The sequence below is a fragment of the Megalops cyprinoides genome, chromosome 4 (genome assembly GCF_013368585.1).
Source record: "Megalops cyprinoides isolate fMegCyp1 chromosome 4, fMegCyp1.pri, whole genome shotgun sequence".
Classification (NCBI taxonomy): domain Eukaryota; kingdom Metazoa; phylum Chordata; class Actinopteri; order Elopiformes; family Megalopidae; genus Megalops; species Megalops cyprinoides.
The window spans coordinates 3,992,148-4,136,326 of record NC_050586.1 but is presented as its reverse complement, the minus strand read 5'-3'; the positions used below and the strand labels follow the sequence as shown (position 1 = coordinate 4,136,326).

General features: G+C 44.9%; 1 protein-coding gene across 9 annotated transcripts in view; it reads right to left on the bottom strand.

Annotated features, from left to right (window-relative positions):
* Window positions 1-8,840, bottom strand: part of pbx3b (pre-B-cell leukemia homeobox 3b) — a 100,727-nt gene extending 91,887 nt beyond the window's left edge. For 8 of the 9 annotated variants that reach the window (XM_036526205.1, XM_036526200.1, XM_036526203.1 and 5 more), the window contains exons 1-2: window positions 7,277-8,148; window positions 6,204-6,277 (exon numbers count right to left, since the gene is read on the bottom strand). In XM_036526205.1, the coding sequence (XP_036382098.1) occupies window positions 6,204-6,277; window positions 7,277-7,473 (271 nt within the window). In that variant the 5' untranslated portion in view covers window positions 7,474-8,148. Of the gene's footprint in view, window positions 1-6,203; window positions 6,278-7,276; window positions 8,149-8,755 lie in introns of those variants that run through there. The other variant, XM_036526197.1, reaches the window with a different exon arrangement.
* Window positions 8,841-144,179: the final 135,339 nt, after the last annotated feature.

Sequence of the window (144,179 nt, the reverse complement as noted above, 5' to 3'; positions counted from 1 at the left end):
TTTCAATTTACCCTTTTTTTTTTTTTTTTTTTTTGCCTCCGAGCTGCAGTTACAATGAAACCCAATGGAACAATGAGGGTTTCATCTTCTACCAGCTCTTTACTCAGTTTAGGTTTCATACGAGAAAGAGAAAAATCTCTCTCCAAAAAAGGTCTCTAACTGAAGAAACTATTCTGAGCGTACAACAGTGCGCCAATATTTATTTTTTTCCAAATACATCAATTTATTATTAAATACTGGAATACCTGTCTTTTGGTACTGCCCATCTGTTGTCGAAGGTCTAACTTGACATGTATAAAATCTGAACATGGCAATACTATTTTGTGTCATATTTACAACTCACAAGGAGCAACTAAAAGTCTTGGAGAATTAACATAAACTCTCTCTAAATTATTTTACAAAATGTATATATATATATATATATATATTACACACACGCGCACACACACACACACACGCACACACACACGCACACACACACACACGCGCGCACACACACGCGCGCACACACACGCGCGCACACACACGCGCGCACACACATGTTGTGTCTATACACATGCAGCAGGCTTGCTCTGTAATAGCCCTCTCTGACAGGTAAACCTATAGTTCTGAATGCTGCTGGCAGTGGATGGACTCCAACAGACCCTGGATGCCTGGGTTTCCATATTCTCAGCGCTAGGTCAGATCCACAGGTTAGATTACACTACAGAGCAGACATCTCTCTCTTCTCCTTCACTGCTACCTGGCTTCCATCACGCGCCTTCTCCTCGCAATTAAGGGGTCCAAACGGGAAATACGGAACAGAATAAAATGTTTGTTTCATTCTACCGATGAGTCAGTGGAACATAAATGCAACATTTAGATGTTAGGAAATTCCTTTTTTACCTATTCGTCCGGGTAAATGCAACATACGCACAAGTACAAAGCCCCACACACAGGACGGCATTTATACTTCCACTTCCATGGGGTGCTGACAATTATATGCACACACACATACACACAATCGTACTCTCTCTTATGCATGTACGCACTTATGAATACACTTTCATAATGGTCATACACACTTTTCTTGTGTACATACAGCCTTTCTGTCTGTCCCTCTCTCTCTTAAACACACACACACACACACACACACACACACACACACAGAAAACACCCATAAGCACAGAGAAAAGTCAGCATGAGGAAGGTGTTTTATCAAGAGATGGCTCGCTTATCACCCTGATAAGACAATGTCCTTCAACTGGCCTGCTGAGAAAATAAACACCGCATCGCTCTCAAAGCCCGACTCCGCTATACAAATACAGAGAGCAAACACTACTCACCAGGCCTGGCTCTCCAAATCTAAACCCACATGCTATGCTAATGTTTGCTGGGAAGGGCTCAGTCCCACGCCAAAGGGGCAGAGAGGAACCGTAGGTGCAGGAAAAAAAGCATGAGAACGGCAACAGTCGGTTTAATAACCGCAGCGGCAACAACAACAACAACAACAACAGCAACAAACTCACCAACACAAAGAGTACCTTGTTAGTGTTTTAGCCTTTGAAAAATAAAACCCTTCAAACAGACAACATCAAAGGGATTAGAGAAGATTACAAGAACTCGGCTGGTAAACAAGCTCATTTAAATAATTAGCATACTTAGGGACTCTATTCTTTATGCATATTTAATTACAGCTTTAATACAATATAGGCTATAAATATATTAAACGCAGGCACAATATGTGCCGCGGAAGCAGCGGCACGGCAGGTGGCTTTCTGTGATGAGAACTCGGGCTGCGACTCTGAGCCTCCAACGGAAACGCCACTCCAAACGCATCTCCCCGGTACGGCACCCGGCGCTGCAGCTCGGAGACTCGGCCGACGTGCAGCGTGTGCAAGAATCTGGGCGCAAGATGTTAAACGTGCTCAATCATTCCTGACAATGCCACACTGCTATACATGCAGTGTCATATTTTAATACTCCAGAGAGATGTGTGCTTTTGCTTTTTTTTAGTTTTCTACACGGCTGTTATTTCAAGCGCTTCTAGATAAAGCATTGCAAGTTGAATGATGTGTTTTGCAATGGCCAACTGTTGGTCAAAATCTGCATTATCAATTATGACATTATTTTAGTAAAAATCTGTGAAATTATTAATGTCTTTTACAGCTAGATCCATACTTCTGAGGTAACCTTTACAGTATTCCCCACTTTTAATTTAATTTGAATTTAATCCATTACATCTGTTTAGGGGTGAACTAAGGCATCCTTTGACAAAACAAAAACAGAATTATTTCTCTCCATACAAGAAATTAGCTGAATGTTGTGCTATTTGTGTAAGGATAAAATTGTGTAAGTAAAATTCAAATTTTAATTTCTTGATCATAATGTCAAAAATAAGGAAAACTGTAATAATAAATCTGTCTGCGCAGATAAAATCCATACAAAGATACTACACTGCACTATACAAATGAACAAACTTATATACACACACACACACACACACACGTGTTGATGACTACACAGTACAGTATGACCGACCGGCAAACACTCATCCCTGAACTCTGCGACTGCAAATCAAATCCACCGGGCAAGCTTAAAGCAGACTGCAGCCACGACCAGCAACTCCTAATTCCCATCGTTTTTTCTCCATCCTTCCATTTCCTCCCTAGTTTCCCATTTCCCCCCCTCCAGCCTCACTGATGCCCCACTCTTGTAATATCTACATGCTCTCACCCTCAGGGTTAAAACATTTAGTGATCGTTTTCTTTGTTTCTCCCACCCTCTTTCCCTCTCTCTCTTTCTCCCCTCTCCTCCTCGGCGGACATAAAGAATACCTAAAGCATCCAGGGCAGCCATGCAGACCTTGCCCTCCCCCTGACAGCACCTCCTGGAGCCCTGAAGTTCATTAAGTTTTATGATGTTCCCCAAGTCACTTCTGCTTATGGGCCTCACAATAGCCACAAATCTGGCAACCCATCTCCTACTCTATGAGGAAGCCGGTGTGTAGGAATGTCAGTCAGTGACGGGATGTTTGTAGTCGCCGTTCACCTCTCGGTTTGGTCTTCTTTTACGCAGTTTCATGTTCTTCGACGTTAAACTGACAGCTGTCCGCATGGTTTCCCTATTTACGTCTTTCTTACTGGACCTTTGATGGAGGACAATCACATTTCTGAAGGAAATATTGTGCGATGCAAACCGCACTGATATCCATTGTAATTGCTAATCTTGACCTTTCTCATCTAAGCATATTTGCCTGTGGCTTCTCTATTCTAGAGTCCTGTGAAAAACGATTGTTTTACAAAGACCTCGCAACTGCTCGTTAGACATGGCAAAGAAAATAACATGATCTCAGATTTCCCACCTAATATGAGCTAAATGGCGCTAAAATAATACGTCTCAAAGCCTAGAGTAAACGTGAGTGGTTTAATATATTTTAAATGAATTAAAAAATTTACAGCATGATTTTCGTAATACTGTACATTTTTCACGATCGGATCACCAAGAACTAAAATAATTTTGTACCATTCTGATAAACTGATGATCCCCTACCTGTTGATGTACAAAAGGATACGCTTAATTATGTTAAGATATCACAGAGGGCGGCAGAAAAAATACCAACTTGTAAACCAATTTGTTCAGCGTCTACAGGATATTGGTTTTGCAAACTTAAAAGTGATGGTGTCGACAAACATGATGTCATCATCTGAAGATTGTTGAAAATAAAGCAACACACGTTCATATTTCCCTACCTTCTATTCACAGATATGTAAATATACTAAATATTTTAGCATGCTTAAAACAAAGCCCGCGATGCTCCGCAAATAGTTGGTTGGGCTACACTTCGCAACCTCCGCAACACTTTCTCTACCTTAAAAAACAGTTTCATAGGCTACAGCCTTTAAAATTATAAACAAAAATACCTGACGTACATATCCCTCCCACTGAAATACACTCACTCAAATACTACATGATTAAATATTTCTGCATTTATTTTTTAATGATGAAAACTACCAATCACTGCATGCCGACGCAATAACTAAAATGCTTCCAAGTAATTTCTTACTGCTTCGTTATTTGCAGTGCACCTCTGACTGCATACCACACTTCACTTCTCGCAAATAACAGACAGGAAAGGGAGACTAGAAAGCGTGACATCTGCGAGCGGCCCGTTTAACCCTTGTTGCTGACCTGTTCGCCTTTGCTCACCTTTGAAATTCTCTGATGTTTAATTTCCATGGAATCGAATTCACCCAAAATACAAGACCAAAAAAAAAAAAAGAATAATCCGTTATCACTGTTTGTGTTTTCCTGGAGTTTAAACCAGTCCGGCCCAACTAAAAGCTGGTCATTCGCTCCATACGTCTGTTTGCATAAACAGCGTGACCTCTGGATGCAAAATGTAGCCTCGCAGCATTTCGTACAAATGGTGGCTTTTATAGTATCAAGGAGCGCCGCTCTGAGAAACTTTTGCTAAATTGTTTTCCCTCGGTCGCTTCTGTGGGTACTGGACGCATTGCATCGCCGCTTAAGGACGTTTGATTAAAGCCTCGAAGTCTTCCATCAAACAAAATAATCTATTGCGATACAGTGACACATGTTAATGTTTCATGTCATCATCTGCATCTTGGACACTTTACCCTTTTTGAGCGTGGACTTCATTTCCATGTTACAATGTGCTGTTCATTTACCATACATCAAACTTTACTCAAAATGTATTGCAAAATGTGGGACTGCTTACAAATACCCCGGTCGCTGGCAATCTACTAACATCTTGGAGTGTCTCATTCGCTCATTTGCACGCATATACACAAACACGCACGGAAACACACTCACACATACACGCGTTTTTTATATATTGTACTGAATGTTACGAAGGTGAATGGGTAATAAAAACGGGTATCTATCTTGCTGTAGAATTTTGTAGTCTTGACACCATGAATACAAAATCACATCCTGGATTAGCCTTTCAAGGAGCTGCGTTTTAAGTTTTTTTTTTTTGAGTTTGCAGCTTGCAGCTATCTCTGGTCAAAGGCAGCGGCTGCCACTGCTGTTCCGTTTCTGCTCACATTGTTAATACTGTGGCTTTGTCTGCAATCTTGCCTACTGTAGTTATGAGAAAGTGCATAATCCCGACGCAGATCCAGCCCATATCGTGAACTGCATTCCATGGAAATTTTAACTAACACCACCTCTATTTCAACAAACGGTAACACTCAACAAACCGGCCCTGACTCGCAGCCACGTGCTTTCTCCGGTTGTCTACCGTGTTATTTATGTTATACACCAACAGCAAAGACGAAATGTAAAAAATATATATATATTTGTCTGCAAGTGACCATCTAATGATTTTGAGAAATAAAGGACACGTCCACTTGCTGTGTCCAGCTACTCTTCCGCAGTTTTTAGCTGTTATTATCCAAACAGACTTGATTCATTCATTACTTTGTTGATTCACAAATATGCACGTATACTTTATTTCAATGTGACTGCCACACGTGTAACGGTTTGCCCTAATGATTCATTGTTGCCTTTCTGCAAGTGATGAGAGAGTCAGATGCAGTTACGGTGCGTGCCAATAATAATCTCTAGAGCGGGCAAAAACAATTAGTCTATAGTTCACAACTAAATGAAACGAAAATATGGACAAGATAATACATGGCTTCTGTAAAATATTATGCACCACATTTTGATGAACACTGCGATTTAACTGAGATATGCACGGTGCACGAGCAGCTTGTTAACCTCGATGTTATCTGTGTAGTGTGCGGTTTATCTAAAGACGCGGGCAAGTTTTTTCTCTTTTTTTTCGTATATGCGATAAGATAAGGAGAATGTAAGAATGCGACAGTGTAAACAAGCAAATGCCAGTTGTCTGCGTCTACTCTCCAAGTCATTTGACGTTGACTAAGCGGTCGAAGAACAGGACGCTGCAGCCAACTGCTCCACACGAACGATGACAGGAATATCATAGGTTCCTCAATTATGTCCCTTGTTTTATCCTAAAAAGCTACAACCATCTTTATTTTTACAATGCCGTGTGCGACTGCGAATGGGGATAAAACTGTACTGCTTTCGCTCATATTTGACCAGGGGGTGTAAGGGACAAAAAGAGCAAAGATGGCGGTGTGCAAGCGTTTTGTGGCACGGTAATGTAGCTTGTTCTCTTAATACACTCCCCCATTCTCTAATTATTGTCCTAACACAAAATGTATCAATCTTACCTGTTTTTTCTTTAATCTCGCAGAGCACGCTGAAAAGAGCAGGTTTCATTCTGTGACAATTCAGTCCGTGTTTCCTGGTTTGGCAGAAGGGGAGAACAAAAATACATATGAGACATAATGACCACTTTTAAAAGGATGACATCAAATTCAAAGCTTTTTAATGTTCATTACTGATAGCATGCGTGCTGTGTGTTCCCCAACAGCTTTCACATACTGAATGCAGTCTTAATTTCATTCACACACGTGTGTAGGCTAATCGTGTCGCGGCTCAGGGAAAGCGAGCACGCTTTTGTAAGTTCTGCTACTAGAAAATGTCTGTAGAAGACATTTTATTGTATTAGTGGGTCACTGGTTGTAATGATTACCCACGCTCGCAAATAACACGCATTCGGACTTATTAAAAGTTCGTTTTTATTATGACAAGGCTGCGATGGTGGGAAGCTTGCCCCGCGACACTATATCACACTGAATAGCTAGCAGTAGGCTATTCTATACACAAAGTAACAGAACGGTAAGGCTGCTTGTTCTTGGAGAAACTTCTTTTGGCACTTTCGAACTTTTGGATCAGATAAAGCTGTGGATTTGTAAAGACGACTAACACTCTAAATAAATAAAGTACCCTAAAAATAAAAAAACGGGCAGTTCATTAAAACCAAAGCAATTTGCTGCATTCTCCAAATACTGCGAATGATGATTTCGAAACATCTAACCTATCTGCACATAAGGAGGTAGCTACTATCTAAATTTTTAAAGACACATGTGTGGCTAACCATTTAAATCAAAAGATTTGACTGATCTCGTGATCCACAGTAAGGCGATCGGCTAACCCAGGCTGCCATTCCACAGTTTTTACACGGATTCGGCTGCATGTGCCTCCCTCGCGTTTATCACTGCTGTTGTTCACAGAAACAGTTCCTCTCCTTTAATATTACAAGTGTCAAATATATATCATTACCGTTATTAATTATTTCGGAAAGCTACGTCAACAAGCTACTTGTACAATATAAACACAATAGCCCACTGTCGTGTGCAACAATTTGAGCAGTAAATAATTCATTTAAAAAGGAACCAACTTTGCTTGCGCCTCATCCAGACTTTGGTCAGTAATAGTCATTATTTGATGCAGAATGTCCCCGATATCTTGTTTTCTTCCGTCCCCATCCGTCCCTTCGTGTCCGTGTGGTGGCGGCAATGCCATGCCTCCCTGTACCGAGTGACCAGCCAGACTGACACCGCCGAGAGCCTGCATTATCCGGGCTTGTTCGTCCATAGTCTGCCGCAACACAATCAATGCACTTCTTACGAGCCACGCAAAGACAAAAATGAGCTCGAAAAAAATCACATACAAAGACAATTCTTGCGTGTGCGCGGCGCAAGAGTAATCAAAAATAACAATAATACTATAACAATTACGTAGAAATAATAGAGAAATAGCGATAAATTGATACGAGTGACTATCAAGTGATAGTATGACGAATGCGCGTCCCAGTAATCACTTTCTTCTTCTTGCAATATTTTCTTCTCTCTCCTTGATACGAAGTACCTTTTATAAATATATGATCAAAAATTTGCTCTTAGTTGGAGTTCCAGTGTCTATACTTTCATTGTTGATACTTCGGTATTCATCTGACAGACGCTGTCCCTTGAATCCTATTCGAATCTTCTTGCCAGTTTGGTCTTTTTTCTTTGATTTGACGTGTTGGATATGACTGCTAAAGCTCCTTGTAGATTTCTTTAATATGTTGGTAATCTTCTTGCGATTATGTCTCCCCGCGTAATTCTTCTTGCAAACTTGGTCAAATCCCCATTTAAATCAGCGGTTAACAAAACATCCGATGCTAAGTGGGAAACAAATCATAAAACAAAATAAATAAATAAACAATGCAAATCAAAATATACAGTACCTATTTTGGCAGTATAAGAATATTACTTGAGAAACACACCATAGAAATGTTTTCAAAAATAAGTGAAAAAATAAGAAATTTAATGACTAGCACCGGCAGCTAAATAATGGTGATGAAAATATCAATGCAAATTTAAAAATGTAAAAAAAAAGTTTTGCAGCTTTACTTGGAAAATTTGAGAAAAAAAAAAAACAGAATAACGAAAAATTAATTACACGCTGTAAAGCAATGCGCAAAAATATCTGCCTTCTGAAATTTATGAGTCCGAATCTCTGACTGTGTGCTTTATGGTGTTTGATGGCAGCGGTAGTGAGCGATTGACAACGTGCCAATGCCACTCACTCAGTGCAGACGTGTCAGAACAGGAGCAGAAAAAAAATACAAAATCGAAATAAACATACACGCTCCGCCCATAAGAGGAGGGGTCTATGTTCTTGTCATTTCTTCTCGACGAAACGCCGAAAACAAAATGCTGGAGCAATGTTAATGATAATAGTGATAATAATAAATGAACCAGAGAACCTAAAATAAAAAAAAAAACGCCCGAGTCCCACTTTTCTTTAGCTTCACTTAAGCGTGCAGCGAAATGCCATCACATTACACTCCTCGTACGCATTTGCAATTCAACATACAAAAGAAAGTGCATACCCGGAGTTTTATATTGTTTGATACAAAACTGATAATGAATTGCTCGCGCTCTCCGTTTTCCAAGACCATGGTACAGACGTCTCTACCTAGCCTTGCTCGCAAGGTAGGCAGGCAGAGGCCATGTTTATAATATTGCAAGAGACCCGTCTCTCACCAATAGACGCCTTATCTGAGAGAGATTGACGGCCGACGTGTCCTGTCGATAGAGCGCATTTGGTCTTTAAAACCCGCCCAGAGGATCCACCACCTCAACATGGTTGTGGAGACAGCCAGTAACTTCTGATTGGCCGTTGCCACGGGTGACATCCACTGCACAAGCAGGCGGCGCTGCTTTGTCCTCCTCTATAGTTGCTATGGCAGCAGACTGGTCTATGAGCGGGATGCGAGGATACAGTAGCTGCGTTTTGTAAGAGTACCGTAAACGTGGTGTGTATTTTCTTCAGTTACAGGCGCGCCGTGGAGAGACGCTTTCCAATCTCGTGTGTGTGAACAAGTGACTTTTTATTTCAACTATGCGTTAGTTTGCAAATATATTTATTTTGAATACAAGCAAATTTTAATCATGCGATATACAGTTCTTCTCACTCCTAGCTGTCTTAGATAGAAAATCTGCTTTGTGAAGAATTTCGAAAATCAATTTTCCAGGAGTGTGAAGAGCCTGTAGACTTGTGGAGATCCGCTCGCTGCAATTTTCTTCGTTGAAACTTATGGTTGTGGATGAAAGTTCTTGACAACAGTTCTTGTCCTGTCTTTTAAACCTCTTCTCTATCTTTGAAACTTATAAAGGGCGCATATAAAGGGATGTTACCAATGAAACTTTCTGTGCGGTAATGTTACTTCTCATCTGCTGAACCACTGGTGTTCGTTTTGTTTTCGTGCTGCTCACAGGCCTGACATTGCAGTTTCACCCCCGAGTGTGAAGGAGTGGCAAAGAGTTTTATCTTGTCCTGATCGCAGGTTTCTGTCCTTGTTAAACATGTCCACTTGTCGTTCGGTCATTTTCGGAACGGAGTAACTAAACGTGTATATTGTGTGTATCGTGTAATAGTTTTATTTCTCAGCGAAGTGGTTTAGATATCCTGTTGTACAACGTACAGTGACATTTTACGCGCGTTTAACAAATGAGAAGGGACTACAGGAGTATTGGGGTTACAACATAAAATTGGTCATTTAATCCCCTTTACCCCAAGTTGTACGTTATGTTAACACACTACGGAAAAAGTAAAAGATTTTCATTTTCAGAAAAGATACTGCGTAAATCCCTCTCAAATTTTATAAACGAAGAAAAATACTTAAATAGATTGAGGTGACATAAAGGTGGGACAGTTTTAAGCGCATGGTTGTATACTACCCTGCTTGAATAATATTAATACACATTTATTCCCATTCGCAAATTTTATAACTTTTTCACTTAACGGGCTGTATATTGCAACACACAAACTGCAAGTGTCTTATTTGCATTCATGAAAAAACGCTATTACAGACCACCGGAGTTTATTATGAGATTTCATATTTACATATGGCCATATGTGAATGTTTAGATATTTTGTAAGTAAAACGTTCGTACTGCGTAATTTCTCGTTTTCTCTATTTCTAACGATGTATTTCTATGCCAGAACCCTCTTTTCACACTACCCTGATGTTGCTCTCTGAATACGCATTAAGTATATATTTTAAGATTCTAGGAAAGCACCCTTGTAAAATGTCGGTCTGTCAAATTGGTAAGCATTCCCCCCACAACTACTTCTCAATCTCGAAGTTTGATCAGAAAAATCTGGGAACGAAAGCAGCTAAGAGACGTCCTCACGTGTATAGGTTCACTACATATAAATATGAGTTGAACGCGCTAGCCCTTTCAAAATGTATTCAGGTAAAGTCATGACTAGAAGGCAGAGAATTTATGATGGAAAACTCTTCTTTTGGTAATGGAGGTACTTTATGCGCACATCTACATGCTCTAAATTTTTCATACGATAGTTAAATTGTGAATGTGTGAGAACTGTATCGACCCCTATGATTTAACTGTCGATGTCATCCGTCTAAAAATAATATGATATAGGCTGCATGCAAGGTTATGATGTGTAACTCCAAAGTACTGAGGTATGTAGTCACATACATATCCATTCTTTTCTGGTCACCTGTAAACATGATACTACATTTGTCATGTTAAAAAAATCTAGACATGATCAGAATCTGAACAAATTAGCGATGTTTAATGAAAGCTTATTTGCCCTTAAAAATGTAAAGTGTGTGTTTGTGTGTTTTAGTGTTTAAGCAGCAATCCATAACTCTGTATAACAAGCCTAATATACAATGTTTTATGAATTGTGTGTGTGTGTTTGTGTGTATGTATTTTCTGGTATACTTGAAGTCTACATTAAGATAGTGTACACTAAATATACATTTTGATACATTCAAGGACATATTCTGAGGCCCCTCGATTCTGAGGATAACTAGTTTGATATCGTAAAGCAAAGGGCTAATACTCTCTGTCCATTTAGTCAGATAAGCTTAAAAGTAAATGATGTATAAACCTGTGTGATACTGTTGATATTGTTGTATATAAGCCTCTTGCAAATATTATACATCCTGATCCCAGCACACACAAATCTTCCACACAAATGGAGACAGGCTATGATGAAGGTAGGAGTAATTATCTAAAATTAGAGGAGGAGGGGTTTGGGGGGTGCAAATAAAGTTGTTAAATTGAATGCATTTGAAAGTCAATCATTCAGTTCTGCAGATGCTTGAACACATGACAATACGCTGAGATTCAGTGAATGTTGGCACCAATTCACAATCCATGGCGCATGAATGGATTCTAATGCCCTGTAGGCTTCCGATCCCAGCACATTGTTACAAGGGGAATTAACATTTGATAATTAAATAGCAAAAAATCAGGTATGCATGGCATAAAACTTCCTTTGGGAAAATCTTGCAGATGAAAAACAAAAGAAAAAGACCAGAAATTGGAGCAGACTTGTGAAGTATGGTAACCTTTTTTTATTCTATAAAATTTTTATCAGTATTTCTTCTGTAGCTATTGGAAAGGTAACTGCCAGATAGATAGATCTGTATTGATTCAATATTGATAAGGTTTGTTGATCATGTCCAGTTTAATCTTTCACATGACATATTGCTCTTGTTAGTTCTGATTACAGGTTAAATTGTAGGGCTTTGCAGTGCAATTGAAAATAGGATTTTTTAGCTTGTCTGCCCATACTAATACTCAAAATGCTTTTTGTTCAGCAAGTGGCTTTTGATTTACAGGCATCTTTATAAACAATGCATGTCAAACAATGCAATTTATCGAGGCCAGTGTGTTTAAAATATTAGGGATATATTGATTCAACTGTTTAAGTAATTGATTAAATGCTGTGATTACTGTGGCCAGAACAAGAGTAATGTGTTCACCTCTCACTGTGTCTGTCACATTTCATGCACAGAGACAAAAGAGCCTTGCTTTGCTGGACCATAAAGGCAGATTTGTGTTTCATACTCCCTCCCCCACGGGTGACTATTTTATGTGTGCGTGTGTGTGTGCACGTGTGCATGTGCGTGTGCGCACGCGTGTGCTTGTGTGTGCACTTGAAAGTTGGAATTGAATGACAGTGTTGCTAATTTGCTGATATGTTTCAAAGCAAGCGGAGTACAGTCATGAACAACAGAAGCACAGGGGACAGTGCCATGTTGGGAGTGGAGAGTCACTTAATATTGCATTCGGTGCCGTCTGCTTTCAAATGAGACAGCCGACAGACAGACGGAGCAACAATTCAAGAGATACACCACAAAGACACTCATCTACCTTTCTAATCAGGTTGTTAACTGATGAACTATGTTACTTTGAGAAACGGTACAGAGAGATGGTGTTCAATGACCAGTGAAGAGAATCTACAGGAAAAAAATACAGCAGTCGGTCATTCTAATAGGTCCTGTTCATTGTACCGGTCAATAATATTTGCCATTGTAGCATTTTTTTTTCCATTAAGAAAAAGATTTAATCTCAAAGGAGTTATTGTGATGAAAGCAGTGTATATGTGGATGTAAATTTTTTCCACGTTGTGTTTGGGAAAGATAGCACTGCTGGCAGCCTGTGGTTGGTCCTCCCAAGAGCTGCTTCAAATGTTCCACAGTTACAGCAATTGCACATAATTTGAAATGCGTACGGGAAAAAGCATATACCATTTCCTGCTGAAAATTAGAATTAAAAAATGTATGGGTGTGACTGCATGCCTCCTGTCTCATCAGACTGAAAGCTACTGGGGCAGACATAGTCCATCATGAGTTCTGCAGCACTCACAGTCTCCCTTAAGGATCTGCACATTTATTTTTATTTTTAGTACATTTGCCTTGGTCTCATTCGTTTCCCCACTGGAGTTCAAATCTTCCTGACTGGAATATAACGGGAGTTGGATAGTGCGCCATTAATATAATTAACACATGTGCACGGCAGAATGGTTTAAATCAAGTGTCCTGTTTGAGGATATTTCCCCATTGTGGGAGATATTCACCGTATTCACTTCCCTTTTCACTGTGTTTTGAGTTCTGTGTTTGTTACTGTAGTCACGGTACAGAAAGACGAGAAGGTGTGCACAGGGTAGACGCAGATGCAGAAGTAAGCAGAGTTCTTTTTACTGTTCCAAAGAGCTGCGGTGAAGAAGGAAGATCAGCCACTGGGCCATCAGCTTTTTTTTTTTTCTTCCAGCGATCTGTGTGGTTTCACTCTTTCTTATTCACTTGACCTTGAAGTATCAGCTCAACACACTCTTGAGTTTAGTGAATGGGAGTCCCAGGACAGCTGCATTTATCATTGAAATACTGAGCTGTCAAGTCACACTGCATACCTGTCAGAGAGGGCTCAAAGGTACTGCCGCTGCCCCTCTCCTCTGTTGCATTGCATGATTCTTCATTGCATTACATTGTGTGCCTTTCCACTGCCATTTTCAGCCATGTGTCAACATAATTCATTTCCTTGCAAAAAAAAAAAAAAAACCTGCATCCTCGCAGCAGCGCTCAAATGTCTATTGCACCGTGTTTATGTAAAGAGAAGCCGGAACGGTGCACTGTAACAATTCACATAGCGGTGAAACGTTTGTCCATATGTGTTAACACTAAATTCAGCCACACTGTTGACTGCTAAAGGATGCCTTCATGCATGCTAGTCTTTTCCATTTTATCATGCACTAACCACAATGAAATAAAACAAAATAAAATGAGTATAAGAAAAAAAAAACCTGAAATTGCTCCTACAATTATGGAATAAAACAAAATAGGCATAGGCACCACTGTTTTGGAAAATTTTAATCCAATGATCAAATGGATTTAAATCACACTATGTCATAGTAAACTGCTAGTCCGTAAGAGTAAATGGTTTTGATCTTGATGACTGATTTAATAAAAAAAGTGAAGTGTTTACATCAGCTTGTTTTATTCACATTGGTTCTTCTAGTTTTGAAACAACAATGGAAAAATGGATAGATAAAGTTATGACTTAATTTCAGGTAATAATTTACTTTTGCATTTCAATGGTTATAAGGCATCTTGCTGTTTGCAAGCATGGAAAATATTGGTAGTGATTGAAAAGTGCTAAAAATACCCAGTGTTTTGAAAAAGGAATTTAACAATTTCACTCCTTCAGTGTATTTAATTTCATCTTTGTACATAAAAATTGTTTTGGATATGCCTTTGAATTTGAAATGTTTTACAGAACATTGCAGCATAATTTAGTGCAATAATGCTAATAAAGGAAACTGACATTTGACCGATAAATTTAATTAAAGAAAAGGTTAAAAAGATCATGAAACATCATGTAAAGCGTATGTGTGAGTATATATATTATATATATAAAGTGAAATGAGTGAAATGTATCGGATGACTATTGTTCTTTTAGAATTTGAGTTATAAGTGTACATGCATTTGTTTCAAATCTAATGCCTAGAAATTATTATTCCCTGTTATTTGTTCATCTTTGTCTCAATATGGTGTGTGTATGTGTGTGTACAGATGCTGTGGCATCTCTTAAAATTTAAAACTTGACATATTTCAGAGGCATAATTATATGCATTACTACATTATTAAAATAAAATGTAACTGTAAAAAAATTCAAACCCACTGTCCTCATGTGAAGATTCCAGTGCTTGAACCTCTATTTCTATAACTCCCTGAAGCAGCAAGTTCACATGCTGCAACTAAACACACAATTCTTTCATTGAAAAGCTCTTTTAAGTAACGCACAACGATCAGGCGTTGCGTTAGTTCACCGATCTTAATGTTATACTGATAGTCTAAGAGGCTGAGAGCAGAAATAAAGTCGTACTTCAACACATCCATGAAGGCTAATACAAAGACAAGTGGACCTACGCAGTGCTTGCTCCTTGTTACCCGAAGACAATCAGATACTCCACGCTCCTCCACAATACAACTGGATCTCTTACTTCCCGCCTCTCACTGGCAAGGCGCTCCTATTCATTGGATAATTTTTTAATCCTCTTAAAAATTCGAGATACTATTGGTTTAACTTAACGTCACTCTAATTCTTTGGCGCTGCCCATTTGATCGCTCTGGTGTAGCCCTTTCACTTCCTGTACCACGGTAAACCAGTCAGAACTTCTAAAGACTCTGATGTCACGGAGTTTGATTCATTCAACTAGCCAACACGCATGTTATGCACTAAGAGCCTCAAATAGTTAAAACAATGAGTTAAATCACCTTAGATGGAGATTGACAGCTGCTATTGCGCCTCCAGGCTTTCTGCCCTCCTCGGATAAGACATGCTTAACGGTATGTGATAGCGAAATAATGAATTGCAACTTGGTAACTTATCATAACCGTTATCGAGCTATTAAACAGCTGGCTTTGTGTGGCTAGAAAGGTTCAGCTAGAGACACGACAATTACAGCTACACAAAACAGCTGTCTTTGAAAACAAGTGATGCTTGATGACGATTTTCTTGCTTGCAATACTAGTTGGCTAGCCACCTACATCTGTCCCTAGTGTAACATTCACACAGTCAGACGTAGCTCGGCTGGTGCATTGCACACGTGTTTGCGTTTACCCCCGTTTACGAGGTACCTGTCAATTTATGTGTCGTGGCTTTTGCGCCTTACTTGCTGTATACTGTTGCTGAAAGTGTTAGCTAGCCACATCAAATGCTGCAAGTTTTCGATATAGTGAGCTGGATAGATGCTTTCTAGCACGTTGTCACCCTCCACTTACCTCGTCTGATTAGTGTACAGACTTCTCCCGTCACCCTGGCTTCAACGTGTTGTTGTTTTTTTTCTTTCTTTCTTTCTTTTTCCTGTGGTTAAGGTGTATATAATTAGCGTCGTGGTTCTGGGGAAACATATTTGTGAAAGGTTGATTTTATTGAATTGCTGGTTAATTTGACAAGGTAACCAACCAATAAGATCGTTTTCATACAAAAAAAACGTTCCATGCAAGTTTGTCAGCTTCCGGCCCCAAACTAACTTTACAGCACGATGTAAAGACGATGCAGCTGCTGGTCAGGCTGTCCGAAGCAGGGCGCCAATGAAACAACAGTTCAGCCCGCTGAACCCGAAGTTCGTACACCACGTGACTGCGTTATTGGGGTCTCATAAACAGAACATAAACTGCAGAACCACACTGCTTGTTAATTGTTTTGTGAGTGGCTAATGATTTACCGTTTTCCCACATGAGTTTCGTTACGTCGGGGTCTGAATGGTCCGTTTAGGTGTTTTAGTTAACACACCACTGACCTGACAGAATGCAAGTCTGGAATTTGATAGGATCGGTGTTACATAATGAGATATAGCCTAATGATTCCTTATTGTACCAAATTCAGTTTGATACTGTGAGCTGTTAAAGATGGGTTGAATGGTCTGTTTTCATTAGGTTACCGATACTTTTCAAAATTCTTGTACCACTACTAATGAAGGGTAAATACTGATGATAGAAAAAGCAGCGTTGTCTCTTTGATTTTGGCAAAATATAAATGCATATATTTTTGTACATACTGGTTGGTGACTAGGTTGTTTCCTGGATATTGTGAAAGAAACAGTGCTTTTAAGTGGGGTGTTTGCAGCAAAGGAAATGTTGTGTGACGTTTTGTAATTTAAGGTTTCCTCCATCTCCCCCAGGACACCTGGGTGGGTCTTGCGTGTTGAAATGGAAACTCCATGAAGTCACTTGTGGAGCATGTTTTTAACCCTCTGGATGAATATTATTCAGTGTGGGCCAGCCACTTTGCAGATGTACAAGTGAGGTTTTTGGAGTCCTTACCAAGGGCAATGTACCTTAAAAATAATTGCTTTACCATTAAAAAGGTATGGTACTAATTCTTTATGACAATGAATCTAAACCTTTTCTAGGCTGGTGTAGCAACAACCTCTTCCCTCACTTAGTTCTCTGCTTCATTTAGCTTTTTTAAACTTTAACAAAAAAAAAAAAAAAATCAGAGTCATTACCTACAGCTATATGTCTGACACTGAAACATGTTCACTGCTGTATAATTTGGCAAATTCACCTGTGGAAATGTGTATAACTAATTATCTGTTTGGAGGAGTTACCTAATTAAGCGAGGGCAGCTACTCCGAACAGCCGGCACATACACCGGCCCTGCATGATCAGAATTTAGAAGCTTAATTATGTCTTAAAAGTTGTTCATGACATCCCATGACATTATTGTACAGTTAGGTCTAAAGGACTGTGGTTGGAGATTTGGCTTTTTGGAAATTACATATTGGCAATTTAAGGTGTTATAACAAATGTGTCCTTGTTTGTTTGTATCTTCATTTGTTACCTTAGCATGAGATAGGCCAATCTGCTAATTTTGAAGGAAAAAGAGTTCAATTGGTGTCTCATACAGTATCTCCTCTTGATCATGCTCCTGAGAAGGCAGAATGGTGGATATGCTCTCATTTTGTGAGTAGCGGCTACCTGTGACACTGGTACTCAACCTTACCAAAGTGCGTATCAACAAAGCCTGAAATATTAGGCTAACACATACAAATTCTGTTCCTTATCCAAGTAAAGATGAGGAAAATCAGCAAAAACTCCAGTGCTGGGGTGGATTTTGGCTCTGTTGCTTTGATGGAGCCCTGAATGATTTTTTTTTAGACTAGCATAGACTAATGTTCTTACTTTGGGTTAACCTTTGCCAAGACACGACTCAAAAGGAAACATTTTGTTTTTAGAGGGGATTTTTAAAGCAATTTTTAAGTCTAGGGAATTGACACTCATTTCAGAACACTCTTTTCAGAACATTTCACCCCCCAGAAAAACTGAATAATTTAAATTCAAATTCAAATGAGACGCATGGAGATCTTCTACAATACCAATATGCCCTGTTTATCATGGAATGACCCTATTTAGATGGTTGGCTAAGAAGGTGTTCCTGCTTGCCCATCTCTTGCTGGTGATTGGCTGAGAGACAGTGCCTTCCCTGAGCCATGCCAGTAATTATGAGCCTGATTAAGTGTCAGATTTGACAAGCTCAGCTTTCTATCTGGACTCGTACCTAAACGTCATGCAAGAGTGTTCGCGTGTGAGCAAACCTTTTGTTGTGTGAGGCAATTCTGTAGGCTGTCAGGGCCATCTCTGTAGGTATCTGGCGTTCAGTCTGTTTGGGAAACACTGTTCTGCAGGGGGTCCAGGAGATGTGTGATTTCAAATGAAGTCCTGCGTCTATGAAGGTATCAAACAGCAGGGTCTACAGTATTTCCACCACCCACACACACACAGACACACACACACACACACACACACACACACCATCATTACTAATAAAATTAAGCCTTTGAAGGCAGAGCTGACTGTCAGGCAGCTCGATACTGTACAGAATGGAATAAGACAACACTTTGTCATCTGTAGAAATTGATATTGTGCTTTTTGCCTTGACAGCTGAAAAGACCCACAGGTGCCATAGCAAGCAGTGACTGTGTTGTCATATTTCATTTAGGCATCCCTCTGCAAAGCCGTAATTACCTAATTAGCTTGTTAATTAGGAGATTAGCATTTACTGATAGAATGGCTTGCTCTGTTGTGATGGCAGGGATATGGTTTAAGTGAGGAAGTTAGGGGTGCGTTTTCCTAAAACACATCCCTTGTCACTTCACCCATCACCCCCCCACCGACATCCCTCCTACACACCCCCTCCCCTCCAGGGAGGTCAGACGTTTACAGTTGGGAGATTTTAAAAAATAAATAAATAAACTCAAAAGCGAGTCATTATACATAATATCTGACACTCCCCGCTCTCTCCATCTTTGTTCACAGAATGTAAATAAGCTTGTAGCTCTTAGTGTCTTTTTAGGCTGACAGTATTGAACAGGGAAATGTGCAAAAGTACAAAGTTGTGGCATATTTTGACACACTCGTTTTTGATGGAAATGGCGAATGTGTACCATGGCGTGCTTGTTGTTTTTTTTTATTTTATTTTATTTATTTTTTTAGATGCTAATTAATACTCCTCATTAACTTTGTAGATCTGCAGTAAATTTGTTTTTTTTTTTCTTTGTCCGCCTTAGTCAATAAAACGATGTCAGTAGATGATAAATAAAGGAGAGGAGTGTCAGCTGATCGAGGGCACTTTGTGTTCCGATCCGTTTTCTCACGCTTCCATGGCAACGGCAGCTGGACCTCTCCGTGTGTCCTGGTCTGGGTGTCGCCGGCCTGATCTCCTGTTGCTGATGGGCGCTGGGAGGAAATGAGCATCGGGCAGCGCCACAGCCTTGTCTAACCGAGTTACGGCCAGCCTCCCAGTCGCTTTGTGCAGAATGTTAAATGGGTTCCCGCTATGTGCTCTCTGCTCCGCCCTCTGTCACCATTACGGCCTCGCGCGCGGCGGACAGTGGGAGAGAGGGAGGGCGACCTGTGGAGCAGCCTGTGCGCTCCGCCGCATCAGGGGAAAGGTGTACCCATCGGCCGTTGCATCAGATGGATTCATCAGGTATTACAGAAATACACTTTAAACGGGCTGCAGTGTAGCACAGTGGTAAGGAGCAGGGCTCGTAACCGAAAGGTTGCTGGTTTGATTCCCCGCTGGGGCACTGCTGCTGTTGCCTTGGGCAAGGTACTTAACCCACAATTGCCTCAGTAAATATCCTACTGCATATACAGATAACATGTAAAAGCTAATACCAATGTAGGTCACACTGGATAGTCGCATCTGCTTAATAACAATAATGTAATGTAATGTAAAAAGGGTAAATTCATCAAAAGCTAAAATGTAGGCCTAGTTTTACCCTCCTTATCTTTACGGTATATTGCACAACGTTGAGCTGGTTTTACAGTGCAGAGATCTCCATGCCCTTCCACAAGAACATCTTGCTGTGACGTCAACACATGATATTTGCCCCATTGCAATAATATGCTGTATCCAGCTCCTGTCTCCATTTTAGCCTTCAAAGTATGAATAGGTGGTCGTCTTGAAATATTTAAGCCGTTTACCTTTTTACCTTTTTAAATGTTGATATGGTTTAACAGTAAAGCTGAGGCTTACTACAAGTCTTCTCATTACCTTCTTGCCTACCTCCAATTCCCATAATGCCTTCTAAAGCTAGTCACATCTTTTCTGTCTTTGAGCACCTAGGTAGTCAGATTCTACACAGAGAAGACAAACCATTTCAGCACTCAACAAGTAAACTATATCTGCAGCTTAGCTAATGGTTTGGAGGCTGTGAGCAATCCAGAACAGTTTTAAAAGACTGAACTACCAGGTGATTTGCAAATTCAATTTGCACAGAGAGAAAGAGAGAAGACTAGGTGACATAATGAATTCTGGGCTTTGTATGAGGGCTGGACGGCATGAAGTTGGTTAGGAAACCATGAAAGGATTTCAGATTAGCTCATGTTCTTTAATATTAAAACAAATGAAGAGCTTTTCAGTACGCCTACACCAACTGCAGTAACGGGAAAGAACACTTCAGTCTGCCATTTTCATTGAAGGTAACCTTTGACCTTCTGTTCATTTTTTATGATAGGCTGCTCAACTTGGACTGCTTCAGTACAGTACCTGTCCAGCTGTATGAAAGGATAATATGTAAAATGTGAACAGAATACGGGTGTCTACTGAGCAAATAATAATAAATAATATAATCGTGGTCGGTTTGATAGCGGTCTGCGTATTACTCTAGATTATGGAGAGCTTTTCACTTTTAGTTTGGTGACAGAAAAGATTAAAATGCCTGGATTAATAAAGCCCAATATAGGCTTTTCATTTTGTGCTTCCCCAAATCACTGCAGACACTTTTTATTTGGGTGTGAATCGAAACGTGAGCGCGAGGGCCTAGCGGTGCATTTTGATCCCTGTGCTTTTCGGCTCAACCGCATCCACTCTGAGCAAAGGTAGATAAATATGTGCGAAATACTGCTTCTGCCACTACATGTTGTTAACTCCCTCTGTAGTCGTTAACTCATTTCAAGTGCAATCATAGTGTGGGAGGTAAATTAACACACCATTAAGAGCGTTATAAATGCGCAATTAGCATGCCGACATTTATATGACACTTTCATGGGGCAGCAGTAATTTTTGATTGGGAGTTTGCGTACCCTTTTCCAGCACCTTTCAGCCCCATTCCCTCGGTGGAGGAGGGGTGGGGAAGGCACGAGCCCCTCCGAAACGGCCGCCCCTGATTTAAAGGGTCATTGCGTGGATAGTTATCACCCTCTTGTTCTGAACCGCGTGAGGGAAGCGCGTAACGCTATCTACGCACGCTTCTCCTTCTCAGTCACGCCTGGGTATGTGGCTCGTTAGGGAGGGTGTTGTGGCTGCTAACACATGTTGCTTTCAGGAGAGGGGGCGTTGTTTGAGCCGGAGAGGGACCGGTGCAGGTGCTGCTTCTGTGGGTGCACCTCAGGTCTCTTTTAGTTAGTTACTTAATTATAAGGGTGGGAAGCCACATCGCGTGCCACTAATTGAAAGTGTGGACTCTGCTGGAGCTTGCGGAAGCTTGGGTCAGCGCACAGGTTGTAATAGCCAGAAATCAAACTCACAAACAAAGCCGCAAATAGCCTCGCGCTCAAATTAAAGAGTGAACATGCACCCTCTAATTAAAGGTGAATTACAGTTATAGTTTACCCAACAGGTTATGCTGTATATGCTAAATAGGTTATATTGTATAACCCACTTATATAAATGACAAGTGAATGATACAAGACAAGAATTAAAGTCAAGTAAGTAATTAAGTAACATAAATAATTTACTTAGTAAGTAATTTAGTAACAGTAACTAACTAATAACAGAATAGGGAAGACATCTCTGTGCAATAAATTGATGGATTCCAAAAATATGTTAAAAAGGCTCTCCCCTCCCTCCCTGACAGATGGGTGCACATGTCACAACCTGACAAAGGGAATATAATCCTGGAGAGAAGGAAAAGAAGGAGAAGTAGGAAGGGAAGATGAAGAAAGGAAAGAATCTGATTGGGGCAGAGTGAGAGTGGGAGGAAAGTGGTGGGGGGGTGGGGGGGCGTTCCTGGATGTTTCCGCCATCATCCCGGGCCACTTCCGGACGTGGCATATGACGAGTGATGACATGGGCCTGTGTGACCTGGTTCTGATCGACCTGGAGAAGCACCAACTCCTCAGGGCATGGCATCGGGGCGGGGTCACAAGAGGGCGTTGTGCTGGAGACCCAGCGGTGTGCTGCCCCCCAGTCTGCTGACACCACCTCCAGACAGGATTTCGACATCTGAAAATGCTCTTATACAGGTATGGCCCGCCACGCCCGCAGCTCACCTGGGCGGAGAGGGGAGACCCTGACTGGGCCTGTGAGGAATCCGGATCAGTGTGGCACAGGGATTAAGGAGCTGGGGTTGTAATCCAAAGACAGCAGGCTCAGTTTCCATGTGATGAGTAAATACAGATCTCCACACAGACTGAACGTCTGGGAAAACAGTGGAGAATTAGAGTCCACGCACAACATGAAATGGAATGGAGAAAAAAACAGACATACACCATATTGTGAAAAGCAGAGAAGAAATCCTAGAAAAAGAAGGATAACATAAAAAACAACAGGCTATACACATGATAGGCTGGAGTGTTTCTCTGTATACGTATAAATGGGACTAAACCATTAAACGCAGTCATAAAATGTTATTCCAATAAGCAGACTGAGCTGAGAGGTAGTCAGATTGATTAGCTCAGTTTCGCCCAGTAGGATGCAGGTAAATTTGAATAATCTGGTTAGAAGCTGATCAGGTCAGTTTTCTGCGCCAAGCACCCAAACACTGTGGTGAGCCAAGTGGCATCACCATTTAGCTACGAGAATGCAGGACAGATCAAACACACGGATAAAGATGCCAAAATATGTAATAGCTTTAAGCATTCCATTGTCTGGCCCATTTACACAGTCAGTTGGTAATACACAGCTGAAGAGCACTAAGTTTATTGTTATTTATTTTTTAGATGATTTTTTAGTGGAGTAGTGTATATTAGAGTGTATTTCCATATTCCGCTTGCTTTTGGGAGTCAGGATGAATTTCATTATTTTATTTTGGCAGTGATTTTTCTTTGCTGTTGTCGTGGTCGTTGTGTGATTGCCACAGCGGTTTGTGAGGCAGATGTGATTGCAATCAGGGGGTCCCAGGCTGATTTGTATGGAAACGACACCTGTGCAGGAGTGATTGGAATTGTACTTGGAGGTTTTTTTTTTCATTTTAAGCTTCCTATTGTTAACCCTTTCACTCATATAAGAGAAGAAAGTGGTTATTTTAAAACAAAGAACATGACTGATGAACTTTGTGTGACCTGTGGATGAAGTTTAACAAGTCTTAGAACAACACAGATGGTAATTTTATTCATAAAATGATCCTTTATTTAACAGCAGTAAGCTGAGATAAAAGGTTCGATATCATTGAGCCTGCAGGGTGTGCTGACTGAGGCTGAGTGACTGCTCACAGTAAATGCACTTTTACAAGGCTTTTGGGGTAAGTTAGCTTGCTCACTAGCTGGCTCAAAAATACTCGTACAGAGGCCTATGTTCTAGATGGCACACTGGGAGGTGTTTCTCCGGTTGTAGATTCACAGATAAAACATCAGCGTAAGTTACCCATTCGTCTTCTGATTTTCAAACACATCGGCAATTTTTCTTCCCTTGATTTTTTTTTTTCCTTTCGCATGAATTAAACGTCACACAGAGGTCATGGCGGAGTGTCTAAATCACAGCCGTCCGGCTGCCCCCAGCTCAGGTTGTGCGGAGTGGTCCTATTGACATAATGCCAGATATGACACCATAACTCAGCGCACCACGATGGTCATTTGATAAATAGTACCATAAATTGTTGACAAAACAATTTGTGATGTGTTATGTTACCGATGGGTTTTACTGCTTATCAAATCAAGTAATCTGGCGGTGGGGACCATCTGTCAGGGAGACGTGGGCACCCTCGCGGTCTCACCTGGTGGACATAGGGAACCGTGGAAGGGATCTTAACCCATCCTGCCCCAATGCACCATGGGAAACAAACAGGAGAGGATGATGGGAACAAACATTGGGTTGACCTACCCTTTTTTTTATCAGTGACCTGGTGTGCTAATTGTCTATATTAATCAGTTAATCATATATGCTCATATTATCTTCTGTGCAGTCCAGTGTTAATCTTGTTATTGCCCAAAGAACTAATTAGTCCTTTCTGAAACAGGCAGTGCAAATGTGTGGGAGAGGGTGCTTTATTTACTGAATGCTGATTGGTCAGTTGAAGTTTATTTCTCAATACTTGTTTCAAACAAAGAAATCATGGCCAATGATGTCATTTTTGTGTTATTATATATTTAGTAAGGATGTTCTTTAAAAATGTTTACTTATTTAAGTTATCTGCAGAAAGCATCTACCCTTATGCATTTCAACATTTACAGGGAATTGCTGATATTTATGCATACTGAAATACTGATTGATGAGGAATTTTTAATGAGCTACCTGTCTATGTTCTTTTATGAAGTAATGCAAATATGTAATGCAATATTATGAAGCATGAAGTGAGGTAAGGCTGCAGCCTACTTACTGATTTAAATCTTGTGATCTTTAAATGCTGTTATTTATTGACCTAAATTCAGTGCTGAGACACTTAAGTGAAAGATTGGTGTCTTCCCTATTTAAAGATGCTCATCCCATAACTTTAATATATTTTTATTTCTAGATATGAAAATTCATTGGAGTCCCTTGTACATTAGCATTTTTTTCAAAGACCATTAATAATGATTTATCCCTCTGAAATTCTATTCATCACTGTGGAGTTTACATTTTAATATTCTCCCCTATGTTAATATTGTTTTTATGATATCTTGAAATGGTTTATGATTTTTAATGTCAATTATAAATCTTGGACTGCAAAATATATACATGTGAAAAACGAGAATGATGTTAACGCAGAAATCACATTTTAAGTGGCTTTTCCTGTAGACATTGGGTCTCTCTTCCTTATTAGTGGAAAATGACCAGGTTACTGGTGTTCTCATCAAAGACAAATGGCCTCGTTTTTTTCCTTGGATACAGATGCATTTAAATATATCCTTCTCAAAGTATGCAGTATGTCTGACAAAGTATTGGACTTTCATTATCGTAATTATTAATTCATCCTTCTGTTTTTGGTTTTTACATTTGCAATTGTTTTGACATCACACTCGTTTTTTTTTTTTTTATTGCATGACAATATACAGGCTAGATCTTGTTCCCACCTCTAAAAACAAGTAAAAATTGTTAATAGTGACATATAATAAAATTTCATTATTAATCATAATTTAATAGCAGTTTTAATGAATCATTAAGGAGCTGTTTATGTTGGTACACATGGTTGTTGATTCAGTGTGGCTCATGAAAAAACACCAAGTTATTATTATTTATATGATTATTTCTGAAAAAAATAGCTGTTTAAAATATTAATACTTACATAATGTTTCATAAACATTAGTATTGATGTTATACATTATATATTTAAAATATTGCTTTCTGTTGAAGCTTTAGCCAGAAGTCAGAAAATGTAGTCTGTGTGTATTTCTTCACTGATAAGATGCTCTTGCCACCCTGGGAGAGGTAAGGGAGTAACATTTCGTTCACCTGTGGGGTAGAAGATGGGGACACGCATAGAGCACTCCTGCTGGCTTTTTGGTGGTGCAGTGTTGCTCTTTGAGACACACCTCAAAAAGAGAGACCCCCCCACCCCGACAAAGGACCACACCCACAGCCTTGATTGTGCTACATGACAAACTCAGTTTAAGGGTGAAAAATAAAAATAAAAAATCAGTGATTGAAAATATGAAATAACTGTCCAAGGTACCATAATGCCCTGTGATCATTTTTTGTCTTGTGTTTTTTTTTCTTCCTCACTTCCTTCTTTTAAAAGCACAAAAGCTCAGAGGACTGAGGAGAGAGTGACGGAATCAGATAAAATGCAAGACCGTTGAGTAGAAGGAGAAGAGCGTGTCAAAAACACACCTGAAAGCATTATCTTTATTTTTAGTCAGCATCAGGAGAATGAATTGAGAGGCTTGTCTGTTGTCATCTCACTTCAACCACGTTAACTGTTTCTAACGCATGAGCCTGTCAGTGTCACTGTCATCCCAGTGGTGTCCCCACACGGGCCACTCTAATGTGAACGTATTATGCCATAAATAAGGCACAATCAAATGACTGATCAAATAATCGCACTTTGTATTCAAAATATCATGATGTCCAGGAGAAAAAAACTATGGCAGAGCTCACAAGTGATTTTTGCATCCTGTTCTAGAACCCACATTTCACACTGTGTGTTCTAGAACCCACATTTCACACTGTGTGTTCTAGAACCTTTGCAGTGCTGCGTATCTTGTTTTGGGCAGGAATCAACACTGCACATCCCTGGATGTGCCTTGCAGGGAAAGACATGGGCTCCGTTTTCGAGAGGACAGACTTGAAGGACAGACCACGGAGTGTGGGTGGGCGGTTTTGCCCTCTCCTTGAGGCTGAAACGGTGTCCTCAGCAGCTCAAGAACCCCTTCAGTTCCAAGTGTGGTGGCAAGGTGGGTCTAACCCTGCCCCTTCCCCCTGTGTTTCTCCTGACACGCTACGTCAACCCGCCTTTTTTTAAAAAAACTTCCATTGTTGTAATGCATTTTTTTGATGCAAGTGATCAGATGGCCCCCTAATAATTAGTATCCTGCAAAACAGGGTGTGGAATTTATGGCAGGGGTCACCCAGGCCTTCATAAGTCTCACTTAGGCACAGAGTTAAAGTCGGGCAACCTTGAGAGCAGGCAGAAACAGATTGCCGAAAAGCGTGCACGCGGCGTATTCTGCGCAGATTAATTAAAAAGGCAATTACTATCCATATTTTTTAAGAAGACAAATAGAAATCGAATTTTAGACTGATGTGTTCCTTCCACTATCTTGAACATTAAGCAAATTTGCACTTTAGCAAAAAAAAAAAGGAAAAAAGAAAAAAAAAAACCTGCAATTTGTAACGCCGCTGATATCATCATCGCTATTATTATTTTTCTTCCTTGTGTTATGCGAATAAAGGAAAATTGCTGATTTGAAAGCTTTGTGGTGGCCTGCCGGTGAGCGCATCTTTAAAATGCAGTAATTAAGCCCGGCTGTCAGTCTCTGATGGAGGCGGAGTGGAGGGGGAGGGCGAGAGGGAGGTACAGGGTGGGTTGGGGGGGGGGTTGTCTGTTGTCATACTGTGTAGCGAGGAACGCAGTGGGTACCAGCATCTGGAAACCTGGCCCGAAAAAATAAAACAACAACCTCTGAACGTCAGATCACCTTCTGGCTGGGAGACAGCAATACTGAAAACATTTCAGTCGGTCTTGAGCTAATGTGTGTTGCACAGTACATTACATTTTCCACTGAGTGGATGAGCAGAACTGGCCCATTTAATGAGGGGGATGTATGTAGCTTTTTTGCCCCCCTCCTGCTGATCGCTGTTTGCCCCCATTCCCCTGAAGCAAACCTGAAGCCGACGGCAACTTACCCTGACATCAGTGACAGAAGGTAGCACTCACAAGATCACATCAGACTCAGAACGCCACAAGATTTTATTTATGAATAAATCAATACACACTGTGTGTAATGAATATATTTAAATTTACTCATAAGATCACATACAGGAGTGTAATGACAGATGGAAGGAAATCAGTGATCATGCTAAATAATTTAGCTGAGCAGTAAAAGGATTCGTTTTTTTCCCCCTCATCTAAAAAAAAAAAAAAAAAAAAAAAATTAAAATTCTTCAGGCAAGCCTTTAAAAGAGTCCTGCACCAAGGGACACACACATGTGTCTGTGTCTTACATTTAGAACAGACTTTGCATCTGTGCCATTCTCTTCATAATTATGTTTTCTTTTTCTTTTAAAATTGTAGTGTTATGTTAAGGGAAAAGGGTCAACCCTAAAATGTAATTTTTTCTTTCATGTGAAAAGTGGAATGATTCACAACGACAACCTTGAGCTCTAATGTTGGGATGGGTTTCTAGGGGTGGGTGGAGGTGGGGGGAGTGGGGTTTCAGAGGGGGGAAAAAAAAACGTAATGGACATTTTACAGACGGCCACAGAGGACTGGAAACGAGACCGGGGTCCGATTCCTCTGCACTGGTGACACAGCCTAACACAAAGCAATTCCCCAGCCCTCCCTGTAATTTTGCTGTCCCACACGCTAATGCATGCAGGAGGCTAGATCAGGGTGGGGGTGTGCAGGCTACAGCGTGACAAAACTTTCTAGTGAACTTGTGGGTTTTTTTTTTCCTCTCCCCTCCAATCCTCATGGGAGAAATTGCCTCTGGCGAATCCTCTACAAGCTTTGGGTTTATGAAAGCCTTGGTGTAATGTCTAGGTTTTTATTGACTGGTGTCTCTCTGTAACTGGGGGGTTTAAAGGCGCCTCAGGGTCCACTTAGTGTGAACGGTCGAAGAAACACAGTAAAACTGTTGGAATGGCTCTTCCTCTGTGTAGGCCAGGGATATAAACATCTTTCACCGGCTGACCGGTCCCTCCGATTTGCCCCTGGTGTCCCTCAGAAAGACCCTGGCCCTTGGGGAACTGGGAAATCGCAAGGCTTGCTCATTTCAAAAGTTGGCACGGAACTTTTGTCAGGGGGGGGGGGGGGCTGGGGGTTAGGGGGTTGGGGGGAGGTGCAGACGATCATAAATCTGACCATTTCCGATAAATCAGTCTTGTGTACTTGTTCGAAGGCCGCAGTGGGAAAAATTCAACCTAATAGGCATTTTACGTAGCGCTCACGCCCCTTGGTTTCCCACGAACTGTGTGTGTTTGTGCTGGTTCCTTGATCGTCATCGGTGTACTGTTAGTAAAGGTGTGCTCGCTCTCTCTCACCAGCACATCTCACACACTGATCTAATGCGTTCCGATGTGAGAGCATAAGAAGGTGTTTTGTCCCGGTTTGAGTGGGCAGTTTCCCAGTCTATCCTTGTGTTCATTTGCATTAGGTTTGAAAAAAGTACACCTTCAAATTAAACTTTGTCTTAAAAAAAAATAAGAAAAGCAAAATGTTGGCAGGGTAGATATCCTGAGCTATCAGACTCCCGGGCTGAGTGAATATGAATTCCGAGGCCATTAACAGAGGCTGAAGAAATGCTCTCGGCAGCATTTTCGGACGGCTGGTGTTGTTGCAACACTTCCTGTTCGAGGCTCCATAATTACGCCTTATGAAGATAAATCTGATCCGAGTGCATGCATCTTTCTGAATATCTTTTGTGAGACGCGGAAAACGTTGCAGCTGCTGCTGTTACCTGCAATGCATGTGGCTGGTCCTCCTAATAGTCTCTGCTCACATTCGCTTTGCTTTTCATTCCTTATATTGCTGATAAGTAGCTTTATTTGAGAACAGGTTAAAGTGTGCCGCTGTTATGTCTGGTTTTTTTTTTTTTGTTTTTTTTTTTTGTTTAGGGAAAAAAAAGCTTGCCTTGTGTTTCTGTGTTTTTACTGTGTTTTTCCCTCAAGAATATTCCTCTTATTTATGTAGACCCATGTTTGGAATTTTTATAAAAGCAACATCACTGCAGTTTAAGATTGCACACACGCAACAGCGATATGAAAACTCCTACATAAGAATGATCAGAAAGTGATTGTTGAGCGTGTTTGAACATCGCACTGAAAAATGTTTCCGCCTTAAGGTCAGCGGCTCTGAGGGCTTGCAGTCCTTTCTTCTTAGGTTTGCAGTAGGACTGCATGATTTAGGGAAAAGGAGCACAGTACAAGAACGGCTTGCTGAATAAATGTCACCATGAATTATCTTTGTGTTTGAAGGATTTTGTGGGAAAGCTCAAAGGTCGCAGTACAGAGCGGCAGTCACTTACAGACCTAATCGTCTCACGGCCTGATTGCTAAAATTGGATGTGGGTTTTGTCATTTTTTCCTGACATGGGTATCTTTTTTTATTGAGATGAAGGGTTAAAATACTTACATGACACAAGAAAAACATGCTTCATATATGTTACAAACATTTGATGAACACACATGTTCACATATTTTATAAATGTTTTATAGAGCTAATTTACATGCACCATAGCCTCATTGTTAAGTAATGAATTGAACTACAGTGTAAATGTAAATCGGTTGCTGTATTCCCTCCACATTTTCTAAACGGAACATTTTTTGAAAGTTAACCCCGCAGTATTAGTTAACCTCACAGCCGCCCATCTCTGCCTGCTTAAAGGAAGTCTTTGTTTCCCTGTGGGTATTTGTAATCTGCGAGCGAGGACAGCCGTCTGAAAGGTTAAGTCTATGGTTCAGCTATAGATTGGAAGATGGGCGTGTAATGCGGTTTGGTCCTGTACGTTTTCGGCCGCAATTCATTTTAATTGTGTGTATGAAGTTAAAAAGTATTAGCGTCAGATAGAGATTCATTGCTGTGGTTTGATTTAAGACCTGCCTAATGGGAAGCAGCCATGTGCTTTGGCAGATGTTTACATAAAGCTCACTTGTTTTTGACAGCAGTTAGAAAGTACAGTTGTGGTAATCGAATTGCGGTGCGCCAAGTCAGATGCAGCAACCGGATTGAATTAAGCCAGATTTCAGATTTATGGACAGGGCAGGTAGCAGCCCGGCGGCTCGAAATTTCCCTGGCTGCTTGTTCACTGCTCCTCCCTCCAACTACCCCCCCCCCCCCCCTTTCCTCTTCATACTCTTCGATAAAACGCATACTCCCAAGTGGAGTTTGTTATCGGGCGTGTGCTGTGAATTAGGAAGACTGGCGCTGATGATTGGGCATCTCACCTGCAGTTTAATAATCTTAAAAATTGCGCACTGCTTCATGTTTTTTTTTTTTTTGTTATTCCTTCTAATGGTTGTTGTGATTTTTGTGCCGTTTGATGCTGTAAAATTCTGGGACCGGTTGTGGTGTGAGACATCAGCATGCTTTCCACCCTGTGTGCCTTCTGTCACATCTGTTCTGGGGTCTGATGGAAAATGCAGTAAATAAATGGCCGAACATATGAAAGATTTGCCAGTGTGGCTAAGTACAAATGGAAAATAGGTTTTACTATCACACTTGCCCTCAGTTCCTAAATCATATACATATTTATCTTACTTCCAGGATGGCATTTTGACTGTACAATGTAAAAAAAAAGGAGGGGGGTTGTGGGATTGATAACACTGAAAAGATGAAATTCCAGTTTTGCCCGGTTCTTTGACAATGAGGGGGTTGTGGAAAAGTTGATTGTGAGGAAAGAGGATGAAGAAGAGAAGAATCATTAAGGCGTTTTTTTTTCCTCTCTCTTCTGGATGATTGCAGTTTGAAAAAAAAAGGATATGACTGATAAGGAAAGAACATCTGACACCGCTGTTCAATTGTTTAAAAATAATGCTCATCACATCCAATTTTTTGATACGGAGAGAAAAATGTGAACATTGGCGTGCGATCATGGTCTTCAGAGACAGCCTTTCTTTCACTGCGAGGGAAGGATATTATCCTTCTGAAAGGAGATGGCATAAATAGGCCTGTTGACCATGAATAATTTTTTGTCAATTTTGCTTCTCTGGCATATCCTTCATTAAGCGTTCAGCATTAAATTAAACTAGAACCAGTTTCCAATAGTAATTAACTTGAGTATATTGGGAGGCCGTAATTCACATTAAAGTAACCTTTTAATAGCTCAGCCTTTAACTCCACTGCAGGTAATGACTTTAAAGAGCGCTTATTAAAAGAGGAATGGTAATGAGCTTTAATAAAGCAGAACAACTTTGAAATTAAGAACCATTTTCTATGGAAAAGGATGTAGGGATCTGACTCTTGCTATTCCATTAATGAGACTAATGAATCTTTATCAAGTCTCTTATGTGTACATGAAGTTAACATTAACAGTGATTGAGAAGAGATCATTGTTAAAGGAAAGGGTTTTTTTGTTCAGCAGCGAATATCTTTAGAGAGAGAGAGAAGAAAAGAACTTCAGCAAATACAATAAAGGACTACTCTAATCACACAATTCGAATGACCTGTAACACCGAAAGATATTATTTGACTTTCGGAAATTACATCTGACTGCTTTGAATAGGCATGATGCCGCTGTAAATTGCCTCATGATACAATGGAAAATGTGGATGAAAATTAACTGACTATAAAAAAATGAATCTTGCAGGAGATATAGCCAAAGTAGAAAAAAATTAAGACTGCAGTTAGTGTGTGTATTTTTGGGTAGGGAATGGGTAAATAGACACAGTTTTCCATCCATTCAGTTTTGATTTTTTTTTTTGTATTTGAAAATCTGTAGTTTTCAATAGTTGATCATTTGCCAAGCTGGCTGTGTTGTTCCACTATTATGCGTTGTTTTCCACTGTGCTTTCATTTTTTTTAAGTGAAAAGGAAGGATGTCTTGTCCTGTAAGAATTTGGAAGAATTTATTTTGACAAAAACAAAACCTGTCTCAAATACTGTGTGTGTGTGTGTGTGTGTGTGTGTGTGTGTGTGTGTGTGTGTGTGGGGAGCCAGGGCAACAGCGATGGTGACGGTGAAGCAGTGGTAGCCGAAGTCTGTGCCGTTCCCGACATTTTTGGTGCCCTGTTTCGGAGCGCTGCTTCGGCGAGGTGTTTGCCCAGGTTTGGGAGAACAGCAGCGTTTCCCTGTAGTGTGAAACTGACCTCTCCCCAGGAGAATTCCCCACTGCAGGGTCCTCTCACATACGCGGCACACATGGGCTCCGTACTGATGCAGTCTGAACGCGCGCTCCTTTGACACACGGTGTGTGCGACGCATCCCTCCGTATTGTGTGGCGGATTTCTGCACACACCCCCGTGCTCTTGTGTGGGTGTCTCAGCCTGTCTAATTTCCCTGTCCTCCAGCAGTGAGCACGCTCAAAGGGAACCTTATAATTTACCCTGAAGGGGCTGACAGTGGCAGATTTAACAGCAAAGGTACCCCCCCCCCTCCCCAAAACCCAAAAAAAAAAAAAAGCTGCCAGTTCATTACAAATATCAGGCAGTCACTTCCAGGGGCTTCGAGCCCACTGTCCCAGCCAAATGAATTACTAAAGGCACATTGTCATTGCAGAAGACCAAAAAAACAAAAACATAAATGAAATGTGCCCATCTGGCAACACTAACATCAGCAACAATAATATTAATATTAAACCTCACAAGGAAGATTCCCGTTATTCAGTATTTGCTGTTACTCACTGAATGATTCAGTGAGTTTCTGCGGGTCAGCGGCATTCGGAGTTTGATTGCACCGTATGTGTATTTCTATAACTGAAATGTGTAAAAACCAGCGCACATATATAGAGTTTGGTTCCTCCTTCTGGAAAAGTGCACGCGCTATCATGAGGAAAATCCCGCGTGCACTGTAAATCTTACACAGTTTCACCCTGTTAATGCACTTTCTGGGTGCTGAGAAAGTCCTTGAGGCTAACTGCTGAAGTACAAAAGCGTAAGACGGCCAAAGGAAGGAGACAGTGACCTGCACAGGGAATACCACAAACCGCATGGGCAAGAGAAGTTCACAGGGGGAGCTGGGATAATCAGAGATAGGGCTCATGCAATTTTAACGGCTGTACATGGCAGAGATGGTAAGCTGAAGCGTGTAACAAGGGTGTCTGCGTGTAAGGACGCGAGTTACCAATCCAGTCGTGCTTCACTTGAAGTTTGATGAAGTTTTGAGTTTTGGAAGGTCAGCTGCAAAATTGGTGTAATGTATATGTAATGAGAAGTGTTGTAGTGTGGGCAGTGTGTGTTTCGTTTGTGTAAACAGCAGAAACCCCTCTGCTCTACGTAGGATTGCATGGATTGGGCTTTGTGCGATGGTAGAAACAGCTGATGGATAGAAAAGCAAAGGTATCACAGACGTACTTGAGAAAGACGAGATCTTAGATGTTTTGTAGTTGGACCACGTAGGCCATGAGCCATATTCACTGATCCTTATTCCCCCTCTTCAGGATGGGAGTACTGAGAGAGAGAGCCAGTGTCTGTGTCTGTGTGTGTGTGTGTGTGTGTGTGTGAGAGAGAGAGAGAGAGAAAGAGAGAGACAAAGAGAGAGTGATAGAGAAGAGAGAGAGAGAATAATTAAATCAAACATCTTCTCTGAGCAGCTGGAGTTGAATTCCAGCTGACACTAGCACCTGTGTGCCCTGTACAGCCAGCTTGGGGGTGGTACGGCACACACTGTACGCCCCCCGCCCCACCTGCACCCCCCCACCCAAAGCCTAAGGCCCCTGCACTACCAGTAGATCCATTGTCAGTTCCCCCAACACCCCCCCCACCCGCCTCCGCCTGCCTCAGTCTAAGGTAGCCTGCCACGGTGACGTTAGCAGACTAATTAACAGCATGATTTGTGAAATGCTGACTATTTATTTAATTAATCACCAACACAAAGCCATAAAACCCATCCTTTAGAAAAAAAATCTTGTTAGTTTGCCATGTGCCTAATAGATTATGGCACATTAAAGAAGTGACATGGTGATGTATTTTTAAAAATATGGCGGCCCAGAACGCTGGCAAACCTCCCGATATTTTTAGGCCCTGTCTCTCCGTTCACTTTTGGGGCTCGTCAAGCCGCGGAAAATCCGTACAGATGATTCCCGCTATCTATCAGCTGTGATAACCATCTCTGTGTAAGTACAGCAGGGTTTTTTTTATTTTTTACTTTCAGATTTAAAGGCTGAGCGTGGAAATCTGAATGAGTAACAATGCAGTTTATTAACGAGTCTTTTCCCTCGTTCTGTGTTCTTCCCTTGTGTGACATATATTAATTAGTGATGAAAAATGAGCACATTTGGAAGATAAATAACTTGAGGTGTGCGTGTCTGTTTTTAGATGGTAGAGCAGTAGATGTGTATATCTCTGGGGTGTGTTGCTCAGCAAGAGCTCCTATAAGAACGTCATTGATTTGACATAGAGATGTGAAGTGTTTTATGTGCATTCAAAGTCTCACTTTGTCTGCGCTATTTAGAGGGTTTGGTTCCCATTTTATCTCTAAATGGTAAGAACTCTGTGGGAAAGGTGAAGTTTGCTTTGCGTATGTGGATGAAAGAGGGAAATGTTCGCAATGTTATGAGGGGTTAATTTATTTTAAAGGTGCACAGTGCTGAACTCTGACCTGCTTGTTGTTTTATGGAGTTGATCTGTCTGAGGGGAGTTCAGTGCACATGTATGGTGTTTTAATTTCATAGAAAATACTCAGCAATACCATTTGGTGTTGCTGAGTTTTAATTTTTATGTGGCAGACACAGAAATTGCAGAAACGAAAATGCACATTCTAACTGTCTATCTGCCTGATATGCATATGCCTTTCAGCTTAACTTTAACTGTTTTTATTTCACCATCTATATGGCTGTTGGTACCTTTATGGCACTACTACAAATTCCACCAAAAATGAATATACTCATTTGTAAATTTGATATTTCAGATAGGAGTTGATTAGCGTTATGGCCTAACTACAGTGATAAGCTAAAGTCAATAACAAAATTAAAGAATTGATTCTTTTTCCATTGCTTGTAAAATAAATGAAAAGCGCTGTGTAAAAGATATGTCAAAAACTGATACAATTATCAGTTTGTTCCAGACTTTATTGTATTACACTAGTTTTTACAGTGGACCTTGGATTGAATGTACTAGCTGCTTAGTTATACTCAGAAATAGAGTGCTTGCTTGAGATGTTGATTTCAAATCAAATCATAAAACATTTTTATGACCCGCTATCTACGAAAATTATCAAAGGTGTACATGTGATTCCCTATAATTTGATTATAGTTAATTTCACACTCAGGCCCCCCCTTCTTCATCAATGTAACACGGTGAATTCTTAAGTATGAGTAATTAACGACAAATATTTGTCCAGAACTCGGGGATGGAACGGCGCGTGCGAAACGTGAAGTGATGTAATTTGGTTTCTGGGCTATCAAGATTAATTTAGCAGCGGGCGTGATGAATGCGGCGCTCGGCGTCGCTCCGATGCATCAGTGTCGCTCCGGCTACTTCTGTGAGATTTTTCACGGGAGTTAAGCGTTCGCAAGATTAAGTGTGGTATCAGTCATTGTTTTTTTTTTTTGGGGGGGGGTGATAGGGGGGAAGGCCCCTTTGCACTAATTTACCGAGAAGCTGCAGCAGTGTGAGGAGGTGCCGCCATTAGCCTTGACGACGCACAGAACCTACAGTGCTGGCCAAAAGTATTGGCACCCCTGCAATTCTGTCAGATAATGCTCAATTTCTCCCAGAAAATGATTGCAATTACAAATGTTTTGGTAGTAATATCTTCATTTATTTTGCTTGCAATGAAAAAACACAAAAGACAATGAAAAAAAAATTAAATCAATTATCATTTTACACAAAACTCCAAAAATGGACCGGACAAAAGTATTGGCACCCTCAGCCTAATACTTGGTAGCACAACCTTTGGACAAAATAACTGCGAACAACCGCTTCCGGTATCCATCAATGAGTTTCTTACAATGCTCTGCTGGAATTTTAGACCATTCTTCTTTGGCAAACTGCTCCAGCTCCCTGAGATTTGAAGGGTGCCTTCTCCAAACTGCCATTTTCAGATCTCTCCACAAGTGTTCTATGGGATTCAGGTCTGGACTCATTGCTGGCCACTTTAGAAGTCTCCAGTGCTTTCCCTCAAACCATTTTCTAGTGCTTTTTGAAGTGTGCTTTGGGTCATTGTCCTGCTGGAAGACCCATGACCTCTGAGGGAGACCCAGCTTTCTCACACTGGGCCCTACATTACGCTGCAAAATTTGTTGGTAGTCTTCAGACTTCATAATGCCATGCACACGGTCAAGCAGTCCAGTGCCAGAGGCAGCAAAGCAACCCCAAAACATCAGGGAACCTCCGCCATGTTTGACTGTGGGGACCGTGTTCTTTTCTTTGAAGGCCTCGTTTTTTTTCCTGTAAACTCTATGTTGATGCCTTTTCCCAAAAAGCTCTACTTTTGTCTCATCTGACCAGAGAACATTCTTCCAAAATGTTTTTGGCTTTCTCAGGTAAGTTTTAGCAAACTCCAGCCTGGCTTTTTTATGTCTCTGGGTCAGAAGTGGAGTCTTCCTGGGTATCCTACCATAGAGTCCCTTTTCATTCAGACACCGACGGATAGTACGGGTTGACACTGTTGTACCCTCGGACTGCAGGACAGCTTGAACTTGTCTGGATGTTAGTCGAGGTTCTTTATCCACCATCCGCACAATCTTTCGTTGAAATCTCTCGTCAATTTTTCTTTTCCGTCCACATCTAGGGAGGTTAGCCACAGTGCCATGGGCTTTAAACCTATTGATGACACTGCGCACGGTAGACACAGGAACATTCAGGTCTTTGGAGATGGACTTGTAGCCTTGAGATTGCCCATGCTTCCTCACAATTTTGCTTCTCAAGTCCTCAGACAGTTCTTTGGTCTTCTTTCTTTTCTCCATACTCAATGTGGTACACACAAGGACACAGGACAGAGGTTGAGTCAACTTTAATCCATTTTAACTGGCTGCAAGTGTGATTTAGTGATTGCCACCACCTGTTATGTGTCACAGGTAAGTAACAGGTGCTGTTAATTACACAAATTAGAGAAGCATCACATGATTTTTCAAAGGGTGCCAATACTTTTGTCCGGCCCATTTTTGGAGTTTTGTGTAAATTGATACTTGATTTGACTTTTTTTTCTTTCTCTTTTGTGTTTTTTTATTGCAAGCAAAATAAATGAAGATATTACTATCAAAACATTTGTAATTGCAATCATTTTCTGGGAGAAATTGAGCATTATCTGACAGAATTGCAGGGGTGCCAATACTTTTGGCCAGCACTGTATAAAGAATGAGTGGGAAATTTGTATTATCACACCACTCTACTACAATAAGAAGTCATTTTAGTTTTTAAGGTTGGAGCGAGGGGGGGGGGGGGGGGGGGGGGGGCGAGGGAGTGAGCTAATTCTACACCTTCAGTCATACCTGTGATATTAAAGCTATCATGTCAACATCAGCCCGAGTGCTGTCTGAGAGAGCCTGCTAATATTAGAGGGCGAATGACTCTCCATTTATTTTGGTTGACTACGCAGATAAGTGCGGGGGTGATGAAGGCAGCTAATAGAAATATACCTCTCCCAACAAACGGCAACAACAGCAACAAGAAAAAGAACAGCGCAGAGAAGCTATTTATTTGTAAATTTAAGAATGCATTAAGTCTGGCTCGCTTCAAGCTGTGCGGTGCGCTGGTATATTACCTGCTCGGCCGTAATAGAGGACTACCGTTATTCTCAAAGAAGTGATGAGAAAGAGTACGCCTGTAGCAAGAACGGGAAGTAGGCTAGCACTGCAGGCTGGGGCGAAAAAACCCGAGCGACTCTGATTAAAATCAGCATCATTACTGCATCACGAGTCCCCCCCCCCCCGCCCAGACTTTAATAAATAAATAAATATAGGTAATAAACAGGCGATGGAACGCCAAGGATATTAAATATAACGTGTGATTGGAGCCAGGCCTTGTCGTGCGGGGCGCGGTGCGAGTCTTTGTTTTGGCTGTTATAGGTGGAGTGTGTGTATAGAGATGCATAGAGATGTATGACTGAATGGAGAGCAGACCGCTGTCAGGCTTGATACTGTCTTCCGCTGGAAATATGATGTTAAAGTACTCCCGCAGCAGATAAGTGTCTTTACACTTGAGCAGCAGGTTTGATTGCCTTTCTGTAGAGAGGAGCGCTCGGATCCGTCTCCACCGCCAGCCGCGCCGAGCCCCATATCTCTATATAACCCTCGCAGAGCTTTCGCGCTTCACTGTTTTTGAGGAGGTGGGTGCGTGGTGGCGGGAGGTGGGGGGGCAGCCGGGGGCAGCTGGGAAAGGGGGGGGGGGGTGAAATGCGCTCTGAATCGGTTCCAGTTGTTTGACTCGCGCGAGTTTATATTCGTTTCCTCGTGACGCGCCCGGAATTGCCGTGACCTTTTACATAACCAAATATGTCTGCCTGTTTGAGTGAGGAAGCATTTTTTTTCTCTCCCTCCCTTGTTTGTTCTGTGGCGAGAATGGCGGTCTCCCTTTCACCCGACGGCGCTACGCCTCCTTACCCTCGCAGTCCCATCCCCCCCCCCCCCCCCCCCCCGCGGCTGCGCCCGGCCGAGCGCCACGTTCGGCGGAAGCCGGGTACTGCCGTTTGCTGCGCCACATTACCGAGTAAATAAATTTCTGGCCGCGGAGGTCTGGCATTGTCTTGCGCCGGGCATAATTAAGCGCTACATTAGAAAGCGGTCGGGAATAAAACATGAGTATGATAATGCAGCCTGGAGCTGATGTTGTAGTGATTATTGCAACGCCGATAAAGCATTTCTCATAACTGCCCGTGTCTAGCGGAGCCTCCAAAAACATCTGGACCTTTTAATTGAAAAATGGCGCCGTGCTCCACCGACTGGGTGCCAGCGCTAAGTGAAGTCAACAATTAAAGCAGAAACGTAATTGATAAAATTGCCCGGCTTTATTATTCGGCGTTCCAGTCAAACGAAACGTTTTGATTTCATCGTTATTTAGGGGCAGGAGTGAGAGGGCTGACGACCCCGGTCTGGTGGCGTTATTAAAAAACAATGAATGCGTAATTTTAAAAAATGCCCACTTTCAGCGAGGAGCGTGATGCGTGCATAAAAATCTATTATATGAGAGAAACCACGCGTAGAACCACCAGTCTTTTATTGTTGATGTTGTTTAGGTACAAAATATATAATCAGGTTTCTGGGAGTGAAAATAATAGTGCCTCTTTTCCCTTTATTCAGTCTGCCTGAAACAGGGCAGATTTCATATGTGGAACCTTTTTTTTGCAGTTTATTACATCTCATATTATTGAAGTTGGCTAGTCTTTAATATTTAATATTAAGAGACGGATAAAGGTTTGATGTGTTGCCTGGAGGTGGAAGAGACGGTTCAACGTGCAAGTGATACTTTCAACCCCCATTATTGTTAGGCTGTGTGCTGGAACGCTCGGAGCTGGTCTTGCAGCAGAGAGGGTAGGAGTGGTGAGGAGTCGGTGATATGGGGGGGGGGGGGGGGGGGGGATCGCTGTGCTCGTGATTGAACTTGTCTTTTTATTTATGATCTTACCTGAGCTCTGGGAGGTGTTAACCCCGTCCTGCCCGCTGCCTTTGTGCTGTGGGGGAGGCCCTGGCTGTAGGGAAGGACGCTGGGGAGCGTCGGGGTCGTTGTTTAAGGTACGCTGCCTCTTCCCACATGCCTTTCTGGGTCACCTGGGCCGGGAACGTGGCGCGGTTGCAGCTCGGAACCGGGTGGCGGGAAGGCGCTCATCGGCAGAGTCGTTAACGATCACAGCCTTAATGATCCCCTGGTGGGAGCGGGAGATGAGAGCTATAGACTGTCATGTGGGGAGGCTAAGGAGAGAGTCGTAATGATCTGCAAGCAGACGCAGCCAGGGGGCCTCATTTTCCTGCGGCCCCTCCCCTAATGCCTCTAATCACCTTCCTCTGCAGCCGCTGCACCATGTTGGCTTAATGCGGGCTGGAGCCGCAAACACACACACACACACATACACACACACTCACACAAACACACACACATACACACACTCACATTCACACACACACATACACACACACACACACACACACTCACACACACACACACACACACACACACAGGAACACACACGCACCCACACAGGAACACACACGCACCCACACATACACACACACACACACACACACACTCACACAAACACACACACATACACACACTCACACACAGGAACACACACGCACCCACACAGGAACACACACGCACCCACACATACACACACACACACTCACACATACACACACACTCATACACACACACACACAGGAACACACACGCACACACAGGAACACACACGCACCCACACATACACACTCATACACACACACAGGCGCACTCATACACACACACATTCTCACATACATATATTCATACATACGCACACACATTCATACATACATACACACACACAGGTGTATTCATTCGTACAACCAACTGCACACAAAGACATACTAGCTCATACATACACACATGCACACACACACAAACACTTACATAGACACATACCTACATGCATTCATACATACACATGCATATTCACTCCTACACACATGCACACAAACAACATCATACAAATACACACTCACACACACACACACACACACACACACACACACACACACTCTTGCACACAGATCCCTCTTCCCCCGGTATGTATATTTCATGCCGTTACCTTTTAAGCTGAGGGCTGAGCAGTGTAACCCTGGGGGGACGTGATTTCCGCTGGCATGAGCCTTCACCAGAGGAAGGATCAAGCAGTAATCATGGTGCCGCATGCCGGTGTTTTAGCCGCGCGTGTCCTATATTCCATCGTCCCCAGTGAGCCCCTGTTTCCGTGCTACTCAGCAATCTGAAGAATACTGCGTCCGTGACCTCTATTTTTATCAGATACTCCGTCAAAACTGCAACCCAAACCCGCCCCCCCCCCCTTTCCTCGTCCCCTTTGCTTTTAAACTCTCCATGAGCCAGAGTACCTTTCAGATCCTGCACATGGCTTCCGGTGTAGCGCAGTGGGTAATTTTAGTTTCTGCTGTAGTCACAGGAGTCCGGATGAGCAGAAAGTGAACCACTGTGATGTTGTCAGACAGGTGCTGTTTATGCTGCACACACATCACCTGCTCACCTGAGCAGCCAGGGCAGGCTGTCAGACAGGAATGTGAACACCACGCATGTGTCACCTCAGAGCCATATGCAGGCCCTCAGCCATAAACCGGAAGCTGAGACTTACAGCCCATGCAGTTTGGCTCTGTTCAGAAAAGGCACCTCTAAACGCATGTTTGCATGGTCCTTGCGCACTCATTAATTCCCTAGATGCAGGATGGAGGTGTTTTTGTTTTCCTGTTTACTGCTAATCTGTCAGAATTTGCCCATCCCTTTCCCTAAATGCAGTCATCCTTTTTCCGTTGAAACTTTTTTTTAACATTCCTTTTCGATGAGGAGCCTTTAATTTATTTGACGTATGAACGATCTGACATTGATTTTTTTTTTTTCCTCCCTGGTGGAAGTCCCTACCTTGAGAAAACAAAGTGTTACAGCTTGCAGTTAAGACATCACAGAGGTGGTCAGGCATTTGATAGGCAGTTTGCTGCCGTAGGAGAAAAGACGTGTAACTGAAAATGTGTCGTTTGGTGTTATTTCCTCCATTTAAAGAGTATTGTATTACTTGTGACATTGCAAAAATTATTTTCAAAGTATTTTTGAAACTATTTTAGTTGCAGTGTAAATAATGTCACAGTGAGTAAATTATGATGTAACAGAAGTGATATCATATGCGTAAATCCCACATCCAGAGATGTAGTTTTCATGGGTTGTTTTGTGTGTGCATGTGTGTGTGTGCGTGCGTGTGTGTGTGTGTGTGCATGAGCATGCGCGCATGTGACTGTGTGTGTGTGTGTGTTTGTGTGTGTGATTGAATGTTTGTGTGTGTTTGCATGTGTGTGTGATTGTGTGTGTATGTGTGTGTTTGCGTGTGTGTGATTGTGTGTGTGTTTGCGTGTGTGTGATTGTGTGTGTATGTGTGTGTGTGTGTGATTGTGTGTGTATGTGTGTGTTTGCGTGTGTGTGTGTGTGTGTGATTGTGTGTGTATGTGTGTGTATGTATGTTTGTGTGTTTGCGTGTGTGTGTGATTGTGTGTGTGTGTGTGATTGTGTGTGTATGTGTGTGTATGTATGTTTGTGTGTTTGCGTGTGTGTGTGATTGTGTGTGTATGTGTGTGTGTGTGATTGTGTGTGTTTGCGTGTGTATGTATGTTTGTGTGTTTGCGTACTCGCGCGCGCGTGTGTGAGCCTGTGTGCGTGTGTCTGTGCTGCACAGAGAAGGCATTTGAAGCGTTCAGCCATCAGCATCTCTCTAATTACAGTATTGGAGCAGGCTATTAATTTTCCCCATTCATCAATTTCCAAACCCTCTTCCACAAGCGCACGCTCGTTCTGTTCTCTCTCCCCAGCTCAGCTGCGAGGCGGGCGACATGGCTGCCGGGGACTGCAGTGCGTTTAAACAATGGGAGCCAACCAGTCAACCAGTAAGGCTGTTTGGCTATCTGTGTCTGTGAATCAGGTTGAAGTTCAAGACAACTTTATCCCCATTTCAACCATTAGGATGTTAGGAATTCCATTTGGTGTGATCATTAAAATTAGAGACAGGTACAGAAGACAGAATACACAACAGTGTCTGTCCATACATACACATCCACACAGTGCAACATAATAGCAATATATCCAATAGAAAAAACGAACAGAGAGACAGCCGGACAGAGCAAGACCAGGTCCCTGTAGTATGGTGGCGTCTCGGTCGAATGAAAGAATTTACTGTACTAAATCTTACAAAATACACCGTCTGTACAGCATTTTCCAAAACTGTCTAACCTTGCAGTATGTAGCCTTGTACGATGGCAGTGACATAAATGTTTTTAGCTTTACCGTCATGAGCAAAGCATGTACTGTACTCTGAGCTTCTGGTGCATATCATTTGGCACTGAGAACGGTCACTCTGAAGACAGAAAACTGCTTCTACAGATGAAACTGCAGCTTTGTGATCTCTCATCAGTCACCCTAATAATCCCATTTCCTCAAAAAACAAACAAACAAAAAAAAAAACCCACTCAGCGAACGCTCTGAACTGGGAAACTGCTGTGATGTCAGAAGCGGGCCTCAGCCCTGCCCTGCAAACGAACACCGTGTAGTTAAAACTATCTCTTCCCGCACTCGCCATTAGAAGTGAACCCGGGGCAATATCCCAGCCAAGAAAAAAAAAAGAGAAAGAGAGAGAGACTGTGGCCTCTCGCCTGCAGTATCTGCACCCCTCAGAGCTGGGCTCCTTCAGTAACTGGGGAAGAGCTTCTCCCGCTGTCCGACTCAGCCTGACAGATAAGCGTGGCACCTTTCTTTGATTCACTGCTACATTTCCTGCCACCATTGCCTGGGAACCCTTTCACCCCATCAGTGTATTTAATTACGCCTGGACTAGATTCAGCACCCTTCCCCTCTAATATTATTTTATCTTATTTAAGAAAAAAAAAAAGGAAAGGCGAGGGGAGGGAAAAAAAGAGAAAAGCCTCAAGTACTTTCGTAATTTAAGGGAGTGTTAATGACTGGCTGGTAACCTTTCCCGGTTATCCATCATCTGGTAATGGAGGACCGGGTCCCTTTTCCAACCCGCTTCATTAAAAACTTTCTATTAAATCTAAATATGACGCCATGTACCATTGAAATTAATAGAGTTTCAGAATGTGTAATTCATCCTTATGGTGTTAAAATCCTCCTGGAACATTTTAACGGCATCGATTTTATTATATAAATATGATTTAATAAGACAGGGGTCCTTAAAAGTGCGTTGGAATAATAAAAATGCTCCGCTGAAATCAATTGGCACTGATGCTGGATCATTAGTATAGAATTTGGCATTAACATTATAGATCACCTTGTGGAGTGAATTATTTATGTACTCTGTGGCTTCCTGATGGCTGCCTTTTTTTACGGGGAGGGAAAAACAAACCCACTTAGCTTTTCACCTCCTGTTGGTGGGGGGGGGGGGGTGACCTGATGACCATCCTCACACACAGTGTCTGCACTCCCTGGACGTGTTGAAAATTAAATTAAATATTAAAAAAAATAATAAGTCTCGGACCTCTTAGAGCTGATATAAGTGTGTGGACTGTTTTCAGTGTTGCAAATGCCTTTTTAAGCAAAATTTGAGGCGTTTTCAATGAAATCTTTGTTCATGCTGAATGCACTTTAATTACAGTAGAGCGGCCAAAAATCCAGCCTGTCCTCGGCTGCTGAGAGCCTCGGCTGGCAAGGGCACTGGTGTTGAATTCAGGTGTTGAGCGCGGGCTCAGACTTACTGTGCAGGCCTTTGCTGGTCTGGAGCTTGGCTTTGATCTTAGCCCGCTGCGGTTGGGGAGTCCAGGACAGCGAGATGTAGCAGGCTTACTCCTTTAAGGCTCAGGCTTTTACGCTTTAGAATCTCAAGGAAGGAGGATTTTGGAGTAGTATTTTCAATGACGCAAAAAGTGCAATTGAAAACACTATTGCATTCTGTGTGAGCAGTTCTTAATAGAACTGAATAGCTGGCCATACCAAGATAAAATAAAAAAAAAAAGCCAAGAACCGAAACCAACATATTTACTATGCCCCTATCCGACCAGTTTGTTAAGGCACAGTTGTACCAGGCAACAAGAACCAATGTTTTATTTGAAATGACGGTACAATATGGAAAAAAAAAAAACCACATGACTGTGAATGTGTAAATATTATAGTCTTTTTGAATGTATGGTATGTGTATGCTGAAGATACACGGAGCATGCCAGGGGTTCATTTGTGTATGTGCAACAGCGCTGGGAAGGGCGGGTGGAACCAAATTGTCAGTCAGTTGTAAGAAATACAGGGTAGTATAGAGACAATGGAAATTACACCTTGTGGTCGGTGCTTTGTTTGAGGGAAGGAGAATTGTGGTAGAGTTGATCTTCCCGTCTGTGTGTGTGTGTGTGTGTTTTTTTTTCTCTCTCTCTCTCCCTCTTTGCTATTTAGCCTTCTTGTTTGCAGCTGGTTCCTGCCAGCGACAGCACTGATGCCGTGTTATGCCAGGCATCAATGCTACAGCCCCGGTGCGCGCCTCTTAATTAGCGGCTTTTCTCGGACTGGGTGACACTCTACCTGTCAGAGTCGCAACGCGGTGTGGGAGAGCTGGTGCGCCGTCCTGGTTGTCTACATCACTCATCTGCCAACTAAGCCTCCCCCCCCCCCCCGCAACAATATCCCCCCCCCCCGCCCCAAATATAAAAAAAAACCTTTTTTAATGTTTGGCTAATTTAATTCCATTCTGCTATTTATGTGCTTGGCAGACGCCATTATGCAGGGCGAATTACATAGTTTCCATTTTGCGTGTTACCCCTTTGTGCGGTTGGGTAATTACTGAAGCTACCAAGGTGAAGTGCTGTAACTCGCTCAAGGGCGGAATAGCGGAACCCCTTCTGAGATTCAATCCAGTAACCCTCTGGTCATAATTCAAATTCCCTGACCTCTGCATCCTCCTCGCTGCGCTCGGTCACTGGAGCTGGTAGATTTAATCCTGTGGAATGGGTAATGTATAAAATTTGAAAACAATGTTATGAATTTAGTGAGGAAAAATAGCAGCCTTTCGGTTCTCTGTCTGCAGACTTGCTTATGATAGTGTTGATACATTAATTAAATGATCACCCAGCAATATAAAGTAGTTTCAGTTAGCTGCATTGATAGATTGGTGATGACAACACTACCTGTTCCTTCTATGTGCTGTATACTGCAGTGATTAAAGTGAAGCAAGCACCTCGCTGGAAGGTACAGCAGTAGGGTCCCATCCTAGTTTTGAATGTGCAGCCCGATAGATATGAAACCAATTCCCCAGCTACATCACCGCACAGTTGCCTAACTTTAGCTCTTTTATTAATTTATTTTGTCAGTAGGCTGAGATGTAGCTTCTTAGCTTGCTATCAAGGCAGCTATATTTTTTCTCAACCCCTTGAGATACTATGGCTTGGTTGGTGGGCTGTCAGTAGATTACAGTCTCACACCTGGCTTGTTTAAAGAATAAAGTGTGTTCTAATGAAGCAAAATTAAGTTGAGGTATGCTTGTGTGTTTTTAAAGGGGTGAACTTGTCATAGTTTTAAACCAAACAAGCTTTAGGTTGTCCTATTTTAGATCATACATTATTTTGGAATCTGATGTAGAAGTCTATGCTGAACACTAACCTTTAAATTCAGTGAAACTGTCATCTTAAGGGAGACTGCTGTTCAGATTCAGACAAATAATAAAGAACAAATAAAGGCTCCTACATTTATCCACCATATTACAATAAAAAAAGAATCCCTGGATTTGATTTAATACCTTTCCTGATTAATCTGGGAATATTCTTCTTTTTATATATTGAGTAGCACTTTCCCTTAATATAATGTCCTGCTTTAGATTGAATTCAGGGAGTTGGTTTGGCTGTTTCCCATTGTGACCTTGCAGTCCTGCTTGGTGATGACTGTGTCTGGTCTGTGAAGCAGCATTGACCAGAAGTGGTCAGAGACGTTACCTAACCCTCATTTCATGCGTGCACCGCTGGTCTATCGTGGTTGTGGTGCGTATGAACAGCACAAACCGTTGTAGAAACTGGGTGGGGGGGGGGGCCTCAGATCATCCCCGGAGTGGCGGAGGCACCTTTTATTTCTCCAATTTATGAGGAAAGTTTTTGCGCTGTCTCTCGGAGAGATTAGAGGGAGCGGTGGCTCTCCTCGCGGTCGTGTTGTGACAGTGTAATGAGCGGCCCACGGGCGCCTCCCGGATCGGCGGCAGGCGTCCCGTAAACACGGGCGGCCCTGTTTGCAGGGCTGCGGGTCATGTTTTTATGAGAGGGGCTAATCAGCCGCACTGACAGCGCAAACCCGATAATTACCGCACGAGTCACGCCCCCCCCCCATCCGTGTTTTTCCTTCCATCTCAACGATAATATTTTGAACCTCATTTATAAAAAAAAAAATGAAGCGACGCGTCAGTTATTGCTGGTGAAAAGTCGGCGAATTGACAACGCCTCCGACAGGTAGCAATTACTCTGCACAGAGTGCGGTGAGCGGGTGTGACGCGTTGCGTTTTTACCGCGGGGCTGTGGAGATGGCCGAGCCGCGTGCTTCAGCTCCGCAGGCAGATGGCAGCGGGCTCAGCTTTCCTGAGCAAGCTGCACGGAGGCGCGGTTTGTCTTTGTCTCCGCTGAGGCCAAAAAAACGTCCGTTAGCAATGTACAATTAGTGCTGGAACGCATGAGGCTGTCTACGGTGTGCTCTCCTCTGCTGATCCTCGCATGCTGAGCTTTAATTGTGTAGAGGTTTAAATCGGAAGGCGTGATGTCATAACAGCCTGAGTGATGTCATCGCTGGAGACGGATCTCTTGCACGTGGTTGTAGCCATATTGGGGAGCGTGTACCACTGCTGGGGTTGGGCTCAGTTGAGGTTTTGGCTCTACTTTTCGGCTAATTTCCACTTTGTCTCTCCAGGAAGCGTGCTAAATCTCGCTGGTTTAGGCGCTCTTGAATGGTGCAGGTTGGGTGTTGGACCGGATGCCTTTGTAAGGATTTTTGTCTTAAATTGAGGTGTTTGAACGCCTTTTGGGTGCGCTCAGCTTGACCCCCCACCCCTCATGTCCTATTTCCTCCCCTGCAGAGCCAGGCACTATAGCAAATAAACATAATAACGTCTACCTCTGAACTGTAGAGAAGCTGTACCCCATGATGGTGGTCACCGTGGCTTCCACCCACAATCAGCAGTACACAAGCTCCCCACCTCACAGTCTTCTCATAGATTCATCACACATTCATCAGATCCTCAGCCTGGTGCCCCAGGCTGAATGTTCTGTCTCTGCAATTGTTGAAGCTGCAAGGCTGATCTGAGGGACATTCTTGAAAAGAATTCATTGCAATTCAGTCATTCACGTCTGTAAAACTAAGCAAACGATGAGTATAACAGAGTAAGAATGGATATGTGTGAACATGTAGATAATGATCCATGTTTGCAGTTCATGTGCTTTCTTATGGACCACACTTGTTCAAAATAAAAATGAAATCTTTGAAACTAATAGTTTACCATTTGTTTCAGATGAGGGTGCCCCATCATTGGTATTAAGTGAATCAGGGGAGTTTAGACAGCATATCCCAAGCGGCTTGCAACTTAAGGCTCTTTTAAATTTCTTTATCATGCAAACACAGTTTGATTCTTCCACAGTTTTCTGTTCATCAGCTGCAGATCATTGGTGGAAATTTCTCACAGAAACAGTAGAAACATTCTGTAGAATAGAGAGGTGTCATTACGGACCCGGGCAGACCCGGAGAGGTCCGGTCCGTCAGCTCTGATCGCGTGCAGCCACCGTGTCAGTTTGGACGCCCCCGAACTGTTGTCGGACCCCCGATCAGCGGAGCGGGAGGCCGAACGGCGAACGGCGGAGTCGGAGCGCGCCGGCGTGTCATAAATCTCGTCGGGCGGAGCGGAATAGGGAGCTCCCGCCAAAGCCGCTGCTGGCACTTCCCGTCCCCATCCATCACCCCCACCAAACGGGCGGGAAACGCAGGAGCCGGGGACGCAGCACAGTCCCTATTTCTATTTATTTATTTATTTTATTTACTCTCCCATGCCCCCCCTTCTGTTCTCTCTTCTGCCCCCTCCAACCCCTGCATCACCCCCCATCCCCTCTGCTCTCCACCCTTCCCATCCAACCCCCCCATTCCCCTACATGAATTCCCACACAAGCCATTGTGATGCCAGTGCTACCCTCCACCTTGGCCGCCGCCGGAGGGTAAAAAGCTGGGGGCTGTCCCCTCCAGGGCCAATCTGTGTTTAATGTCTGGCTGTGTGGCATTGGTGGTTAAAAGAGCTGGGATGAACACCTGAGGTTTACAGGTTGGACCCACAGGTGGGTCAGTATCAGAGAGGTACCTGGCCTGAATAGCTTCAGTAAATACCCAGCTCTACCAAAGGATAACTGGTGGAAACACACACAAGCAATATAAATGACCCTGGAAAATGAATCATTGAATATAAAAACACTACTATCAATACTACTTGTAATACAACTAATAAAAATATAAGGTTTAGTGCTTCATTGTTTACTCATTGCTCTCAGGTTTCAATAAAATATAAAGGATAAATACCAGCTATATTTGTACCCTCTCTGAGCTGGGATCAATGAGGTTATTGCTGTTTCTCATTGGTTCTTTGAAGGTTTTCTGTAGAAACCAGCTCACGGCCTGGGCAGAGGTGGAATCCCGAACATCATGCAACAGGGTGGTGATTCTGTGATACAGTGCGGTGTTAAAATGGAGATTTATGTTGAAGGTAGATTAAACTTTTGTAATAAAAATGCAACAAAAGGCCCATCCAGGATGGTGGTGTGACAGAGACATGAGGTGTATAGCAATGAAGGTGGCGGGTTTGGTTCCCCAAGACCCCGCTGAAAAAAAAGGGATACACAGTGCTCACTATTAATGAGGTGGCCTTTAGCCTGCGCCTAAAATGACTCTGTTTTTCATTTTCTTCTCCAAAGAGAGCTGACGGGCATGGCGGTAATGGGGGTGATGATTGGCAGAATAAACAGGGGGTGGTAGGACAGAGATGAGATGGAACCACATGTATCAAGGACTGTGGGTTCCAGGGGGGTCAGTTTTTAGGTGACGGACGTCTGGAATTGATTTGAATATTCTGTGCCCCAGAAAATCTGTTTTCACTTCTTTTTTTTTAATCAAGCAAAAGGAAGAGACAACAATTGGCCTCACCACGAACTGCAGAGACTTTTGCCAGATGACCAAAAGATCCACGCAGTTATGGAACAGACACATGAATGGTGAGAGGGGGAGAAAAAAAAAGTTTTGAAGGGTCCGTGGTGAAGGCAGAGCCACACATACCCCACGTCCCGCACGGTTTAAAGCGCGCTTTGATGTTCCTTGAGAAGACGCAGGGTGCCGGGCGTTCTGGAGCCCTGACAGACAGAACAAGGGCCTTCGCTCGTGGCGGTGTGAGCGTCGCTTTGTGCAAGACTCTCCCTCTCCCGCTCTCTCTCTCCCTCCCTCCGCCAGCGCGTCTGTTTCCGATCACACACTCTGCAGGGCGAGGCACTGAGGAACATGTGGAAAAATCTGCTTTGGCTTACCGCCGCGCGAGATCGGACAGGTCTTCCACCCCCCGGACGGAACCGCTTCTCCTACCACACCGTCGCGTGGGTTCATGAGGGAACCGCGGGCGAACGTGCTGCTTCTCAGAATCTCCAGCCTCATGAGAATTTCCAGCCTCTCACCATTTATATAACTCATTAAGGTCGGAGTTTGTCCCATTGGCTTTTTATGGAAAGTATCTCCCTCTATCTTTCAAAGTTTGGGTTTGGAGAGTAGGGGGAGCCTCCTTTGTAATACCTGAGTGAACTGGTTGCAAATTTTCACAGTCATGACAAATAAGAAGTCTGTGTGGATTCAAAGACTGTAAGCTGAACTGGTTGAGCTGAATGGCCTAATTTGGTCATTACGCGTATGCTTTGAGAGATGGATGGGTGTGGTTTTGGTCAGTGTGGTCAGATGCTGATCACGCACACTACATGCTCTTGCTGACCGTCATCGGTGCTGTGGCTTCATAGCACCTCCTCTGCCCCAGAGGCGCTGTTTCTCTTTTTCTTGGCAGCAGCGGTTGGTGATAGCCCCGGGGGAGGGGCTGTGTGGGGGTGGAACGGTGCCTGTGTCCGTGCCAGCGTCGGGCACGCCTGGCTGATCTGGCCCGGGCCTGGCCCGGGTGAGATCTGCCAGCGGGGAGGGAATGTTCTACCGGGACAGCCTGTCTCTCCCAGGCAGGGGGCAGACGCACGGAGCCGCGGCTCTTGGTCGTCCGGGCTGTTGGTTTTGGCTGGGCCTCGGCCGTCAGAGGACAGTTGAGGGAGAGCTCTCAGGGCCTGTTTTTTGTTTTTTTTTACCTCCTCGTTCCTCCCCCCCCTCCTCGCCTCAGTTCTGTGAATTTGTCTGGTGAGAAAGGGTCGGCAGCTTTCCGCCGTTTTCCGAATAGCGTCTTAAAATCCCACCGTAAATCTGCAGCCGGGGAAATCTTACCGAGATTTATCGTCTCAGAGCCTTGTAAACAAATATTGAAATAGGCCTTAATGCACATGGACCAATAAGCTTTTAAAAGTGTTTTGGAGCACTTTGTCATTCCTGTTTTTTTGGCAGATTTTTTTTCCCTCCCTTTCTCCCCTCCAGCCAGTCAGAGGAGCAAGCAGTAAAAAATGAATTGAATAGACAAAACAGAAGGTTGTAAAGTTGGCCCCTCTTTCTTCCCTAAATAAGATGACATATAAAACCATGCTGCGTCTCTGTCTCCAGAAAGAAGGGGGTATTTAGTGGGTACATTAGCCAAAGTGTATAAAAGCATCCATCACGTACTTCACTGCTCTGTACCTGCAGCTGAGAGAGACGAAAACTTTTTTTTTTCCTCCTCTCTCCTCTCTGATCTCAGCACAGACTCTGTCCCTACACTTTTATTTTATCCGCGCTGGAAAACTTGTGAGCAGATTTATAGGGACAGATGCTACCAGATTGCTTTCCTTAAAACCACCTCTTGTGAAAATTTACAGTTTACATTAATATTAATACATCATTATCACCTGCCTGCTTTCATAAATATGTGAAGCCGTGACAGCCCCAGTGTAGATCACCTGGAAGGAGCCCACTTAACAAAACCCTGCTCCTCCGCAAGGTTTGCCAATTAATCGGGGAAATTGCAAATCAGGTAGTCGGCCAAATAATTCATTGTCACATCCAATCAATAAACTTTGTAAATCAGCTCATTTAATTTATAAATGATCTTACATAGATCAAACGAGCAATTAAACAATTAGCATACATTTAGCAATTAATTAATTTAACCATTAATCACGTAGTTAAGGCCCAAGTTTTAAGCCGGCAAGTTTGGGGTGACGGCCTGCCGGGGGGGGCGGCGAGGAGACAGTATGTCATGGCCAGGATGGGGTGTGCTTGTGGCCCCTCCAGATTTACTGTGCTAAAAAGCACTGCTATTAGGAGGGGGCATCACGGGCGTGGCCTATGCGTTTAAAAGGGGCGGAGCTGGACAGATGGACTGTGAATCTGTCATAGGGGCAGCGCAAAAACGAGATTTTCTGAGTGCCCTTGGGACGGTTTCCCAAAAGTCACCCATCGATCAGATCACAGCAGAAACTTCTAAAACTTCTAAACTTCTAAAAAGCGCACCCAGCGACCTTCCCCCAGTATTGGAAACGAGGTGCCCAGCCATTCCACACAGCTTTGATGTGTCTAAGGATGGTGTGTGTGTGTGTGTCTTGGCTTCTGACTTACTCAGAGTTTGTGAGATCATTTTTATTTTCTGAGGTTGGAATCAGAATGTGATGTGTATCATGGCGTGTATGTGCGTGCGTGTGAGATTGCGATGGCTGCCCTGTGCGTGTGTGTGTGTGGGTGGTGGGTGTGCATGTGTGTATGTGTGTGTCTGTGTGTGGGTGGTGGGTGTGTGGGTGGTGTGTTTGTGTGTGCATGCGTGTGTGTGTGTGCGTGTGTCTGTGTGTGGGTGGTGGGTGTGTGTATGTGCACGTGTGTGTGTCTGTGTGTGTGAGTCTGTGTGTGTGTGTGTGTGTGTGTGTGTGTCTGTGTGTGTGTCTGTGTGTGTGTGTGTGTGTGTGTGTGTGTGCGTGCGTGTGTCTTTGAGTGTGTGTCTGTGAGTGGGTGCTGGGTCTGTGTGTCCGTCTGTGTCTGTGTGTGTGTGTGTGTGTGTGTGTGTGTGTGTGTGTGTGTGTGTGTGTGTGTGTGTGTGTGTATGTGAGTGGGTGCTGGGTCTGTGTGTCCGTCTGTGTCTGTGTGTGTGTGTGTGTGTCTGTGAGTGGGTGCTGGGTGTAGTCCTGCAGTAAGGCGAGTGTAAGGGCGTAAGTGGCGGTGCGCTGCCCCATTCTCTCGTCCCTCCCCTGACACCCGTGCGCTCGCAGCAGAAGGACGGCGTACAGGGGCTGACAGACTGGATGACAGCATGTCGTTACTGTCCCGGCCTGGCCTGGGATTCTGTGTCAGGCGAAATTAAGATGTGTTCTAATAGCCGGGCTGAGCCCAGCACCACCACACATCCCCACAGAGCCACCTGTCACTCCCGCCAAATACAGGCTCCGGATATACATGTAGGCCACCTCAGACATCAGTGCTGCTGTGTGTGTGTGTGTGTGTGTGTGTGTGTGTGTGTGTGTGCACGTGTGTGTTTGTGTGTGTGTACATGTGCGTAATTTTGTAAAGTGTGAGTAAAACTGATTTGCAAATAAAATGTTAAAGAAGCAGCAAACTAGATCTCAAACTGGCAAATGAACACATTTTTTCTGTGAAAGTTCCAGTTTTTAATTTCTCTCTACAAGAGCCTAGCATAATGCCCAGCATGTCAAGCGGCTTCTTCAGGAAGCTCCAAATCGCTTCGACTTTCCTGGCATTCCAGGCGTCTGGGAATCTGTAAAAACCTTATTTCTTTATTAGTAGCTGTTTGAGATCTTCAGATTGCACTGTAAATAAAAGCACTTCAAAAAAAAAAAAAAAAGTTCCTGAAACACTGATTTAATCTGTAACATTGTGGAGCGGGGTGAGCTTCTCCAGTCTCACTTCTGATAACGCTCTTACTTAGAGGAAGGAGAAAATGCGTCGAAATTGTAAAATGAAATAAATAAATGCATAAAAGATTGCTTAAAAGATTGCTTATCAGCGCAACGGGCTCAAATAAGAGAAATACCCCCTTTCCCGTCACATCAGCGGCAGGGATAATAATGAAATCCGCAGAAACTGATTGCACGGCCTGAAATTGAACTCCCTCCCCCGGCCAGAGACACCCCGCTTTCCCAGACATTAAATAAACAGCACAGCGTCCAGTCCCTCTGTGCTGCTGTTTAATTGCGCGGCGGCGTAAATCGCACCGGCCCTTTGTGCCGCTGCAGAGGTGAGGATTGTTTCCCCTCCTTTGCTCGGAAACCGTTGGGAAAGGCGCCAGGTTTCGGTGGGGAAGGTCGCGGTTTGCGGGTGGGAATTAGGGGGTCGGGGTGGGTTAGAGAGCTTGTTGCTTGGGGTGTGTGAATATGGGGCACCTCTTTTCTGTTAGTTTCCCCCTGTTGTCTGAGTTACTGCTGCACTCAGAGAGTAGCGAGGAGGAGGAGGAGAGGGGAACGGGAAGCACCTTCTGCTGTGAGGGAAAATCTCCTGTTATGGCAGATCTCAGCTTTGCTCCACGCTGTCCAGGGCTCCGAGTTCTCACTGGCTGATCTGGTTCATCTCCCTCGCAGCAAGAGATGACAGCTGCCCTTTTCTCTAGAGCATGCTGACCAACAAATATGGTGCCCTCTCACCTTACCTGCCCTTATTTTTCTTCCTCCCCCTCTCCCCCCTTCCCACTGCCCTCCCGCAGGGAGTTCAGCAGTATTTACTGCCTGCTCATTGCCGCAGATGATACCTCGGTGGACGTCACCTCCGCCGGACTCTGGCGAGCCCATTCACAAATTAGGTGGCAGTACTCTGGCGTTGGTAGAGGAGTGCCCCTCTCCCTGGCTGGTGTTGAAAGAAACAGTCGGTCTTTGTGCGTGTGTGAGCGGCCCACCGGGGCGAGCGCCCTGCTCCGCCTACAGCAGCTTCAGGCTGGTATTAGCCTAGCTGCTCATTTAGAGAGATAAGAAGGCTGACTGAAAACTGCTACAGGAAGGAAAAAAAGGTGAGATTAACGTCACGTCATGTTTGAGGAGTGAAGGTAGTGCATGCAGTGCCGGGCTAAACCGGTGCGCCCATCAGGGGAGAGGAAGCGTGCCCACGCCACTGAGCACGGTGGCTCAGTCGTTAGCACTGTTGCCTCACAGCAAGAAGGTCCTGGGTTCGAATCCTGTCCCAGGTCCGTTCTGTGTGGAGTTTGCATGTTCTCCCCGTGTTTACGTGGGTTTCCGCTGGCCCCTCTGGTGTCAATCAATCAAGTATCAATAAAGTATACGATTATTATTATTATTATTATTATTATTATTATTATTATTATTTGTCAGCCATTCACTGTGAATGTGAATCTGGTACAAAAGGTTATTATAGCGTCCTTCACGTGTTGGCCCGAAGCATTGCACCTCCACTGCTCAATGTTGTGTTTGAGCATGTCCAGCACCAGGATTGCCCAGGTGTAGGAACCCGGCTTGTGCAGAAGCCGTAGAAGAATTCATTCACTGATGGTAGGGAAATCACGGTGTGCTACAGTATGGGACAGTTCGCTACAATGATTTTGCATCTTTGTAACCCGACACTGCTTCTCCTCACAGTCTTGAGATTTGTGTTTTTTATATTTAAGGTAGCTTCAAAACAAATTTGAGGGATGCACCAAACCCCCCTGCACCCCCCCCCCCCCCCACCCCCCCCACCACCACCTCTGCTCCACACCCTGCAGCTGCACTGAGAGGTTAACCCTGCAGTGGTCAGTTCTTAGCACAGTAGTGATCTCTTATCCTGCTGAGATCCTACAGGGCTGTTTGGGCTCAAAACAGACTCCGGCACAGTGCTCAGATCACACCGCAGATATGCTCATCAGGGTGCAGTTTACAACAAGTTTTTTCCTTTTCAAATAAGTCAGTCAGCCATATATGTTGAAAAAAAAGGCAGGGGGACAGGGAACCTCATAGCAGTTCTTTACATTTTAATGCACTGACGCATTTCCATCAAAGATAGGACCTAGATTTTTCTCTTTTTCCCGTTTCTTTGGACTGTGGACAGTTTCTGCAAAGTGCGCTATGGATTTCTGCACCCTTGTTTTTCAGGTTTTTGACAGCCTTGATACGATACATGCGGACAAGACCCTCTACTGATGTCGAAAGAGCAAATCAGCCGGGAGAACTAATCAGTAAACCTTCATGAAGGTTTTATGGTCATTTCTCAACATCCTTTGCTAATCACGCATTAATTAAAACCGCAACCGAATCCGGGTTTTCCCCGGGTTAGGGTGACCTGAGGCGACCGCGGCTGAGCTTTGCAGCTGTGGAAGACGAACGTTTTCCGTTGTTATTCCCGCAGAGCCAGGAACCTGCCGTGGTTGCAGATGGTTCCACTCTGCTGCGAGGATGTGATTCTGATTCGGTGCCTGTTTGGGAAGACAACAGCAAACAAATGCGAGAGACGCACAGTGTGTCACGGCAGGAAGAGTGTCTGGGCTGTGTGTCGGCGCTACTGTCGAATGCGATACCGCCACGCCGCGAGGAACAGAATTCGCCCAATCCTACGGCTCGTACCCCTAACTGTGAAAGCAGAATGCGTTCTTTGATCTCCTCAACTTCGGCTTGTCGAACTTGAAACCTGGTTATTTAAAACTCTCGCGCTTCCTTTTTGAAACTTGCAGGGGCGATTGAACTTGGAAGGAGCAGAAACTTCATGAGAAGCAGATGATTTTGATCTCCTCTGGCCAAGTTTCCACCTGAAAGTTAGTTCAAAGCCCTCTCCGATTGGTCCACAGGTGGACTTCAAAGCTCTCTCTGATTGGTCCAAGTGTGTTGAGAAACCCTACAGAGAGACTGAGATTTGGTATGGATTTGAAGTTTAGATGTGGTATGGATTTGAAGTGGGGAGAATAAAAGAAACTGGCTTGAACCAAAGGCACCAGCTGTGGTGTATAACATTTATTTTAATTTATTACATTTCTTTTTTGACTGTCTCAGTGGGATAAACTGACCAATGCCAGAAACTGTCAAGTTGCAGTGCAGTTTATGGGTTCTACTGACAGCTGTCTTGTTCAAAATGAACAGCCACACTCAGTCAGTGGACTGCAAGTCTGCTACATTTCGACATGGTTACAGAATCTGCTTAGCAGTATGTGTCACAGTGTAAGTAGTACGTGTCACAGCGGTTGATGGCAAGGTGAATGCAGCGAATAGTTAATTCAGGCAATGAGCATATTCTGTTACTGATTGGATAGAAAATAAAAAGAATGCATAACCATGAACGTCTCTGCTTGTTTTTATTTTTGTTTTATTTTATTAATGTTTTACTTCATTAATTCTGATATAAAGTATTTGTAACTAGATGCCCTTTTGTTCTTGCTTGAAACCCAGTTTGGCACTAATAATAATAATAAAAAATATATTTTTTTTATATATACCTGTATTGAACTGTGCTTACAGTTGCAAACAACATTTTCCAGTGCATTTTAATTTAACAACATTTTCTAAATAATAGAACCGGAAAGTACAATTAGCAGAATCAAATTATATCTCAATAGGTTTGACTCCACGAGACATGAATGTATTTTTGCTATTTTTAATTGTGACTACAGTTTAATGATACGAATAAACCGCAGTTATGTGTTGATTAGGAAAACATCTTGCTTTCTCTTGTACTTTTAGTTTAATTGTGCAGTATAGACCACAACGTGATTAATACAGTAGGAATATAACCTGTTGTGTGGATAGATTTTACTTATTCTGTTATTCTGCATAGCATTTCCAGTTAAATGTTAGCCAGCTGAGGATAACTGACCTATCAGACTGTTGTAAAGCTGGGCAGTACCCTACATTTATTTTTATATTTTTATAGGTTTCTTCTCTGGTTACATTTCTAGGCACATTTCTGTCACAGGAAAAAAAAATTACTCAAAGGCCAAAAATGCGGAATGCTTTGCATATTTTTATATATTTATTTCATTTATTTTTTGTATTCTTTTTTGTTTCACAAATGAGAAATATGTCTGTCATTAGTTACTAATGCAAGAACGGAAATCATTTCCCCCCCCTTACCGGTAAACATTCATCACCCGAACCAAGATTATTAAAATCCAGATGTCTGTCATAAGCAAATATATATGTTGGATTAGAGTTTAAATTTCAAAATTCTGACTCGGTTTCCTTTTTGGCAAAAGAGCCTGTCTGGGAAACAGTCTCCTTCTTTTAACCCCCCCATGCGTCCCTCCCCCTCCCCTCCCCCATACCCCCCTTGCTTTCCGCAGAAATCCTGATTTTTATTTAAGACTTTAAACAGTGAAAAAAGCAGGACTATCAGGGATAATAGATAAGTGCAGATGAACAGTGTCAGGTAAAGTGCTGTGAAAGACATTTAATGTGTTTTATATCTGTGTGACTGAAGTGTCCGGGAACACTCGAATCACTCAGTGTCAAGCAAACAGTGCGTAATGAGACTCGCCTCTTCTCATCTGAAGACACATATGTCTTTCTGCTGTCACTCAGGCCAGCACAAAGGAACAGCCTTTCAAGTCTTTTAAACCCCTCTCGCTATGATATTAATGCACTTTACATCCTGAATAGGCCAGCCAGGATTATTTCTTCCCTTTTTCTGCGGGATGGGAGGGGAGAGGAGGGGAGGGTGGATGGACGGGGACGTTGGGAAGGGGGGGGGGGGGGGGGGGGGTTGAATATGTGTGTGTGTGTGTGTGGGGGGGGGGGGGGGGGGGGTTGCTTTGAAAGGCTCCGCAGATCCAAAGCCGAAATGATTGCATGGAAGATGGAGCAGAAGCATTTTCTGTGCATCGGTGAGACACCTTCGTGTTGTGTTGAGAAAACAGAAGTGTGGTGTGGGAGAGAGTCTGGCTTTTCCAGATTTTGTGATTCTGTGTTGTTGGCGCTGTTGTTGTTCGCATGTTTGTTTGGGGGATTTTTTTTTTGTATTATTTATTTATTTGTTTATTTTTTTGGTTTATCATCTGCTGTGGTTGTCATTTGCCACCCTCGTCTCTTGGTCGTTCTTGCCACCTGACACCCCACATCTACTGCACTTTCTCTGTGGCACCATCTTCTGCCATAACGGCTGCCCTGACATGCACAGCTGACTTGTGCAAGCTGTGCCTACCTATTTTTTTTGCGTTTTTTTACCATCCCCCCACCACTGCACCCCTCATCCCTCCCTCCCATCCCTCTTTGAGCCGTGTGCCTGAACACCTCTTCCAGCTCGCTGAGTCTGCCCAGGCTGACAGAGTGAGGTCTGGTTTGGGATTCTCGCTGTCAGCTGGGCGTCGGCGAGCGGAGAGTCTGTTTGGGAATCTCTGCGCGGCCGCTGCCCGTGCCAAGGCAAACCCGTCACCACCTGGGCTGGCGAGGGGTGCCCAACGGCATCATCTCCGATCCAACGCTCTTCCTTCTCTCTTCTTTTTTTTTTTCCTCTTTCTCTGTTTTTTTTTTTTTTTGGTGTGATGTGGAGGGGTGGTGCATGGGGCCTCCTTTCGGTTGTCACAACTGGTAAAGGATTGACTTTGAGCAGGGAGGGATCTCTAATTAGGCTCCACCTGTGCCCAGCTGCAAAGGGGAGGGTCGAGATGAAGCCATTAGCTGTCTTTCCACTGGCACCACCAAGAGTTTGTATACATCTGTGTCTTATTTTCTTTTCTGGCACAATCAGTCGAGCGAGCTAAGCAGGCATGACCGCGTTTGGCGAGTTCCAAGGACTTTGGCAAAGTTCTACAAGGAGAATGTGGAGACACGGAGAAAATGGGGGGGGTGGAGTGAGGTGCTTGGGGGTGGGGGAGGGCGGTGGATGGGCTGTGTTTATTTCTCCCCAAACTGCTACTTTGGTGAGTTTGTTACTTGGAAACGCCGGTGTTTAGATGAAAATAATTGGACAGAGGATTGGAAGAGAAGAATAGGGGGAAAAAAGCATACAGTTGGTGTGGGTTGGGGGGGGGGGGGGGTAATAGTGTTTTGAAATGCGTTGTACATCAGAAGTAAATCAAAACCGATCCCCCTTGGCACGGGAAAAGCCGGCTTGAATGGCACCTGACTGAAGCTGGGCTCCTACTGCGGGAAGCAGTGGGCCTTTGGTGCTTAATTCTCATCGTTAGAAAGGGGGGGGGAAGCCGGATTGTTACCGTGTTGCTGAAGTGGGGGGGGTCTTCGGCTCTTTGCTGCAATGGTGCGGTGGAGAAGCCTGTCACATTTCCCTGGCTTGATGGGCTCCTACAAAAGGCCCAGCGTCAGGGAAGACGTGTCGGGCAGCGTGAATGGAACTGAGGAATATTAAAGGAATAAATACTCCGGAGCCACGCCAAGGGAACGTCTCCCACTCTCCCTTTCAAAACAGCCATTAGGAGCCTCTTGATGTGAAAATGAGGGATGGGTGGTCACGTACCTTACAGACACGTACACGTCAACTGAAAAAGAGCTGGGATTAATTGTGCGCAGTTTATTTGGTGTTTTTGTTGAAGGTTCCCAGCTTTTGCGCCAGCCCATGATTTCTGATTTCTGATCTTGCATTGGTTTACCGATTGATGATTTTGGACAGGGGGATCCTCAGACGGTGGTGGGGGTGTGTGAGGGACAGCATGGGTGTGGGGTGTAGGGCGACAGCCCGCTGAAAGGGATCGTGTTGAGCAAACCTCACATATCCGATTTGTTCAAGCTCATTTGCCTCGTTGCTGCTTTAATATCTCAGGTTCCTCACGAAGTCTAGCTCATCGTGAAGTGAAAACCGTCAGCCGCCTACACCTCTGCTGGAATGTCAATACAAAATGTAAACCGTCTATTAAGGTCAAACCAGTGAAATCATAAGTGCAACCCGCTGCAGAATAATACAGCTGGATCTTTGGCTTTGTGAATGGCTTTGAGCGCATGAATGCATGTGTGCTGTGTTATTCATGCTGATTGGTTTGTTAAAATGGATGTTTTTTCTGTTATGACATTGTACAGTTTCACAAAACATGGCTATTCACAATAAAGGCACAGCTGGGGGCATCTTACGAGTTATTATTTTTAACATTATTAATTATTATTTCAGTATCACAGCTCTTCTTTAATAGTAAACACAAAAAAATGCCATTTGAGCAAGTGCTTGTCTGTGTCAGAGTGATCTCCCAACCAAGGTGATCTGGATTTCTCTGGGTTCATCTCACATTCTAGATTGTTGAGGCCTTGGACTCCATTATTCAAACATATCAAATCTTTAAACAGAAACATTGTTCGTAATATAAAATTGAAAAGAAAGATGAAATAAGGTCTGTCCTCTTTTCTGGAAAGAGAGAGATGGTCAATCTTCAATTCAGCTGGCTTTTTAAATTTTAGAGTGATTACTTCCCACTAGCAGCATCTTATATATGTCGTGCACAAGCTTTTTTTCTTCTCCTTATATTGTTCATAATGAGTTTGAATCATCATTCATAGACTCTGGGTTCTTTGATTAAACACAAGTTTGATGGGGACACTTCTCAGATTTTAACATGACTGCAGACGGAACCATAATAATTAAGAGGTGAAGAGATCTTGGGGTGGATTTCACCATTGCTATGTTTGGTTCAATCGCAAGCACCAAACTCTTTCCAAGGCTACCAAGACTACCTCGAGGTTATTAGAATTTGGAGATGTGCTTCTAAGCAGGGACAGTCGTGTAGAAATCTTTGACCAACGTCAGTCTGAGTTAGCGTAGGCCGGGGTGGCAGTTACATCAAGCACACGCGTTGTCAAGCCCGTTTACAACAATGGCCAGATACACACCCCAGGCCCATTCTGTAATGTAAATTGCCATATCTGCCCTGGTCCACCTGTTCCTGATAACCGCTGGCCTGCCTCTCAAAGTGCCAGTTCAGGTCGCCTGATATGGAGGGACGTTTTTAATGAAAAGATTAGAAACCCCAAAGATTAAACAGACCAAGGGGGTGGACTTGAGCAGAGCAGCTCCACGCCGGTAGCCACGCCGGTTAAGGTCACACCCCATAACGCATTACAGCCTTTTAGCCCTTCGGTTGGATTCTTCTTCCCATCTCCTTCTCCTTTCCTTTCATTTTTTTTTTTTCAGTTTGGAATTTCATTCATGCTTGTTTTACCTGCCCAGTGCACACAAGGACCAAGAGCAAAACGGTTGCTTGGATGACAGTATCGGAATATATAGATGATATAATTATTTATTTAAAAAAACACGTATAAACCCAATGCGTGCAATTACGAACAAGCCATTCATTCCAGGCACGTGGATTATATTTTGGGTGGGTTTTTTTTTTTTTGGTGAGGAGAGGGGGGTGTTGTGCCTCTTCCTTCCTCCTTTATTTTTTTCGCACCCTGAGCGTTTGTTTTCATTTTAGTTCCTTGAACCCTGCCACCCTGTCTGTGGCACGTGGGCCGAGAGGGAAGATGGAGAGGCGGGCTGCCACAGACTGATCACTATCATTAACATTCACGGGGGGTTCACTTATCATCCCCGACTGCAGGGACATGGCAGCCATTATGAGACGTCCGCAGGTGTAGCGCCGTGATACATATTGCATTGTGCCACAATGGATTTATGTATTCGGTAACAAAAGAAAAGTCTAATGAAAAAATACAGAGGGCAATCCTTTATGCCTCGCTCTGTTTCAAACGGAGGTTGGGGGGGTGGCGGGGGGGGGGGGCCCCGCCGCCGAGAATCGGCAAGGAATTCCGGCGCTTTCCGCTTCTCCCTGTCACCCGGCCGCCTCCGTGACGGACTGCACTTGCCCGCGTGGCGGTTTTTACGGGCGGAGCGGGGTAAATTCACCACCACGTGCCCCGAGAGTCGCCGCATCTGAGGGGACCCCTAAAAAGCCTGGGCTTATCCGACAGGCGGAGACGTTCGAATCCACGACGAATATACACAAATCACCTGAGCACTCACAGAGTCTCTCTGTCTCTTTCTTTTTTCTTTTTTTTTTTTTTTGAAGATCACTTATCGTAGGGTAACAGTGTGGGGGTTTTTTTTGTGGGTTTTATGTTTTTGTATTGAAGTCAGCTTTATTCATGGCACTTCAGTGGAAAAAAAATGAGCAAAAAAACACCCCAAAAAACGCTGCCTTTCATAAATAAAACGCTGACACCGTCCCTGTGGAATATGTTTATTTCCAGATATTTGGCTTAATATTTTGATTTTGACATAAATACGGCATATTTCAAAAGCTGGAAGTCAGGGTAGAGCCTGTCCCAAACTGTATCTGCACTAGCACAGTATGAGGATATTATCTCAATTTAATGCCATAATTTTTCTGTTAGGAATTTAATGTTTATTCCAAAGAAAAACCTCCCCAAAAATGCTAGTAACCTAATTCTAAACAAACCCCTCAACTGGTGTTGCTCCTTCGTGGCCTGCTGTATAAATAGAAGCCATAATGGACTGAAGGAGGGTTTGATCATTTATCTCCTCTCACAGACAGTGCGGTTCAGGTCCCCCCTCATTTTCCTAATGATCTTCTTGTTTGCGGTATGTTTTTTACTTTAAGGTTTGCAGGATTCCGGCCTAATGGACACGATTTATCAAAGGCTTTTGTTACCCCAAGTCTGGTTTAGCCAGCGAAACTTGGGAGACAAAACAAATTGCCAAAATAAAAGCGTTTTTCGACCAGGGAATTGGCTTATTTTTCAAACAAATAGGTAAACGGGAAAAAAAAAAACGGCAAACTAAAAATCCTATTTAGGCCATTGGAGTCATGTGTTGGGATATTTTAGCTGATATTTTGAAATGGCATAGCAAAGGTTATGAAGATCACCCTAATGGGGTGTCCTGTTGTATTTTTGCACAGTTGTGGGAGGGCAGCGGTATCGCTGGTGAGATGACCTTTGGCTTTTGAATATACAACACTGTTTTTTTGTTGGTACGTGTAACGTCTGAATGGCGTTAACAGTTTTAGCACCATTTGGACTGTAGCTTCCATGAAGCAGCCAAGAATGCCAGATGGGTTTTGATCAGCCACAGTTTCATAAACATCTGTGTGCGTTCCTGATATTGGCAGGATCCTCCTTCCTTTTGTTTTGATAAAGCGCATTCTCTGGTGACGCTTGATCTTGTCTTTGTGCAGCTCAGCAGGAATAAAAGGGGTATGAGCAGGTTACTTCTGCTTCTGAAAGGCTTAGCACGACTATCCAAGATCAGGGCAGCCATCTTTATCTTAAACTTGTTACTGCAGAGAGGGCAGTGTCTGCTGGCTGCCAGCACTCCTCTTAGTTTTCAGCGCAACCATTTGCATTTTTTTCCTTTCCCCCGTCTCCGAGTTCCTCAATATACGGTTTTGCACTACAGTGCCCAGCAACTAATACTAATCGGTTGTTGCGTTAATTTATATTAAAGAGCTTTGTGAAGCTCTTTTTAATTATAATTGTTAATCGGGTCTGAAGAGGCTGCCAGTGCCAGAGAACCTTGGCACTTGACGGCAAGAGTTTTTTTTTTTTTTTTGAGGAAAGGAGATTTTTATTGGGCAGAGGCAGCGCGGCAACCCGGAGCCCTTGCGGTTATGCCTGGCCGCTGTGCGGTAGATTGCGTCCTGGCCCCGGCCCAAGAAAAGCCTGCTTTTTAACCACTGATTCCCCCGTTTGCCTGGGGATGCTCTCTGGCTGGCAGGCCTCGCAGCGCCTCGCCGTCCTGCAGCAGCACTTAAAACACATTTTAGCCTCGGAAAACAGCTGGCATCTTGGCTGGGAGAACCGTCTCAGGCAGGCGGGCGGCAAGCTGGGCGGACGAGCAAAGAAAATGAATCAAATGGATTTTTGATGAAATAATGACAGTGGATAATGTCCAATAATGTGTGCTGGATGTATTTCCTTAAAGAAGGCCAAGCGTCGCAATTAGGCAGATGCGCGAGGGTATGGTAAATGGCTGTGTGTGTGATAGAGCGTGCGGCATGCACAGTGTCATTGGGAAAATGAACGCGTAGGGCCTGGGTTTCACACGCCGGGCTGGGTTTAAACGGGGGGTTTTTGCAGCCTGGTGTATCTCAGTGTCTCAAGGAGGTTTGTTACTCCATAGAACTTTCTACACCACTTCATTATTGAAATTTCCATTAATTAAAAATGCTGCAGTCAACAGACTAATATTAAATATCGGTCAACAATATTAAATATCAGTCAGTCTGCTCAAAAACTTTGCATAGATGGATATCGTTATGTACGAAAGCAAAACAGGTTTCCTCCTAATTATCTGGTAGACATGGTATCCCACAGGTGTCTGTTCTTGGGCTTTTACTCTTTGAGGTATCAGCTGGTTCAATGTGTGTCTAAAAGTGGGCAGTCTGTGGACAAAATGGAGGTTTTTATTTTAGGTTCCAAAAACTCTTAAAAGGGAAAAACATACTTTGTCCAGATTTTTTTTCTGTTTTCCGAAATTAAATGTACAAAATGTACAAAACATATAATTCTAATCTTTTTCAAAGCACATTGTAAGGGTGCTTGGCTTCTCAAACTTTTGCAGCGCTACACAATAATACAAAATACTGATGCACAGATAAAGTCCAGATGTGAACAGATCACCTGTTCAGGTGTTTTTTCATGTGCTTACTGTAAAACACTGGACCGAAAACATCATCTTTCTCCCACAGGGTATAAAATGAAATCTGATTAGTCGATTGTTTTTAGGTTTTAGGACTCAAAGAAATATTTAGTGTTTTATTGTTATGATATGACAGGATGTTTTTATACATAAAACATATACATATATAAACATATTTTTATATATAAACACAGGTGTGATTAATTATATCTATGGCCAAATATCTTAGCAGCCTTACCAGTTCAGAAGACCTCTTTATTGGGTTCTTTTAAATAGATCACCTTTTTGCTGGTAGGTTTGTATCCACCTACAGTTAGAAACCATGCTTGGAGAGTGAATGTTTGCTTTGTTAACTTGAACATATGTTAGTAATTCCATTGTGTCATTTAAATTGCCTGGCCAATTGCCTTTTGCAGTCTACATAGGCATGGACAACAGTTTGATATGATATGCAGTGCATATTGCTAGAAAACAAAAGATATGTTTTTTGGTTTTTTTTTTGTCTTCTTTTTGTATTCTGTTTCTGTTTATAAATATTTCTTTCGGCCCGAGCTCTGGGCTTGGCTCCAGCTCTCAAGGTAAAGGGCTGTTCTCAGATCAGCTGGCAGTGCCCGATGCAAGGCACTGAAGTCACGCTGACAGACTCAGGGCAACTGCTTGCCAAGAAGGAATTGGCGGCGTTAGAGCGGACTCCCTGCACTGGCTAGCGGGCCAGATAGAGGCCTCTTGACCAAGCGATGTAAGCCAATGTGAAGGCTTGGCGCTGACAGTGTCAAAACGGTTCGGGCTGTGGAGAGGACAGCCCTGTGAATGAAGGAGGACAGGGGTCCTAACACGTGTACCGCCAGGCTGTTTTCTTTTACTCTCTCCTCCTTCTTTTTCTTGTTTTTTTTTTTTGCTTTCCTTTGATCTTTTCACTCTCTCTCCCTGTGTGCTTTTTGGTCTGCGATTAGCGGGAAGCTCTTCTGTTGAACGTGAGCCATGTCTCCATGATTTTTCCTCATCAGGCTGGTGCTGCTTAAGTTAAATGTTTGTGTGCAGGGGGGGAGGGGGGCGGGGCAGTGAGAGTGGTGTTAACGTTCCCAGTGACAACGGTGCTCGGAAATGGAGGCGTGACACAGGGTGCATGCTGGTACCTTTCTGCACATGTGCATATGTGTGTGCAGAAGCGTGCGTGTGTGTGTGTGTGTGTGTGTGTGCAGAAACGTGCATGTGTGTGTGTGTGTGTGCAGAAGCGTGCGTGTGCGTGTGTGCGTGTGAGTGTGTGTGTGCAGAAGCATGCGTGTGTGTGTTTGTTTCAGTGAATCACTTTGAATCAGTGCGGCCCTGAGGCCTGGCTGTGCCCGCTGATTCCAAACCTGCCGCTTTGCGTGTGCCCCTCCTCAACCAGGGCGGGTCCACGGGCAGTGCCAGGGGTGGGGGAAGGAGGGGTGCGATGCGTGTGGGTGGGGTCAGAGGTCACCTGGGTCCTGGCACAAGTTCAGCAGGCTGTGTCTTCACAGTTTGGGGGCGTGACCCTGTGTTGTGTGTGAGGTTGTCACTGTGTGTGCAGATGGGCAGCAGGTTTAGAGGTGCTTTTGGGTTATGGGCACAGTCTTGTTTTCTTGGTTTTGTTGTGCAAATCGCTTCGCTTTTGCAGTGCTGTATATTTTGATATTTTTTTTCATCACTGTTTACTTTTAAGGAAACTGTGAAACAGATTTCTCTGTGGGGAGCAAAGATGGGGCTGGGCTCGGATCTCGGCCTGTTGTAATAATCACGATCAATTTCGCCATGTCAAAACTCTAATATGTATCTGTGCTTTATAGGACAATTACCGCAATTGATTCATCTCATTGCAAACTGTTGAGCTGTCTGTGCCTTATTTCAACAGAGCGTTTCCATTCTTTAAGTAATAAAAAGAGGTTTTTAGGCAGGCAACTCGGCACTCAGCGGTTTAAGTGCATCATAAATAGTGTCCTGTCTAAAGAAAAAAACACCCAAAATGAAACGTCCCGGAAGAGGAACTGAAAATATTACCGATGTGGCTCTCCCCTCTCCCCTGACGTCCCCAAATGAGCGCCACCAAATGCCAGCTGAGCGCAAGTGAGCATCCCCAGTCCTGACTGAGTCGGGACAAACCAAATTTAAATCTGTCATTTTTGTCCTCCCGCGTATTGTTTCATAATTTATTCGTATCCAGAGTAACTCCTGTGGATAATATGGCGCGATACACTAAATACACATCACAGGAACAACAACAACATAGCTACAGAATAGCCGGAATTACAGTCAATAATCACCAATCTGAAAGCATATAACAGTAAGCAACACAACCTAGCATTCAAAATATTACAAACGCTGGTGGTGGAGAGGGTTTTTTCAGTGTTTACTGATACTCACATCCTGTCTTTACCTCTCCAGGGATACCTGCAGGGTCTCCCTTATTCCTGCTGACAGTGTGACGATGACCATGTGGGAGATCCGGCTAAACCAGTGAAGAAGAGGAAGGGGTCACAGTGGCACAAGGGTTCCGGTAAAGAATTCACCCCCAGAATTCCACACAGAACCCCTAACATTCTGTTCAGACTGTGAATCCAACCCCTGGAGAGCTGTGCATTCTACCATGCTTATAACATACCTATTCACTCATGCTTCCAAATGTACACATGCCTGGTCCACAAGTAACCTGTCTTTAGAGGTCTGCATAGAAGTTTTTAAAGTTCTTAAAAAACCAATTCACTCATGAAGAAGCTTTTCTTTGCAAAAATGTTAAATGTTAAATGCTAACTGTTCTTGTTTTGAAAGCTCAAGATAATACACTCACAGAGGACATGCAAACCCTGCAGAAAAAAATGTCACTCTGTCTTAAATATGTGCAGTTATATGTTTGGGAAATGATAAATGTGTATTTCTGTGATAAAAAATGGCAAATTTTAATACTGTATATGCACATGCATAACAAGGTGTTATTACCAGTACCAGTCATTACAAGTGACTGTAGATACTGTAATTTTATGCATTTTATGCATTTTCATGCATTTCTTTATTGCATATAATTTATATGGGAAGTACTTGATTTTCCAGTTGTCAGATGTTTCAAGGTGATTTTTAGATGGCAGATTCATAAGCACTTCTCGATATGATGTTTCGCGGTTAGCAGCGGTGGCGCAGAGCTGGGGTGCTAGGGTAAAGGTAAATAGCCTATCCTGGAGCAGCACGCCACTGGCCCATGTTGGGAGCAGAGGAGATGCACAGTGGCATATATAGTGGCATCTGGTGCCCAATTTGTCATGCCTGAATTACCTGGGAGCTGATAAAAGCTGAAGTTTAATAAAAGTTGGGAGTAGCAGATAGCGCGGTGAAGGACACTGATGAAGTGTCTCGGGGCCCTATTTCCAGCTGGAGATAAGGGCCTTAAGAGGAGAGCAGGGTGTGGGAGCGCGGTGGGGGGGGGGGGGGGGTGTAGGGGTGAGGTAAGATGCTCTCCGAAAATGAAATAATTAAATAATTAAACGGAAAGAAGCGCGGTTGAAATGCAACGTGCATCGCCGGGAAGGAAGGAGGAGGGGGGGGGGGCGAAAAAATAAATAAGCAAATAAATGATGATGATGATCCAAACGAGGAGAAGCCGTGGCGGGCGCGGCAGAGGCCCGAAGCGTGCCGCCCCCCCCCCCCACACAACACCATCCCACCACCACCCCCCCCCCCCCCCCCCTGCAATTTGGCCGCCCGCCAGGAGCCATTGCTCACCCTCAGCTGCGCCCGCGAAACTCCAGATGTGCCAAAGGCACGTTTCGGATTTTGCCAGCTGACTGCACCGTTTGATAACCCCCTCTCTGGACGCCCATCGTCGGCCGCAGAGATAGAATTAAATGATGATGATCTTCCCACAAGTTGGGCGAGGAAACAACGCGTATAAATCTTGATTTCATCTCAGCGTGAGAAGTCTTTATCCATCATCACTCTTAATGAACAAGTCATTAGCCGCGATGAATGGCGCCATGGGCTGCCGCCCCGCTCGCCACCACTGCTTTTGTTCACGTTTGGGGGGCCCGACTTCCGTGCCCTTTGCAGGGGTCAAACCCGTTCCCCCCAGATGTGGGGGTAACCTCTCCCGCTCCTGCCGCGGTTCTGCGTCCACGTCCTGAACAGGGGATCATGGGGGGGGAAAAACAGACATGGAGTACATGAAAACCAATGGGAAGTACAGTCTCTCTCTCTCTCTCTTTTTTTTTACAGTCTTTGTTTGTTTTGATCTTCGGCTTCTCCCTGAAGCTCTCGAAGCCCCGTCATCTAGAAAGCCATATTAGCAGACACAGTGGCCTCCGATTATGGTAATTTCTTCTGTGTACTATCTCCCACTTGCTCCGAGCTCGCAGTGTAAACAGAAGTTGCCTTTTTTTCCTGTAGTACTTAAAAACCACTGAGAGGTTCAGAGGAGTCTGGGCCCTCTGAGCTTCCTGCTGGAATGCGTTTAGGAATGAGCAAACACCTCACAACACAGCATGGCCCACCTTTAAGCCTACTGCAGATGGCTCTGGATATATTTATTATCCAAGCCCAATATTTAATATTTAATATTTTAGCCCAATTTAGTCAATTTTTGGTAGATGGTTAGTGTAATTTCAAATAATTATTGCTGTGGCTCATTGGTTTGTTTTCTCTTCGTGAGTACCTGCTGTTTTTTATGTTAATTTATTTCCCTTTTGCGAATGTTGTTGTTTTTGCTTCTCTTTTTTATTTAGATTATCTGGCATGTGAAGGGCTTTTTGCCTGTGGTGTTGAAGGAGAATTTCGTACGTCTGAGTATTAAAAAAAACGACGGGCAAGGCTTCTAATTTAAAACAGCACCTACCTACAGTCTTTTCTTATTTTGAATCCGGGTTTAACTGAAAGCCTTCTTAAAGAATTTAATAGCGTGCGCTGTATACCCTCAGGCTATCAAAAGCTCAGCCTCTTCCACCTGCATAAAATTTGAATGAAACCGTCGCAGGACCCTCTTGACTCCGTTGAAGTGAAGCATCATGGGTGCCTCTTGTGAGAATTGCTTTTCTTCAGTGCAGCTTCTGTAGGAAACGGGAGGGGCGGGTTAGCGGGGGATACAGCGGAGTGTAATTGAATGTAACTTTCTATAAGCCAGTGCTGCATACACTGTGTTTGAATTTGAACACAAAAGGAGAGACGGGTGTCTGGCTTTTCCTCGTTAGTGACAGCTGACATGTTTTATTGTCAGCGGCGGTCTGAGCGCTCGGAAGCCGAGCGGCTCTGAAACTGCTCTCTGATCGCGTTGGAAATCGCCTAATTTGGATGTTTGTTAATTTCATCCGTCATTTGTCAGGCGAGCGTGCAAGTGCTTTTAGCGGTGCGTAATGTCTGCGTCTTAGAAGTGCGGTTTTCGCGTAGACGCTTTCTTTGGCTCCAGGATCCATCCGTGTCAATATGGTTTCAGAAATCTCTGGCTAATTTTTCTCAACAGATATCCATTAAAATGATTATAAATAAATAAATATCTTACATAATGTCTGCATATATTATGTATATATGCATGTCTGTGTGTACATAATTATACATGTTTGCATACATAGGTTTAATTACACTGTAGCAGGCTTGCTACCATTTGTGCATTGAGTATCTATTATATATACATAAACATAACCATGCACATTTTATACTCTATGCATTTTCTATTAAATAAATTATTCATTCCTTAATAATCTTCTTGCCAGTCTACCAGCAAGTGTTACTGCATAGGACAGTCACGGTTTTATCTGTGCAAATGTAAGGGTCAAGGAGTGTCCCTCGTCCAATCAGAGCTCCTTTCCAGCTCGTGTCATAGTCAGGTTTGTAGACTGTGTGTGTGTGTGTGTGTGAGCTGCACGCAGGTCTGCTCTGGTTTGGAGCCCCTCGGATTCGGATTGCGCTGGCCATGTCCCTGTCTGTGTGCGGAGGGGCCAGGCCCCCATTACAGCAGGTGTCATCCCTGTAACGCGTGGCAGGGACGGGGGGACGGGGGGACGGAGGGAGGGAGGTAATGGAAGCACTGCATCACTGTTCAGCGAGAGGCCTGCTCTCCACACAGCGAGAACCCGCAGCTGAGCAGCAGGAAGGGAGTGATGGAGAGCTGGATAGAGAGGGGGAGAGAGGGAGAGAGAGGGAGGGAGAATGAAGGAAAGAGAAGGAGAGAGAGATAGAGGGAGAGAGACAGAGAATGAAGGAGAGAGAGGGAGAGGGAGAGAGAGAGAATGAGAGGGAGAGAGGTGTCTATGTTTTTGTGTGTATGTCTCTGTGTATTTTTTAAGGCGGTTAACAATCTTTTTTTGCAAATCTATGTGAAAATTGCTTTGGCAATACTGTACATCTGTGTGCTTGTCTGAGTGTAAGAGAAAAAGAGAGAGAGAGGGAGGAGGGTTGGGTTGGCTGGAGAGCACAGAAGTGCAGGTGTTTCTGCTCCTTTGGAGCAGGGTGGGGACAGGTAGACTTACAGCAGGTGTCTCCTGTGTTTCAGCACGCTCGAGACATCCTGCCCTCCAACAACCTCAACCTCTGATTCCTTTTGCTCCCAGTGATGATACTGTGTATGCCTTTTGTATACCTATACATCCACATATATACACACACATTGCGTATATATGTGTATGTAAGCCTTCATCCACATACATGCATATACAATATACAATATCATTATTTTTTATGTGCTGTTGGTGTTAATGTAAGCTGTGTCTCCTGAAGGAATTCTTTGTTCTCTACAGAGACAAAAAAAAAACAGAGAAGCTCTATATGTGACTCGTCCTAAATGTATCATATATGAATATAAATATGTGACCTTTCGGGTCACGTCCACACTGGCTCTGTTAGCTTGCTAGCATTAGCCTTTCAGGGTGAGCATGGCACAGTCTGGAATCAGGCCATGTGGACACTGTTTACCATGATGTCATCAACGTGTCTGTGTAGTGGAATAAGACTAGCCCCCAAACAGGATGCATGATAAGAGACACTCTTGATAAGAGATCTCTGACACCCTTCGAAAATGATTGATGTTATACAGCAGCCAATCGGTGTTCCCACACAAAATTCTGGAGGAATATTTAAAAGTGAAAACAAAAAAGCCTCTCACAACTTCATTACAGATGTTACCGAAAGGCTAATGTTAGCCTGCACATTCATTCCTGAGCCAACCCCAGCCCGGAGGAGTCACCAGGGGCAGGTTAGGTCAAAGGGTCACAGGCAGTTAGCGCCAAACAACAAGAGCAGCCCCTAAACCCCCCCCCCCCCCCCCAGCCACGCCTAAATCCAGGCTGACTCGGCCGGTGGAGGATGGGAGAAGACAGCAGTCCTATTTTTGGGGGCTCACTCCATAAAACGATCCCAACGTCAGTCTCTGGCGACCGGTAATGTGATAGTGCCCGGGGCGGTGTTTTCAATTACTGCGGAACACGGGCACTTCCGAGCCACGGCCTTTCTGGGGAGAGAGCCCCGAGAGCGTGGGGGGGATGGCGCGCCGAGTCACGCGTGAAGGCTTCCTCACAGATATTTATTTATTTATGCCTCTTATTTATTTTTTTATCTCAGTGTTGGGCTGGTTACTCCATTTACACTCCGTTTCTGTGTGGTGAAAGTTCCCCGCCATCTGTGTGCGTGTGTGTGTGTGTGTGTGTGTGTGTGGGCATAACTGTGCATTATTTTGCGCCACCATATTAATGTATCAGCGGGGGTCGTGTGCCGTTTTGCAGAGGGGAGTCATCGGCACAACTCAAGGTGCCGTAACACTGTTTGGTAAACGTTGACAGAGAGGTTCACCAGAATTGCGGTGGGGCTTCTGCTAATCGTTTAGCTAACAGAGCAGCTGAGTAAATCGTGTGAAATGGAAAGTTCATGGTTTTGGGGGAGCTGTATGAGATCTGTTCATCATTTCACCTGCTTTCATCCTGCCCGAGGTCACACTGTCTGCCCACCCCCACTCTCTGTCCTTCTGAAGATGCAGCTCAGGATGGCGGATTTTGAATGTGTCCCGCGGGAATTCTCCCAGCTGTTCGGGGTACACCTGGGAATGCGTTTCAGGGCGGGTCACCTTTGCCTTCGGGGGGTTGGTGGGGGGGGGGGTGATCAGGAAGGAAGGAGCCGTGGACGCACCCTGGAGACATAGAGGATGAAATGGGTGAAACTTTTTGTGCCGTCAGCAGTGAATCTCACGATGCACTCCAACACGCTTCAGCATCGAAATGCGTCACCGAGTTAAGCGTTCACTGTACGTTTTGTTATCGGTAAAATAGCATGTCTCTTCTCTGTCACTGCAAATCAGCTTAGCGCCCTCTAAACCCAACTCTGTCATGAGTTGGGAGCATATGAGGGGTTACATTTGGGATATGTGCATGATCTTTATGTGATGACCTGGCAGGATTTCTAGAACAGTTACAGAGTTTAGGTGTTGTGATGACCTCATAGTTTTAATAATCATTTCATAATACAGTATGTTTTTGTTCTGGTTTTCATTTGTTTTTATCAGCAGTGTATTCATGTAACTCCAGTCAGAATTCTTTCATCTTTGTTTGGAGGTTTGTCCTTTTAACCCTTTGCAAACTCCCTCTACGTCATGTTCAGAACAACTGTAAAGTTTATTTACTACTCCCTAACCCCTGTAAACCCTGTGGCTGGGGTGACGGGTGACCTCGCCCCCACACGTCGCGGTCCACGTTACCACGGGGACCACATGCGTAGGGGGGGAGCGGACAGGATAGGAAAAGCAGGCGTGTGAAGACAGAGCGGTGTTTTCCTCTGTGTTTTGAGGGGTGTTATCAGACAGGAAGGCACAGAGAATGATGCAGCGGCTGTGGCCTTGTCAGCAACTCGGCGAGTCAGGTGACACCTCCGCCGAAGAGCCGGAGCGTGCGGCGATATTCGAAAATTGAGTTGACAACACCAGCGATGGAGGCATTACGGTCGGTGGAAATTGGTCTTTAAATGGCTCGCGGTCAGGTTTTTTCGGGGCGCCACATTGGCGAGACACTTCTTTCACGGAACCGAGCAACCGAAGGATGGGGGGGGAAGAGAGAGATATTGGAACTGTGTTTTTCCTTTTTTTTTTGTTCCCCAGAAGCAGGTGGAGATACGATCAATACTGTCTGTTGTATTACACGGAGGAGAAGCTAACATCTTTGCTGGTGTGGCTGGGTGGCAAATTCAGTGGAGAGTGCTGAGCCGCACATAAAAAGGATCTCGCCAAGGCCATGGCCCCAGGGGCTGCTGGGATTGACCCCCTTAACCAGGCCGCTGGGTCTCAAACCAGTGAGACACAAACCAGACAATACCCACGGATGCAGCTTTTAAAGAGAATGTTTTTAATCTTTCACAAAGCTGCTACAAACCAGAAAAGAAGAGGGGAAAAAAATAAAATGTTGGTGTGGTTGAGATGATGGCTGAGATAATTTTTTTTGTGTCTGTTCCCAGACATGACCTTTGTTTTCCATCGGGATAAGTGACATGCGGGGGAATTTCGGGGAAAGGGGGGGGTGGACATTTAAAAGAACGATGAGCGATTAATACCTTGGCTTTAAATGAAAACAGCTGTGGCGGAATAGCATTACAGCTTGCTTCATGCTGTCAAGATTTCAGGTTTTAATTTTTTTCTAAGTTTTTTTTGTGTCCCCTCAGTTTGTGTGAAGTTGGAGTTGAAAATGGTTTCACAAATCTCCCCTGAGCGGATTAAAGTCTGAGCTCAAGGAAAGCTGAAGAAGTAACTGAATCCATTTCCACTAACCGCTAACCAAATTGCTTAGATATGACAGCGGCTAAGACATAAATATTATTTTAAAGCCCTTTTCCAAGCGTTTTTCATCTCCCTCGCCAGCTTCGCAAGTTCCGCTTCTCTTTGCCCCCACCGCACAAGTGTTTGAAATTATCTAATTGAACGTAATGTTTGTAATTGCTCGTTTAACTTTTTTTTTTTTTTTATAAAAATAAACCTGGTTTGCGTTTAATGTCAGAAGGCAGAATTGGCCCTCGGTACGGGCGTGGGACGTGTGATTATATGAGAGCGCTGAGAGATAAATCATTGTCCCGTGTGAAGCCTCCATGCAGCTGGGGAGGGTTTCGTGCTTATGGAGAACCGCTGTTGCTGACGGTGACGCTGCCGAAGGTCGCCTTTTACGTCTTTAAACCTGTCTACTTAGCACACTTTTCAGGTGAGTGCCACCTGGCTAACCCCCGCGCACAAAGATGGATCCGTGTCCCGGGGGACGGAGGAAGCTAGCAGCAAGCGCTCTACCGAAGCCTGCTGTGAAGTGCTCTGCGCCATCGCTTCAAAATCACAGCAGAAGCATCTGAGGTGTTTGCGCACTGTGATTTAATTTTCCCCCGCATTTTTTTCATTTCTTTCTGTCTTTCTCCCTCTTTCTTTTCAGTGTCAACCCAAAAATATTGTTCATTATGGGTAATACAACACCGTCTGTTTAATGTGTGTGCGATTAACGGTAATGGCGGATAATTCCTGCAATAACAATCGGGTTAGGCCGGTGCAATTGTGCTTTCAGACGCTTGCAGAATCTTGGAGTAGCGAGAAGGCTCGCTGGTGCCAAAAATGTGGAGGAAAAAAACAGTCTTCCATTTGCCCATAAAACAAATGAACCATTGTATGAACCATCTTTTATGTTATAACTACTTGTTTACAGCATCTGAAACGTTAAGCTGTAAGCGCAATTGTAGGGTGTTAAATTGCACTGTATTTGATGCATTGTGCAGTCTAGAGCTTCCTTGAGGGCAAATGTTGGATCCCTCTGTTAAATTACACACTGTATATGTGCGTGAAATGCATAAAAAAGCATGCCATCCAGCAGCCATGAATTAACTTGACCTTTTTGCTCTCCCTCACTGGTACCCTCTAAAGCATTGCAGTGATATTACATGGTCACTGATGTTCCGTGTAATAAAATATATTTTTTTTTCCTGCAGCACACTAACGGTTATCGGGAAGCCTTCACCTGAAGCGGGCAACATGTGTGCAGTTTAGCAGGTATTTCAGCTCGCCACCGCGCCTCCCCTGCAACCGCGCGTCTCTCGCAAGGGGCCCACACTTCCATTTCCTCCTATGCATTCCGCCGCTTTTGACAGCTTTGTCTGAAATAACAGGTGTCTCCGAATTCTGCCGCAGAAAAAAGTTTAAAAAAAAAAGGTGGGAAACGTCAACAGATGTTGACACACGCTTGCCTCTCTTTTTAATTTATTTTGTATTTTTTGATAAATATAGTTTTTGTTTCCCTTCCTGTTTGCTGTGGATTCTCTCGTCTGGCAGATCTTGAGTGTGTGTGTGTGTGTGTGTGTGTGTGTGTATGTGTGTGTAGGGGGGGCAGGACTGGGAGAGACAGGGAGGGATATTGTTTCAGACTGGCAGGTCCCAGACAGATGTTTCCCGCTGTTGACACGGATCGAGTCTCAGCAACCCCCCCGTATACTTACACATTCACACGGCATGTGCCCCGACAGGTGCGTTGCCATAGTTTCAGAATTTTTTTTTTTATATCACCTTTTTGTGTCACACCTTCTCATGTTAGTCATGAAAGCACACACACATACTCATTCAAACACAGTGTGCAGGCATATACATATATATATATATATATATATATATATATATATATATGTATAAAATGTAAAGTACGATTCTGAACAGGAGCTTTAATTGACAGGACGTTTCAGAAATCGCCAGGGCTCTTGACTTGTGGGATAGATTTGCTCACCATGCATGTTATTCAAGATGTGAAAATAAAAAATGTCTGCAGGAAAGGTCGTTTTCTCTTAATCAGACATTTCCCATCGTCCCTGGTGACGGGCAGTCAGCAGACTCGTGTCCTTCGCCTCCTCCGTACCCCTCAACCCCTGTTCTGCGCCCCGGCTGTTTCGGATCAACGCAGGGCTCTGGGCTGCAGCGTTGGGGGTCCACGTGTCACGGGCCGGGTGAGGGCCTCCAACGAGCTGTCGCTCTGGGTTTAGTGGTCTGTCCCACCCAGGATTCCGAACTCCCGAAAACGTCAGAGCTGATCTGGGCCTGTCATGGGACTGGATCTCTCCCAGTGGCACCTTTCTCTGCTGCTAATGAGCTGGGCCTCTTTACCTGCATGTGTGTGTGTGTGTGAGTGTGTGTGTGTGTGTGTGTGTGAGTGTGTGTGTGAGAGCGTGCGCGTGTGTGTGTGTGTGTGTGTGTGTGAGCGTGTGCGCATATGTGTGTGTGTGTGTGTGTGTGTGAGAGCGTGCGCGTGTGTGTGTGTGTGTGTGAGCGTGTGCGCATATGTGTGTGTGTGTGTGTGTGAGTGTGTGTGTGAGCGCGCGCGCGTGTGTGTGTGTGTGTGTGTGTGTGTGCGCGCGCGCATGCGTGTGTGTACATGGGTGTGTGTGTACATTTGCATGCATATGTGCCTGTTTGTGCAGACATGTGTAAATGTGCGTGTACCAAGAGCAGAGGCAAGCTTTCATATGCACAATTTCACCTGAATACGAACAAAATGGGATTTACTGTATTAGTATCATTAAGGGTGGAGTCTGTCTTTCCTCTGGAGTCCTGAGAGGCTGGAAGATCGTTCTGATTGAAGCAAAACAAAGAGCAGCTTTTGTTTAAACGCTGAGTCGCTGTGCAGGAGTGTTTGCGAATACCCCTGTTGGACCTGCCACCCTCTCCCCCTATTGAAGATCAACAAGATAACAGATGTCTGCTCAGGAAATTCAGCAGCCACTTTCCTTTCTCCTGTCAAAATAGGCATTTTTTGTGTTTTGTTAATATTATTTATTTATTAATTTGTGTGTGTGTGTTTGTGTAATTGAGACCTAGGAGACAGCTAGCATCCATCTGTTTGTTTAAACAGCAGGGCATCTTGCGTTGTGATCCATCCATCTTTCATCTTCAGACTCTTCTTAAGAACACCATTTTCCAGCCCACAAACGTCCGAATGCAACAGTTTGACTTTCATCTTTTTACCTCTCCCTTTATTTCCTTTATTTAAGTGTTTGAACAAATGCATCGTCAATCGGAGGCTAATTTTGATTGTGAAGTATTAGGCTCCTTTTGTAATTGCCGCAATACCTGTGTATAATGCAAATGGCATTCTGAAGTGTGTGCTCTTCATTTGTACAGCAAGAAGAAGGCAATCAAAGAGGCTTTCTTGACGTGCAGATTTGCATGGTAATTTTTATGCCTGGAACGAAGAGTGAAGCACAAATGTATTCTATGCAAGCAGCACTTGACCTTACAGACCTAGAAAAACAGAGGTCAGTGGTACGAGCAGTTTAATTTAGAGAAATATACTCTGGATTGTTAATAATATTTCTTTTTTCCCTGTTATTGTCCTCTGGAGCTGAAAATCGAAGGTAAAGAAAATGAAGCTGGGAACCATTAGGACAGGTGGGCTTTTAATGTTTATGCAGAAACAGTCTCTTATGTCAGAAGCCCTTATGTTCCTTTAGGTTTGCTTATGAAGCCGCAGTTGTGGCCTTGTGTGTCCATACCCAAGCCATGTGGCATGCAGCATTTTCGGGCGGGTCTGTTGGCTGCGCTAGCAACAGATTAGCCCCCCTTGTAGAAAATGCCAAGCGACATGGCTGAAATGACGCCGAGCAGGTCGGTCACACGTGAGGGGCAGCAAGTGGTTCGGTGACTGTAGTTTAGCGGTTTATAAAGCACCACAAACTGAAATGAAATACATTTTTGTGTGTTTTATTTATTTATTTTTTGGTTTTGGCACAGGCCAAGGCAATGAAACCCGTGCCACGGCCGAGCAAGAACATCACCCGAGAAAAAAAACAATAAAACTTTGATACATCAAAGCTCATCAAACCCAGCAGTGCCGGCAGGCCGCGGCTCGCCAAACTTGGCTGATCTCAGGTGACTGTTTCAGCTTCGTTTTTTCATTCTTTTTTTTCCCTTTCTTTCTTTTTTTTTTTCCTATCCATTACGCCAGAGCTGAATGATGGTGATTTGGTTGAGGCCCAGAGAGTGTCTGTGGAAAATTGGGTCGTTGATAAAAACCTCACTATCAAAGGGGGCGACTCCTTCATTTACATTTAGATGAGTATTGATTATTTATTTACTCACTGGAGTGGGATTCGTTTCCAATCTTATCTCTCTCTCGTCTGTGCTTGTCACCTGGAAAAAAAAAGAGATAGAGTTCTTGACACCGCACTAAGATAACAGCATTTTGTCGAACAGATAAAACTCAGAATGGTGCTCTGCCCCCCCCCACACCCCCCGTCCTCCCTCTCTCTCTCTCTTTCTCTCTCTCCTCCTCCACCTCTCTGGTTTTGACAGAAAGAGAAAGTTTTGAAAATTAAAACTGATGGCTTCTGTGTTGGGGGGCCCAGGTGAGAGGCTCTCAATTTGCCGGGGTAACGAGTCAGATTGGTTGTCCAGAAATGGTCAGAGTCCTTCCAGCGAAGGGGGCACATTTGTCTGGATCGTCTAAATTGTATTGGAAACGGTCTATTTTTATTGTTTAATGAAAACGACTCCCCCCTCTATACCCCCCGCCCAAACGTCCAGCCATTGAGTGTTGCATAACATTTGGCGGTCAGGTGACGTGGGTGAGATGGGAAGTCAGGGCTACCTGAGCAAATAGCTCTCACTGGTCTCGGGGGGTCATATTTTACCTGTGGAATTTATTTCCGAGTCCAGAGGCTTGTGTCCATACATGCTAGTCATTTTCAGTCAGGTAAAAATCAGCAAAGAAAAACAAAATATATTACTTCTTTTCACATATAGTTTAATGTGTTAACAGAGTTTTTGGACTGCTAAGACCTTTTGTTTACAAATCAGTGTATCTCAGACAGGAACAAAAAAAAATTGGAATTAATTTGATTTGTTTACTGTGAGCAAGGAGGTACAGAAATTAGCTGGCTGATCTTTGTAGGATTTTTTAATTATTATTTTTCTGTCATTCATGCATTCCAGAATTTTGAAAGCTCTTTATGGTCTGGCAGTGGCTTCAGCAGCCTGCTAGATTTCACCCTGTTAGAGATATAGTATATATTTTTAAAAAATACATTCTCAAAAGTCTCCTTTTCCAATAGGGTAGAAAGAGCTGACATAAAAGTTTTATCCATCTTCTGCCTGTCTCTCATGAAACAGTCTCCGGTGTGTAAAAAGTGTCAAAAGTTGAAAAAGGAAGGTGAAATGGATGGTGAAAAAACAAACATGGTTTCCACAAACCAAATCACACATTCTAAAAAATGTAATATACATGTATGTATATATTAAGAATATTTTTAAATGTGAAAACTAACAGCACCTTATAATTTTGAGTTTTAGTGTTTTTAAATAAAATATCGCACAGAAGGAAATTTCAGTGTATTGTTTGTAATTCAATGAAATGTCAGAATTAGTCAAGGGTCTCATTACTTTTGCAAGACACTGTGTAAAATATACAGGAAACATGCATTCAGTGACATTTTGATATAAAGATATAAAGATGCTTAAATGCTTGGAATTTGTTTCTTAGACAAATATAAACAGTGAAGTGGATGCCTATGTATGACTTTTTTGGCTACTAAAAATTAAATATAAAATAGTTTTGATTTGTTTAACACTTTTTTGGTACTGCATAATTCCTTTTGTATTATTTCATAGTTGTGATGTCTTTACTATTATTCTAAAATGTGGAAAATAGTAAAAAAAATAATGATAATAAAATAAAGAAAAAATAAATATATGATAAATGTAGCTTACATCATTATGTACCTATACATAGGTGCCATGGAAACCATGATTATAGTCATGGTTGTCCATGACTTTTGTGTGACTGTCTAACACGGTTTAACCATACGTTGAACATGCTTTACTGGTTTAGTATTTTTTCAGTGCTTGCCTGATTTTTTTTTTTAGCATGCCAATGTATTGGATGAAGATGGAAATATGGGTTTGTACTGATTACTGTGACTGTCATAAGGTCCAACTCTGGTTTATTAATGTGTGAAAGCCGGTACACAGAAGCAGATTTCATCTGAGGTTCCTAACAGTAGGAACAGACTGGATAACAAGTGAAGGCAGTGAACTGTAAATATCCAGTCAGTGTTATTATCACTTATTAGCAGCTTAAACAGAGGAAAAATGCTCACAGGTTCAAATGGTTGAATTTGGCTGGAACAGGGAGCAAGCAAGAATTTAAAGAAAAGCAGGGAGTCACCACACACTTAAGTATGTGGTATTAGAGGCGTCATACCTGTACGTGACCGTATATCAGAACGCAGTGACATACGTAGGCTCCTCAACGTCGGCAAAGCAGCGTATTTAAACAGCGCGCTGCAGATAGGAGTGTTTTAACCGTAGAGAAGGCTGAAGAGCTGGAGTTTTAACGTGGGTTTGAAGAGAAATCCTGATTCCTGGATGTGCGGAGGCCGGTCCTTCCGTGATTTCAGCCCCTGGCTGTGTGTGTACTGTCTCAAAGATGTGTACAAAAAAACCCTAATATGGCCTCCGTTTAACAATCAAATAGCCGCCTAACTTTATTTTATTATATTTTTTAACTATTTAAACTGCGTGATTTAATACACTTTGGCCAGTGTGTACGCCGTGGGGCCCCTGTTCAGCTCAGTCAAATTTAGCCATCTGAGGTTTTATCAACTTAAATCTCTCTTTCTCTCCCTCTCCATCTCATCGTAGCTCTCTCTCACACTCTCTTACTCACTCAGTCTCTCTCCGTGCCCCCCAAAAATCTGCCTCTTGCAAGTAGAACTGCACATTAACAATAATTACTGTAATTTGATGCCAGATTCGTCAGACTACAGCTTGATAGCTTAATAGTCTGCGCCCCCTCTCCCTTTGACTCTCTGAACTCCTTACACTTCTTTGGCTGGAAAACTTGGACGAGTTTTAAGTAGTTTACTTACTTTCCTCCTTTAAAATTCTTTTTGTCGAGAGCAAGTTCTGCAGCTGCTCCTTTTGAATCATCATTAATCCTGCTTCAGAGCGGTTGGGTACATCTGTAATACTGTCAATCAGATATAAACAGAAAGCAGTGCTTTCGTGGATGTGGGTTATGGCATGATGTGTCCTTTGGGCTGAGTTGATTCTATATGCTTAATGTTGAAGTTTTACCTTTTCAGAATTTATATAGCAAGGTGCTATTGAAATGTCTCTCACACACACACTGTTAAACTGTAGTGACATTGGGGATAAGGTGATCGTTGGACCTGGAACGTCGAGGGAACTGCAAATGAGACAGGGGGCATGAAGGAGGGGGTGAAGGTGTGTGTGTTTGTGTGCCTGTGTGTGTGTGTGTGTCTTTGTGTGTGTGTGTGTGTGTCTCTTTGTGTGTGTGCTCACCTCTGTGTGTATGTGTGTCTCTCTTTATGTATGAATGCTCTGTATGTATGTGTGTGTGTGTGTGTCTGTGTGTGTATGTGTCTCTGTCGGTGTCTCTGTGTATCTGTGTGTGTGTGTGGGTGTGTGTGTATGTATGTGTGCGTGCATGCATGTGTGTGTGTGTGCGTGTGTGGTTGTGGGTGTGTGTATGTGTGTGTGTGTGAGTGTGCGTGTGGTTGTGTGTGCGTGTGAGTGTGTGTGTGCTTGTGTGTATGTGTGTGTGTGTGTGTGTGTGTGTGTGTGTGTGTGTGTGTGTGTGTGTGTGTGTGTGTGCGTGAGTGTGTGTGTGTGTGTGTGTTGTAGTGTAGGACCCCTGGCAGGCCCTGACTCTCCTCCTCGGCTCTTTGACAGGAAAGCAGCATCTCCTGAGGTGGCCCCTGTCAGCTGTGCTCCTCTTTAGAGGAGACAGGTGCATCACCATGGAGATGCCCATCTCTCCTGGCTCTGTCCTATCACGTTTTTCCCAACGCCCCTCCCACATTTGCCAGCTAGTCTCCGCCTCTCAGCCACGCTGTTATATATCTTCCTCTGATATGCCTGCCCATTCACAACAGACCTGGGGTCAGAGTTCATGCTTTCATTCAACCAATGATTTCATGGCCATTTTAGGCTTCTTTAAAGTTTATTGTTATCTGTTATCTGCTTTGTGAAAGCTGAATAAAAATGCTTTTCTCTGCCATGATGAACTTTTAAAGGAACTGGTGTCTATCATTGCGAAACGATATGAATCTTTATATAACTAACTTTCTTAAAAACCCAGAAATGTGCAAAGCTTTATGTCTGCCTTCTCTCTTTCTTCGTGTAACCATGTAAAAAAAACTCAGCTGAAACACCTAAGCCTTTTGATGTTAACTGGAGTAGTTAAATGATACAGTAGGTATAACATAACCTTTTGTTGTAACTATGGAATGGTCAAATATTGAAAAATTTCAGTTTAAAACATACGAAAACAACCACTTTAAACCAACTTTAAAGTCAACAAAGATGTTATAGCATTTATTTTTCTTTTTTTTTTTTTTAGAAAAACAAACAGCTCTCTGACCTTGTACTCTTTAAAATGCTTACACACTCCTCCCGGGAACTGGCAGTGAAAAGGGGTTAAAAAAAAAAAAAAACGGCTCGCTTATGGGGCCACTGTGATGCCTGGTTCACCAGGAGCGGCGGGCGGACAATGACAGTCCACACAACGGTGAGCGGGGGAAGGTGACTTTACGTTGCTGCTCAAGAACGGGATCCCATTTTTCTTTGTTAGCCAGTCAGTCATTAGCCTAGTTACACATCTGGATCCCCACAGCAATTTAAAGAATATGGACTGCTCCTTCAAAAAACCCTAATTAGCCCAACTGGAAAGGAACATCTTGTTTTCCTAGCTCCCCTAATGGATTGGACCAAGGTCTTTTGAAATGCAAACTTGTCAAGGAGACGTGGCTGGGCCCCGCCTACACCGTCAGAACTCCCATGATCCTCTCCTGTCCCTCACTGTCATCACTTCTCTCATGGTTGATGAGGGGTAAATATTATTCAAGGGGAGGCTCTTGTATCACTAGCAAGCAATAACGACAACAAAAAATGTAAAACAGGAATAGCAAATGGAAGGATAGAATATTTGTTTTTTTATTGTTGGTTCTGGATGTAATTTTATCGGGATTTTTGGGGAGACATTTAAAGCAAAATCTTTCTTAGAAAATTACATTTTTTGAGAAAATCGTGAGAAAAAGGTCATTGGTTGTTATATAACATCGAACATTGGGATTACACTCCAGAAACAGTGATTCAGAGCATTCTGATATTACCCATGGGGAGAACATTCTATTATAACCCATGAGGGAGACTGGCACTGACTGTACAGGTGGGATGATTGAAGTTCATTAAGTTACTGAAGTGTCTTGAGTGACAGCTGTAGCCAGATTTGGCAGGATGTGAAGTCAGCACCGTGGGAGATCAGCCTGCCTTTGGCAGCTGTGGATCATTCTCTGATGATTATTAGCGTAGGGGTATTCCCCTTGAACACTGCTGAATAGCCCCTGAGAATGTACTTTCCCGCAGCTGTGGAAGTCTGATCGGGACGTCCGTTCCCCCAAAGTGGCCAAACGCCCCCCCCCTCCGTGTTCACATCCTGTCCTCGGGCGACACTCGCCCACCATAGAGGGCTGATTGTTCGCGCTGACATCACTCCCCCAACACGCCTGCTCGTATCCGTGTGTTCGGCGTGTTGTGGTGTACTGCTGTGGCGACCTCACAGACACGACCCCCCACGTTCCAGCATGTGGCTCCAAATGGGAAAAGTGCTGTGGGGGACCCAGGGGTTGCATCCTGACCTTTAGCTGAGCCGCGACGGCTTAGTGCAGCACCGCGGCCCGGACTCTAGACCGTAAAGGTCACTTTTCCATTTTTCCAGTTTGCTCCTCGGCTCCATATCGCAGCTCACGGCAGAAGGAAATAAAAAAAACCCTCGCTTACTGCATGGTTTTCTCAGCGGGTAATGTAGAGAAGTTATCTCTCCCTTCCTCCTCAAAATACTGGTGCCGCAGGAAAAAGATGGAGTCTCGGCTCTCAGAACTTCTCATTTGAACTGCGTCAATCAAGCGATATTTGCCCACCCCACCACCACTCCTTTTCGTTTCCTTCACCAGGTTTTTTTACTCAGATTAAAAGCATATTATCCTTGGTATAAGAAGTGCCCCCAGGCTCCTCCCCCAAACAGGGCACAAGACTCTTTTGACATTTTGGAAACTGTTTCCAAAAGGGTAAATATGGCCCAAAGTCCTTGCCCTACTTAAGAGTGACAACTTTATTATATATTTCGCTTGCGTACGCGAGTGTGTGTGTGTGTGTGTCCACATGTGTGTGCATGTGTGTGCGTGTGTGTGTGTCTGTGTGTGGGAGTGTGTGTGTGTTTTTTTATTATTGCAGGGTAACCTGTAAGCATTTTCCCTTAAATGTTAAGGTCTTGCCTTGTTTGTGCAAAGGGGCCGCTCTCTGGGAACAGTGCGGTCATGATGTACCAGGCAGTCCCATGGTGCCTGCATTCTCCTCTCCTGTTTGTATGTAATATGTATTGATTCATAAGGACAGGTTGTATTAAATTATACATCTGAATATAATGTAGTGGGCTTAGTCTGGGTCTCTAGAGCTCCGGGCTGATTCACTCCCAGCGAGTCACAGATAGTTCTGTAAAAACGGCGTTTGCTCTGGTGCGTGTAAACAGCAAACAGCCTCATGTGAAATAAGAGATGGTTTAACTTTTTTCTTTTTTTTTTTAGTGATGTCCTTACATTGGACTGTGAATAAAGATGTTGCCTTCATTTCATTTTTAGCACGCTGCAGAAAAAGCCAAAAAGGACATAAAATATAAGTAATGGAGTCTGATCCTGTGAAAGGTTTACTGGGAGGATCTGCTAAAGCCTTAGTATTCCCTCTTTTATTAGTATGATTTTATTTTATTCTTCCTTTTTTACTGAGAAATTTTCACGTGAAACATTAATATGTGCATATGCTTGTTAATTAACAAATGCTTACATACTTTATGCTATATTGTGGATGCTTTGCTGTAGATATAAAAAACTGTTAGACACAACAGCACTTTGAAAATAGAACCATATTTCTGAAGTGCTGGATACAGCGTAGGTGAAGCTCTCTGGACAGACCCTTTGGTATTTTTTTGTTATTGTAAGAATTGGCGCCAAGGAAATTAATCAGCCGAAAAGTTTGTGCAGAAGACCGTTCTGACGTGATTTAGGCTGCAGTGGAGCACAGCTGCAGGACCTCTTTGCTCACAAGATCTTCTGGGTGAAAAATTCAGCACCGGTTGGATTAGTTAGAAAGTTCCAGAAGGTTAAAAACTAAACTGAAAAAGAGCGCAAACCTCACATGCGGTTAGTCTCTGTCATTAGATGAAATCATCAGAGATCTTTTCTAATTTTTCCCTCCGTGAATTTAACAAATTTTCACCAGATAAGTAAATAGTTAAAGATAGTTAGAAGAGCATGCAAGATCAGTAGCGTAATTTTCCTGGCCGTCTGATCGTTTGCTGCCGGATTCTTGAAAGCGGCATGGGTGTTTTCAATTCGCACGCTTATTTGTGATGGAAATATTAAATTATTTGTGGAAATGTATTACACAGTCCTTCCATGATGGTAGCAACCAGCCTTCAACAACTGTTTCAAAGTGAAATGTGTCTCCAGCAGGAACTTCATTTGAGCCTTCGGAGATACCCAGCTGATCTTTCAAACTCAACTGCCGTCCTTCTGGAAAACATTCCGTATCAAAAAGAGGAAGAAACTTAAACCAATTTGATCTCTTCTTTTCGTCCCCCCCCCCCCCCCCCCCCCCCCGCCTATTGTACACTTTTATTTAATTTCATTGTTAGCCTCTCTGGGAAGATACGATTACGTCTGGATGTTTCTGAGCCAAAGAGGTCAGCTGAAGTCAGTCTGTGCATGCCGCGCAGTGGAGTAGAAAAGGGTAGGAATCTAATTGGGCTCCTGGTTAGAGCGTTCTAAATACGGCGCTCCAGCGTGACCTTCATGTGCGCGGAGCTGGAGATGAATGGAAGCCGGGAACGTTCATAAACAGCTGAATCTGGCCTTTTGTGTGGTACACTCTGAGCGGGCGTGCAGTCGGGGGGGGTGGGGGTAGCGGGGGCCGCGTGCAGGTGGGAGAGAGCGCCCGCGTTCCCTACGCCCTTGGTCCTGACGAGTGTGTGTCACGAACCCCCTGAGCCGCTCTCTCTGTCTTTCCCTCTGTGTGTCTCCCCCTCCCTCTCTCTCTCTCTCTCTCTCTCTCTCCAACTCTTGCTGACTTCCCCCCCTCCCATCTCTCTCTTTCTTTCCCCTGTCTGTCTTTTCTTCTCCCCTCACTTTGTTTTCTCCTTCCTCTGTTTCCACACCCTTTCCTTCCCTCCTCCTTCCTCCACCCCATCTCTCTCTGTGTGTGAATAATTGAATGCATCATCAAGTTTACTTTTCTCAGTCTGAGGAACATCAGAAAATAAGGATCACCATATTCCCTTTCATATTTAGGGTCCAGTGCTGTGTGCATAAAATTTTTGTGAATGCATAAATTACAAACTTTTTATATATTTACCAACCACAAAATGCACTAATGAAACATACTAGGCTCATTAGCTTAACAGTAAGCTCTTGATTATATCTTTGTAGGACAAGGAAGTCTGAAAATCTACATGCACATTAAGATTACATTTAATAATTTGGCTGATGCTCCTACCCGGAAAAACTTAAGCAAATGTACACAAGTGCCCAGAGTAATGTGACACAAACAGTAGCTACAGAAAATGGCAAACTGCATTTGAAGTGTTAGTGCATCAGAGTGCTTCAACACAGTGTCCAAACATGTAAAATTAATTTTAAATATATGATAGATGATATATATGTAATATATACATATATAGAAAAGCTTATTCATTCTTATTTTAGAGTGCCTCTCAGTAGATGCGGCGTGTTTTGTCCCGATGTATTGTGTCCATCTGTTACGCTGCGTTTCCTTCTGGGTGCAGCAGGGGTGGGGAGGGCTGGGGGTGGGGGCTGATCTTTTCAGCTGTGCTCACCGTAAAGGTTGGCAATAGTTTGTTTTGGACAGCACTTCTGTTTGGAGAGAGCAGAGGGCATGTCCACCTAAGCACTTCAAAAAAAAAAAGGAAAAAAGAACAATGCGCAAAACTGCTTCCCTGAAAGAAAGATGGTTTAGAGGCAGGGAGGTGTGCGTGCTGGTGAAGCAGTGACTTTGGTAGAGGATTCGGTGAGGGAGCTGATGGTGTGGGGTGGGGGGGGGGGGGGGGGGGGGGTGGGGGTTCGGGGACGAAGAGGGGGTTCAGGGGGGTGGGGGGGGGGGGGGGGGGTTGGTCGTCCTCGGGGGTGAGGGGGGGGAGTAAGCCCAGCGGGCGGCAAACATGCAGCATCTCCTCACTCGTCCCAGCTAGGTACGCCCCAGCTCGGCTCCTGACCCCCCATTAAAGTCTCATTATCTCTAATTAAATCAGAGCTGTGTTAGGGAGGAAAATAAAATATCAATTAACATGATTAGTGGCTTTAAAAAAAGAGAGAGAAATGCTTAACTGTTAATCAATGCTGAAGTTGTTCGATATCTGCCCGTACCGTCGATTCTTTTGCAAACACCCTGGACTGTGTGGGCTGTTTTGTTCGTGTTTGTTTTGCTTTTGTTCGTGAAAGCTGCTGTTTTTCCTGGGCGAGTCACAGTGTGTCGTTGCAAAAAAGGACAAAGCTGTGTGTACAGCAGCATGGTTTGTCCTCTTCACTGATACACAGGGGATCTTTATTAATTGGAAATAAAATAAAAACTGAATTAGTTAAGGACTGAGAACTGTTTTATGTGTGTGACATCAGATGTCCTGCAGCACAGCTGAAACCATATGAAGAATATTTACACACTTTAAGTGCAGCAGAATAATATTCCCAAAACAAAGGGACCTTTTTTCCTGGAATATACACAGATGATACAGATGTTCTTAAGCCACCAGAAGCCACCAGATGTTCTGTCAAATTTCGAAAGTCATTGAGTGTGGCCTGTAGGATTTCAGAAAAATCAAATTTCAAAATGAATTTTAAATATGTGACAGAAGATTGTATTGTAAAGGCATGCCCCACCACCACCACTGAGCCAATCCATGTTTTTATGGCCTCATTAGGAAGTAGTTATGATATCCACTGGGTTTGTTATTCTTTTTAATTAATCTGAGAAGGGTTTGTGGAGTTGTATTATCATATTAAAGCATTATATATTACAGCCCTGTCTGAGAGAAGGGAAGACTGCCTGGCACATCAGGAGATTAATGTCACATTGTGCGTGATATATTATTTTGATAAACTGCTTCTTGACGTCCACTAATCAACATTTTTTAAATATTACGCATTTTCCAGTGGTTACATGTCAGAGTCTGTCTGTTGATTTTTTTAAAGACTCTCGTGATGGATTAATTGTCATGTGGTCAGCTAGTCAGCTGAAACCAACTGTAACTCCAAGGTGGATTCAGTGTGTGATTTTAGAATCAACTTAGATATTTTTTTGAATTGCACATGGTTTTGTTGGGTGCTGGTGTTGTGTTGGGGACTTGCAAGATTCTGTGTACTTCATCAGTATTGTTCTTGGAAAAAGTGTATATTAATTCTGTAATTTATGTTTAAAAACTGTAAAAAGTTCTGTTCACTTCCAGTTTAATATAGCTGGAGTTATTGTAGAAACACAGCAATGAGCAATAATGAGCAATGAGCAATAATGAGCAATGAGCAATAAATAACCCCTGCGACAATTATATAGAAATGATAAATTAGTGGTCAGAATAATTTTTCTATTGACAAGGTAGAATATCCATTAGTGTTTCATCATTAAGTATTTGCTGTTAACTTATTGAATCAACAGAATTTTTTCCTTGCTTTGTTGTTCAGAACGATCTAGATCAAAGGATATTGCTTGTTGGTTAAAGTTCTAAGGAAGCTATGAAAATGTGTGTTTTCCAGGTTTTTAATTTTGCAGGATCAAAGTTTATTTCTTAACCATGGGCCAAGCTGAGACAGTACTCTCAATATCAGTGGGAAAATAGTCCAAATGATAACAAGCATGTTTTCTCAGAGTCCAGAAGTAGACTTGCCACATGTTGGGTTGGAATTCGTTTTGTTTTTGGATTACCAGTCATTTCATTTTACTCATGTGTCTGAGTATCATCTTTACTTGTCAAGCCATGAATAATTAAATGTTTTCCTTTAGTGGCATGTTTTTTAATCTGAAAAGACATAGATTTTCTCAAATGTCCACAAATAATATTAACTACTTCCTCTTGGAGCACTTATTTCTAAGTACTTAAAAATTGTTTGGTTTTGTTACAAATGTTTATAAACACTTGAAACCATTTGTTATTAGTCTGCAAATATTTGGGAAATATATCAACTTTTTTTCTGTTTCTTTCAGCTGTTTTAGCTAATTCCTGAGATGGTGTAACGTATTCGGCCTCTCCTGTCTCAGGTCCCCGGCATTGCCTAGGGTAGCATACAGAGGCCAACATGGCGGCTGGTTTGGGCTCCCCTCTGAAGAACCACAGCAGTCCCAAGTTAGAGAAACCGGTGAGTGTTCGCAGATCGTCTTGACCAAACGAGTGCCCAGCAGACAAACACAGTCTGATGAAGAGAGCAGAAAGGTGGATTTGTTGATGATTTGTTGGCCGTATTTCTTCTTTAGCTGCTTGCTGTCCATCTCTCTTCAATGGAAATAGTGCTGCTGAATGTGGCAGTTTCAGAAAATGTTGAGCAGCGTTTTGGGTCTTAAAGTCTTATAACAATGGCATCTGCTTCTTTCCTTACAGATACGTAGTTCTTCTAGAGATGCTTTTCAAACAGCAGCTATTTGACACTTAGTACTTCAGTTTATATCCAGTCAGTGTCTCCAGTCAATGTACTTAAAGCATGAGTCGCACCTTGAATCTCCTGTGACTGTAGGCATCCATTCTATTGCAGAGTATTTAGCCCCTCACCGGGCACTTTTATTCATGGAAGCTTACCTTTTACATATTTCTCATGCACACAGGAGGTTAAGTACTCAAAGGTCAAGATTACAGTAGCATTACCTCTGCAGGAGGTTAAGGTATTAATGGCAGGACTGAGAAATAACATCTTACAGTGCTGATATGTATGGGTGGGGGGGTCACCTGGATAATGAGCAGAACCCTTCTGGCCTGTCAGACTCCACAGGTGAGGGGGAGCTGGGAGGCCCCGCCCACGGACACTTCCACCAAACAGGACATGCCGAGTGGCTGCCAGTACTGATCCTTCACGGTCAGAGTGACATCTTTGAAGGTCAGAATGAGGTCCTTCAAGGTCAGCGTGACCCAAAAATGTGGTGTGCCTCAACACCAGCATCCGGCAGGGTAAATATGAGCGACACACGAATATCAGAGACACATGTTCTCATCCAGTGTGCTGGTTGTTTTTTTTTATTAGAGCAGTTAAGGTACAGCATTCTGCCCTGTCCAAGATCTGAGACCCTTCCAAGCCTCCCCTGCCACTTCATTCAGTCACAATCCACTGTAGTCATTCATGTCTTTTACCCCATTCTCCCTGTAAATACATCCTTCTGTCCCCTCTGACAGAGTGGTCTGGTTTCTGTCGTGGGGCTTACCAGGGAAAATCAGTAATTTTGCAGACTAAACCATGGCACACACTGTGACAGTTGCAGACATATCGCAAATGAATTATCGCATTTATGATATGTGTGCTCCATACCACAAGCCGCCTGGACATTAACCCTCAAGGAGATGCTGGTGTCTCACTGGAAAGGGACTGTGACAGAATAGATGCATGTGACAAAGGTCTTACCCTGCATGTTGGCAATACGTGGAAGCCCATCTTAATCTCCCTTCGGTAATTGTGCCGCAATCCCTTACTGCATCACCCCCTTAGATGTGTTCTTGTTTTCTACTCTGTTTTCAATAAGCCAAGCAGACATTATCCCCGGCTCTGATTTCCGATTGGCGTGGGATGGGCCAATCAGAAGCGAACAGGAAGACGGGAGAGCCCTCAGGCCATTCTGGGGATGTCAGGGTCACAAGGTCATTCTGGGAAGCCTCCCCCCCCCCACCTTCCTGTTTACAGTGACCCGTCACTCAGAGCACTGAGGCCTGTATTAGCGTGGAGAGAGCATAATCAGTGCTGATTGGGCCTACAGGCATGGGGAAGAAGAGCAGGAGGGCACAGTTATCAGAAGAAAGCACTGACAACCGAACATTAAACATCTAACATTTCAGAAGACTTTTTAAAAGTTGTATCACACCTGTAAATTGTTAAAAAAAGAAAGTGACAGAATTTGAAGCTGTGTGGGTTTTTTGGGATAGCATACAGTGTGGTATGTAAGTGGAAATGAGTTCATCTGTCCTTCTGAGACATCATTTCCGAGGTTTGAACAGTCATTCGTCAGTGCTGAGAACCGCAGAGTCCTCCGACAGCCGCGCTGAAAGGGGCCTGTGGCTGCTTGCCAGACGGGCAGCGTCGCGCCGCGGCTCTGAGCAAAGGCAGGGGCGCGTGCTGCACGGCTGAAGGGGGAGCGCAAAGCCCGGCTGTCTGTCCCTGATAGCGAGCGACTCGCAGAGGACCGACAGAGGGCCCGCACGGGGCCGGCCGCACCCGCACCCCCGCCCACCAGGGGCCGAGAGATGCAGAGATACCTTCAGCGTGTCAGACGGAATAAAGCTGAAGCGGAGGAGAGGAAAGGGAAGGCGCGGGCCTGACAGAGCGCCGAGCTCCGAGTGCCTCCCGTCTCGCTGACTGCCGAGGGCACTATCTTCCCGACCTCCCCGCCCCCCGGTGCATGCAAGCCGCCGTCACCGCGGCGACGTCTCGGATGAGTTACCTAACCGTTCCTTCTCCGACCGCACTCCCGGGGCGGCAGAACGACAGGGGGGGTCTCCTCAGCATCGAACCTCACCCACCAAAAAAAAAAGTGGAACTGAAGATGAAGGAGGGGAAGGAGAGAAGGTGTGCTACTGCTCATCCGATGTCGCCGCGGAAACACTCACCCCTCTGACAGGGGGAGGCAGCTGCCAGTTCTGGGAGGCATAGTGGTAAAGAGGCATGTCTGTCAGTCTCCTCTCATTTGAGCGGCTGGGAGCCCTCAGCACCCCCCCATCGCCCCCCCAGTCCCCCCCCACCATTGCCCCCCCAAGTACACCCACCCTCCTCCCAGTCTCTGTCACAGAGCATGGTCTGGGGACAGAAGTTGAAAGACTGTCTGAATCTATTTGGGTGAAGGGGCTCAGTCTCAGTGTCCATTTCTCATGGCGAAGGGAGGGTGGGGGGGTGCAGGGGGGGCTTGTTTGTGAGCTGTCTCTGCGCGGCGGGATTTGTGCAGCGGGATAGGCACGGGGGCCGGGGCCAGCGAGTTAGGCGCTACCGCGTGCCGCCTGGCGCAGCCTGACAGTCGCATGTGTGTGATAGCTGGCTCCCAGTGAAGTTTGACTCAGTGTATCTGGAAGCTGTCAGATGTGAGCGCTGGAAAAGGTCAGGACGGATCAGGGAAGATAAATGGTGAACTGGGAGGACAGCTGTTCAGGGCGAAAACACTGGCGGCTCCGCATGGCGCAGAGGGCCCGGGGTCGACCCCCTCGTCCCGCGCCCGACGAGGACCCCTCGGCCCGCGCCCACTCCCTCCCTCGCGGGCGGACCGAGAAGCGGGCCAGAACTCCCATCCTCACCCCCCTGTGAAGGATGGGCCCTCTCCCCATCACAAACCGAGGATCCTCATTGTCCACTCAACAGAGCAGATGTGTGTTCCATCACACTCATTTCCAGCAGGACCGTTGCAACTGTCACTGTGTGGAATGTGCAAGGGCAGCCTATTGGCTAAGGAGTCAATGAGTCACAATTATCCAATCAGATTACCTTAAATCCAGGTGTGCAGCCCCCATTGTCTTGCTGTGACTCTGTCAGGGCTGGGTCCCAATTTAGGTTGGGTTTTTTTCCAATAAACACTTTCTTTTTATATTAAAAAGAGCTCCCTTTTTTTTTCTATGCACCTTTCTATACCTTCACAGCCTCTGAGGCCGAAGCCCAGTGCTTTGGCCAGCCAGCCGCTGAGAGCACAAGGCCGTAATGCCCTAATTGGAGCAAATGATAAAGAATGGCGGTGGAATTAATACAATACCTTCTGTTTAATAAAGCTCGTTAACTGTGTTGCGGAAAACAAATGGGCAGAATTATCGGTATGCCTATTGGAAACGTGTCATTTCTCGTTAGAGCAGGAACAGCTCTTTCACTCCCGGCCTTCTTCTTCTCCTTCTTCTTCTTCTTCTTTTTTTTTTTTTTTTTGCCTTCGACCTATCAGGAGGGAAAGGGCTAATGGCCTCTGAAGGCAGAAATCGAAGGCGATGGCACGGCCCTCCCGGAGAGGAGGAAAGGCATATGTTATCTTAATGCTAATAACCCGAGGTCGCGGTGCTCGCCGCTCGCTCCTCGTAGACTGTGCTGCGTTATATGGACTCATGGCGCCATTATGTTCCATTAGGGATTTGTTATAGCAACCGAGTCCAGGTGGCAACAGAAACAGCGGCCGATGTGGACGTCCTCGCCGCTCTGTCATCATCAGCGGGCGTGGCGTGTCAGACGCCGTGAGGAGGATGCACGGGGTGGAGTTAAGGTCACCCATAATGCCTTGTGAATGCCTCCCATATTTTTTTTGCTTCTTGTTGCCGCAGGTGGCCTGGCAAAACACCCACAATGGGCGGCCTTCCTCTCTTTTTGGTTCCTCAGACAAAACACTAACATTACATTTACATTATTGGCATTTAGCAGATGCTCTTATCCAGAGGGACTTACATTGGTTATAGTTATCCATTTATACAGCTGGGTATTTACTGAGGCAATTGTGGGTTAAGTACCTTGCCCAAGGGTACAGCAACAGTGCCCCAGTGGGGAATCCAACCGGCAACCTTTCAGCTAGGAGTTCTGCTCCTTACCACTATGCTGCACTGCAGCTACTAACATGCACATTATACAAGATGCACATGAGTAAGAGTGGCTCGCACTGAAATCACAAAAGTGATCAGTCCTGCAGCAGTGACGGATGGCCTTAACGCTGAGTGAGGGATTGAAGCAGGTGCTTAGGGACGTGGCATAGGCTGATGTAAATGGGAATAATAATAATAATAATAATAATAACAATAATAATAAAGTCTAAGGGTTGTGGTTGTGTTTGCTTGAATACTGATCTCAGGTCAGTGGTGGTGGCAGTGGTTGTGTTTGCCTCAATACTGATCTCAGGTCTGTGGTGATGGCAGTGGTGGTGATTGTGTGAATACTGACCTCAGGTCAGTGGTGGTGGCAGTGGTGGTGATTGTTTGAGTATTGATCTCAGGTGTGTGGTGATGGCAGTGATTGTGTTTGTGTAAACACTGATCTTGGGTCAGCGGTGTTGGCGGTGACAGCATGCCTCTAGGCTCCGAGCGTTTCCCTGGGTCTCGCAGCGGGGCGCGGTGCGAGAGGGAGGAGAGAAAGCATTTCACTTCCTCCTCCCCCTTCCTCCTGCCCGAGCTCTGACTGACAGCTGTCACATCCGCTTCACGCCAGGTTGTTACCCATCTGTGTGACGGACTACATCTACGGGGGGGAGGCGGGGGTTGTCCGTCAATGCCGCCGACGGGCCGCGTAGTCTCCCGCAGGGGTGCGAACGGGCGGATGCGGAGATCAGAGCGCACACTGCCGACGTCGCATCGGACCGCGTCAGAGCACGTCGGGGATTTGAGTACGCGCAAAAATACTGAAGCGAGAAAACCGCACAGCGCACGACCAGTTACAGCAAGTTCGCTGCCGGGATGGAAGGGGTTAAAAAGGCAGATGACAGATTCATGCAGGAGCCCACCAAACTCAGGCCCGCAATCATCCTCACACAACAGCGGGGGGAAATTTTTAACACCGACGGTGTCACCGTTTATGACCTAGCACGCATTTGGCGGGTGATTTGTGCTGTTGTTTTTCCAGTTATTTATCAAACAAAATAATAAACGCATCCGTGTAATTGATGTGATTTTTTTCTTCTTCATGCTGTAAACCAACCTTAACAGTCGGGGCACTAAATACACTGTTTTATTGTCCTTCGATGGCTTTGGGGTTAAGTATGGCACAAAGAAAGTTTGGGGGAAAAAACCAACTGATTTAGTTTTTGCCCTAACTCCTGCAGGTTAGTGGAGTGGAGCATGCGCTTCAAAAAAGCATTCGCAGGTTTACAATAGGGGGGCGGTTTTATCACTTTTTAAGAAAAATTAGACATTATTTCCAGTTAGTAAATACTATCTCTACTATGATACAATGTCTACAAGTAGGCAATGAGGAACAAATGGAGTGACATATTTTTCACATTGATCGTACGTTGTTCCAGGTTGTAGAAGGCTAACTTGGCTCTGAGGCAGCCACTAAGCCATGCGGTGTATACGCTGTTAGCGAGAGCCTTACCTCCCCTGGCTCACGGCACATCTCCTCTCTCGGCTGTTGCATGTGTTGAATTTCAGCAGCTACCGCAGCATGACTGCTGCTTCTGTGTTCAGTGACCACGCAGTTCTGGAGCTTCTCCGCTCAGGACTGAGGGGTGTTGTGTGTGTACCCCTGGGGGGTTCACGCAACACAGGTTTAAAAGAGAATGAATAAATGCTCATGAATCGTGTTGGCAGGAGTCTGGGGAGAGCAGCGAGCGGCAGGAATTCTTTTAAGTCTGGCTCGTGTCCGCGGCTACGTTCCTGAGACGCGGCGGTGTCTGACAGCGCAGAACTGCGTTGGCCACGCCCAATGAGCCGACGCCGACACCGTTTCCCTCCAAAACTCCAGCGGCATTTCCTTACCAGTGTCTGATCTTCCAGATTTCTCTGCAATATACCGCAAGGCGTTGGGGCAGTTTTGAAAAAGCTGTGTCATTTGTAGAATCATTGTTACAAAGACGTGTGTTGATCAGACCGCTATGGGAGCACTCTACCTCAGGAACAGGGCTTTGTAACTAAAATTGCTGTGGTTCATAAAACAAAGGAAAGATATTAAAATAAGAAACTGCAAGCATAAGGAAACACTGCGTTTCACTACTGCCTTACTTTGAAGTATCTCCTTATTTTAAAGAAATAAACAGGCACTGTTTGGGGCCGTGGCTGCCTTAATGGCCTGTTCGCCATCTAGTGGTTGAAATAGTAACTGCCTTTGCTTTGGGGGAGCTGCTCAGTCAGTGAGGGGCACCGTCACCTCAAGGCACACAACCCCACCCTTCAGAGTGACCTTCTCTTTTTGGATTACTCCTTGGTATCCTTCAGAAAAATTCTCACTTCTGTTCTTTTAAAAATGTATTCAATGATGATTACGAGCCGCCGGTGTCCGTCTGCGCAGCTGCTGAGACACTGCGGTGCACTGGGCCGGTGCGCGGGGGGCGGGGGGTGGGATGTCGCCGCTGCACCCGCTCCCCTCGCTGGCCCGTACGCACCCCTCTCCTGGCGCTGCGTCACCACCCCTCCCTCTCTCTGATTTAAGGCCCCGCGCAGATTTATGGAGCGCGCTCGGAATTAAGCAGCATAAATTACTCTTATTTACTCGCCAGGTGATAAAGATGCCGTCAAATAATGTCGTTTGCGCATAATTTTTATGGAACAAATGAAAATTGTTATCAGGAAAATGCAGGTCAAGTTCATCAATTAAAGTATTTTTTTTCACCCCTCCACCCCTCCACCCCTGTGTCCACCACCCCCCCAACAAGGTCCCATTGAGGGAAATGGCCTCTGCAAATGATTAATTTCATTATTTATTGAGCATAAAGTATGTCACGATTTAGCATGAGTAGTCAGTTTTGCAAATATTGACACAGCAGAAACGTATAGTAATATTTAACCCTGTGACATCCTGCCTTACGGAATCAGCTGTTTAGTGTAATGAAACTGCACCGCTCTGAGCTGCGAGGTTACCTGCATTCAGCCTGGGGCCCTGTGTGCATTTCCCTGTGTTCAGCAGCCTGTTTCACATCAGATCATTTTTACCCCCTTTATTCAAACTTCTACATTTGCCCCTGGGTCCCAGTGTTGGAACACTGAAATATTGTCACGTAAAATGCAATGCTCTGCCTTTGTTGGCTGCCGTGTGACACTGAAGTTGATTTATTTCAGAAAGGATTTTTTTTTTTCCTCGTCGTCTTTGCTGTTTTTATTCTTTCAGAAGTCTTGCTCCTCCCTCTGCTGCTGGCTGTCCAGTGAGTGTAGATCAGCACGGAGCAGGGCCACATGGCCACAGGGCTACGTGTGACCCCACAGAGCAGACACGCACGCTCTCCGATGGCCTGCTCTACCAACCACGCATAGCTCCAGAATCACAAGCATACATGCTTCTGTGGGGTTTATTCATATTCATGTATTTATTATGTCATTATTTATGAATCTTCATCCTTTGTCCTTTGCTCTGACATCTTTTGTGGGGTCCTGATACCTCTTTGAGCCTGGATACGTCTGCCCCTGTCCCACAAGCTACCTAGCTGTTATGCAGTCATACACACACACACACACACACACACACACACACACACACTTTGGCTCACTCTGGAAGACGTTGTTGTAATTGCTCAGTGTGCAGATAATTTTGCTCTTGATGTACAGACACACCTAAAGCCCCACCCGAGAAGGGTACGGGTCCCCACTCTTGTTGCGGATACTGACAGGGAGACTGGGCTGTTGGGGGGGACCGGCGTTCAGTCCTACTACTCCCTCCCCCTTCCTCAAGGAGCCTGGCGCCTGAAGAAGAAGCAACAAAAAATAAAATAAAACTCAAAAGACGAAACAGACAGGAAACAGGTCCAAAGCTGAGCTCCCCCCAGACGCGTCACCAGTCACGGCGCCTAACTGAAGGAGGGGCCGAAACACCCCAGCCAGCGGCTGACAGCAGTGCGGTCCACAGCTGTCCCAAACGCCGCCACGGCCGTCCCAAACGCCGCCGATCTCATGTCATCTGCATCACTTCTAATATCTCCGTACAAGCCTCTCGCTGGGCGACTGTCACAGCTCCGGGAGACGGCCTTTTATCCTCAATAAATAAATAAGTGCACGCGTGAATCAATACCTGTTTATTCTTTTTCAGGAGGAAAGAGGGACACCTCTTTCTTTTTTGCCGTTGGTTGTTTGTTTTTTTATGTAATTTTTTTGTCATATTTCCCCAGTTTGTTGTTTTTATTACCATTGTTGGTTGGAGACAGCATCTCACAAAGCTCCTTAGAACAACTACTGAGGATGCCACAGCGCTGTGTACTGCTCAGCCAAACCCTGTATGCAAAAGAGAGTCCTAATACTTGTACATTTCCATAACTACACAAAGTAATCCCATGGGTGCATCTGCTTATATGAATTACAGTCGAACGTGTATGCATGGCTGTATCTAGTGAAACTGAGAAAGATAAATAATAGGCAAGATCACCCCTTGTTGATGGTGGCCTTTTGTAGATGATAGCTAATAATGATGTATCCCAGAATGCATGCGTAGAATTGACCCCATGAAAGGTTCATACACGGCATTAATGGATATGCAGATATCACTCTCCTTTATAACAATCGCTGAACCAGGTGCACTGCTTGCAGGTCACTCCTGCCACAAGACTACATGGAATCTTTTCTGTGTTGCTTCCTTTGAGAAATGACCTATTTGTCCTTTGGGCATTCATTCGGAAGAGGAGGAGCCTGTAACGATGCGTTTTTATTGGGATTCTGCTCGTGTTAGGGACAGGTTGAGCTTTCCGTTTCAGCATGTAATGGATTTAGAGTTACCATTTGCAGAGAGGGACATTCTGTGGGTGTGAGGAAGCCACATGAAGCACAGATAGCTATTAGCTATTAGCATTGGACACCTAGCTTGTACTTTGTCTGGCCAACCATTGAAACCTGGTCATGCTGCACTTCTGATATTGTGGAATCGTTATGCTTTTTTTGCTTGTGTTGTACTCTTTGGATACAAGCGCCTGCCAAATGAATAAATCTAAATGTCAGTGTAAATTGAACACGTCGTTCACGTCACTCATGCGGCAGAAGCAGCTGAAATTTAGCCTCTTAAAATAAATATTGTAGAATGTAATGGCTGCTTAGTGAGGACCCGGAGAGCCGTCTCGGAGTTAACCCACCTTGAAGATCGCCTGAGCGGGTCACGGAGCAAATGGGGGGATGGGGGAAGAGGGGGAGAGTGAGAGAGAGAGAGAGAGAGAGAGAAAGAGAGAGAGACGAAGGCGTTAAAAACCCCTGTGATCCTCGAAGCGAAGTGAGCGTTCCTGGGTAAAAAAAGAATGAGGTTCAAGGAATGTTTTAAAGATAAAAAAGGAATGGGGGAGAATGAGGGAGTGAAGAGAAGTTGAATATATATTTCACATGATAAGGGAAAGATGAAGCGCAGGGAAAAGGATTCTATTACAGCCGCGACAGTTACAAAAGTGCTCCTGTGTGAAGTAGCCCCAGCTGAAAAGATTGATACCGCGAGGACTGACCTTGGCTTGGCGCAGGAGTCGGTGATGTATGTATAAGCATCCCCTTGGTAAATGGACCCAGATTTGTAGCACTAATATACATGGAAGCCCAGTACCAAACTCACCAGGGCAATAAATCAACAGCCACTTTGGGTGTCATTTCTGGTTTACATTCTACTATTGTTCTATCCCTTTAATTCATGTCACTATCATCTGTTCATCTGGAACGGTTTTATATAATTTTCCGGCGGAGATACCTGACAAATCCCATCAAATTAACAAGGTGCATTAACCGCGCAGAGCGACTCCCCTGGCCTCTGCAAGCCACCCGACCAGAGAATGGAATTCCTAGAGACGCCACCCCCACAGCTCAACCAACCCCCCACCCCCGAGTCGAGTGGGGCCGATGCGTTTGTCGCAATCCTTTTTCTGTCTTTTCACTTTTTTTCCCCCATTTACTGCCGAGATCACTTCAGAGGACAGATAATCCTAAAAATAAGAGACGGGTTTCTCGGAGAGGAGAGGAGAGGAGAGGAGAGAGGAGGAGAGGAGAGGAGAGAGGAGGAGAGAGCTAGGAGGGAGGCACCTGTTGTCTGTGTATCTCATCTCAGAGACCTGCTCCTTGTAGCCACTGTGCCTCCAGTCTCATGCCAGGGAGGACTGGATTGGGCGTGCAGATATGGCAGACCCCCCCACTGCAGAAGAACAGAGACTGCTGAGCAGAATTGTCTCCAAGGCCTGCGTACTGAGCCCTAGTCATCTCCTGTTTATGTACAGATGGATAAAATGAGTTGTACACCTGTGGGAGAGGGGACACCTTTAAAACCCTTGCTTACAGACATCCACCGTGAGCCCTGTATTTCTCTCTAATCGGCTGAAAAATAGCTAGAGTACTGCTTTCAGTTATCCGTAGTTCGTAAGAAATTCTTTGAAATAGGGCAGTAATATGGATAGTTTGTAGAGATGTCTACGCATTTGTTTGAATATGTGTATGCGTGTGTGTGTTTGTATGTGTTTGTGTGTGTGCGCTTAGCAAAGCTGTGTGCGCACTGTTTATAGAAGACATACTGTACATATAATACATACATAATGCACAGCGTTTATATAAGGCATACATATAATACATATGTAACGGACGCTGTTTGTATGAGTCATTTCATCCCTGGTGGCGAATTCTGTCTGATAGAAGTGCTTTTTTTTTTTTTTTTTAAAGAAAGACTGGCCGCCATACTGCACCCCACAATTGGCAGCAGAAACCCACCGATAGACCCTTCATGGGGTGCAGCGTTAATGACAGATTGCGGCCATGGAATCGGCGTTAATGACAAAGACAGCGTCGCTACGGCGATATGCACTAAGTCAATTAAACAGCCGATTTTGGCGGCGTTCGTCTGCCAGGGACTCGCGTACGAATGGCCTCCCTGCTCACATCATCGCTCTCCGCCCTCTCCCCTCCACGCCGCCCACAACACGCCACGCCGTGGGAAAGTACGCGGCGTGCACACAGCAACGCGCTCGCATGCGATACATAATGCATAAACATAATGCTTTTTTTGAATAAAACTGTCAGTGAGGGAGGGGGAGGGAGAGAAAAGGCGATCCATTTGTACTCGTAATTCTTTAAAGGCAGTCTGCAGACATTCTCTGGAATTATCTGCCGTTATTTAATAAGAGCTGTAGCAGTGTCTGGACGCTCTTCCCAGTGTGGAATTTAATATTCCTCTGCAAAGACTAATGTTTGAACAGCCTCCTTCCCCTCGCCTGGCCTTCAAACTTGGAGGCGTTCAGGGCGTCGGGGGGCCTTCGCTGTCCTAAGTGGCTCTCACTGGAGGGAAGGAGTTAGGGGTATGGGCGGGAGACGGTAGGACGAGGGTGGTGGGAGCGGGGGCAGCAGGCGGGGTTGGTGGTGGGGGGGGGGGGTGGAAACAAGGTTAGTTTTACACGTTGATACATGCTTCCTATTTTAATTCATTCAATTTGGTTAAAGGTGAAGGATGTGGGTGGATATGGAAGCAAGCAAGCGCCCTCTGCTTTATCTCTGAGATGCAGTTCGCCTTTCCGTCCAGGGCTTTGACAGGGAGAGCTTCAAGAAGAAGCCCAGCGGCTTCCCCTGTTCTGAGGGTACGAGAAGGGGCCGCCTCTCTCTCTCTGAGCTCACTAGCAGTGGACTGGCCTCTCCCTCACTGCAATATAACTTTGTAATCTGCTTTTACCAGTCTTGAGAAGTCAATAATTAAAAATAATAGTAATTAATTGAAAAAAAAGTGGTAATACCCACTTGTTTTAATCTTTATAGTCAATCCCTTGCCTGTAATGTGTTATTTGGTTTTGATCAGTTGCCATTTGTGTTAGATTGAATTTTAATGAAACTTAAATTGAGTTGCTGAATTGCTGCTTTTCAGATTTTTTTTGATCTGTTAATCACTATAATAGCTTATATAATAGCTGTTCCTCGTCCATGAGTACAGAGTTGATAAACAGATTGTAATTGAGGAATATACGATGATGTAATCTTCACCAACTTTTACATATGTGCCATCTTGCGAAAGTTTGCATGTTATTAAAATGTATACATCGTCAGAATTTTTTGTTATGGAAATTATTCAGCAGTTGTTAATGTACATGCAAGATATATACATGCAGTTGTACATGCAAGATTGATAAAGAAGGATTATCTTTGCAGTGTAAAGGGGTGTAGACCCGGATCATGTGATATTTATGTCACCGTTGTCATGGGTTATGGCAATTAGAGGGGCGCAGCATTGACCCCCCGTTTGCGGAGCGAAGACTCTCCCATTTTTCTAAGTGGGGAGGTGCAGGATTTTAAACTTTCTGTCACCGCCCGAGTCCCCAGGCGCCCGTGGCGCTGGTCTGGGAGGTGCCATAAACGCCTGCTCCCTCCTAACGGCCCGGGCCACACGAGCCTCCAGCTCCATATTTCACACGCGATGGATCGGACCATACATCCACGTGATCTGTCACCGGGCACAAACCCTCCCTGTGCCGGCGTTCGCAGTGACACTGATACCCAACACCCGCTTAAATCACCCGCTTACCTTTTTTAAAATTATTTCTTTGTTTTTTTTTTTTTTTTTAACGTGGTTACTGTGAGAATGAATCCAAGCGCTCGTGTCTGTTGCCGTGGCGAGGCGACCCGTGTCGAGGTAGCTGACCGAGAGGAGAGTACGTGGGAAGAGGTGGCTGAGGAGCGGTGGGAAAACGCTGCTTCTTTATGTATGCAGGAAACAGAGGCTGTGGCCGTGGGTGTGCGTTTGACTGATGTACCTTCCCACACTTCATTTGTGGGGAACGCACTGTATCATATGGTTGACCCAAAATCATTTAGGTCCCTCTCTCTTCCCCTGTCTGTGCATCCTAACCCCCCCTCACCATCTTCCCCCTGTCTTCCCCAGCCCCCGCCCCCCTCCTGCTGCAGGTACCTCTGGAGAGAAGGAGGAGATAGACCCAGTCACCAATCAGAAGGCCAGCACCAAATTCTGGATCCGACAGAAACCCATTTCAATCGATAGTGACCTTCTCCGCGCCTGTGACCTTGCAGAGGGAAAGAGCCCAAGTGAGTGCCCCTCTTATTTATGTCCTGTTACCGGCCGGGTCGGGACAGGGGGGAAGTAAGGATGTGGGCAATCGGGGTGGGGGGCACGTGTGTTTCCATCCTCTGTGATCATTATTTAATTCAGATGAATTTTGTTGAAAAAGGTTTTTGTTTATACATATATGTATGTGTGTATCTATATATGTGTGTAAAATATATAGTATATATACAAACACACACACACACACACATATATACATATGTATATATACATTTATATGTATATATATATATGTGTGTACACACACACACACACATGTATATAATCGTTTTTTCATCTTTTTCCTTCAAATCCGTCCTTAAATCAAGTCACACTGTAATTACAATTTATATAATAATTATTATACAATTAATTATAATAATTATTATAAGTTAATTACTGCCTTTTCTGTTGCCTTTGTATGAAGTAAGGTGGAAGGAGACAGTCATGAGGGACAGGGCTTGTGTGTGTCAGAGAGAGAGCGCTTAAATGCTGAGCACAGATTGTTCCTCTCCCTCCCCAAAAAGTCCCGTTCGGAGCCGCTGGGAGCTGGGAGCGCCTCTCTCTCTTAACCTAAAATCACCTCCTGCCGGCCGTAATAAAGGCCCGATAAGTCCCCTTTCGTCCCCGCTCCGCTTCAATTTTAGCGCCGCGCCAGCTATTTAATCAGCGTTACAGTCTCCTATTCACAGTGTATTACCAATTCTCTGTGTGATCTTTATCAGTGCAGTGATGTATGTATGAAGCAGATGTTTCTGGAGGGAGGGGTGGGGGGTGGGGGGGGGGGGGTCTGAGGGCATGAATGAATGAAATATTAGGACTCGGGAATGGGAGCTATAGATATGGAATTGTGAGCCCTGTAATATGTTTGCTTTGCACCTTATCTCTCCAGACAAAAGTGTACCTTATCTGGACTTGCTTGGCTCGGCGTAAACACAGAATGACTTCAGACCTTTCTCTTGTTTTGTTCTATTTATTTGTTTGCTTGTTTGTTTGTTTATTTGTTTTATGCAATTATTTATGTATTTATGTATTTCTGGCAGTTGTGCTGTAGAGATGTGGATTATAAGGCATTATTTAAATTTAGCATTTTCTCTCTCTGTCTGATCCTGTTTGCGTCCCTGATCATCCTGGGAACTCAGTGGCATCCTTTGAATGGCAGAGTTTTAATGGTTTCTGACGTCACTGCTGTGACGGTCCCACAGGCAGATACACACACCCAGAAATAATCACAAAGAAGTCCAACACAAGAGCAGCACCTTCCACACTGGGTCTGCCCACACTTCCGAGTGAGGTAGACTGTCCGGCGTTGGCAGGTTTGTGTGTGTGTATGTGTGTGTTTTTCAGTGCACGTATGTGTGTTTGTCTGTGTGTGTGTGTATATTTGTGTATGTGCTTGTATGTGTGTGTGTGTCTGTGTCTGTGTGTATATCTATATCTGTGTGTGTGTGTGTGTGTACATGTGCATGTGCATGTGTGTGTGCGTGTGTGTATATCTGTATCTGTGTGTGTGTGTATATGCGTGTGCGTGTGTGTGTATCTGCGTGTGCGTGTGTATATGTGTGTACGTGTGTGTGTATCTGTGTGTGTGTATCTGCGTGTGCGTGTGTGTGTGTATCTGTGTGTGTGTATATGCATGCGTGTGTGTGTATCTGTGTGTGTGTGTATGTGCGTGTGTATCTGCGCGTGCGTGTGTGTGTGTGTGTGTATATGCGTGTGTGTGTGGTTGTGTATCTGTGTGTGTGTACATGCGTGAGTGTGTGTGTGTATCTGTGTGTGTGTATCTGCGCACGTGTGTGTGTATATGCGCGCGCATGTGTGTGTATCTGTGTGTGTGTATCTGCACGCGCGCGTGTGTGTGTATCTGTGTGTGTGTGTTGTTTGTGTTTGCGGCATGCTGGGAGATGGTCAGGGCAGGGGGCGGGCCTCGGTCAGTGCACATGCGTGCAGCTTCGAGTCTCAAATTACGGCGGGACGTCAGATAATAAGGGCGGACGGGGCAGAATCATCACTTCCTATCACAATAATATTATCCTTCTCCCGACTCCCCGAGCATCTTCTATGACGGTGTGACATTTCCATTTTACTTGAGTTTAATCTTGGTCCTCTAAATAAAACCGTAGCCCGGGGGCTCTCCCCAATCTAAGCTAGCCCTATTTTAATCACATGGAATTAAATAACTGCACATTACCGCTGCACTGGTTCTGACAGTAGGCTTGACAAGTGGATTGCACAGCAAACTCCCCCCAAGTCAAATGAAGAATGAAAAAAGGAACAAATTCGAGGACAAAGAGAGCACAGAAATGACAGGAAAGCTACTAGCCCTCTGTGCAGCAGATCTCGCATTTGTTATGATGCAGCAATGCTGCAATGCTGCAATGCTGTGATGTGTTAAGCTGCAGCGTTGCAGAATGCAGCATACGACCTGAAAAGAGCTTTCAGTTTCCCTGATGGCCTGTTTTGTTTATTTCATTCGGTGTTTTGATCCTTGAAAGGGTGGTGCTCTTACTGTTTAGTCACATCTAATGCCACAGTAAGTCATTATTTATGGTTAATTTTAATATTTGCAAGGAAAAGGACTTTTTAAAATCGTAACATGAAGGTTGATTTGGGAATGTGAGAGCTTTGACAAGTTGGAGCTTTGGCATTATGGAGTTGTACTATCAGAAAGTTACAGGAAAAATTTCCTGTCTAGCTACCTAACTAGGCCAAAATAAAGCAGGCTGGGGGACCTTAAACACAACCTTCCTATTGTCATTGTGTCTCAGCCCCATTAGCATAGACTCAGCCTTACAGTCATCCAATTAGTCACCAGCTTAGCTGTGGAACAGTGAGGATTCATGAACCCCATATAGGACAGAGCTACCTTGAGCAGTCATTGTCATGCGTCAACCAATCAAAAGTCCTGTGCTCACCATAGCAGAGCACTGTGATTGGTTCAGGGGAGTCACTGACAGCACATGATAGTCCCACTTTTTTGTGGTTTGTTAAGCTTCACTATCTCATCACCACCTGAGTTTATTTCCCTGCATTTCTTATATAGGGATGGGAGAGGAAGAGGAAGAGGAGGAGGAGGAGGAATACCCCCAAGGGTGTAAGAAAAGGAGTTTGTTCATTTCCTTTATTAGAGTGAGGGGTTTGTTTGTTTTGCAAGATTTAAAAAAAATTAATAAAAACAAAATATGGTGAAGGGGGAGCTTGGTGCTCAAATAAAGCAGGAGTAGTTGTGCATAGTAAGCATATTTCATATTGCAGTTTATTTAATGGTGTTGTGTGCTGTTTAATTGAAATACAGGTTCATGTAGTATTGAGGTCTTGTGAAAGGAAATGGATTGTTAAGAACTATAATGGAAAAAAAACGTTGGTGCCATTTGGTAGGTTCCTCCATTTCTCTGGGGCGTTTGAACGTGTGTTCGCACGTGCGTTTGAGTGGACGCACGGGCGCGCTCGTTTGAATGCTAATTCTCTGCGTTTACATATTACCCATCACCGTGGCGACGGGGGAGTGGGGGGGGGGACGAGCACGTGGGGCAGATAAACGTGTAGCAAACGAGGAGTTCAGACGCCCCTGCAGTTTACAGGTCACAAAATATTCATGTAGCTTCCCATTTTTTTCCCCCTCTCTCTCCCTCTCTCCCCCTCTCTCTCTCTCTTTCCCCTTTCCTCTTTTTAATAGTATGCAGTGCTCCTCGCAACCCAGATCTCCTCCAAGATCTCATTCCTTTGTTGCACTGGGGCTGAACACTATGTTAACCTAGTAATTGGCACCGGGCCTTCCCCATTATACGGCTTTCTATCGAGCGGTTCTACATGACTAGTTTAAGAAGATGGCATGAAGATTAATGAAGGCAAGACTAATACAGGAGGGGCTACCTTTCCACGCTTCCACCGAGGAGATATCAGAGCTCAGCCGCTGCTTGCCTGCCTGCCTGCCTCCCTGCCTTTTTTTTTTTTGCTGTTTTTTATATATATATATTGTCTGCTTTAACCTGCGAACTCTGCCCCCCCTCATCCCCCCCCCCACTCGTGTTCCCAGCTGCCTCCGCTGCGGCCTGCCCGTGATTGATGTCACCACGGCAGTCACTCTTTTCCCTTTGAATTGAAGGGCCCCCGCTCCAGAATAGATTTTCCAGCGCGATTCGGGGGTCTCTGCCAGAGCCCAGAGTGGCAGGGGAGCCCTTTATGTAGTTTCATTTGAAAACCGTGGAAGAGGAAAAAAAAAAAGAGAAAGAAAAAAGGAAAAAGGTAGCTGACGTTTTCATTCACTGTGAGGGGGCTGGCTGGCTGGCTGGCAAAGCCGGGTGCTCTCCCCGATCAGGGCGGGAGGGTTGGGGGGATCGGCTACCTTTATCCCCTTTCAAACTGTCCCCCACGGTTTTTTACTCCGTGTTTCACATCAGTGGCTAAGTTTAGATAAAAACAATAAAAAAGAGGAAACTGAAGGAGTCGCGGCGGCCCACGGTCGGCCCCGGCAGCAGGGATGTGGAGCGCCTTGTTTCCGGGTGAGCGCTCCAGACCAGCAGGGAGCAGTTAGAAAGCACCTCTGAACAGACTGATAAAAACCAAAATGTTCCCAAAACCCTCTCATTTACATGCATTCTTAGTCAGTGAACTAATAAATTTATTTATTTACTTTTTTTTTCCTTCTACAAGATATTAGTGATTTGAGAATATTTCATTTCTCCCGAGCACTCGGTAATCAGATAAATTAACTAAAGCTATCAAAAGATTGCAATAACACTCAGAGGCTCCATAAAGAAGAGTGCTCTGCCTGTGGTGGTTTTATGACGGACATCAGTGGGGCGCTGTGATTTATCTGAACACCCCTACCCCTCCGCTCCCTCACCCATCCCCCTGGTCCGCACTTAGGGGGGGTCTTCAAATGCACCCACCCCCACCACCCACACCCCCCACACTTTCAGTGGAGCTTTCTGGGGAGTATGCCACGCAGAAATTGGACATTTTTGAGAAGAGATCTGAAAATGGGGTGTCTGGGGGGTTGTGGGGGGGGGGGGGGGGGGGTTATAAATGATCAGAGCGAAAGCTGACCCTCAGACAGGGCTCGGCTGTCACCCGGGCAGTGCAGGGAGAGGACGCTGTTATTGAAATTAAATCAGAAGCACATGTGGTCAGGAAAGGCGAGCGGCGTCTCTGGCGTGCGTTCGTAATCAATATTAAACCGCAACCTCGTCGGGCGGCTGCTTTAATCAGCAACACGCATTCTTCCTCTCAGTCATTTGCTCCCCAGACGAGCGCTCTGCAAAGGGGTCCCAGTGTAGGCCCTCACACAGCCCTGCTGGACCTGTCACACACATCACAGTATACGAGAACATGTTTTCGTTTAATTTTTTTTGCACAGTTTATTTCAGGCAGCATAAGAATTTTCGTATGCGTATAAATATTGTGTTTATTATTCTGGAGAAGCAGAGAATTAAATATCCGGTCCATCTTTGTTGTTTTTTTTTTTTGGTATTCGATACAAAGCTTTTATAATTTCTTTTTTTTTTTTTTTTTGCAGGTTTAAGCACAAGTGGAGCTGGTGACACGCAAGGGCAGCCAATCATATTGTACATATTGCCTCATCCTTTTAACAAATACGTTTCATAGCCCTATTAAAAGGGCTCTTCATCCCTCCTGTCAAAAGCCAGTCTAGCGGGGTTTTTTACTTTAATTACACTATCCAATTAAAAAAAAAAAAGCGTTGCCGCGCGCACCTCCTTCCGATGCGCTTCTCCTTGGGTCTGAGTGGATATGACATTTACAAGGCTCGGCTTTCAAGCAGACAATGGCGTGATTGATGAGGTGCAGACGCTATGAAGGAGGCGATTGCCATGTGGAAGCAGTGCTTAGTGCACTTTGATTTATTTATCATCTGTGTCTGAAACAAGACTGGCTGCTCCCAGGGTCCCGCGGTGGAGGGGAGCCGCGTGGAGCGGCCGTAGCCTTGGCGCGCGGCGAGGGCGGGGGACTGCGGTCTGTGGGGGGGCCAGGGGGGGGGGGTTGTTAAAACACACATACACATGTACACTTCTGCACCTTTGATGCAGAGAGTGTGGAGTGTGGCGTTTTTTTCCGGAATCTCCACCACTCTCGACGTGGACCTCTGTCCTGCACTGCTGCTGTGCTTTGCCTGTTTCAGCTCATGTGCTGTGGTAGGGCTCTTATTAGGGGCTGTCTCCCTTCTTGTAAACAGCAGAGTATGAAAAGTGGCTGGATGGTAGCCTCGTAGTGCTGTGCTGTTTATGTATCGGCCTAGTGACTGTGTTGGAGAGAGATCTTTTTTTTTTTTAATTTCACCTCAGAGTTGTGTGTATTGTTAAATGTTAATAAGCATTAGCAAACACGTGGGCCGTGGTTTGCTCCTAAACTCATTAGCTGTAAACCAGGTAGATACAGAGGTTAAATGTAATAAAGGGACAACGAAATTATTGTAAATTGTACGTGATATGGTCTGGTAACTGCAATTTTCTTTTTGTTTTATGAGAAAGAGTTCTTCTCACTGACTGGGGCCCAGTCATAGATGCTGAGCTCAAGAGAGTCATCATCAACCCCCAAATGGGGGGGAGCCATTACATGCTATTACTGATTTTAAACAATCGTAGTGCTTCACTGTGGAGAGCTAAGTCATTTGATTGTTTCAGTAGGTGATGGTCAGCATGTGGTAGCTCCACCCATTGCGGTGGTCATGAAGGCTCACTCAGCAGTGTGAAGACTCGCACTGCTGAATTCAGACTCCTCCCGATTGGTGGAGGGCTGAGGCTGGGAGAAGATGGCCCGGGAGGGCCCATATCACTCCTCAGTATGGACTCCAAGTGTACGTGAGAGACGGTACTAAAACACGTATAAAACAGATAAAATTAGACGATGGTCAGAAGTTGGAGGGCCGGCTGGAAGCTAAGGTGCAGTTTGGTTGATGGACAGCACATCTCTCGCAGTTATGTTTGCGTTTTCGGAGAAAAATGGCCGCCGCCTCAGTGCTGTCAGGCCGCGTTGAGGGACGGGGAGGGAGCGGAGCGTAGTCTCGCACCGAGCAGACGGCCAGCTGCTGCATACGGCATGAAACACAGGACAAAAAGAGCGGAGAAATCCATTTCCTTTTTACACTGGGATCAAAACATAGGCATGCAGCCAACCCGTCAGAGGATGAGAGAGGGCATTCCACTGTCCCTTGTATGTAAAAGCCTCACCCTAAAATGCACGGATAGGCGGTTTTTTGTAAAGTACAGGCACATGGACACTTTCTCTGTCACTTCACACAGCCTGACAGTGGAGGGACAGAGGTAGCTGTTTGTGATTGGAGGAGGATTGACGAATCATGACTCTGGTGTGTCCTGTCCGTCATGGTTTGCATTTATTTTATTAATGTTTGTATATTCTTAAAAACATCCTGTCGCTTCACTATATTGTTTCTGTTGTATTGAAGTGTTCTGGTTTCTGAGCTTGGTCTGAAAGTGTAAGCATGTAAATTAATGTTTGAGTTCATTACCAGATATTGATCATTGCAGATGTGTTTGTCATCCCATATCCCACGTGCGATTACCCATTTGCTGTGGTGAGTTGGACTCCGAGTCCCTGTGTATCGAGCTGACCTGCTAAATGAACCTTCACAGCAGAGACAAAGGCTTGACCTTCTGTCGCAGAATCGGAGAAATTAGTGTCTCCGTATCAAATGGCCTTTTTTTTCCCAGGAGTCTCCACCAATTGTGACTTCATTAATTCAATTTCTCTGGCCTGCGCTCTTACAAAGAGAGGGCTGCCAACTTTATTATCGTGCTGCAACTTTAAACTTTGTCAGATAATTTCATTAACTACCGCCAGAGTGACAACGGCTTTAGGCCTCTAGTGCTTTTGTATCCTTCCTCTCCTTCTCTTTTTCTCGTTCTCTCATTCTTTCCATTCTTTTTTAGGGAAATGTGGATTTCGCCACTGCAGTGGCTGTAAAAAGAGTTGTCAGCTGTCGTAGCAGAGAAAATGCTTCTGCAAATTATTTGGGAGATTGAAGACGAGATTATCAGTTAACATCAGAGAGGAAAGTTTGATTTTGCATTCCCAAGATCCATATGGCAGCGCATCATGTCCCCTACCCCATCCCGCCCCACCTGACCCCACCCTACAGATAATCCCACTGTCATTAGTCCGAAGAAACGTGGGGAAGATATTACTAATGTTTATAGCACTGTCCAAATAATTTACAATTAGCTGTATGCCGGCCAGTGTAAAAACGTCTGCCTTTCTCATACAAAAACTCATTGCCTGATGTTGGAACTCGTGTTATAATGGCCTGTGCAGTGCATAATTTCAGACAGTTTGGGGGAAAGCTTTTATGTAATAAAATATTATAATATCACCCAGAGGGTAAGTGGATGTGTGTAAAAACCTATTTCACAAGCTCAAAAATAAACTGCATTAGAAGGGAAACTGTTGAGAGGTCTCAATGCATCACCCCCACTGACATTAACTAGACAGGTTTTTCAGAAAAAAGAAAAAAAATCCTTTTTATCAAAAAAAAAAGATACAAAAAAATGCTCTTTGTAATGAAGCTATTCTTAAACTAATGAGAAGCTACATAAAAAAACCTTGTCATAGTTAATGAAAGACCACTTTTCTGACTGCAGGTCTATACGACACCAGCAGAAGATGGCAAATGTAGAGTGGTTATCACCATCATTTCAAATTGTGTATTTTTTTTCCTCCCATTCTCCCCCTCCATATTCCTTTCTCTTTCTTTATTTTTTTAATAATCCATTTGTCGCGCCTCATTGCGTTATTAGAATAGGCTTTGGGATCCTGGGTGGAGGAGTGTCTCGCGGCTCTTTCTCCTCTCTCTGAAACCTCCGCTGTAGCGGGAACCGTAACATCTTGATCAGAACATATTGAGAAGCGAGGCTGCATTGGGGCCCAGCGGAGCGTGAGTGCTCCATGCGCTACCTGCAAATGGCTAATCAGGAGGCACCAATGAACTTTGCCTCTGACAGCTCTCTCCTCTAACGCCCCCCCCCCCCCACTACACAAAGCAGGGGTGGAATCGAGCCAGTTGAACCCATAACGTCCTGGCCGGGGAAGGGACACCACCCAGAAAGCCCCCCACTAAGCCACCTTCTCACTGTTAACAGTAATCACAAATGGTTAATTTGGTTAATCGTGTTTATGTGCAGTCATTGGCTTTACAATTGGTTAATTACACACCTGCGTGTGGCATTGTTGCGCACGCGCTGGTAACCGTGAGCGGAACGTGTTTGAGGGGATGGATCTTGTGTTAGAACGCAACCTCCCTCAGCCTCACCGAAAGGGTTTGGATCCAACAACCTTCTGGTTGACGGGGGGGGGGAGTGTAATCACTGTCTCTCACATCTCTGGAAATCTCATCATGCCTTGTTAATGGACAGACGGGGACCCACCCTTGATTAGTGGTTAAGGCAGGAGCCAGCCTGTTGCTTCCATGTTGGAAGGTCTGTGCCTGCTGAAGTTGGGCCGTTACCAAGTGCCAGACTCACCTGCCCTGACTGTTTGCTGGCTTTTCCATGTCTCTCGACTGCCTTTTCCTGCCATTGGGGGAATGGTTTTACTCTGCCAAGCTGCTGCTGGGTTTTCTCGTTTTTTTTTTCCAGTTTCTACTTGAAAATGGCACTTTGTCCAGCACTCAGAGAAGATTTCACCTATGAAATTGTACTGTAACAACTACGTTTAGATTGATTGATTATCTTTTAAATTGTGTCATGGGTGAGGTGTTGAGACCTCCGGGTCTTGCAGCAGCCAGACTTGTGAACTGTAGAATGCATGTTTATATCCCAACTGTCCCAGGCAAGGTGTTTGAGCCAAACTAGTAAATATCCATATGTATAAACAAACGGTATGATATGTAACAGTGTGAGCTGTGAGGTCACCATGGATAAGGGACCGTCTGCAAAGCAAAGCAATAACGCAGAGGTGTGAGGTCGGCGGTGAGCTCCTGGTGCGGCCGGTCGGCGTGGCGACGTGCTCCGGTCCCTAGGAGTGGAAGGTGTGTGGCTCTTTGTTGTTTAACTGTTGGTACGCTGGCAGCACCTCCCATGATGAGAGCGAGGGGGGGTGGGGGGTGAGGGGGGGGTGGAGACAGATGCTTAACGACTCCCCCGAGGAATCGTCCCCAGCCCTTATCTCACCCCCCTCCTCCCGTTTGTACTGGTTGCTATAGAAACTGACCCAACTCTTGAAAGGATGATCCACTCTGCATTAGTCTGCCGGCTATTAGCTTAACTCCGCGGACAGTGTCTGAAAACACCGCCGCATGAAGGAAATGGACACAGGTACACTACATCTAACGCATGTTCCACACACTCAAGCCAAGTGGGCAGTGAGCATTAAGGCAAACCCTCTCTGGCTTGTATTAAAGGGTATTGTCCCACAGTGTTAACATTGAACTGACAGAGATTTTAGCTAACAGCTTTTGATACGTCTGCCATTGCCGGGATTCATAAATGGTTAATAATCTGTGCGGATGCCTGCTCTGCATGGGTAAGCAAAGAGAAGGGGAAAAAGCGGGCTTTGCTGCAGCTTTTTTCGGGCATGTGCTGATCAGACAGCTGTTTCTGCCTTTCTTCCATGGAGAAACATCTGCCACCGATGCCTCCGCCCACCGTTAAACGAAAGGTTACCTCCATGCCTGTCGGCATCCTGCCGGCTTACAGGAGAAGCAAACACGCCCGTGCCACAGAAACCCGAAAAAAAAGCCCCAACATCCACACAGAGACGGGAGGCCCTGTGGAGGCGGGGGGGGTCACAAAATCTCGTTTTTGTAATGTGAGATTTTTTTCTAGGGAGAGAAATGAGAGGAGTGGGACAGGTTAAGCATGGGAAACGAGCAGGGAAAAATAAATCAAAGAAAACAAATGAATTCCACTCACCTGTGAGTCACCTGGTATGTGATTTACATTGTTTTTCTTAGCAGACGCTCTTATCCTGAGAGAATTGCATAACCTGTGTTTGACGTATTGTCTGTTTATGCAGCTTCATATAATTCAGGTGAAGTACCTTGATAATGGGTACAGCTTATAACCTATAGGTAATAACACCCGATCCCTAACCACTACCGTGCGCTGCTGAATAATGAGTCTCCATCATTGCAGTACAAGGCCTTACAGTTCCACAACTGTAAACTGAGTGGGGTGCAGGTTGAAATGCTTGCATTTATGAGTGTTGTTTTTTCCCCCTTGTAAAGGCAGCACAAAGCATAGGGTTATCTAGAACAATCCCTTGTATGTTTTACATAAACCAGTGTCACCAAGTAGTTAGGATTTCGCAAAAAGCCATTGTCCTTGTCATTTGTTTGTTTGTGCGCGTGTGTGTGTGCATGTATGTGTGTGTGTATGTCTGCGGGCATGAACGTGTATGTATATAGGTATGCATATGTGCAAGCATGTTAAAGAAGTAGCAGTTTGGCTCTGAAGGTGTTAATAGACTCTTACACAGGCTTGTACATTCATGAGAGTGGCAAAAAAACTGTTTACTTTTATTATGTCTAATAGGTAAATTCATGTAGAGCTTGTGATGAACAATTACTTTAATAATTGAGCTTTCTGTGAAAAGATTGATTGCGTAAAAGCTGTTTTCTGTTGAAAATCCATTAGCAGAAGACATTTTTCCAACCTCTTTGACATATTGTCTTTGTATTAATTTTTATTCCCAAAGATGCATGCTACTGGGGTTCTGTGCTGCAGAGGCTATGCCCTTTTTGAAGAACAGATAAAAAAAGCGTGAGTAACCACTTAAATGCCGTAATTGATTATAGCCAACTTGCTAAGCCCTGGAATATAAAATTCACCACTGGGAATTGGGAGCATTTACATACGTTAGCTTCCGCTGCCTTATTGAGTCTCCCACTTGATTTACATAAGTGTTCATTAATATATTCAGCGTTGAGATTGGAAGGGTGGTGAGTGAATATGAAAGCACATTTTTTGAGTAGCCGGTCTGGAGAGTCAAGGAGACCAAGTGCAGGCTGTCATTGAGGGAGAGAGGAGGCGAGAAAAAACACACACACACACACACCACACACACCTCTCATCAGCGTATTCCTAACGCCATGTTCCAGATCAGCCCGGTGTTCTCATCTCAATCAGCAGCCACGCCACGTGAATATATTAACATACTAATTAGCCTTCAATTAGGAAACTCAGTGACTGCACTCTTTTTTTTCTTTCTTTTTTTTTCAATGAGACTTTTTAAAATAGATTGGACATTAGCACCACCAGAGGCTAATTTATCAAACCCTTTAAAGGTTTTTTAATTATTAGACAATTTCTGTATAGGGAATTTATGTTAATGATTAGTGTATTGTAATGATGTTTAATTAACGTATTATGATAAAAGGCTGAGGCTTCTTGTGTTTTGACCACTAATTCATCTGAAGTCGGAACATTAGGATGATATTGTGAGGAGAAAGGTGTTTTTTCCTGTCGTGGCCACAGTTGGTGATTAATTTGCTCACAGGAAAATATGTGTTTTACGTTGTTACCAAAAAGCCAGACATTGTTTTGTGGGGGCTGAGGTTGGTGTGAGGTTATCCTATATCCTATAGAGAGCTGGAACAGCGTTGAAGAAAAAGCATCAGGGTGTGGATGGCGCAGATGCATTTGAGTAAGGACTCGGGGAAAAGCCTAATGGAGGATCAGAGTGACGTGCTGATACCCAGCACTTTGCCAATGATTTCACCCGAACGTCTGTATCCTCATATAGCCTCAGATTGCTTAGCATTTGCAAAAGTCACGATGGGGTTTCTTTTTTCTTTTTTTTTTCTTTTTTTTAAAAGGTGAGGGGTTTGCTTGGTAAGAAACATGTGATTGTAAGTACAGAATATTGTAGATGCGGTGCCTGTGTTGGGGGGGTGGGGGGGGTGTGCTAACTCGGCTGTGTCTCGGGAGCGTTGCACCAGGGCGTCTCCGGTACTTTCCGCCGGCTTAATTAGCACATACTCACTCCGCGCTCATCACGCCAAGTCCAGAGGCGAGTGCCGACAAGCGGCTGAAGGTTACCTCTAAGCCCGGCTCATTTACTGACTTTCACAGGCAACTTTCAAGCCCAGCTTGTTCTTGTCATCCTAAACACCACAGTTTTTTTTTCCTTCTTATTCATTTTTTTTCCTTCCCACCTATTAAAAAATGTCAAGCCTTCTGTTTTTTTTTTTACTTTTTTCGGGTCAGCTCCCCCCCCCCCCCCCCCCCGCCCCACCCCCCACAGTTAGTGTCACGCGGGAGGCTAAGTAGCCCCATGATTGATTCAGCGTCTGCCGCATTGTGATGAGTGGGGAATTTGAACTTTATTAAAAAGGGATTCCGACTGCCATGTACATGAGCCTTTCCCGTCTGTGGAAGCTGCTAGGGCCGCCGCCATTTTGTACACCCCCACCCCCCCCCCCCACACACCACCCTTTTTTCTCCTGAAGGGATGGCTCCCTGGCCATCTGTTTCCCATCTTCCCTTGTTCCCAGCCCTGTGACAGTGTGCTCCTTTGTCCGCTACCTTGGTTCAAGCTGACGCTGTCTTTCTCCTCTCCTTGTAGGTCATGCGGTACTCAGGCCTCACGTATCTTGACAATCACTGCGAGCCTCCGCGCTTTCGGTCTGCTGCAGCCTGTGAAACGGGGCCGAAGATGAGGAGCCGGGCTTCCTGTGAGCGGCTCTCAAAGGCGGCTGATGGCTCTGTGATCGCTTACATACCTGTTGTATGTTTTCCAGTCAGTCAAGACTTCATGTGGCGCTCTTAGGAAAAGATTTTTCACAAATCTCTTCAGAGCAGCTGCTCAAAGGGGAACGTCTACAGCATGAAATGAGATGGAGCAATGATTCAGTCACACAGGGAAATTTTCCTGGTACAGACATTAAAGGCCATCAGTTAGACTTAAGATTCAAGTTAGGTTGTAGACAAACGTGTCATTAGTGTCATATGCTCCGATTGCATTCAAGATTACAGTGCCTCATTGATTAACCTGCAACACTACAGTTAGAAGACCACTAATAAATGTAATCCCCAGATTACGTTACGCTGATTATGTGTAAATAGGATGCATAAGACATATAGAGGGTGTAGGCCCTATATCTCCTGGTGGTCTCAGCCCAACAAACCCCCCCCCCCCCCACCTGTGGAGTGTGAGTGTGAGTTTGTGTGTGTGTGTGTGTGTGTGTGTGCGCGCGTGTGCTCAGGAGGGGTTCGGCGTCAGTGAGACACTGATTAAGACAAGAAAAATATCCCCGTAGACATTAAAACCCTATTTTCTTTGCACTTTTCTGGAAGAAAGACAAAAAAATGATGTACACGCAGACAGAGGTGTAACGATCACGCAAACAGAGCTGTCACCGACCCGAATGTGTGAAGTTCACCAGGAAGTTGTTACTGGCAGGTAAGATAATTGCAAGAGGCTCATTCATTAAAATCTCTCTTCCCCCTTTTTTCCCCTGATGTGGCCTATTTTAAGGAAACATCTCCAGTGAGAGTGTTGCTCCCCAGCACACCGTTACAGCAGGTTTCTGGTCTCCCGGCGCAGCGCTGGCGAGGCAGAGCTTTGGATGGGCAGTAAAAGCCGGGAGGAACAGGACCGGGAGTGGGCATCTGGGGCAGAATCTCCACAGAGCCCTGGCCCACCCCCCACGGACTACAGCTACTTATGCCCCGTCTTGTTAAGGATCCAGGGTTTTATTAGCCATGAAAATATTCAGTATATTTTTATGCCTTAAGCCATAAACGGTAATGAAAGAGGAACGCCCGCAGTGCATAAAAAAACGCCCCAGGTTTTTTTTTCAGCAGCACCGCCGTCACCGCAGCCACCGTCGTCGCGGAAACCCGGTGGATCCGAGGCCAAAAGGTTCACTTTTATCTTCGGATTCTCGCATTAACCTTCCATTAAAAATTATCTACGTTATCATCACCTCCAATCCCAGCTAATAAATTCTGGCTTTATGGGCTGTCTTAAAGTGGAATTATCAGGATGTTATAGTTTAAGCAACATATGTTCCGATTTAGTGACATCTACTGAATCTGACGTGGCGTCAGCCGTCCGCTCCGATCACCGTCATTTCTTGGCAGGAAGTCCCCCCGATCGAGTCGCCCGTGGACCTCTGAGATCAGACAGCAGGCCAAGGGCCTGCAAACGAAGGGGGCGGGGCTTGGGGCCTACACTCTTCCTCTCTCCAGTTCTGCTATTTTTTTCTCTTTCCTGTCTAATGTTGCCTGAATGTTAGACCAGCGTTTCTCAAACCTCTCCTGGAGGAACCCTTGTCCTGCATGTTGTAGATCTCTCCCTGTTCCAACACAGCTGATTTAAATGATCAGATTGTTATTAAGCAGCTTCAGAAGTTCATAACGAGTTGACCATTTGAATCAGCTGTGTTGGAGCAGGGAGAGATCTAAAACATGCAGGACAAGGGGTCCTCCAGGAGAGGTTTGAGAAACGCTGTGTTAGACGAGCAAAAGTATATTAGGGATGTGGATATAATTCATTTCCAATTGAAATGCAAGTATCCTCTGTTTTTTCAGTTAGCTTTGTATTTTTTGGAGTCACCCCTATGGCATGGCTTTTTCCTTAATTCCCTGCTTTTGTTTATAATGGAAACAGTAATGCTAATAGCTGTAATAGATCGTTCTTGCTGGCACAGCAGAGCAGACGCAGGGATGTTGTTTGCACTGTGGACAGTGTGTAGGCCTCAACGGTCAGTCTGGAGTCCTGCCAGGGGATCGGGGGGGGGGGGGGGGGGGGGTTGGGGTGTTGGCTGTGGATTCAAAAACGGCCAAACAAATCAACCCCGCATAGCACACAAAGAGGTGCTTTAAATGAGATCTGCAGGAAATTACATTTTGACGTAACAGCCGTTCACCAGACTCCTGGCTCATTTTGAGTTCAGTGCAGAGTCCCTCGGGGGGTGGGGGGGGGGGGGGGGGGGGTGTAGTTTATTAAGGGATTCAGCAGTACGGGAACTCCCCCCAGACTGTGCCGGGGAAAGGGAGTGCAAACAGGCTGGGATTACCCATAATTCCAGAGTGCGCCGCTGGCCCGGCCCAGTGGGAGATGACACACTGGCACATGCTCGGTGAGCTGTTCCAATAACTGCCATGTCTTCACACGGGAGCAAAAAAATATCTCACTTTGACCCCAAGGTATAAAAACTCCCCAAAAACACATCGGAATGAAAGATCTGTTAACATATCCACTGTCATTGGTGTATAATACATTGCATTACACAGCTGTATTTCCCATGATGCCGTGGGATCGGCTGTGTGTGTCAGCCCAGTGTGGGCAGACGCTTTATATTGTAGAGAAGCAGGAGGAACTCCAGGAAAAGCACTGAAGGATTAGTTTTGATTTACCATTTTGATAGAAAGTATATATTTCTTTCTTCATTGAGTGGATTTTGAAGCCTTTGCTTTCCCGTAATGTCAGATTTACTGTTGTAGGGGTTTGTAAATTCACCTGTCCGTTGAGTTCAAAGCTTAAGAGCACTCTGTGGCGGAAACAGTTTCCATTACATACAGTGTATATTACTCTTTTCTCCTTTCTTACTCCCGACAGAAGAGCTGCCAATTCTAATTCAGTGTTAAATCATAGTACAGTGAATCTGGAGGAACATCAAAAAAAAAACAGTATGGGAGTATCTGACAGAGTGGAAATGCTAAACAGTGAAAATGTTGTTTTGCAGGTAAACTACGTCCTGGAGTCCCCGATGAGCACACGGCAAACGAGAAATGGTGAAAACGGAGTCGGCGGATGAGCTTCGGGTTCCAGAGGGACAGGAAACTGGGCCAGTAGACCACCAGCGCTGACACACATCTGGGCCACGGACAGACGGACAGACAGACAGGTGGGCACATGGATATGCTGGAGAGGCTGAGAAATGTGGGGTGAGTCTGGACTCACCATGAGTAGAGAGTCGGTGTTTCAGTCAGTATCAGAGCTGTTATTAGACTGTAAAAGCAGGAGATTGACAAAGACTCACCATACCTGGAATCTTTTGTGCTCATGCTGAAGGAAGCATGTTCAAAAATCATGCAGGCTGTCACAAGGTGGGAAAGAAATTTAATTGCCAGGATCAGTCAACAAACCTTGTACATGTTCACAAATATATTTTAACATTAACATATTTAGAACATGAACAGAGTGTTCAAGCACAGAGGTGATGCCAGGTTTCTCCTCTGTGATGTTAAGGTGTAAAGTTGTGTTATGGCTTGTGTAATGATGGCCTATAAAGGATGCATAATTGCATTTTAATTTGTAAATAGCTATTACATTCAGGAACAGATTGCATAACAGGCCTGCTTTGACCGTAGTACTTCAGTGCCTTAAATGGTGTAATAGAGTATAAATGCCAGTTTTACAGATGTGATGTGATCCCTGGGGAGCAAAGAGAGGAATCTTTCACTTGAATTATGCAGTCTGCACAGAAAGAGTACTATATGTCTGGGAGAAAAGCGGATGGGTGTATGAGGGTTTTTTTTGTTTTGTTTTGCTCTTTTTATTCAGAGAAGAGAGAAAATACCTGGACTTTTTACTGTGATCTGTGAACTTTTTCTGAATTGTATTTGTAGGCTTTAAATTATTGATGTGTTGTGTGCTGTCTGTAATACAGATCAAGATGTTTGTTTGTGCTGAACTGTTGGGTTCAGTCAGGGGATGTGCAATGTTTTTACAGTGGTTTTGTGTTTTTGATTGTTAATGTACTGATGTTTAAATTTATACTTTTTTATCAGTCTTTGTGTGTGTGTGTGTGTGTGTGTGTGTGTGTGTGCTTTTGTCTTTGGGGGAGAGACATGGCTGATATCTATAAGGAAGTCTATTCTTGCTGAAATTCATGTTTATACACATTTTTTCCTCTGCTTTTTACTGATATTGCTATATGGGGGATTTTTACCAGATAATCAGTCCATCTACTGACTGCAGTGATTTTGTGGCTATCAGCACATTCATACAGTGTGGAGAATCGACAGGGATACGTAACAATCAGACAAAAAAAAATCAGACATTCCGAGCTCTTCTGCTTCCAGGTACTCATTTCCTGCGGAAAAAAACAGTACCTGAAAATTACGTGCACCGTGGAGCACAGGACTGCTGTTCTGGTTAAAACACGTTCCCTCTACACGTCTGTAGCTCCGTTACAAACCAGACCTAAATCTGTCAGTGGATTCCGGGGGAAAGGGGTGCAGGGGGTTGCACTTTGTGGAACTCGCAGGGGCGTCACGTCTAAGGTGAAAACGTGTAGTCATCTCTGGACATTTTTGCCATTCCTCTGTGGGCCAGGAGAGTTGGGGGTGGGGGCAGGGGGAGAGGGGGGCGAGAGGGGGGCTGGACTAGAGTAACAGAAATGAACTCTCCTGGCCGACAGCTGCCGCAATAACCTGAATAGATGTCGTCCCCAGTGCAATTAAAGCCTCCCTGATTACGCCTGTCTGGCTATCGATTGGAAACTTTCACTTAATAACCACCACCATGGTCTCTTATCTTAACCCCAAGGTCCAGCCTTCAGGAGTCGGCTCGGCGGAGATTTATGCCGGACGGTCGGCGTGGCTCCAGGGAGACTCTGTGTCATTTCTTTATTCCAAAGTGCGGAGAGGTACGGGGCCCGCTTGTTACGGCGCATTATTAAAGACAGCACCTCCTCGGTTCTTGGGGCACGTTTTTCAATAAGTTCAATTTAGAGACTCGTGTGGGATGTGGAGAGGGGGTTGCTGGGAGAGTCTTTGCAAAAAAAAAAAAAAAAGAAAAAACTGGACCCCCCTCCCAATCCCCAAACGTTGCAGGTAATGTATCGAAAATCTGTCATCAAATAGCCAGCCCATTTCTAGAGTGAGATTGTTAGTGGTTGTGTTTATATTATTGGTTAGTGGAGCTTGCAGATAGGTAGTTTGTCTTTTTTTACTGAAGATTTTGTGTGTTTTTTGTTGTTTCTGAAAAGGTGTTAAAGATTAGCCCCATGTTTAAAACCCAGATCTCTCACCTGCATGTTTTCCCCACGGCGGCCTTCTCTGTTTGTAGTGTGGTATGCAGTGAAGGGAAGCTGGTGGGTGTGTTGTTTTTAAAGCTGATTTTAGTGAATGTTAGCAGACTGGGTGAGGGCATAAGGCAAAGGAGGAGAACAGAACCATAAGCGGCTTTGTTTGAGATGCACCGCGGCCATCCTGCCACAAGGAGGACAGAGAGAGAGAGAGAGAGAGAGAGAGAGACAGAGAGAGAGTGTGTATGTGCGTGTGTGTTTGTGTGTGTGGGCCCGTGTGTGTGTGTGCGTGTGCGTGCGTGCATGCACGCACTCATGCATGTGTGTGTGTGTGTGTACGTGTATGTGTGTGTGTGTGTGTATGTATGTGCGTGCGCGTATGTGTTTGTGTGTGCACGTGCACGTGCGTGTGTGTGTGTGTGTGTGTGTGTAAACGCTTTCTGGGACGACTCCAAGCCCCGCTGTTCCTTTCCAAAAGCAGCATCGCCTGGTGTAAGAAATTCACCCTTCACAGCTCCTGCCTTCCAATCATACACCTGTTTGGTTCGGGGTGCCAGTCTCGCCCGCTCCCTGCTCAACCATCCGAAAGGAGCGCAGGTTGTCCACAGCTCTGCCCTCGGGCTCCACAATGTGTTCAGGCCTGGCTGGGGAAGCGGGGGGGGGGGGGAGGGAGGATAAATAATGCTGCGCCCTTTTCTGAGAGCGAGGGAGGGAGAGAAAGAGGGAAGGATTTCATCACTCCATCCGTTCCCACTCTCTCTCTATCTCTCTCTCTCTCTCTCTCTCTCTCTCTCTCTCTCTCTCTCTCTCTCTCTCTCTCTCTATCTCGCTCCCCCTCTCTCCCTCTCTCTCTCTCTCTCTCTCTCTCTCTCTCCCTAACTCTCACTCTCCCTCTCTCTCTCTCTCTCTCTCTCTCTCTCTCTCTCCCTCTCTCTCTCTCTCTCTTTCCCTAACTCTCTCTCTCTCTTTCTCCCTCTCATGCCTTTGCCCCTTACGCATATGCAGCACGTGGTTGTTGAAATCTCCCCGAATCTTCTGCTCCTTTTGAGTCTAACACCTGCTCCTGGAAGGCAAAGTCTGTTCTCTCACCAACGGAGGCTGAACGCTTCAGATGAAGCCATGATTTTGGTGATTTTTTTCCCACTTGCTTTTTTTGTTGCTATAAGAGGACTGTGACCTCGGTCTCGCTGGACTCATTAAGAGGGAGCCATTCTGTAAAAGGCACCCGAAGAGGAAAGATGAAAAATGATTCAGAGTTTCCCTTAAAACTATCACCTCGTATTTATGTCTGACCGGGACGTGAAATTCACTTGACGATTTCTGGTTTCCGAAGCCAGGGTGCATTTTTTTAAGCTGAACAAGCTCCTGTTTGAGGTTTTTGAGAAATAAAATATTAATTTTCCTCGCAGATTCCCTCATCCAGGGTATCTTGTGTTCAGTAGCTCACCTTTTATTCCTTGCATACAGCTGGATATTTACTGAAGGGGTTCAGTACAACCGCAGTGATCCCACCAAGAGGTCAACAGCAGGCCCAGAACAGACCTGGTGCTGCTTCAGCGTCGTTGCTTCAGACGTTTCTCCATAATAAATGAACAGCCTGTTCTGGGTGGGGATCAATGCTGTTGTACCAAAGAACACACCACTAAATTGGTTCAGTAAATATCCAACGGAATAAATAAATGGTTTGCCATTGCAGTTAACTTTAGAATCACCCCCCTGCCCCCCCCCCCCCCCCCCCCCCCAGAGAGGAATTGAAAAGGACTGGGGCCTGAGAGGGCAGGGTCTGGAGATAACTGAACACACACGAAGCCAAACCTGAATGCTGAGCCCTCCTGCTCCTCCTCCTCCTCCTTCGCCGGCTGCCTGGCTTTCCTGGTGGACCTGCACCGAGGGCCTTCTCTCTGGTGATAACCGCGTCAAAGTCCATTAGCGCTGAAGGACGCTGGGCCCCGGTGCACAGCTTAGCAATCTCTTTACAACCCCCCCCCCCCCCCCACCACCACCACCACCAACCCCCACCCCCTCCACCCCCTCCGGCATCAGCATCAGCCTCAGAATCACTGTCCCAGACAGCAAACGCTTCACGCCTGCATTTCGGCACCTCTTTGTTTGGACCGGTGCAGTGGTGCAACTATGTGATCAATACGCTCAAAGGCGAAGCAACTGCAGTAACCAGGGTGAAATTCGGCTGGAATCCGACAGAGATGATCATTCATTCTTGCATTCATTCATTCATTCATTCATTCATTCATTCATTCATTCACTCATTCGTTTATTCATTTATTCATTTATTTATTTCACACATGCTCATCTAGAGAAAAGTAAGATGCCCTCATGACAGGGTAACAACAAACACACATCGCAGGAGCAGGGGCAGCAGGGGCACAGGACCGGGCTAGCCAGCGTGGAGCTGGGAAACAGGCCTCTGACTTTAGCAGGCACACGGCACCACGCTGCTATCTTTACTAGCAACATACCCACATCATGCTAATGTGCGCTTAGCAGCTAATTACATGGAAAACAGTGTAAGCCCTCAGCGTACAGGCCTCTGACTTTAGCAGGCACACGGCACCACGCTGCTATCTTTATGAGCAACATACCCACATCATGCTAACGCACATTTAGCAGCTATTCACCATCCACGAGTGCAAGGTTACCTTACGTCACAGTGGTGTGTGATTACCGGGAGAGGGGTCTCTGCTATGGTTGTGGTCCACGTTGACGGAGAGGGTGACGCTCTCTGTGGTGCGTAGGTGTAACAGGAGCGTGGGATAAATCACTGCAGAGCAGCAGCCACTCGGCGTGACACCCTCAGGCGGGATCGGAGTTCGCCGTTTCGCCGACATGTTTATGGCAAGGCGTGGCGAAAAGGACTGGGGTCAGTTCCTCCTCATTGACACACGCTGGAGAAAGCTCGCCTGTCCATTCTCCAAAGCATGACTAATATATGGACATATCAAACACCGCGTGTGTGGGGAGAGCCAGGGGGTGGGGAGTGGGGGGGGGGGGGGGGGGGGGGGGGTACGACTCTTTATGATGCATATTCTGCCTCTCCAGAATGCTGGGTTTTTTTTTTCTTGCAACAGAGAGAAGCGTGTTTTTTTTTTTTTTCTTCTTTAAGACGCGATCTTGGAGTGACTTGAGGCATTTATCAGAGAGATCAGCAGAAAGAGAAAGACAATAGCTAATGAGTGTTTGCTCCCCGTTGGGCTAGGAGCTCCAGACAATGCAGCAACATCTGTGCTGAGACTCCCCTGAGTCACATAATGGCGGTCTGCAGCTTCACCTGCCCTGCGCTTTCAGACGCACGCACACACACACACACACACACACACACACGCACACACACACACCCCTCCCCGCACCGCCCCCACCCCCACCCCAACCCCCCCTTCCATTTCACAGAGAGGGACTCCAAACATGGAGGGAACATGCAGGTCAAATCCATAAAGCATCTCTCACCAAGGTCACGGCTCTCACCTGAAACAAAACTCTGAGGAAAGAAAGATTAAAACCGTCAGGGCTTTTTGAGTTAGCGCCGGCCGAGGAAGACCGGCCCACCCCAGCGCGGGGCGAGCCAGGTGTGGACCTTCACGTCACTGTAAGTGATGTTTAATGAATGGGGCCCACAGAGGGGGGGGGGGGGTGGGGGTGCGGGGGGAGGGGGGTGTCCACACGTGACCCAGGGCTTGGGTGTCTGTGTGCTCCTGCCTCAGAAACTCCCTGGACATGCATGAGATTCAGTGGCTGAAAAAAGCCAGTAAATATCTGCCTCACCTCTCTCGCAGTATGGCATTCACCAGGAAATTCGTGTGTAACCGTAGCTTGACCGGCACCGGATCTGGGCTTAAAAGTCACACTTTTCTCAACCTGGCTAAGAGGGAAGAGAATGAGAATTAAATGCACACACACGCACACACACACACACACATACGTACGCACACACACCCACACACAGGATGTGACCCATTCAGAGGACAAGGGGTACCTGGTAATTAAAATGCAATCTCAACCGCTGCTCCCCCCACCCCCCACCCCCCCAGAGTGGCAGCAGTGGTGGCAGAGTGGCCCTAGAGCCTGAGGGTGAGAGGTGGCACCTGCACTGCCACACCACCTGCGCCTGCTGCCCCCCCCCCATTACGGCGGGTATTTATACAGCGCCGCCCAGGGCCCCGGCCAATCGCGGCCCTTTATTAGAATTAATGTGGCTCTTCAGCACAGAGTGGCAGCGTGGTGCGGTGCGGCGCGGAGCGGCTCGTTGCACACCGCGGGGTGCCGGGAGAGAGGCTCCCCCAGCTCGCCTCTGTCACATCAAATAACGGCGTTCGGGTGAGCCGGGCGTGGAGATGAGCGTGGACAGCGCGTGACGTGACTCTTCTAGGGGAACGAGAAACACTCGAGTTCCCTGTTTTTTTGTTCTTTTTTCATCTTCATACCACCTCAATGTGGTATCAGTGCTACGCACCAAATGTGACTTAGCACCTTAGCACATTGACATTGTAAAACAGAATAATGCAAAGCCATTTGTGTATAATTACTTATATGTGCATAGACATGTACAATTTATGAATACAGCCATACAGTACCGAGTAAAAGAACACAGTGTTTCACAAAGCCCCAAATCACGCAGCCATCACCACAATCTGTATCATTGTAACACAAGCTACCCCCTCTGTTCACGCATCGGCCTCATCAACAGGTAGGGGAGGGAGTGTGTGGTGGGGGGGGGGGGGGGCACTACCTGGGCATTTGTCCACTTCCTGTGCCAATTTGACTGGATTAAAATGGGGGCGGGCACTGGCAGGGGTGTGGCTTGTTGCCAGGCAGCAGGAGAGCACATTAAAGACTGGTTTACATCATTCAGTGCCTCCAATTAAACACAAATATCTGCATACAAGTTTCTGTCTTCAGATCTGTTTTGTGATCTTTCAAGCAGCGGGGGAATTGGGCTAAATATACTGTACTCCCACCCGCAGTTCTGCAGACTCCATAACATGTGCCCCAGTTCATTAGTGTTAAAAAATGGTAAGCGTTTTGAAGGCAAATGTACTTTTTAAGTCTTATTAGCTTCATGTAATGTTGTTTAAAGGGCAAATGAGGCTTCCAATTAAAGCAGCCTCTGAAGAGGAAAAAAAAATAAAACGGAAAAGTTTCTCTTTCAGTTTCTCTGCGACTACTTTTTTACCCGAGCTCCAAAACTGCATCTGCTAAAAACAATCCTTATCACAGTGACATCAACACAGTTATGTGGCTTTTAAACTCGGATGTATAATACCACTAACTTCCTCAAGATTGAATTATATGATTACACTGTAGGCATCCATAAAAGAGAAACCAACATCATCACTCTTCTTAATTTTTTCCCACAACACTGAAACCAGGATGTGTTTTTTTTTCAGTACAATGTGAATTAACAAAGGGAAAAAAGTCTTATACATAATAACATTTTTGTTCTCTCATGATGTAAAACCAGGCTTACAATTGAGCATATTGCTCAAACAAAAAATGTTTTTTTGTGATACAAATACTGTAAACTCCATGCTTAGGAACTCTCCCCAGCAAGACTAAATGCACGTCAGTATGCCGGTCACAGAGAGCATCTCTGTCATTGGTATTTTTGTGATGTTCGTGACGTATAGTGAGACAGCTGTTCCGTGCTGTATGCCAGTGCTTGGACGCTTGGACAGTACAGCTGACTGTTTCAGCACCCCTGACTGGCCGTTCTAGTGCTTTCCCTCTGCGTTGGTGAAGCTCCCTTATCTCTATCATCTGCGTGGAGCTGAAAGCGCCCCCCCCCCCCCCTCCCCAAATCCCTCCCCCATCTCAACCTCTCAGGCACTTTGTGGAAGGACAGAGCAGCCAAGAGGGAAGCACAGACCGCCACCCGTTCGGCTCGGGAAGGTGTGCGGAGACGCGTCTTAAACCCGGTTACAGTCCTGTCACTATTCATTGTGACTGCGCACTTCCTCCTAACAGTAAAATCTCAACAGGGGCATTGTTCGTGATGGAAAACAATGAGCATGATTTGTGAACTCTTGCAGTCTTTGTAATTTCATCAGTGTAATGGGATTATATTTCAAATCACCACTCCTTTGTTCATTACACATTTAAACTCCTGTGACAGACAAAAACTTAAATAAAATGTGCGTGTCAACCCTGGTTGACTTCTCCGGCTCTCGCACTTGATTAGACAAACAGTGCACTGGGGCTCCAGCGCGCGGGGAAAATAATGTGCTCATTTATTCATTTTTCCGACGAGTCACAATAGATTTTTAACGACCAATGTCTGACCTCCCTAAGGTAGTCCCTGTTTAGGGGGGTTAATAAACCTTAACACTCCGCCACTCCGCCGCTGAAAAGCGCCACGGAAGAGCGGGGCCGGGAGACGGCAGCAATCAGATGAAGACGGAGGCGCAAGGCGCCGCGCCTCCGCCCCTTCCTCGCCACCTCCGAAGGAGAACGAGGGAGAGCCCTGGAATTCTACTTACGTTCCAATTCCACGGGTCTCACGGGGACAATTATACCAAGTATGGCAGAAGTATTCTGTTTTTTTTGCTCCACTCCCAAACGTAAAAAAACTCCTGGCACTTCGCACGGCCTGGCCTGCAGAAACAGGGACGGGCGTCTAGCCATATCCCCGTCCTGAAATGAAGTTTACTTCGAGGTAGTCAGTGTTGTGCCTTCCCTGTCTGAAACTGTGGGCCTGTGCTATGTCTCCTCCTTGTCAGCCTCAGTACACATTCTGTCATCTTAAGCGGTACACACAGTCCTTTCAAAACAGCATGAAGCTGGTTGGCGAGGATCGAAATACCCACCAGAAGCTAACATGTTTGGTATGAAGAGCAGGCGATACATTGCTGCCTCTTCTAAGAATCTTTCACGTTTCAGTTCCAGACCCCTTGGAGAAATGTCTTTCAGAGACGCATCCCTGTTATGGTTGGGGTCCATTTGGAATCAGATATGATAAATGACGAATGTTTAGACTTCCGACTGTGATTTATCTTAAAGGTCATTTACAGATCAAAGCAAAGCACCAAATGGACAGAGTGGCGTTACACGTCCATGCATCTTACTATCCGTCCATTCACTTGTCCAGTTTGTACGAGGAGTTTAAAAGATGTGTCTTTTCCCCTTAAATTAAATGCTGTTTTGGGTGTCAGAGATGGAATTAATTCAGCCATTGTGCCATTTTAATTTTGCCAGTTGCATCTTTATCAAATACCAAAGGGTGAGAAATTGAAGTTGAAGCGTGCTTAAGATGTGTCTTTCCAGACAAGCACTGTCTGAAAATTACACGGAGGACGTCGAGGTGACGCGGTGAGAGAACGTTCCGGAGTTTACGCTGCCTCGTTAGGCGGCGGAGGAGACGCATCTCTGCGCGTCAGCGCCAGGCGCCATCGCTCTTATTTCCCAGCCCCGTGCGCCGCTATCCGTCTGAATCGGCGTCGCTTAGTCAGGCCAGCGGCAGCGCTGCGTCCTCCTCTGAAGGATGCTGCTCGGGACCTTAATGTGACGCACGTTCACCAGGTAACCAACGAGCACAACAGGCTGCTCGCCATGCCTCAGTCTGAACTTAAGTGATATGACCTTGAAGACACTTTGTATGCTGTCGTTCTTTTAAAAGTGCAACAAAACGGTTAAAAATAAATAAACACTAGGTGGTCTCGCGGTCTGTCCGGTGACCAGTTCGCGTGCACGCAAGCACCTCGCCCAGTTAATTCTAACTTGTCTCGAAGAGGGGGCGCGAGGTGGAGAACAAAAGCAAACCTGCACACCTCCATAGGTAGGCTGAAGCGGCCGACGTGCGCTCGAAGGCCCGATCTCCTGCTGGTCCGGGGTCCGTTTCAGGGGGGCGGCGGTCCCTGCGTGATTTATCACACCACTGACGCAAGCCGCTACCTCCTCCGCAAGGCGCTCGCCCCCGCAACCGACCCCCGGGGGCGGACCCTTGATTTAGCGGTGACTTCCTATCGGCTGGTCCTGCGTGTGGTTCGCCTCGTGTTTACACGCATTCCCCGTCAATGCGAATTAAACAGAAGAACATCTATCAATCTATTTATTTCTTTATTGTTGCTTCTATTTATTCCACGTCATTGTTCCTCTCTTTTCTTGGAGCTCTTTGTCAGGAGCCACTTGGGAGAAGAGAAAATTACAGACTACCTGGTAATTAGCAAAGTTCGGCGCAAACTAAAATCTGTGGCGCTCCTCTAGCTCCCCGCTACCGGCAGCTTTCTCTTAGCAACTAATTAAGTCCGCCTCTGAGGTTTTAGACAGCGGCGGCGGTACATGCTACAACAGCAGAATTAAAGAGGGAGATGGGGGGAGAGAGCGAGTGAGAGCGAATTATTTTTTTTTATAGAAGAATAAAAATGACACCGCCATTCCCGGGGGGTTATTATTGTTTCATACTTGAATGGATTTTTCAAATAGAAATAACAGTGGTGGTCACCATTATGTGCAATTCCAAATAGCACAGCTCGCTCTGTTCTTAATATTCTTTAATTATTATAATGTCATTATCCATATCTGGCAATGTAGCATGAAAAAAGAACACCGGGGCCCACTGGGTATTAAGTGCAGGTTTTTAATCTTCCGATTGCTGAATTAAATCACATTTTTTAAAAGGCGTTATTAGTGATGCTATCATCAGTACAGCGCAGAGATATTTTGGCGACAGCATCATCATCATCATCATCATCATCACCATCAGACGCAACCGTGTCTTTCACCTACTCACTTGTTTTCATCGTTACCATATTATCACTGCCGGGTTGCACGGCGGTTATTATTTCGTATTTGTTGTTGTTTATTTGTTCTCTGACGTTTCATAAGCCTGCTGTTTCAGCAGAGGGCACGCGCTGTAATAGCACGGCGAGCTGGTTGATGATGCAGTCTGACTGCCGATGAGGGGCGTTTCAGGTGCCTCGCTGGGAGTGTAGCGTTGATCTTCGAAATCAGCTGTGCTGCGCGCAGGAATAGAATTCTGAGTGGCTGTTGTTGGACGCAACAAGAGAGACCACAACAGACACTAAATTGGAATGAGATGGAGAGGACGTTAAATAGCGATTCCCGCTTTTGTTTTGACACCAGTGGCACGACACTGTATTCGAATTAGACAATGCATCACAAACCAGACTTATTGTGACAAGAGCATGATTTAAAATATATAACTAACTCCCAGGAAAAATGGCTAGGCGTATATAGCTATATATCTTAAAGCGTCAGATAGTGTTCAGACTGATGGCTCTGCACCAGTTTGTCAATTTCTTAAATATAAGAAAAATAATTGTAAGGAAAGTGTTAAGTTGGACTTAAGTATAACTGGTCCACTCATAAGTGATTAGATGCCTTTACAAGGATATCAGTCGTTAAAACAGATTTTTTTTTTCTCCAGAGAAGAACCCTATGGGTTTCTTAAACTTGCAGGCCAAGCCTGAACTACAGCACGCAACGAAATTATTTTCATTTGAAAGAAAAGGTAGAACGTCCCCTCCCGGATTTGGTTTCAAAGGGGCTGGTGCGTGATCTGTGATGCAATTCATGAGAGACACCTCGACTGGTCCGCAAGTCATTATTTTCTTCGCAATTAGGAAAGCTGAAGTCCTCGATAACGAGCTAAAAAATGCCACATAATTAGAAATACACCGCAAACACCATTATTGTCAGGAGAACACAACGGTATAATGAAGCAATTATAAATGAGCGGCAGCGTGCTCGTTATTAATTTCGGCTTTTAGGAATCTCGAGATAGAGCGTGGTTAAACGTTTGAGCGAGAGCCGAGAGAACGTTAAAGGTGCTTAAAGCTGGCAAACCCTTTGAGGAGATAAAGTCTTGAGAGCCGCCGGTAGAGACTCCCCCGGGCGGTGAGTTACCATACAGTAAACTGCCTGCTTTCCCAGCGCTGATACGCCCACTGTATCAACGCGGGGCCCGTTTCAGACTAAACCAGGCGGCCTCAGACTCAAAACACCGTGTCGATGCACATGTTGTGTAGTGAAACCATTTTGTTAAAGATGTTGCTCGTCGTTAAATGTACCAGAAACACGCTCTGGCGTCCCTACATAAAATCGCCATAGTATAAGATGACGCTTACGCATAGCATTTGCTCCTGATCTGCTGCGCGGTGACTACTCTGCGCGCGCTTTGTGTGTAGCATATTGTTCATCTGCCTGCACGGGAGAAGAGAAATGTAACGGGTATGTCGAAGCAGCCGAAGCTGCTGGAGGAAAAGTTTACAGGATGAAAAGCACAGTTCTGGAGGGTAGTCTATTAAGCTCACATTTGGATCTTATTGCATTTGAGAGAGAGAAAATCTCTTAACCCCAGTTGAAAATCACTCCATGTATTGATCTCTCTTTGAAATGCACGCTGTGCTCTTCTTCTTAAAGCCACGCAATTAAAAAAAGGAGATGCATTTCATTAAAATAGTAAACGCTTTCATTTTTTTCCCTCCTAGACTACCGAGCGTGCTGGAGATGTGCAGACACAACTTTTTATTAATGAGTTGTTTTTCCCTTTGATTTTGCCCACATATTTAAATTGCCGGCGACATGCAGAACTCCCCGGCTCCTCGAGATATTTGAAGAGTTTCTCTTCCTCGGTTATTTTCCGGCTCGGAGGCATCAAACAACAAACATGTGAACAAAGAAGAAAGAGGGAGAGTGAGAAGAGTCACTCCTCTTTGCATATACAGGGAATTGAATTCCAAAGGAATTGTCCTCCTCGGTTAGAAAAACCATCTTATTAACAGGCAGAGGAACACTACGGGCCCGCTACATCATTATTGTCTGGAGAATGCCGTTGTACGGAGGGGCAATTAGAATGGAGAAGCTGTGAGCTTGCCATTATTTTAGCATTTAATGACCAGGCAATACGGCGGGAGCTTGATGTAGAAATGAGGGCTGCGGCACTAAAATTATGCATAATCTGGCAGATCTCAGAGCACCCCCCACACGCGTTTCCTTGGCCTTGAATAAATTTACATGGAAATGCTTATTTCTCTAATTTAGGGAGAGGAATTAGAATATACATTACAAATCTCTCCACATAAGACACCAACTGGATTCAGTTTAGAGGTTTTTTAATGACTATTTTTCCCTTTCTTTATGGTCGTATTGGATTTTTTTGTCATCAGGTTATGGTGGCAGGAAATGTATGGCATTATCTTTTCAGTAAAGACAGTGGACACTGAAATATAGTTTGGGCAAAGAAAGAGTGAACATCAGAATACATTTGGGGTTAGAACACCTTCTTGGACATACAGAAACTCCAAAGCCTTAGACCAGGGAGGTGCTGAAGTTTTGGAGTTTATTTCAGTGTCAGCACTGAGGTACTGCTACTCTAAAGATGAATATGTTTACACACTAGTGCACACTGATGTATGTGAATATGTGTGTTATTATTACTGTTTATGCTCATTGATAAGGATGGGAGGAAGGGTTAAAGTAGGATGTGCATTGTGTGTGTGTGTGTGTGTGTATGTGTGTGTGTGTGTGTGTGTGTGTCCAGGGAGCCTAAGGGGCATCAAATGATACTGAGAATCATACAGGGGCTTTAGTAAGCTGCTGCGGAGCCACCAACTTAGTGATTTTGTCACCAGATGTGGAGACATCTAGACCAGTTAAGTGACATTTACACACAGGACTCACTTGATATTATTAGATGTTGTTTTCTTTGCCAAGTTATCAAAAGAAACTTATCCAGGGTCTGCGGCATGTAGTAAACATGTATAATATGAATAAAGCATTTCTCAGTAACCCCTGGCTCTCCCCCTCAGCAACTGATTTACAAATCATCAACTGACATTAACCCCAGCACAGAGGCATTGGTCACCAGGGTGTTCTGTGCCTGCTTCTTCTTTTTGCAGAGGAAATTTTTCACCTTTTTCCACATCAGTGTCTGAAGTTTTTTTGTTTTTGTTTTATTTTGTCCCCTCAATAGCAAGTGGTTTACACTGTTTTTACAATGCTGTTCATACAGTATCATTTATGTATGATGCTGTATTATGTGCAATATGTTCTCTGAGGACTTCACAGACTGTTTATGCGCTAGGTGATCTGTGAAGCACTCTGTGACAGTTCTTTGGTTAAGAGCGCCCTATCAAATGGTGTCTGGTTGATCGATTTGATTGATTGGCTTTGGTGGTCGAGCAGGCGGTCTCTCTTTGCTCCGGGGAGCCTGCCGCACCGGTCGGCTCGGTTCCTCTGCGACCCACGGCTCGGTGGCAGCAGACCGCACCTCGTCGGGACTTCAGCCTCGCGGTGTGTGCCTGGCGTACCTCCTGTCAGCGGGCATAACTCCTGCGCGAAAGCTGCGCTGCTGGTTTGTGCATAAATGATGCGAGCGCGTTCGGCGGACCCGGGCGGCGGGGAGACGTTCATCACTCTTGATCTGTGGGTGTCAGGGTGGAGTGTTTTAGTGCCTCCCGAGATTAGGCGGAGTTGACAGGCCAAGAAAGGAGCGAGCGGCAGAAACGGGCGAAATTAACAAGGTGGCACGGGAGAGGGTGGGAGGGGACCAGGAGGTGGGAACGGGGGGAGGGGGGGTACGAGGGGGGGGGTAAGGGGGTTTGGGGGTGAAGTGGAGTGTGGCAGTCATTTAATCTGTAGTTTATCAGTTTAGGCCTCACTGTGCTACGTTGGGGGGGATATTGCATTTGGGAGTGAAGAACCTCTGTCACTCTCCCAGTCTCTGTCCATGAGCTCCTTAATGTTGTCTGACAGCAATGCTGAGGAGGGAGAGGAGGACAGAGGAGGGGGCATAATAATATAATAATAATAATAATAATAATAATAAAACACCAGTTAATATAGGATATTGTCATCTACATGGGTGATTGGTAGGACCAGGGTTACAGACACAGTTCAGAGTCAGGCCCTGTATGAAGGCCATGGTCATGTTACTTACTGTCACAGGATGGAAGATAGGAGCACAGATATTCTATTCACTGAGCAGATATTCAGCTCTGTGGTCTTTACGCCTCCATACTCCGATATTCTGGTAGTTCAGGTACTGTCTGTGTTGCTGCACTTGCTTGACATGTTACAGCTTCACTCATGCCCTGTGAACATCCACAATGCAACCGCAAATCAGAAAACATGTCAACAGACAAGCCTCAAATGGACCATGTTAAATGTGCATAATTGTGTGCTTGGGTAGATAGCAATGGTCTGAATGAGAATGTCATAAGTCTGTTTAAGACTAAGTTTAAAACATTGACAGCCTGAGTTAATGTTATCTCAAACACCATGCATGTGTACTGTAAATAACCACAGCTAAATGTGCTTATGTGTGTATGTGCACGCTTACATGCATGCTTGCGTGGGTATGCATATACATGTCTATGTATAGCTGTATGAACGTATGATGTATGTACGTGTGTACATAAGTGGGTGAGGCATGCCCCTGCTACAGTTGACAAAGCACATTATGTGTAGTTTTATATATAATATATAATCTCTGAAACTAATCTAATTCAATGTTTGGCACTTTCTGCCACAGACAATCCATTCCGGGGGCAACTGCACAGCATGAAATGCAGGCGTATGGGGGAGTGTGTGTGTGTGTTTGTGTGTGTGTGTAGGGAGGGGACTGTATAGGCCTGTGTGTGTGTGTGTGTGTGTGTGTGTGTGTGTGTGTGTGTGTGTGTGTGTGTGTGTGTGTGTGTGTTTCCTCAGACAGTGGGCATTTGACTCTGCTGGAGGAAGCGCAGCAGAGAGCGGCCGGCCTCGCTGCTGGACTGGGAGCAGTGGCCAGCTCTCAGAGTTCATCCCCGCGGCTCTGCACGCACTAATCCCCTGGAACAGCGGTGTCACCCAGATTATCCCCTCGGAAAGTGATCCCTTGGCCCGTGTCTACTGGAGTGTTATAAAGCCAAGTCAGCCTCCGCGGTAAAGAGCGCTAAACCGCTCTGACAAAATGGTGCCATTTCCCTCGTCGGTTCGAGAGGCCACTTCTCGCGCGCGCCGCTCGCTCGGGCGCGAGGGTCTGTACGCGCTGGTGCACACGCTACTTGCGGAGCTGCTCACCGCCAGACAAACGGACGACCGTCGTCAGCAGGAAGGTGGAGAGGAAGGATCCTGGAAGGGAGTGTGTGGCGCATTAATTCCAGGCAGACCGCAACCCAAACGGCAGTCGGCGCGTCACGAGCTGCGGTCTCTAAGCCGATCTGTGCGGTTACTGTTTCCCGATCAACCATTTGGCTGGTTTTCCTCAGTGTTATCCAGACTCAGACAGGGTCAACCTCATAGCAGTGCGCTTAAATTGCGAGGACCAATGTTATTATATCCATTGCAACAGGGCTGTGGCAGACCATGCGCTCAGGCAGAGCAGTGTTTGACCTCTCTAGTGTGGCAGAACAGAGGTGGGATGGCGATGGCTTTGGAAAAGAGTCACTCCACAGCCTGTCCTACGAGAGGGCGTGTGTGGGGTGGGGGTGGGGGTGGGGGTGTGTGGAATGAGGAGACAGGTGAAGGTGACAGGTGAGCGCTGAGTCCGGGTGTATAGCTGAAGACCCGGGTGTCCCCGCCCTCCTCCTGCCTCCCGTGGTTGGCCTGGGGGGTCTGGGAGACTGACAGAGCAGGGAGTCCAGCTCCTGACCTTTCAACGCTAGGGTTCACTGCGCGCCAGAGCGCTGCCGAGCACGAGTGCGCGCATGTGTGTGTGTGTGTGTGTGTGTTTATGTGTGTGTTTGTGTGTGCATAAAACTCCTGCAGGCCAGAGCAGAGAGAGAGGGAGGGAGAGAGAGAGAGAGAGAGAGAGAGAGAGACAGAGAGAGAGAGAAAGAGAGATTAAAAGTAGGACATTAAGAACCTAGGTAAAGGACAGCGAGCTGAAACTCTGGGTCTGGCTTTCAGCAGCTCTGCTGTTTGTTGGTTTCTCTGATTCCCTCTGACAGATTTATTACAAACTTTCCAGGGAAGGAACTCCTCCTTTCCGAGGCATATTCTCTCTGGTCGTCGGGGCCCGTCTGGGACCTAACAAAATGACGAACGCGTCTTTCAGCCAAAGGGAAGGGCTCTCTGAGTAGGTCAGCGCTCAAGGTCAAGGGGAGGCTGTGGTGGGATCCACCTGAAAGGTGAAACTTTAATGGACGTGCGCTATCTCCGTATCTCTGCTTACAGGATATTGAACGCGTGCTGCAGGAGGGGATGGCGGAGATTATTGGAAGCAGGAGGTCAGGAGGTCAGATTCAACACTGTCATCATGCCTGACCATTTCACAGCGGGTGGACACTTTGCTGATCATGTCTCCGCCTCCTCCATGCCTCAGCTCTCACTGCCCCCCCCCCCCCCCCAAAAAAAACCCCCGGCTGCTGTCCACTAACACGCACCGCCTCACTCCGTAGGAAAGAAATCTGCCTTCTTCCCCCTCAGCTAAGAGTAGCCCCATCTGCTCCCCTCATCCTCCGTCAGCTCTTGTGAATCCTGTAACCCGAACACCAGACTGCCGTCCCAGGGCCGCCCTGGGGCCGAACAGACCCCCCCCCTCCACACACACACCCCCCCACCCCCACTTCAGTGCCTGGCTTCTCACTGAACCCTGCACCTGAGCGGCACTGTCGTAAATTTTAAATGACTCACACAGTGTCTGCAACAGAGAGAGGAAAGAGGCGGTCCAGGGAGAGAGGAGCTTGTATCGTCAGGAATGCCTGAAACCCCCACCCCCCCCATTCGTCACATTCCCAGAATCACACTTTAAAGACTAGACAGTTTTGTTTGTTGACATTGTAGTGACGTGTTTGGTGATTCCAATCCTGGATTTTCACCCAGGTGCTGTGAGGAAATATCTCCTGAATTGCTCACAGAGGCCGATTGCTTTGCTCTCTTTCACAGCCCGCAAACTGTAATGGAACTGCACCACACAGGAGTCCTTACATCTGATCCCTATCAAGCATTAAAATATTGTGGTAATGCCATGTTATCTTGACATGAAGCCCACACTGTGATGTCATGTCTCAATATTTCCAAGGGGGACGCTTATCTGCAGGCATGGGGATCTTCTTGGACATCTCTGCTACAAAACAGTAAAAAAAAAGCGCTCTTCCTTCTGGAATGGGAATCGAACTCCCCCTACCCCGAGATGAAGACGTGATGTGACATCTCGGGATCTCTGAATGTCAGTGTTGGGACAGCTCACTTCCAGATCGGGCACATCGCCAGACAGCCCCGCCTGGTCCTCGGAGCCAACGTTGCCATCTCGGAGCAGGGGGCACTGATATGGAGACCTCCGACCACTCCACCTGTTGCTCAGCGACGCCCCCCCCCCCCCCCCCCCCCCCCCCGAACTCAAAGGGTCGCACGAGGACGTCCAAATTGAGCGCTCTCCTCACCGCTGGAGGTGAAAGGCACGCCTCTGCCAGCAGGGGGCTCTCAGCCGGTTCCTGGGTTCGGGGCTCAAGGGACCGACCGCTGAAGGCAGCTCTGACAGGAATCGACACAGCGGGCGTGCGCGTCACATGTCGTCTCCAGATCATTTTCGCTTTTCTGTCGCCTCTGTCCAAGCCTGCGACACCGCGTCACCGCGCTGTCCTCGCCACCCCGAGAGACGAAGAACACTGGCCAACGCAGGTCTGAGATCAGATGCAGCCCCTGCCGCATATTTCAGCTTTGGTCTTTTTTTGGCTAAGTCTGCAGCACTGAGTTAGAGTGTGTTTGATATACGTAGGATAAAATGATTAAAACTTGACTGCACAGCTACTTCAGGAAATTTATAGATGCTTAAATTTATTTTTAAGAAAAAAAAAATACAGCTGTGCGTAAAAAAAAGAGCTTTTAAAAAATCATCTTTCGTCATTTCATATATATTTTATGAAATCACTGAAGTGCAGAGAGGTGACATCAGGTCCCCAGATCTGCTGCTGGTGGCTTGGGAACTCTGTGGTCACACTCGGAGGACTGGGTGTTTAAAGCCATACGAATCTCACCTGCGCTGTGGACAAACTCATTCCCTCCCCCCTCACCACCACCCCATGGCCTCATACCATATACTATAGTACCAAAAAGAAAGCTGGTTTGAACTGTGTAGCTGAATGTCAGACCTCACACTTGAAGGCTGCAGTAACACCAACTCTACCTATGGGTTTTTTTTCCTGTTCAGGTCACTACCTCTGCTGTTAGTGTGAATGCTTTAATAATACATAGGGAGAAATCAGACATTATTTTAACTGCATATGTCAAGGTGCAGAAGTGGACGGGGGTGGGGGGGGGTGTAATTGGTTGCTGATTGTTGCCATTAACACCTGATGGCATAGCACTCCTCACTCTTGTTACATGTCGATTTCCGTTGTGTAACCGAGTGTCGCCGCCCACGCACCCACCCATGGGCGATTAGCTTTGATTATGGAACTGTCGTTACCTAATGAAATAAGTCTAATTTAACGAACCTAGCCGCAGACGAACAGAGGCAATTGACACCTGCACTGTTTAGCGCTTACATACTGTAAACAACACCGGCGTTTGAGAGATCCATTATTTTTCTACCTCTTATATATGTCAAGTCTTATATGTGTATTTTAAGGGGTTTGGGCGAACATTATTTTGCATTTGAAAAATTCGCGCTAAGGACTGTCCCGTAAACTGTGGAGAATGGGTGGGCTATTTTTGGACTGGCTTTAGGTGCAACTTCCAAAACTGTATCATTGTAATGTACAGAACTGCTGCATATACACCATATACATGTACCTTTCATGCTCCAAACAATGTCAGAAAATCACAGAAATAGTCTTTGCAGCAGGCCTTTGCATCATACACCAAAACAGAAAGGCTCTGATTGTTAAAAAGAAGGTGTACGGACCTTGTGTGAAGATGTACTCTGGAAGGCCATACAGAAATATGTAGTTATAAACTACTTGCAAACCAGTGCAACACCGGTCACACAATATTTATTTTTTCCCTTTGTATAATAAGCCAGCCAGCTCTGCCATTTCTAATGAAGGATCTACACAGTGAAAATATTGTGATATATATTTTAAAAACATTATGATGATTTCAACTTTGCAAAGTTGAAAATATGTATAAGTAATGGGTAAAATGCCAGTGTCATATATGAAAACAGTGTAAAAGATTCTACATACATTCTAAAGCTCATGTCAGACCAGCACGTACAGCAGTGGTATTTTTGTCTTAGAGACTCTGGAGCCAGAGTGATGAAATTCACTGTGAAAAAGATGCTGGAGTGTGACCCCTTTAACCAACCCACAACTCCATGCACATATTTTCACTCTTCCATTTTCATTCAAGTAACTGCAGGCACACGCACGCACAAGCAGGCTAAAATACATAACCTTTCTTTATCCCCTTTTCACACAGAAAGCAATGATCCTCGTGTGTGTGAGAGTGTATTTCTTGTTGAGGTTTCCAAGAAGCAGGCATGAGAACTGTTGATCAGCATTCTGAGAACTGTTGATATGAAATGTTTACGCAAGAGTAACAGACAACACCATGCGGATATTCTCTCTATTCGAATATCTGACAAACAAAGTTTATACATAATATTGTAAAGTTTTCACGGGTAGCTAACTGGTAACAATGTGAGTGTACTCTGAACTGCTGTAGCTCACAGCTGTGATCTTAAGAATCGTTTCCAAATGCGAGCCCACTTCGCTGGTTCGAATAATCTCGTTTGCGAACGGTGGAAAACGGGATCCAACGGCACTGCCAACACAGGCTGCACCCGGGAATCGGCTCGAGACGTTTCCTCGTGCACCGTTCGCTGACGCGCGCGGACCCCGGCGCGTGGCGCGGGCCGCAGCGCGCGCGTGGTGATGGTTATGGCGAGAGAGCCGTGTTTCATTATTAGCGTCTCTTATCACCTCTGGCAGGAGGATTTTGTTTCCTCGGTTTTAATCTGCACGTCTACCACACGGCTCAGGGCGATTTCATTTAAGTTTTAATATGTGCTATTTGACGTTTTGTTCATTTTACCTTCTTCTTTAATTTACCTGACAAGCCGCGTCTTTGTATTGTCTCTACGGTTTTTTCTCTCGATAGCTTGCATTATTGTGTTACAGATTCTGCTATCCCTAACTAGTCTGCAGTGCATGGCTGTACGGGGAGCAGCCACCAGCGGTTTCCGCGGTGACACGGCAGCAACGGTGTCTGCATCGTGTCAAGCAGATGTGTACTCATTGACACAATGAAGACACTGCTCCCGACCTCGCAGTCAGCTGCCACTCATAAGTGATCTACCTTGTCTAAATCACACTCGGGAGAGGTTCGCAGACAGGTCGGGCTCTGGAAGTCTAGCAGACAGCCATACAGGAAAAAAATAATCATTATTAAAGACGCTGTCTAACTTTCCTGCAATGGGAAGTGTTTAAATGTTCCACGCTGGGATGTTACGTTTATGTTTGTTCTTATTATTATTTTACAGAAAGCTCACTCTGAAAGCCCTTGACTAGCGGTATGGATTTTTTTGGAGGCTTTATCATTGCTTAATCAGCGACTTTCTCGCACTTTTGATCGATTGAACGCCTGAATTAAAATAGGTTAAGAGAATTATGAGCGGCTTTGACGGATATAAAGGTATATATTTATTTATTTGTGTCTGCCTCAGTAATTTGAATGTACTGCTTAATAACGGTAATGTGCATTAATTTGTAAACAGCTTTAGCCGTGGCGGTTTGCGTAGAGTGCAACGCTAATGGTGAACTGCTTAAATTAATGGTGACGCACACCTTTCATTTATTGCTATTAGATTAGGTGGCGCCGATTGATGGATTCACTTGTTGCCCACCTAAAAGCATTACCGCGGTTTACATCAATTTGGTTTTAGAGCAAATTCGGGTCTTAATGTCATGGACGCTGCCTGCTGAGTTGCTCTTTGTCTTTGCCAGTCGTTAATTAATTGAACTGATATATTTCGAGATTTTTTTGGAAGGGCTTTTGTTGGAAATTCCTAGAAATAAGACGTCGCTTTTTGTGTAACAGAAGCAGCATTCGTGGAACCCTAGCTGAAAGTAAAGGTAAAGGTAAGAATTATCCTGCCGTATAAATGGATAACACGGTGAGTTCCCTCGCTCTGGATAACACATCATTGTAAAGGCGAGTATCAGTTGCAAAGCTCCTGTTCCCAGTTTAACCATCTTGACCCTGCTTTGCGGAAACAGTAATGAAATGAAAGAAAATCACAAATACCAAGCAGCCTACCTTTGAAACTATTCCACTTTTGAATTTATCAAGTAGACATGTATACACACACACACACACACACACACACACACACACACACACACACAAAGTATTACTAGGATTTTAAATAGTCGTTATCACATTTTGCATGGACTATGGCTACATTGAATTGAGCAATACACTGCCGTGCTGGTATCACACACTATACACTTCCACTGAAGGTACGCGCTACTGCTTTCGGTGTAGAGCCGCGGACATCGCTGTCTGAACATGCT